This window comes from Oncorhynchus mykiss, chromosome 11, assembly GCF_057628025.1.
Source record: "Oncorhynchus mykiss isolate SJ-2025 chromosome 11, ASM5762802v1, whole genome shotgun sequence".
Lineage (NCBI taxonomy): Eukaryota > Metazoa > Chordata > Actinopteri > Salmoniformes > Salmonidae > Oncorhynchus > Oncorhynchus mykiss.
In genome coordinates this window covers 52018012-52162190 of record NC_143032.1, presented here as the reverse complement: position 1 = coordinate 52162190, position 144179 = coordinate 52018012, and the positions used below count along the sequence as shown (strand labels likewise).

Sequence of the window (144179 nt, the reverse complement as noted above, 5' to 3'; positions counted from 1 at the left end):
TATAGCAAGCCACGGCCATGTGACTCACTATATGTAGGAGTGAACCATTTTCGTGAACTTTAGTGGACTGAGTTCTTGAAAGGATCCCCCTCTTTAACCTCTACTGATTGGTTTTGGTTACTGGGCTGTATGTGTGTGCCCTACTTTATGTGACAGACTGGTCCGAGTCAGAATCAGTGAGAAGAATTAAAAGCTGTGGGAGCCCAGAGCAGACAGACAGACAGCTGATGAATGGGCTGCAGAGCAAAGCCCTCCTTTAACCCAACGTGAACCCAGATCCAGGTAGCCTTGGAGCCCTAAACCCATCACTGCATGGCCTGTTCAGGGCTCTGCTCAGGTCCTATTAGGGCAAAGCTCAGTGCTATCCTTCATTCATTCCCCATTTGTCACAGATTGGTTTTTATTGCATGCTACTGATGACTGATGTAGTCAGCTGCAAGTCTAGTGATTATGTGGATTTACTAACGGTTTAGTAATGGGTCAGTTCTGGGAAATGAACAGTTTCTTGTCATAATTACTTTTCTAAGAAACCAGGCGTGGTCATTTCTAAACACACAATGCCCAGAAGTGTTGGTTTACCTTCTGGGTACTTGGGTCACCCTTTCGTATTTCAATTTTTTCTTCAGGATAAGGTGAAATGGGAAACTATTGGAGGGGTCTACTTCATATAGGAAGAGAATGTTGTGAATCTGAAATAAGAATGGCCCTTTGTGCTGACAATGGGTGCAAAGTTTGGGTCAAATCAGAGTGACGAGAGTTCATACACCATTCGGGTAAATGGTGGGCAACAACATCTCCTCCCCGCTGATCCTCAACACTGGGGCCCCACAAGGGTGCGTTCTGAGCCCTCTCCTGTACTCCCTGTTCACCCACGACTGCGTGGCCAAGTAAGGAATGGATTCAGAATATACATATATGTCAGAGCGGCATTGGACTAAGATACAGTGGCATAGTATAGAGTACAGTATATACATATGAGGTGGGTGATGCAATATTTACAAACAATTAAAGTGACTAAGATACTGTAGAACAGTATAGAGTACAGTTTACACATATAATATGAGTAATGCAAGATACGGAACATTATTAAAGTGGCTAGTGATCCATTTCTAAAAGTGGCCAGTGATTCCTAATCTATGTCTATTGGCAGCCGCCTCTGATGTGCTAGTGATGGCTGTTTAGCAGTCTGATGACTTTGGGAGAGAAGCTGTTTTTCAGTCTCTCAGGCCCAGCTTTGATGCACCTGTACGGACCTCGCCTTCTGGATGGTAGCGGGGTGAACAGGCAGTGGCTCTGGTGGTTGTTGTCCTTGATTATCTGTTTGACCTTCTTGTGACATCGCACCCTTGTGGGGTCCCAGTGTTGAGGATCAGCAAAGAGGAGCTGTTGTTTCCTACCTTCACCACCTGGGGGAGACTCGTCAGGAAGTCCAGGAATCAGTTGCACGGGGCGGGGTTCAGACCCAGGGCCTCGAGCTTGATGATGAGCTTGGAGTGTACTATGGTGTTAAATGCTGAGCTATAGTCAATGAACAGCATTCTTACATAGGTATGCCTCTTGTCCAGATGGGACAGGGCAGTATGCAGTGTGGTGGCGATTGCATCGTCTGTGGATCTATTGGGGCGTTGAGCAAATTGAAGTGGGTTTAGGGTGGCAGATAAGGAGGAGGTGATATGATCCTTGACTACTCTCTCAAAGCACTTCATGATGGCAGAGGTGAGTGCTATGGGGCGATAGTCATTTAGTTCAATTGCCTTTGCTATCTTAGGTACAGGGACAATTGTGTCCTTCTTGAAGCATGTGGGGACAACAGACTGGGATAGGGAGCGATTGAAGATTGCAGCTGGTCTGCGCATGCTCTGAGGACGCGGCTAGGGATACCATCTGGGCCGGCAGCTTGCGAGGGTTAACTTCTTTGGGATAGGGGGCAGTATTTATCACGTCCGGATGAAAAGTGTGCTCAGAGTAAACTCCCTGTCACTCAGGCCCAGAAGGTAGGATATGCATAATATTGTTACTAATATATGCATAATATATGCATATTATTAGTATATTTGGATAGAAAACACTGAAGTTTCTAAAACGGTTTGAATGATGTCTGTGAGTATAACAGAACTCATATGGCAGGCAAAAACCTGAAAAAATCACACCAGGAAGTGGGAAATCTGAGGTTTGTAGTTTTTCAAGTGATTGCCTATCCAATCTACAGTGTAAATTGGGTCATATTGCACTTCCTACGGCTTCCACTAGATGTCAACAGTCTTTAGAGCGTTGTTTCAGGCCTCTACTGTGAAGGGGAGCGAATAAGAGCTGTTTGAACCAGGGGTCTGGCTGAAAGCCATGAGTTGTTGATCGCGCGCGGCCGTGAGCACGAGCTCCTGCTCACGAGCTCCGTGAGCATGAGCTTTCTGTCAGGATTTGGCCAGGGTTGTTCCGGTTTTGGTCACTAGATGCCCCCATTGTGTTTTTTGACCCTTTTGTTGTCCCTTGTTCCCAGTTATTATTTGCACCTGTGCCTCGTTTCCCTTGATTGTATTTAAACCCTTAGTTTTCCTCAGTTCTTTGCTCTGTGTTTGAATGTTAACACCCAGCCCCAGTGATGCTGTGAACATTGGTTGCTCCAGTTGGACTCTCTTGTGGTTTATTTTTGATGATCTTTTGAGGCTTTTTTCTGCTGTACCTACCACCTTGTGGATTTACCTTTTTGACTTGGAGGATTACCTTTGTTCTCTTGGAATTACTTTTGACGTTGTGGATTTATATTTTTGCCTGAAGTACTTTCCTTTTTACTTTATTAAAACACCGTCTCAAGTACTGCTGTGTCTGCCTCATCTTCTGGGTTCTGCCGACTGTTAGTGGCTCAGTTTTCTAAGTGACTGTTTCTCACACCGGAGACCCGGGTTCGTGCCCGGGTCCTGATACTTTCATTTCTAAAGACAAAGGAATTGTCCGGTTGGAATATTATTGAAGATTTATGATAAAAACATCCTAAAGATTGATTATATACATCGTTTGACATGTTTCTACGAACTGTAATGGAACTATTTTGACTTTTCGTCTGGACTAAGTGCCTGCACCTTGTGCATTTGGAATAGTGAACTAAACGCGCAAACAAAAAGGAGGTATTTGGACATGAATATGGACTTTATTGAACAAAACTAACATTTATTGTGGAACTGGGATTCCTGGAAGTGCATTCCGATGAAGATCATCAAAGGTAAGTGAATATTTATAATGCTACCTTTGACTCTTGTTGACTCCACAACATGGCGGGTATCTGTATGGCTTGTTTTGGTGGCTGAGCGCTGTACTCAGATAATCGCATGGTGTGCTTTTGCCGTAAAGTTTTTTGACATCTGACAGTGTTTGCATTAAGGAAAAGTTTATCTTTACTTCTATGATACGTCATTCTACGTATCTTTCATCAACGTTTATGATGAGTGTTTGTGTAAATTGATGTGGCTCTCTGCAAAATCACCGGATGTTTTGGAGGCAAAACATTACTGAACACAGCACGCCAATATAAACTGAGATTTTTGGATATAAATATGAACTTTATCAAACACAGCATACATGTATTGTGTAACATGAAGTCCTATGAGTGCCATCTGATGAAGATCATCAAAGGTTAGTGATTCATTTTATCTCTATTTCTGCTTTTTGTGACTCCTCTCTTTGGCTGTATGTTTTTTGTGACTTGGCGTTGTCCTCAGATAATCACAATGTATGCTTTCGCCGTAAAGCCTTTTTGGACTGTGTTTGAATTCACAAGAAGTTTATCTATAAAATGGTTTATGATACTTGTATGTTTGAGGAATTTTAATTATGAGATTTCTCTTGTTTTGAATTTGGCACCCCGCAATTTCACTGGCTCTTGTCGAGGTGTGACGCTAGCATCCCACATATCCTAGAGAAGTTAACACGCTTGAATGTCTTACTCACGTTGGCCACGGAGAAGGAGAGCCCACAGTCCTTGATAGCGGACCGCGTCAGTGGCACTGTGTTATCCTCAAAGCGAGCGAAGAAGCTGTTCAGCCTGTCTGGAAGAAAGACATCTGTGTCTGTGACGTGGCTGGTTTTCCTTTTATAATCCGTGAATGTCTGTCGACACTGCCACATATGTCTCCTGTCTGAGCCATTGACCTAGGACTTAACATTGTCCTTATACCAACGTTTAGCCTGCTTGATTGCTTTGCAGAGGGAATAACTACACTGTTTGTATTCTTACATATTCCCAGTCTTCTTGCCCTGGTTAAATGTGGTGGTTCAGGTTAGGGTAGGTTTTAATAGTCACAGTCGGTACAACATCTCCTATGCACTTCCTGATAAACTGATTGAACAAATCTGCATGATCAAAAAATCTTGAAGCATGGATTCTGATTGGTCAGACCAGCGTTGAATCGACCTCACCACGGGTGCTTCCTGTTTGAGTTTATGCCTATAAGAGGAGAGGAGCATTATGGAATCCTGGTCCGATTTGCCGAATGGAGGGCCTTATATGCATTCTGGAAGGTAGTATAGCACCTGGACGCAAGTCATTCAGTCTCTCATTAAAATTCCCTTCTCACTCTCCACAGGTCTGGCTGTGTTTCCTACTGTTTGCCTCTACATGTCATACTGAGCTGTGTAAAAAGAGATGCTGCCCTCTTTTCACCATTGTCTGGACCATTCATACTACCTGTTTTCTCTAGGCATTGGGTTCAACAGAGAATATGGACATCTAGATATTGTTACAAAAACCAACTAGCATGATCTACAGTTGAAGTCGGAAGTTTACATACACCTTAGCCAATTACATTTAAACTCCGTTTTTCACAATTCCTGACATTTAATCTGAGTAACAATTCCCTGTCTTAGGTCAATTAGGATCACCACTTTATTTTAAGAATGTGAAATGCCAGAATAATAGTAGAGTGATTTATTTCAGCTTTTATATCTTCCATCACATTCCCAGTGGGTCAGAAGTTTACATACACTCAATTAGTATTTGGTAGCATTGCCTTTAAATTGTTTAACTTGGGTCAAACGTTTTGGGTAGCCTTCCACAAGCTTCCCACAATAAGTTGGGTGAATTTTGTCCCATTCCTCCTGACTGAGCTGGTGTAACTGAGTCAGGTTTGTAGGCCTCCTTGCTCGCACATGCTTTCTCAGTTCTGCCCACAAATGTTCTATAGGATTGAAGTCAGGGCTTTGTGATGGCCACTCCAATACCTTGACTTTGTTGTCCTTAAAGTCATTTTGCCACAACTTTGGAAGTATGCTTGGGGTTATTGTCCATTTGGAAGACCCCTTTGTGACCAAGCTTTAACTTCCTGACTGATGTCTTGAGATGTTGCTTCAATATATCCACATAATTGTCATTCCTCATGAAGCCATCTATTTTGTGAAGTGCACCAGTCCCTCCTGCAGCAAAGCACCCCCACAACATGATGCTGCCACTCCCGTGCTTCACAGTTGGGATGGTGTTCTTCGACTTGCAAACCTCCCCCTTTATTCTCCAAACATTACGATGGTCATTATTGCCAAACAGTTCTATTTTTGTTTCATCAGACCAGAGGACATTTCTCCAAAAAGTACGATCTTTGTCCCCATGTGCAGTTGCAAACCGTAGTCTGGCTTTTTTATGGCAGTTGTGGAGCAGTGGCTTCTTCCTTGCTGAGCGGCTTTTCAGGTTATGTGGATATGGGACTGTGGATATAGATACTTCTCTAGGAGACAGGCCTCCCGGGTGGTGCAGTGGTCTAGGGCACTGCATCACAGCGCTAGCTGTACCACCGGAGACTCTGGGTTCGCATCCATGCTCTGTTGCAGCCTGTCGCGACCGGGAGGGACGTGGGGCAATGCACAATTGGCCTAGCGTCGTCCGGGTTAGGGAGGGTTTGGCCGGTAGGGATCTCCTTGTCTCATCGCGCACCAGCAACTCCTGTGGCGGGACGGGCACAGTGCACGCTAACCAAGGTAGCCAAGTGCACAGTGTTTCCTCTGACACATTGGTGCAGCTGGCTTCCTGTGTTAACAAGCAGTATGGCTTGGTTGGGTTGTGTTTTGGAGGACGCATGGCTTTCGACCTTCGTCTCTCCCGAGCCCGTACGGGAGTTGTAGTGATGAGACAAGATAGTAATTACTAACAATTGGATACCACGAAATTGTAGAGAAAAGGGGGTCAAAAAAAAAAATCTATTCACAAGGAGACAGAACGCGTCTCCTTCCTGAGAGGTATGATGGCTGCGTGGTCCCATGGTGTTTATACTTGCGTATTATTGTTGGTACACAATGAACGTGGTACCTTCAGGCATTTAGAAATTGCTCCCAAGGATCAACCGGAATTTTTGTTTCTGAGGTCTTGGCTGATTTCTTTTGATTTTCCCATGATGTCAAGCAAAGAGGCACTGAGTTTGACAGTAGGCCTTGAAATCCATCCACAGGTGCACCTCCAAGTGACTCAAATGATGTCAATTAGCCTATCAGAAGCTTCTAAAGCCATGACATAATTTTCTGGAATTTTCCAATGTTTAAAGGCACAGTCAACTTAGTATATGTAAACTTCTGAGCCACTGGAATTGTGATACAGTGAATTTTGAGTGAAATAATGTCTGTAAAAAATTGTTGGAAAAATTACTTGTGTCATGCACAAAGTAGATGTCCTAACCGACTTGCCAAAACTATAGTTTGATAACAAGAAATTTGTGGACCGTTTTAATGTTTTAGTTTTAATGACTCCAACCTAAGTGTTTGTAAACCTCTGACTTCAACTGTGTATCAAATAGCTTTCATTTGAACCTTCTAGTGGGAGGGACATGTTTTTAGGTATATTGCATTTTCTTTTAATCTCAGATTCAGGATTTACCTTCATACATTCATTAGATGATTTGTATAGTATAATACTTAGTAAAATACATAGGCCACATCAAATCAAATTTATTTATATAGCCCTTCGTACATCAGCTGATATCTCAAAGTGCTGTACAGAAACCCAGCCTAAAACCCCAAACAGCAAGCAATGCATGTGTAGAAGCACAGTGGCTAGGAAAAACTCCCTAGAAAGGCCAAAACCTAGGAAGAAACCTAGAGAGGAACCAGGCTATGTGGGGTGGCCAGCCCTCTTCTGGCTGTGCCGGGTGGAGATTATAACAGAACATGGCCAAGATGTTCAAATGTTCATAAATGACCTGCATGGTCGAATAATAATAAGGCAGAACAGTTGAAACTGGAGCAGCAGCACAGTTAGGTGGACTGGGGACAGCAAGGAGTCATCATGTCAGGTATTCCTGGGGCATGGTCCTAGGGCTCAGGTCCTCCGAGAGAGAGAAAGAAAGAGAGAATTAGAGAGAGCATATGTGGGATGGCCAGTCCTCTTCTGGCTGTGCCGGGTGGAGATTATAACAGAACATGGCCAAGATGTTCAAATGTTCATAAATGACCAGCATGGTCGAATAATAATAAGGCAGAACAGTTGAAACTGGAGCAGCAGCACGGCCAGGTGGACTGGGGACAGCAAGGAGTCATCATGTCAGGTAGTCCTGGGGCATGATCCTAGGGCTCAGGTCCTCCGAGAGAGAGAAAGAAAGAGAAGGAGAGAATTAGAGAACGCACACTTAGATTCACACAGGACACCAAATAGGACAGGAGAAGTACTCCAGATATAACAAACTGACCCTAGCCCCCCGACACATAAACTACTGCAGCATAAATACTGGAGGCTGAGACAGGATGGGTCAGGAGACACTGTGGCCCCATCCGAGAAAACCCCCGGACAGGGCCAAACAGGAAGGATATAACCCCACCCACTTTGCCAAAGCACAGCCCCCACACCACTAGAGGGATATCTTCAACCACCAATTTACCATCCTGAGACAAGGCTGAGTATAGCCCACAAAGACCTCCGCCACGGCACAACCCAAGGGGGGGGGGGGGGGCAACCCAGACAGGAAGATCACATCAGTCACATCAGAACAGTAATGGAACATAACAATATAGTAATCCGTGGATTAGGCTTAATACAGGCATGCAGGAATATAGTAATCCGTGGATTAGGCTTAATACAGGCATGCAGGAATATAGTAATCCGTGGATTAGGCTTAATACAGGCATGCAGGAATATAGTAATCCGTGGATTAGGCTTAATACAGGCATGCAGGAATGTTCAGTCATGAGCACCTTGTTTTCAGCACCTTGCTCTCTTCCATAGACTTTACGCACTGGTGAGTTATGGAATGCTGAATGTGGATCACAGCAGGCTTTTCATCACGTTATCAGATAGTAGTCATGTGTGACTGGAGTCCCCCAGGTCTGGAGGGAGATTGCTATGCTGCGGGCTGGCAGTGTGAGAGACATGGGACTGAAAGATGAATATGATCGGAAGATTTCATGGGATTGTTTTCACCACACATACACAGACACACACACAAACATGTGCGCACACACACACACACACACACTTGTTTGACTATCCTTGTGGGGACCAAACAATTGATTTTCATTCAAAATCCTGTTTTACCTAACCCCAACCCTTAAAACCCTAACCCCCTAACCCTAATTCAAACCCAAACCCTAACCCTAATTGTAACCCTAAACCTAAAATAGCCATTCACCTTGTGGGGACCAGTAAAATGTCCCCAGGACATTTATACATCACCAAGCCCCTGATTGGTGAACCACTGATCCAGTCACAGCACTTTATAATTTGGCAATGCTAGGGACACCCACACGCATTGCTTTTAACATAGATTTTTCAACATACATGCACTACATGACCAAAAGTATGTGGATACCAGCTCATCGAACATCTCATTTCAAAATCATGGCAATTAATATGGAGTTTTCCCCCCTTTGATGCTATAAGAGACTCCACTTTTCTGGGAAGGCTTTCCACTAGATGTTGGAATATTGCTTTAGGGACTTGCTTCAATTCAGCCACAAGACCCTTAGTGATGTCAAGGCACTGATGTTGGCAGATTAGACCTGGCTCTCAGTTGGCATTCCAATTGGCTCTGTGCAGGCCAGTCAAAATTTTCCACACCAATCTCGACAAACAATTTCTGTATGGACCTCGCTTTGTGCACGGGGGCATTGTCATGTTGAAACAGGAAAGGGCCTTTCCTAAACTGTTAACTAAAAAGTTGGAAGCACAGAATCGTCTAGAATGTCCTTGTATGCTGTAGCGTCAAGATTTCTCTTCACTGGAACTAAGAGGCCTAGCCAAACCATGACAAACAGCCCCAGACTATTATTCCTCCTCCACCAAAATGTACAGCTGACACTATGCATTGGGGCAGGGAGCGTTCTCCTGGCATCCGGTAAACACAGATTAGTCCGTCAAACTGCCAGATGGTGAAGCGTAATTCATCACTCCAAAGAATGCGTTTCCACTGCTCCAGAGTCCAATGGCGGCAAGCTTTACACTACTCCTGCCGACGCTTGGCATTGAGCATGGGGATCTTAGGCTTGTGTGCTGCTGCTTGGCCATGGAAACCCATTTCATGAAGCTCCCAATGAACAGCTATTGTGCTGACGTTGCTTCTAGAGTCAGTTTGGAACTCGGTAGTGAGATCTAGAACCAAGGACAGACGATTTTTACGCTCTACGTGCTTCAGCAGTCCCGTTCTGTGAGCTTGTGTGGCCTACCACTTCACGGCTGAGCCGTTGCTGTTCCTAGACGTTTCCACTTCACAATAACAGCACTTACCCTTGACAGAGGCAGCTCTAGCAGGGCAAACATTTTACAAATTGGCGTGTTGGAAAGGTGGCATCCTATGACAGTACCACGTCAAAAGTCACTGAGCAATTCAGTAAGGCCATTCTACTGCCAATGTTTGTCTATGGAGATTGCATGGCTGTTTTCTCTATTATATACACCTGTCAGCAACAGGTGTGGCTGAAATAGCCAAATCCAATCATTTTCAGGGGTGTCCACATACTTTTGTATATATAGTGTATTTGACACACTGAGTATGTTTATTTATACAGTGATTTTTATTTAACATGTCCTCCCCTGGGATTTGAACTCACAACTTCTTGCTTTATGGCATTCTGATCATCCTGCTACACCACTATGTCTGTATCAATGACGGATTTCACCTGTAGGCCTATTCCTACACTTTGCACTTCAAAGCAGTTTCACCTCTGTTAAAAATACACTGGAGAAAAACTAATATATTTATCTTAGTGATTCAGAAGTAACATTAAAACAGAATAATTCTGGTTCAGAGGGGTTGGATTAAATGCGGAAGACACATTTCAGTTGAATGCATTCAGTTGTGCAACTGACTAGGTATCCCTTTTCCTTTTATAGGTAATGAATGCGAATGGGACGTCAGAAATTCTACAGACTTCCTGGTGCAGCAGAAATATAAGCATACCCCAAATCCAGATTTTCTGAGGTCCACTCCCAGGTGGGATCATATTGAAAAGCTGGTACTAAGTGATCATGCCAAATGTATATTGTGATTAATTAAAGACTTTCACTCTATTTTAGCTGAACAGCATCTCACTTACCTTAAAACCCCCGCACAATTAAATTATTTTACTTATAATGGTTTGGAACACCTGGGACCATCAAGTGACACAAACCTCCAAGGGAACATGACACAACATCCTAATAACATGTCTTGTCTTGTCATGTCATGTCACGCCTACTCCTGCACCCTCCCTCTGGTGCTCAACACTGCTGGTCCACTAACCACCGGTCCACTAACCACCGGTCGTGGCAACCCACATTACGCACACCTGGCAACCATCATTGCACACACCTGCTCCCCATCGTTATGCACACCTGCACTTTATTACTCTCCCTTTATTTATCCTTCAGTAGTATCAGTCATTAAGTTATATTGTTTCTCTTATGTTCTGTATGCTGCTCATGTTTGTGCATCTGGATCAGTTCATTACTATACTCACCTTCTGCGCCTGCGTCCTGACTCCCGGCATATACGTTACAGAACATCCTCAGGGACGTCCTCGGGACAAACCGGGAACTAGACAAAACATCCCGGGAGCCATGAAACAACATCCTAAAAACGTCTACTGGACAAACCAGGAACTATAAAAAGGTCCCCCAGAGAACATTCCCTTGGGATCATCATGCGACGGCCAGAGGACTAGTAAAATTAGGGTCCTGAGAACTTCTTAAAAAGTTCCTGACATGGTCCTCAGTGAGGTCCTGGGAACTTACAGGGAACTATAAAAAGGTCCCCCAGAGAACATTCCCTTGGGACCATCACACAACATTCTTAGAACTATATCAGAACGTTAGTGGGATAACATTGTGCCGAATCCCTTAACTCAAGGGAACTAGTGAGAATATCGCTGAATGTCCTCAGAACATCCCCTATTTGATGGGTAGTGGTTAAGGATATTATCTGGGCGAAGAGACAGAATCCCTGAACAGTATATGCCACTTTCCAGCACCATTTTGTCTGTGATCCAGTACTAGTAACTTATTCACTGCCAGAGGTTCTCACTCCTCAGCGGTGATGAAGTGTCTATTTGGTCATCATAGTTCATTCAAGAATGTTGCTGTCCTGTGCTGCTGCCCCAATCCTCCCTGAGAAATGAATTGGCACTGTGTGCTCTGAGAGAAAATACTCCTCTCTGTGCCCCTTCTCTGCTAAATTATTACACTAGCTCTACTGTGGCTACATGTGCAGGCTTCAGGTGAGATGTCAATGGAGCAGAACTGAGAATGGGACCGGATGGAAACTCTGTTCAATCTGTCATATTAGCCAGGGGAGTGTAGAGAATGGCTACTGCCGTGTCCTTCCTACAGAGAAGGTGAACGTGTTACAGTACAGTACCTGTCCCAGCTGGCCGTCAACACCACTAATATATCCCTATCTGTGGGGACCCAGAGGTGTCCAACTCTTCACATTGGCCTGTACGCCACACTGACAATGCCCACACACCAGGCATTTGGACCAAGGTACTATTTTATATAACATACTATCATCTTATATTGACATAATTGATCATTTTGTTTGAGTTATTCATATTGTGTTACTTCACATACAGTCATGACCGAAATGATTGGCAGCCTTGATAAAGATGAGCAAAAAATATTGGATAAAATAATACAAATACGGAGCTACAGTGCCTTCGGAGAGTACTCAGACCCCTTGACTTTTTCCACATTTTGTTAGGTTATAGCCTTCCTCTAGAATTGAATACATCGTTTTTTTCCCTCACCAATCTACACACAATAACCCATCATTTTAAAAAATGTAGGCTAATTCATAAAAAATAAAAACTGATATCACATTTACATAAGTATTCAGACCCTTTACTCAGTACTTTGAAGCACCTTTGGCAGTGATTACAGCCTGGAGTCTTCTTGGGTATGACCCTATAAGCCTGGTACACCTGAATTTGGGGAGTTCCCCCAATCTTCTCTGCAGATGCTTTCAAACTCTGTCAGATTGGATGGGGAGCTTTGCTGAACAGCTATTTTCACCTCTCTCCAGAGATGTTCGATCGGGTTCAAGTCCGAGCTCTGGCTGGGCCACTCAAGGACATTCAGAGACTTGTCCTGACTCCACTCCTGCATTGTCTTAGCTGTGTGCTTAGAGTCATTGTCCTGTTGGAAGGTGAAACTTTGCCGTAGTCTGAGTTCCTGAGCACTGGAGCAGGTTTTTTATCAAGGATCTCTCTGTACTTTGCTCTGTTCATCTTTGCCTTGACCCTGACTAGTCTCCCAGTCCCTGCCACTGAAAAACGTCCCCACTACAACATGCTACCACCACCATGCTTCACCGTAGGGATGGTGCCAGGTTTCCTCCAGACATGATGCTTGGCATTCAGGCCAAAGAGTTCAAGCGTGCTGTCGTGTGCGTTTTACTGAGGAGTGGATTCCGCCTGACCACTCTACCATAATTGGTGGAGTGCTGCAGAGATGGTTGTCCTTCTGGAAGGTTCTCCCATCTCCACATAGGAACTCTAGAGCTCTGTCAGAGTGACCATCGGGTTCATGGTCACCTCCCTGAGCAAGGTCCTTCTCACCCGATTACACTAGGAAGAGTCTTGGTGGTTTCAAACTTCTTCCATTTAAGAGTGATGGGGGCCGCTGTGTTCTTGGGGACCTTCAGTGCTGCAGAAATGTTTGGGTACCCTTCCTCAGATCTGTGCCTCGACACAATCCTGTCTCAGAGTTCTACGGACAATTCCTTCAACCTCATGGCTTGGTTTTTGCTCTGACATGCACTGTCAACTGGGGGACCTTATATAGACAGGTGTGTGCCTTTCCAAATCATGCCAAATCAATTGAATTTACCAGAGGTGGACATCTCAAGGATCAATGGAAAAAGGATGCACCTGAGCTCAATTTTAAGTCACATAGCAAAGGGTCTGAATACTTATGTAAATAAGGTATTTCTGTTATTTATTTTTAAGAAATGTACAGCTTTTGCTTTGTCGTTGTGGTGGTATTGTGTGTAGATTGCTGAGGATTCTTTTAAAGGCTGTAACGTAACAAAATGGGGAAAAAGTGAAGGGGTCTGAATACTTTCTGAAGGTACTGTATATTGAATGCAAAAAATATATATACAGTGCCTTGCGAAAGTATTCGGCCCCCTTGAACTTTGCGACCTTTTGCCACATTTCAGGCTTCAAACATAAAGATATAAAACTGTATTTTTTTGTGAAGAATCAACAACAAGTGGGACACAATCATGAAGTGGAACGACATTTATTGGATATTTCAAACTTTTTTAACAAATCAAAAACTGAAAAATTGGGCGTGCAAAATTATTCAGCCCCTTTACTTTCAGTGCAGCAAACTCTCTCCAGAAGTTCAGTGAGGATCTCTGAATGATCCAATGTTGACCTAAATGACTAATGATGATAAATACAATCCACCTGTGTGTAATCAAGTCTCCGTATAAATGCACCTGCACTGTGATAGTCTCAGAGGTCCGTTAAAATCGCAGAGAGCATCATGAAGAACAAGGAACACACCAGGCAGGTCCGAGATACTGTTGTGAAGAAGTTTAAAGCCGGATTTGGATACAAAAAGATTTCCCAAGCTTTAAACATCTCAAGAAGCACTGTGCAAGCGATGCTATTGAAATGCTAGGAGTATCAGACCACTGCAAATCTACCAAGACCTGGCCGTCCCTCTAAACTTTCAGCTCATACAAGGAGAAGACTGATCAGAGATGCAGCCAAGAGGCCCATGATCACTCTGGATGAACTGCAGAGATCTACAGCTGAGGTGGGAGACTCTGTCCATAGGACAACAATCAGTCGTATATTGCACAAATCTGGCCTTTATGGAAGAGTGGCAAGAAGAAAGCCATTTCTTAAAGATATCCATAAAAAGTGTTGTTTAAAGTTTGCCACAAGCCACCTGGGAGACACACCAAACATGTGGAAGAAGGTGCTCTGGTCAGATGAAACCAAAATTGAACTTTTTGGCAACAATGCAAAACGTTATGTTTGGCATAAAAGCAACACAGCTCATCACCCTGAACATACCATCCCCACTGTCAAACATGGTGGTGGCAGCATCATGGTTTGGGCCTGCTTTTCTTCAGCAGGGACAGGGAAGATGGTTATTTTGATTTGTCTTCTTATTTTGATTTGTCTTCCAACAAGACAATGATCCAAAACATAAAGCAAAATCTACAATGGAATGGTTCAAAAATAAACATATCCAGGTGTTAGAATGGCCAAGTCAAAGTCCAGACTCGAATCCAATCGAGAATCTGTGGAAAGAACTGAAAACTGCTGTTCACAAATGCTCTCCATCCAACCTCACTGAGCTCGAGCTGTTTTGCAAGGAGGAATGGGAAAAAAATTCAGTCTCTCGATGTGCAAAACTGATAGAGACATACCCCAAGCGGCTTACAGCTGTAATCGCAGCAAAAGGTGGCGCTACAAAGTATTAACTTAAGGGGGCTGAATAATTTTGCACGCCCAATTTTTCAGTTTTTGATTTGTTAAAAAAGTTTGAAATATCCAATAAATGTCGTTCCACTCCATGATTGTGTCCCACTTGTTGTTGACTCTTCACAAAAAAATAAAGTTTTATATCTTCATGTTTGAAGCCTGAAATGTGGCAAAAGGTCGCAAAGTTCAAGGGGGCCGAATACTTTCGCAAGGCACTGTATAATGTCATTTTATACTAATCCAATTTCTCAGAGAAGATATTTTGTTGAACTTTTTTTCTCTCAAAAAGATAGAAGTCAAAATTATTGGCAACCCTGTTTTTAATACTCCGGTACCCTCCCCTTGCAAGGATAACGGCCCTGAGACTTTTTCTAAAATGTTTTATGAGATTGGACAACACATTGGGAGGGATCTTTGACCATATCTCCGTACAAAATCTTTCAAGATCCTTGATATCCTTTGTCTGCGCTTATGGACGGCCCTCTTCAATTCAAACCAAAAGTTTTCAAAGGGGTTCAAGTCCGGAGACTGAGATGGCCATTGCAAAATCTTTATTTTGTGCTCAATTAACCATTTCTTTGTGGAATTTAATGTGTGCTTGGGGTTATTGTCTTGCAGGAAGATCCACTTGCGGCCAAAGATTACTGGTTAAACAAGATGTATTTTTTGAGCAATTCTATTGGTGTAAAATAATATCATAAACATTCAATTAAATAGCATAAAATATATCTCAGTATTTGTATTATTTGTATTATTTTCCACAATCTTTATCAAGGGAGCCAATCATTTTGACCGTTACTTTCATATTGTGTTCCCTCCCAGGTTTGCCAATGAGTTCAGTGTGCTGATGGAGCTGCATAGTGTTCAGCAGGAGGAGAGTAGCTTGGTCACCGCGCTCAGTCCTTACAGTCACATCCAGCTCCATTCTGTCTCCATTCTGTCTCGGCCCACATGCTCTCCCCTTCGTCTCCACTCACCACAGACACTATGAGTATGTTGTTTGGTCCAGGTCCTAGCTCATTTTTTTTGGTAGAGTATATCTTGTAAATGAAGCTGAGATCCTTTGCTCGGAGAGCTAAAAAAATAGTAAGTCACGCAATATAAGTCAACTAATAGACGTTTGTGAGTCCAGTAACCACCCCTCCCCCTCGTGTCTCTCTAGGTTCCCCGTACTGTAGGTATGCTGCCTGATGGCCAGCGGCACCATGTCTCTGTAAGTGTGTCCTCCAGCTGGCTGGCTCTTTATGTGAACTATGAGCTGGTGGAGAGGGTGAACTGGACTTTCCCTGGACAGGACATTACCACTGATGGTCTGCTGATGCTGGGAGGCATCATTGAGGGCTTTGAGACACCATTCAAAGTGAGGGCTTATCGGATGCTCAAATGTTACTCTCACTTTTATCTACAGTGTTTCCTAGTACAGTCACAGTATATCAAATCATCTAAACGTTTCTCTGTTCCTCATTAGGATTTGAGAGAAGTTGTCTGCCACTCAATGGCAGTAGAGAGCAGTTAATATCCCATTTGACCAATTTCTAGGCTGTTGTGAGCTTGATTTACGTATTGAGAAGGATTTCACCTCATTTGTTTGATAATACAGTATATGTCTACATTCTGGATTTAGATTTAAAATTCAATCATGCAATTACATAATCTTGAGCGACGACACAAAATGAAACAGACTACATAGTTATGGGAATCTGGTCATTCTCTCTGCCTGCTCATTAATCCTCCCAGAGGGTTAACTGATTCTTCTAAAAACCAGCTCCTCTTCACTGTAATTCAATCCAGAGCTGTTGCTCTTGGTGCCAATTCATCACAGGACGGACACAGGCAGGGCCTGGTTGCCATATCATATTTGCTCTAGTCAGTAATATAGTAATATAGGCACTATCACTTTACTGCCCAAGTAAGTATCTGGATGATCTCAGCCTACTGTATTGCAAAGAAAGGTTAGGGTCAGAACAGCTGGGCTGGTTGGAAGGCATGGGAATGTCATGGTCAGAGTAGGAGTTTCCATGTGTATTTACTATTTATACCTGACTGCCTCTCCAAGGCCTCTGTCCTAAGGAAACCTCACATTGATCAGTGAGATAGTCCAGTATTTTAAACTCTGACTGTGGTAAGTAATGAGGCTGGGTGGAAGGTTCCTTGGTTGCCATGGCACGGTGAGGTAGCCTAGGCAGAGAACTCTGTAAATATTGTATACGTATTTATTGTTTCTAAGGGTGCGTTCGTAAATTTCCTCTGGCTGTCTACTCCGATTTCAGAGCACTCTCGTCTGAGTGTGCCAGAGCGCAGAATAACTGATGAATTTACGAACGGCCAGAGCGCACTCTGAGATCACTCTGGCACTCCTAGATTGAATTTACGAACACACCCTAAGTGTTTTTTTTTGTTGCATTTCTTAATTTATTATGGGGGGTTTTGACTGCTCTAGGGTTTTATTACTATATCCTGTGGTCTTGACTCTGAGTTGCAAGATCGTGATGAAAAGTCTGTCTTTTGACTTGATACGTAGCTAGGTGACTGGTGAAGCTTTTTGTTTATTCAGTTTGGAAGTATTCCACCAAGGACTGCACGCTGTGTCCAGAGGTAGCAGAGGAAGTTCAGGGACTGTTCAGGGAATGCTCTTAACCACTGCCAAGACGTGGTGGCTTAGGTAGTCGTGGCATAACCCAGGTGGGTGCTACATTCCTGGCAATGGAGGACCAGTAGCAGAGGAGCGGCTCCAATGGAGTGAGTGACCATTCAGAGAAGTGTGGTGTGCTGTTGAAGATCTCTGGGCCTGTTTTTTTCTGGACTGTTTTTGTTTCTCCTTGGCTGTCCAATCGATGCCCCCTCGCTGAACCTACATTAAACCTCCACTGCCTTTCCCGCCCAAACTGCCTCAGCTTCATCCCAAACCCACTGACTTTCAATCTCCATCAATTCAACGTTTTATTTGTCGTTTTACTTTCGTTGAGACTCTTTGTAAAAGTTCTAAAACGTATGAATTATTATTATTATTATTATTATTATTATTAGCTCTGTAACCCATGTATGTCTAGTAGGCTAAGTCTACTATGTTATGTTTTAAAAAAATAAAATAAAACACCATTTATTTAAGAGGACCACAAAACTTTTTGTGTCATCCTCAATGATTATAAATGCGTTATCCACGTGCGGTTGTGTTGTGTTTTAAATGATCAAATAAATCTATCTCTCTATAAGGTGGAATGTGAAGGTTTCCTTCCTGTGTGTCTGAGGGATCTCCTCATCTTTCAGCAGCAGAGTGTTTCAGGTTTTTGCCTGCCTGCCTGCCTGCCTGCCTGCCTGCCTGCCTGCCTGCCTGCCTGCCTGCCTGCCTGCCTGCCTGCCTGCCTGCCTGCCTGCCTGCCTGCCTGCCTGCCTGCCTGTCTGCCTGCCTCCCTCCCTCCCTCCCTCCCTCCTCAGGTTGCTCTGAGACAGATGACATTTGTGATGGGTGACCCCGACGCAGCCAGAGACTACTGTAACCTCCACCTCCTTGTGTGTCACCAACCGGCCCCCAAACCTCCATGCTCCCCCAGGACACCCCACACACACCAGGTACTAACTAACTACAGCACGTTGCAGTCCTCTCTGGGATATTTTATTTTCTAATAATATTTAACAAAAAATGAAGAAAATATGTATTCATTTTATACTGGATTAAAAACTGTTTTACATCTACTGCCTTTTTATTTTCCTCTCAAGATATTTTAGGATGTCGAGATGATCTCTGGTGACCTGCTAGATGACTTGAAAAACAGTACAGGGAGTTTCAGAGAGAGTTCAACAGATAAAGCTGATCCTGTCATGGTGAGTATCTATGACAAGGAGACTTTACTGTAAGTTCTGTCATGTGGTTGATGTAAAACCATGGGAGTCAGCTCAATTTAGACAAAACCACTGATTTGTCTGGGTTTGAATTCTTTCATCTCTTTTGAATGCATTACAGGATAATGGTTCCCTCACATGTGCTTCGTACAGAATTCCAGTGAACCAGTGGTAACAGTTATAGTAATCTACGCTTTTATGGAACACAATGAAAGGCAAATAAGTGACAGATGGAATGAGTGTTTAGATGTATTGCCTAAACAATCTGGAAAGTGTATCATTGATGGAAGTGAGGTTAGGGAATTCCACAGATTTCTCATTTGTCCCCATAAAGCCCTAGTTTTATTTTCCTAATGGGGAAGGCTGTGATTCATTAGAGTCCTGGGAACAGGCCGGGTTCAGAGCCGGCCACTTCAGAGCAGTGTGTGTGCTGAAAATAGCACAGGGTTTGACAAACGCCCCATTAGGGAGGGATATGGGGCTGCCCTTGCCCTGGGTCTCACACACTGCCCAGCAGCTTCCAGATACATCATCAGTACTGTTACCAGCTGGCCTGAAAACTCATTACCCACCTCGCAGGATCTACTATAGGCTTAAAAATACCAAGTGCATACTTCAGTATTAGCTGTGTATACTTGTTATTTTGAACAATTGAGTAGGAGTGTTGAAGTTGCCATTTTGTGGCTTTATTACAGGGTTCCCCAAGTTTTCTGAGCAAAAATAAATAAATCATTAAATAAAAGAACATTTCATTGTTGGACATAAAAGACCGTAAAATCACCAGGAAATCAGGTCAAAGTGATTTTAATTTAGGAAATATGTTCCGGCCACCCGACCAGCCGCTGAAGGAAAAATCGTCCCACTGCTGAATGTAATTGGGGATCCCTGCCTAATTGCAATATGGTTGTCCATGGCTGTAATAGACGTGGTGAAATTCTGTTGAAACAGTCTGTGGCTGTACTATACATTAAAAAGATGTACTGCCTTCGTTGATCTGTGTTACGTACATAGAATGTCTGAGAATCGCGTTAAGGGTGTTCTTGAACTGGCCTTGCTTGCTGAGAGTCCTCGAATGACCCAGAACATCAGACCTTTAGTACAACAATGATTGTTCCACCAGTCCATACCTGTCTAGCCTGTCTTGCTGTATAGATCATCAGTCGACCACTAAATGAGGGTAAGTCCTGATTTGTATCTTGAACTCAAGGTGTTGAGACTTGCAGATGGCTTTATGGGCTCCACTTCACTTGTTGAAAGGTCAAACTGTGACATAACATTAATCTTGTCTGACCGTCCAGATACACTCACTCTCTCCTGTTTAGATGAGAGATATGGGCCTTTGGATTGTTATACAGAAGAACTTCAACTCAGGATCAGATAAGGACTACATCTCTAATCCATTTACCCAGAACTGCTGAGTCTTGCAGTGAAAGAGAAAGTGAGGCGACTGCTCATCTGACACATACTGGGTTAATCTACTAATGAACCACAATTGGGTTCTCAAATGTCATTTTTCATTAAATGTCCTGTTGGATCACTGATATTAGGATCTGTACTGTTTTTTGATCAGATATTATGCATTTTACCACAATTTCCACAAAATTCTCATTACCTCAACAGTCAAAATACTCAAAGTTACAAACAAGAAATGCCTGAGTTAAACATAACACTGGAAATAAAAATATAAAAAGTTAATTATTATAGAATAAAATCAGACTTTTTCCCAATTAAAGCTTTTTTGCCATTTTGGTAATGAGAATGCGAAGTAAAGGGGGTGTTTGAGAATAAGAACCTCATTCTGAAGGCTTATAAGCAAATAAATTAACGTAACTTCTATTATTTCTCGAGATGCATCATGGGTGAATAAAACTTTTCTAAAAAATCGATTGGAGTTTTTGCAGCAACTTGAAAAAGTGTTAGGGTAATGACACATGTCCACAGACACTGTGTTGGTTCGTAATAAATATTATGGTTTAATGTTAACTTCAGCTAGTATACCATTGTTATGATTTATGGACAAGCTACAGCAAAATTATGTGTTTTATTAGAATATGTAAAATTGTCAAAAATTACCGGAGATTATTTTTGGGGGGTTAAATTTTACGCATTTGTTTTTCACGACCGAACCCATACTATTTCAATAATAAACCATTCGATTTTTCCTTTGGGTTAATGATGATGGTGGATTGATTGATTTCGTTTTTAGTATACGTTTTTTCAAGATGAGTGATGAGAAGAGAATCGTCCAGCCCATTGGGTATCTCACTGCACCCCCATATGCCACGTCTTGAAATGTCCAGACAGACTGATTAAAAGTAAGTTTACATTGTAATGCTTCTGACAGCTTTCTAGCTCCACCCACGACTTCATTCGTTGTACTCTTAGGACTCGGCCGTTGTGCTATAGAATTTTAGAATGTTGTCTCTTGTATAATACATTCTATACATTAGTTATTTACTGGATTAAGTGTACATTTTTGTTGACTGTAATTTTATTAGTTATGCTCCAACTTTCCCTCCATGTTGTGCCACCATCAATTCTTTTTAAGTTTTGGTTCCAACAGTTTATCTTTTTTCTAAGAGATGGGCAGTTGTATATGCTCTTTGCAAGGTTTTGTGTGTCTTCCCTATTGTATGAACATCCTTTTCTGACTCAAATAAGATTCCCTCAAGATTGCCCTGATCTGATGCCCAAACGATTTCAAATCGAAAAGTCTTGTTGTGTAACTTTTAAGTTGCATGCATTTGAAACTATCTACATTGGTCAGTCCAAAATTACCTAGTTTAATTCATTTGATTAATTACTTTAATCCGGGCACATTTCGGTAATGAGAATTTCGGGTGAAAGAATTCTGGTGAAAATGTTGCATGTATTTAAAGTAAGTCACTGCCAAACCCTAGACATCTTAATCCTCAGAATGATAGTTGATTTTTACAGATGCATCATGGTTTTGTAACTCAATTTGCTACAGATATGTTTAAAACTGGGTTCATGAGAATCACCCAGAAACAGCAGAGGGAGCACCCCCCTTCCACATCGAAGGGACAGTAGTGGAGAAGGTGGAACGTTTTAAGTTCCTCTGTGTACACTTCACAGACAAACTGAAATGGTTCACCCACACAGACAGCGTGGTGATGAAGGCGCAACAGCACCTCTTCAACATCAGGAGGCTGAAGAAATTTGGTTTGTCACCTAAAACCCTGACACACTTTTACAGATGCACAATTGAGAGCATCCTGTCGGGCTGTATCAACGCCTGATACAGCAACTGCACCGCCCTCAACCACAAGGCTCTCCAGAGGGTGGTGCAGTCTGCACAACGCATCACCGGCAAACTACCTCACCTCCAGGACACCTACAGCACCCGATGTCCAAGGAAGGCCAAAAAGATCATTGAGAACAACAACCACCCAAGCCACTGCCTGTTCACCCCGCTACCACCCAGAAGGCGAGGTCAGTACAGGTGCATCAATGCTGGGACTGAGAGACTGAAAAACAGCTTCTATCTCAAGGCCATCAGACTGCTAAACAGCAATCACTAACTCAGAGAGGCTGCTGCCTACATAGAGACTCACTAGTCACTTTAAACAATGCTACTTTAATAATGTTTGCATATCTTGCATTACTCATCTCATATGTATATACTGTATCTTATACCATCTATTGCATCTTGCATATGACGCTCGGCCATCGCTCATTCATTGCACCTGTACATAGCCCATCTGTAAATAGCCCATCCAACTACCTCATCCCCATACTGGGGATGGCAGCAGGGGTGGCAGGGTAGCCTAGTGGTTAGAGCGTTGGACTAGTAAACAAAAGGTTGCAAGTTCAAATCCCGAGCTGACAAGGTACAAATCTGTCGTTCTACCCCTGAACAGACAGTTAACCCACTGTTCCTAGGCTGTCATTGAAAATAAGAATTTGTTCTTAACTGACTTGCCTAGTTAAATGAAGGTTTAAAAAATACTGTATTTATATATTTTGCTCCTTTGCACCCTAGTGTCTCTACCTGCACATTCATCTTCTGCACATCTATCACTCCAGTGTTTAATTGCTATATCGTAATTACCTCACCACTATGGCCTATTTTATTGCCTTACCTCCCTTATCTTACGTCATTTGCACACACTGTATAAATAAATACACTTCTCAAAAAAATAAAGGGAACACTAAAATAACACATCCTAGATCTGAATGAATGAAATATTCTTATTAAATACTTTTTTCTTTACATGGTTGAATGTGCTGACAACAAAATCACACAAATTATCATTGGAAATCAAATGTATCAACCCATGGAGGTCTGGATTTGCAGTCACACTCAAAATTAAAGTGGAAAACCACACTACAGGCTTATCCAACTTTGATGTAATGTCCTTAAAACAAGTCAAAATGAGGCTCAGTAGTGTGTGTGGCCTCCACGTGCCTGTATGACCTCCCTTGGTGTTCTCTGCCAAATGCCAAACGTCCTGCACGGTGTTGGGCTGTAAGCACAACCCCCACCTGTGGACGTCGGGCCCTCATACCACCCTCATGGAGTCTGTTTCTGACCGTTTGAGCAGACACATGCACATTTGTGGCCTGCTGGAGGTCATTTTGCAGGGCTCTGGCAGTGCTCCTCCTGCTCCTCCTTGCACAAAGGCGGAGGTAGCGCTCCTGCTGCTGGGTTGTTGCCCTCCTACGGCCTCCTCCATGTCTTCTGATGTACTGGCCTGTCTCCTGGTAGCGCCTCTATGCTCTGGACACTACGCTGACAGACACAGCAAACCTTGCATTGATGTGCCATCCTGGATGAGCTGCACTACCTGAGCCACTTGTGTGGGTTGTAGACTCCATCTCATGCTACCACTAGAGTGAAAGCACCGGCAGCATTCAAAAGTGACCAAAACATCAGCCAGGAAGCATAGGAACTGAGACGTGGTCTGTGGTTACCATCTGCAGAACCACTCCTTTATTGGGGGTGTCTTGCTAATTGCCTATAATTTCCACCGGTTGTCTGTTCCATTTGCACAACAGCATGTGAAATTGATTGTCAATCAGTGTTGCTTCCTAAGTGGACAGTTTGATTTCACAGAAGTGTGATTGACTTGGAGTTACATTGTGTTGTTTAAGTGTTCCCTTTATTTTTTTGAGCAGTGTATTTTTTCTGCTTTATTACTGATTGTATGTTTGTTTATTCCAAGTGTAACTCTGTTGTTGTGTGTGTCGAAATGCTTAGCTTTAACTTGTCCAGGTCGCAGTTGGTCAAATAAAGTTGAATTAAAAATAAATAAAAATGTATATGTATGTTTAACAGTTTAGCTTCTGTCCCTCTCCTCGCCCCTACCTGGGCTGGAACCAGGGACCCTCTGCACACATCGACGACAGCCACCCTCGAAGCAGAGCAAGGGGAACAACTACTTCAAGGTCTCGGAGCGAGTGACGTCACCAATTGAAACGCTTTTAATGCGCACCCCGCTAACTAGCTAGCCATTTCACATCGGTTACATGTACATATTCTTATTCCATGCCTTTAGATGTGTGTGTATTAGGTAGTTGTTGGGGAATTGTTACTTGTTAGATATTACTGCACTATCGGAACTAGAAGCACAAGCATTTTGCAACACTCGCATTAACATCTGCTAACCATTTGTATGTGACCAATACAATTTGTTTTGATTTGATTTTTAGGGGATTACTTTACAAAGGGCAATAGCATAAAAAGTGAGCTTGCAGGTCAGGGGTCATTTCCTGCAAGTCAATGCAAATCTAGATCAGCCTTAGAACTGTTTGACACTTGCCACCTACTTCACTCAAACCACAACCTCGTGACTCACAACCTTATGTGGTGTTTTATTATATTCTATCCCAAGCAGCAGGCTCAAAATGACACGTATTAACTGTTCTGCCACTTATTGGCTGCAACCTAGATTTCAATTGGAGCAGGGCAAATTATTATACAGTATCCCTCGTGTGCATCCTCCTTTGGTAGCTTATAAGTGACATCATTGAAATGGCAAAGGGAAGGAACAAGAAATAAACAGTCATGGCTCATGGTTGCCAAGCTTCTGTACCTCACTAGAAAGCAGAGTAAATATGGCCCTTGCTTGTGGTAGTTCTGCTCTGCGCTTCTGTACCACACAGCTCTCTTTGTTCTCGTACATAATGGCAGTCCTTGTCTATCATCTGCGACTTTCACCTCAGACCATATTCACTGGGCTATAATTAAGCAATAAGGTCTGAGGGGGTGTGGTATATGGCCACAACCAAAAACCCTGCAGTGCCTTAATGCTATTATAAATTGGTTACCAATGTAAGTAGAGCAGTAAAAAATACATGTTTTGTCATACCTGTGGTATACGGTCTGATATACCACAGCTGTCAGCCAATCAGCATTCAGGACTTGAACCACTCAGTTTATAACTCAGTTCAACCCACTACAGCCAAATACAAAACAGTATATGAGAAGGTGCTGAAAAAAGTGTTGCTTTTTTACTAGCCCATTGTTTCCCATCACTATTCACAGCCTTGCTAAAGTCTCCATAATGGAAACCACATTTCTAATACAGTACTGTGGCCTGGCCTCAATGTTGTAAGTGTAGAGAGCAACTTATTCCACGGACAGAGGTTCTGGAAGCAGTTATCTGGCCTCTGTGGATTATGTGATGGGACTGATGGAAGTTTATTTGGTTCTGGAAGCAGTTATCTGGCCTCTGTAGATTATGTGATGGGACTGATGGAAGTTTATTTGGTTCTGGAAGCAGTTATCTGGCCTCTGTGGATTATGTGATGGGACTGATGGAAGTTTATTTGGTTCTGGAAGCAGTTATCTGGCCTCTGTAGATTATGTGATGGGACTGATGGAAGTTTATTTGGTTCTGGAAGCAGTTATCTGGCCTCTGTGGATTATGTGATGGGACTGATGGAAGTTTATTTGGTTCTGGAAGCAGTTATCTGGCCTCTGTAGATTATGTGATGGGACTGATGGAAGTTTATTTGGTTCTGGAAGCAGTTATCTGGCCTCTGTAGATTATGTGATGGGACTGATGGAAGTTTATTTGGTTCTGGAAGCAGTTATCTGGCCTCTGTAGATTATGTGATGGGACTGATGGAAGTTTATTTGGTTCTGGAAGCAGTTATCTGGCCTCTGTGGATTATGTGATGGGACTGATGGAAGTTTATTTGGTTCTGGAAGCAGTTATCTGGCCTCTGTAGATTATGTGATGGGACTGATGGAGGTTTATTTGGTTCTGGAAGCAGTTATCTGGCCTCTGTGGATTATGTAATGGGACTGATGGAGGTTTATTTGGTTCTGGAAGCAGTTATCTGGCCTCTGTAGATTATGTGATGGGACTGATGGAGGTTTATTTGGTTCTGGAAGCAGTTATCTGGCCTCTGTAGATTATGTGATGGGACTGATGGAAGTTTATTTGGTTCTGGAAGCAGTTATCTGGCCTCTGTAGATTATGTGATGGGACTGATGGAAGTTTATTTGGTTCTGGAAGCAGTTATCTGGCCTCTGTAGATTATGTGATGGGACTGATGGAAGTTTATTTGGTTTTGGAAGCAGTTATCTGGCCTCTGTAGATTATGTGATGGGACTGATGGAAGTTTATTTGGTTCTGGAAGCAGTTATCTGGCCTCTGTGGATTATGTGATGGGACTGATGGAAGTTTATTTGGTTCTGGAAGCAGTTATCTGGCCTCTGTAGATTATGTGATGGGACTGATGGAAGTTTATTTGGTTCTGGAAGCAGTTATCTGGCCTCTGTAGATTATGTGATGGGACTGATGGAAGTTTATTTGCCAAGGGCTTTTCCTCTTAAGTTTCCAGTCTAGTGAAAATGGGGAAAACCTCAAGGGATTTTTCCCACTCGCAAGTAAAGCATATTCTGCAGTGGCTTCCCCTCGGTTGATGCTGTTTCCATGGTTTCTCATTAATCCCCATAATCCCTCCTGTTTTAATGACCTTGTGGTCACTGCTGATTTGATTCTGAATGCTTTAGGTCTCCAGCGTAATCCTTTTATTTAAATCAAATTAGCCTCTGTCATATCGTTAGCCGATCACAGCTACGGTTTTCTACCAAGTTTCATATGACATCTCTGTCTCTGTGGCCTCACTGTGCCATTTCAACGGCTCTGAAGTCCCTTTGCGATTAGTAATTGGACTCCAGTTACAGTATGTGTGTGATCCTTTCTATTTTCCCACAAAGTTCTCTCATTCACCCCTTGGTATGTTAAATCATACAAAGGGTTTCATTACAAACATTAGCACATTCATATCACGTAGTACTTGGATGTCCTAAGATCCACCTGCGCCCTGGGCAGCTGTGATAGAGTGATAAAGTGAGGGGGACCTCAGCCCAGCATGTGTCTGTGTGTTCCTGCTCACAAGGAAAGCACTGGGAGAGAGCACAGCATACTCTGCCTGGGAGGACTCCTGTGGTCGAGGAGTGGTGTAGAAGGAGTGGTTGCTCTCCTCTTGTACTGTAGCCATGCAGTTTTTTATCTGGATACTGGGCTGCTTAATGCTGGATTCTTTCCAGCTTGGACCATGCGTGGAGGGTCGATGGAGAGCATCTCACATGGTAGGGAACCCAAAGAAAATTGTCTGTGGATACTTTAGGGAGAATTCACTCACTATAGTTCATAGTGGTGATGATCAGGTTGTAGATGTGAATGTCAAATACATTTGCTGCTGTGCTGACTACAGTGACACCATTGTACTTACAAATCCTAGATGTGACACCCACGGTTGTGATTCTGTTGATGTAGTGCAGTGCATTTTCATCATGGTTATTAGGATTACTATTGTGCTTCATCTCTGTATGACATCATGATTCATCACCTTTGAACTCTTCTACAAATATCAATACACTTCCTCATAACATCTCTGATTATTATACACTGCTCAAACAAATAAAGGGAACACTTATTAAACAACACAATGTAACTCCAAGTCAATCCCACTTCTGTGAAATCAAACCACTTAGGAAGCAACACTGATTGACAATAAATTTCACATGCTGTTGTGCAAATGGAATAGACAACAGGTGGAAATTATAGGCAATTAGCAAGACACCCCCAATAAAGGAGTGTTTCTGCAGGTGGTGACCACAGACCACTTCTCAGTTCCGATGCTTCCTGGCTGATGTTTTGGTCACTTTTGAATGCTGGCGGTGTTTTCACTCTAATGGTAGCATGAGACGGAGTCTACAACCCACACAAGTGGCTCAGGTAGTGCAGCTCATCCAGGATGGCACATCAATGCGAGCTGTGGCAAGAAGGTTTGCTGTGTCTGTCAGCGTAGTGTCCAGAGCATGGAGGCGCTACCAGGAGACAAGCCATTACATCAGGAGACGTGGAGGCGGCCGTAGGAGGGCAACAACCCAGCAGCAGGACCGCTACCTCCACCTTTGTGCAAGGAGGAGCAGGAGGAGCACTGCAATAGCCCTGCAAAATAACCTCCAGCAGGCCACAAATGTGCATGTGTCTGCTCAAAAGGTCAGAAACAGACTTCATGAGGGTGGTATGAGGTCCCAACGTCCACAGGTGGGGGTTGTGCTTACAGCCCAACACCGTGCAGGACGTTTGGCATTTGGCAGAGAACACCAAGATTGGCAAATTCGCCACTGGCGCCCTGTGCTCTTCACAGATGAAAGCAGGTTCACACTGAGCACATGTGACAGACGTGACAGAGTCTGGAGACGCCGTGGAGAATGTTCTGCTGCCTGCAACATCCTCCAGCATGACCGGTTTGGCGGTGGGTCAGTCATGGTGTGGGGTGGCATTTCTTTAGGGGGCCGCACAGCCCTCCATGTGCTCGCCAGAGGTAGCCTGACTGCCATTAGGTACCGAGATGAGATCCTCAGACCCCTTGTGAGACCATATGCTGGTGTGGTTGGCCCTGGGTTCCTCCTAATGCAAGACAATGCTAGATCTCATGTGGCTGGAGTGTGTCAGCAGTTCCTGCAAGAGGAAGGCATTGATACTATGGACTGGCCCGCCCGTTCCCCAGACCTGAATCCAATTGAGCACATCTGGGACATCATGTCTCGCTCCATCCACCACAGACTGTCCAGGAGTTGGCGGATGCTTTAGTCCAGGTCCAGGAGGAGATCCCTCAGGAGACTATCCGCCACCTCATCAGGAGCATGACCAGGCGTTGTAGGGAGGTCATACAGGCACGTGGAGGCCACACACACTACTGAGCCTCATTTTGACATGTTTTAAGGACATTACATCAAAGTTGGATCAGCCTGTAGTGTGGTTTTCCACTTTCATTTTGAGTGTGACTCCAAATCCAGACCTCCATGGGTTGATAAATTTGATTTCCATTGATAGTTTTTATGTGATTTTGTTGTCAGCACATTCAACTATGTAAAGAAAAAAGTATTTAATAAGAATATTTCATTCATTCAGATCTAGGATGTGTTATTTTAGTGTTCCCTTTATTTTTATGAGCAGTGTATTTAGCTCGTGATGATGGAGTGAATTTGCCCAGCTGCATTTTCAGACACATGGCCGGTGAAGAGCATCCTCATACCTGTGTCTAAGCCTTTGATAAATGGTCCTCCTAATCATTTATTGTTAGGTCAGCCCATGCAGATTTATCCCCTGCCTTTTCTTCAGGAATCTCTCAAATGGTGCGCCACCACACCAGAGTCTCTGGGTGAAATGGTCTTTGTTGACATATATCTTCTAGTCTGACCAGCGGAGATAACCTTGTTAGCTAAATGTCTTCCCTCTAATGAAATGATTTCCTGGCTGCAGAATGCACCGGTCCCCATTCAAACCTCACTGCTACATGATACAGGCACAATGCACTCGTCTCATCAGTCAAGCACTGTTCCGAATGGGTGAAAATATTAGAGCTCGTTTATCCCCCTAAAGTCGATGTCCGTGCCCCCGCAGAAATCTAGTTAGCGTAATAAACAAAATCCCAACATAAATACCTGTCAGTTTAAGCTAGAGATATATTTTTGTTGTTTCATTGAATGCATCTCCATCCACCACATCCCCCGATGTCGCACTGCTTTATCTGCGGTGAAAGGTGACAGAGCTAGAGCACTGTTTGACAGACCATGAGACATCCTGAAAAGCGGTCTTCTCACAAAATTGTCTGTAGCGTCCGAACGGTTTGGCCTAAAAACTATTATGACCCCTCTATGAAAAGATTCAGGAACATGGACATGTCGTTTTGCTCCAGGACATCCACAGGCCTCACAAGACTCGTCTGAATGTCCCTTAGTACCAGTTGAAAAAATGAATTAAGTATACTATCCAGGCTGTATCACAACCGGACGTGATTGGGAGTCCCACAGGGCGATGCTCAATTGGCCCAGCGTCCTCCAGGTTTGGCCAGTGTAAGCCGTCATTGTAAATAAGAATTTGTTCATAACTGACTTGCCTGGTTAAATACAGGTTAAATGTGAAACTTTTTACAAAATACTGTATATGGAGACTGTTCAATGCCCCCCCCCAAACACTTATTATATATCTCAGATATCTCTCAGATACTTCAGAACAAACTTCCCTTTGATTTGTTTTTGGGGACAATTTGTTGTTCCATCTAGTGAATCTGTTATTCAATGCACTTGTATGGGCTAATAGCAATAAAGCGAAATATAATTTTTCATTAAATATGTTTTTTATATTTTTAGTGGATACTTCAATGGGTTTTACATTTCAAAATCAAATAGAAAAATGATCCTTGGGAAAAGATTTTCATATAGCTTAATAGAACACCCTCCCTCTACAGGCTTAGACAGGCCTTAGACTGTAACAGGTTATACACATACAGTTGAAGTCAGAAGTTTACATACACTTAGGTTGGAGTCATTAAAACTCGTTTTTCAACCACTCCACAAATGTCTTGTTAACAAACTGTAGTTTTGGCAAGTCGGTTAGGACATCTACTTTGTGTAATTTTTCCAACAATTGTTTACAGACAGATTATTTCACTTATAATTCACTGTATCACAATTCCAGTGGGTCAGAAGTTTACATACACTAAGTTGACTGTGCCTTAAACATCTTGGAAAATTTCAGAAAATTATGTCATGGCTTTAGAAGCTTCTAATAGGCTAATTGACATCATTTGAGTCAATTGTAGGTGTACCTGTGGATGTATTTCAAGGCCTACCTTCAAACTCAGTGCCTCTTCGCTTGACAGAAAAACAATTGTAGACCTCCACAAGTCTGGTTCATCCTTGGGAGCAATTTCCAAGCGCCTGAAGGTACCACGTTCATCTGCACAAACAATAGTACGCAAGTATAAACACCATGGGACCACGCAGCCATCATGCCACTCAGGAAGGAGACATGTTCTGTCTCCTAGACATAATTGTACCTTGGTGCAAAAAGTGCAAATCAATCCCAGAACAACAGAAAATGACATTGTGATGATACTGGAGGAAACAGGTACACAAGTATCTATATCCACAGAAAAACGAGTAACGAGTAACATAACCTGAAAGGCATCATGTTGTGGGAGTGCTTTCCTGCAGGAGGGACTGGTGTACTTCACAAAATAGATGGCATCATGAGGAATGACAATTAGGTGGATATTTTGAAGCAACATCTCAAGACATCAGTCAGGAAGGATCTCTCACCAGGGTTTTGTGTTTGTTTGCACTAAAAGCAAATTATCCTTTATATTTTTCTAATGCTTTGTGTGTCTATCTGGCAAGGCATGGTTAGAAATAGATGCATGATTTATTACTTCATAATCAATTTGAGTTTGTACTGTATGTCCTGTACTATGCTGAGATGAACACGACAGAGTCATTATTGATCCACTGCAGAGATCAAAGAGTCTGGAGTACTGTATTCCTTGGCCACATGCTCATCTCCAGTACACACTGTTGAGCAGAGTTCCAGCTCAAACCCCCAGACCCGGATCCCCGGATCAATTGTTCCCACAAACCACTCACTCACTCCCTCACTGCACTAGTTTGTTCTGTTCTGCTGCAGCCACTAGCAGTTGGCCGAGTATGGAGCCTCTCTGTTACAGATGCTAACAGTGTAATTTCCCTTAGTGTTTCCATACGACATCAAACCTCCTATAGTAGGTTTGTGCATAACATGTATAGCACAATGCTCTCTCCCTTGCGCTATCATTCTGTTACTGCTCTCCCTTTTCCTCTAATCCAGTGCTTCCACTCCGGGGCTCAGCCTGGGGATGAGAGGCAGAGCTATAGGGAGGTTAAGGAGCTTAGTTGGACAAATAGTTTCAGGCCCAGGGAGATCAAGTATCCGCTCATCTGAGAGAGGTCGCTGAGATAGAGAGAGCACATTTAATACTATCTTATCACAGATAAAGGCCCATTGTCTGCTCTAGAAGAGGCCAGTTTGAGGTGGACTGAAGCTCTGCCACTCACCTTTACACAGCTATCTCTCTAATGTAATCCCAGCTTCTCTTTGAAGTTGGTCATCAGGCCCAGACTTGTTAACCCATTTTTAAACTCATGTAAGTGATGCTGAGCATTGTCTATAGTCAAAAACGTCTAGTTGCGTTTCTATGTTATGCACCTACACTGAGTATACAAACATTAAGAACACCTGCTCTTTCCATGACATAGACTGACCAGGTCAATCCAGGTGAAAGCTATGATCCCTTATTGATGTCACTTCAATCAGTGTAGATGAAGGGGAGGAGAAAGGTTAAGGAAGGATTTTTAAGCCCTAAGGCAGTTGAGACATGGATTTGTGTACAGTTGAAGTTGGAAGCTTACGTACACCTTAGCCAAATACATTTAAACTCACCTTTTCACAATTCCTGACATTTAATCCTAGTAAAAATCCCCTGTCTGAGGTCAGTTAGGATCACCACTTTATTTTAAGAATGTGAAATGCCAGAATAATAGCAGAGAGTGATTTATTTCAGCTTTTATTTCTTTCATCACATTCCCAGTGGGTCGGAAGTTTACATACACTCAATTAGTATTTGGTGGCATTGCCTTTAAATTGTTTAACTTGGGTCAAACGTTTCGGGTAGCCTTCTACAAGCTTCCCATAATAAGTTGGGTGAATTTTCTCCCATTCCTCCTGACAGAGCTGGTGTAACTGAGTAAGGTTTGTAGGCCTCCTTGCTCGCACACACTTTTTCAGTTCTGCCCACAAATTTTCTACAGTATTGAGGTCAGGGCTTTGTGATGGTCACTCCAATACCTTGACTTTATTGTCTTTAAGCCATTTTGGAAGTATGCTTGAGGTCATTGTCCATTTGGAAGACCCATTTGTGACCAAGCTATAACTTCCTGACTGATGTCTTGAGATGTTGCTTCAATATATCCACATTATTTTCCCGCCTCATGATGCCATCTATTTTGTGAAGTGCACCAGTCCCTCATGCAGCAAAGCACCCCCACAACATGATGCTGCCACCCCCGTGCTTCACGGTTGGGATGTTGTTCTTCGGCTTGCAAGCGGCCCCCTTTTTCCTCCAAACATAACCATGGTCATTACGGCCAAACAGTTCTATTGTTGTTTCATCAGACCAGAGGACCAAAAAGTACAATCGTTGTCCCCATGTGCAGTTGCAAACCGTAGTCTGGCTTTTTAATGGCAGTTTTGGAGCAGTGGTTTCTTCCTTGCTGAGCGGCCTTTCAGGTTATGTCGATATAATACTCATTTTACTGTGGATATAGAATCTTTTTCTACCTGTTTCCTTCAGCATCATGACAAGTTCCTTTGCTGTTGTTCTGGGATTGATTTGCACTTTTCGCACCAAGGTACAATCATCTCTAGGAGTCAGAATGTGTCTCCTTCCTGAGCGGTATGAGGGCTGCATGGTCCCATGGTGTTCATACTTGCGTGCTATTGTTTGTACAGATGAACGTGGTACCTTCAGGCATTTTGAAATTTCCCCCAAGGATGAACCAGACTTGTGGAGGTCTACAATTTTTTTCTGAGGTATTGGATGATTTCTTTTGATTTTCCTATGATGTCAAGCAAAGAGACACTGTTTGAAGGTAGGCCTTGAAATACATCCATAGGTACACATCCAATTGACTCAAATGATGTCAATTAGCCTATCAGAAGCTTCTAAAGCCATGGCATAATTTTCTGGAATTTTCCAAGCTGTTTAAAGGCACAGTCAACCTAGTGTCTGTAAACTTCTGACCCACTGGAATTGTGATACAGTGAATTATAAGTGAAATAATCTGTCTGTAAACAATTGTTGGAAAAATGACTTGTGTCATGCACAAAGTAGATGTCCTAACCGACTTGCCAAAACTATAGTTTGTTAACAAGACATTTGTGGAGTGGTTGAAAAATGAGTTTTAATGACTCCAACCTAAGTGTATTTAAACTTCTGACTTCAACTATATGTGTCCTATTCAGACAGTAAATGGGCAAGACAAAAACTGTAAGTGCTTTTGAGCTGGGTATGGTAGTGCCAGATGCACCAGTTTGTGTCAAGAATGTCAACTCTGCTGGTTTTTTCAACGCTCAACAGCTTCCTGTTTGTATCAAGAATGGTCCACCACCCAAAAGACATCCAGCCAACTTGACACAAATGTGGGAAGTGTTGTCGTCAACATGGGCCAGTATCCCTGTCGAATGCTTTCGACACCTTGTGGAGTCCATGCCCCGACAAATTGAGGCTGTTCTGAGGGAAAAAGGTGGGGGTGCAACTTAATATTGAAAAGGTGTTCCTAATGTTTTGGGGAATTTTTTTAGCTATTTAATGCTGTCTCAGTTATTTGTTGTTTTTCATTTGATGGAACTGTTTGATAGAGATCTGTTGTGGGTGAGGGACCATTCTAGATACTGTGTATCAGTGGGATCGGGTTATGTGGCTGCAACCATTAAGCATAGTTATCTCTCTCTCTTCGTAGGATTCCTCCCTCCCAGAAGGCAACTCTCCTATCTCCCAGAACTCAGCCACTCGACAACAAGGGAAAGTGCTTGTGGTAGTTGATGATGCAAATCTCTCTATCCTTACCTTACACCCCACTGGTATAGGTGGCAATGACAGCAAGTACTGGTTTACAGTCACAGCCTTGGATGAGAACATCACCGCAGACACAGATGACTGGCCACAACATGGAATCATCAACCTGGACTCCCTCGACCCCTTTGCCCAGTCTCCAGAGGAAACGCCCTGATCGGAAGAGCCCATCCCAGTCTGGCCACCCTGACCCCAGTGTTTTCATGGAGGAGAAAATGTTGCCTCCTGCAGGGTCAGCAGTGGAGCAGGGAAGGACTAACAGTGGTTCTCTCACACAGAGGGCCCAGGGGAAGAGACAGACTGGCTTTGACCATACAGGCCTGCTGACAGTGGCACCCAGTGAGGGTGATGCCATAATTGGATCTGACAACAAGATTTACAGGCTCCTGAGTGGCCCTCCAGGAAAAAGAGTAAGAATCTCTCAGTGAAACGCACAGTTTTAAGAGTCAGAAATGCTCATATAGATATCTGTTTTCAAAACTCAGATCCTTTAAATATGATCAGGACTTACACTCCACATAGAATCAAAGTGAATGATTTCACACAAGCAAAGTTATGTTACCAGAACACATGATTTTATGGAGACAAGAAGCAGAAGAAACTGACATTTGAGTGGGGATCTTAGAATATGGAACAGTCATCCATTTCTTCCTCATGAGAAGAACTGTATGTCTTCAGGGGTTTTATTCAGCTATGGTTTTCTTGTAAGACACTGATATCTTTGTCTCTATTGGAAAATGAACACATCAGTGGTTTATAACGGCCTCTAATAATTTTAATAAAAAAATGTCCCACTGCAGCTCATGTAATGCTAAAAAAAAAAATAAGTAAGGTCATGGAAATACAGTACAAATGCTGTGGTTGTATCTACCCATAGGACATGGACATAGACTGATTCATGCACTCTACAAAATGACAGGAGAGGGAATAAGCATTTCAAAAGATGTGGCATTAATATGGTACTGCAGACCAAAATGTACACTTTGCCACTCTGTTGCATCATCTTCTAGTTTTACTGTCAAACCGTGATCTTTTCAAGTTGTTCCAGTATTATTATAACTTCCTGTAAATATCTGTCCCTGTGTTCACCACATTGTCGTTCCTGCAGGGATGTGCAGGCAGAAAAGGTAATCTTGGGTTTAAAGGAAACATGGTAAGTGAATAGATCTCTGGTGAAATAATTGTTTGGAACATTTTTGAGTAATGATGAATAAGGATGATGAATGATGAGTAAAACCCAAATGACTTATGGATTTTCAGGTATGTATGTGAACGTGTTTTTAATCTGCGTTGTGACTCGCAGTTGGTTGAGCATCGTCACTCATTGTCATAGACTGCTCTGTTATCTGTGATTCTCTGGGGATCTCAGGGTGTCAGAGGGCAGGAGGGCAGGAGGGCAGGAGAGATGATACAGGCCTCCCAGGTCCTCCAGGACTCCCCAACCCTCTACCTGTGGAGGAACTCCCAGGAGGACAGGACTTTCTTCAGGGTAAGATTCTTTCTGTCTTTCCAGTGTCCACTGTCCACCCATCTCACAGCATCCTGCCTGTGAGTGTTATGAAACGTAATGTAACCATGCAGTTTTGGCGCATGTGCTGTCAAAGAATAGCTTGATCTCCCAGTTCACCAGGACATGGTGATGGATGTGCTGTCACAGCAGAGCAGCAGCCCTGGCCCTGACACTGACCCAGCCATGGCAGTGTTCTCACTAGACTCCCCAGTCAGGCTATTTTGGACTGGAAATGTCAGCCTGCCTTAATACCACAGTCCTCAACTCCACCCAGGTTGCTGTAATTGAAGGCAGTTGTATATATTATCTTATGTTGATTAAAGTTGATTGCTGAAATTTTGTAAGTCCGTCGACGTGGCAGATAAGTTACTGAAAGTATATTTCAGTGATCAACGGGAAAATACATTTGTGACACACACAAAAAAAGTATCTTATAGTCATACACAAGACTGATATGGATTTCATGCACAGGAGCCGCCTGTATCTAATTTTGAAATGCATACGTTGCATTCACACGGTACTTTCTCGAGTCGTGTTTATTTCCCACATCTTAATAATGCTGGAATGTTTCCCCGACCTCATCGCGATAGAAATACATTGCAATGTGATTAGATAGGCAAATGTGAATGAGACTAAAGCATGTCCCAGCTCCGTCAGCAACACTGATGTAGCTAGCTACAGCGATGAGACTTGATGTGTCAGTGGATAGTGCATTGTAACCGCCAGTATGACGCCACAGTTTATCCCCTGTGCTTTGGTTTCCCCCTCTACAGGCCCAGAGCTGTGTGAATGTTCCACAGTGTTGCTGGCAGCTGGGAGCACACTGGGGCCTGTGAAAGATTTAGATTTTAATTTTAGCAAACAGTTTATTTGTTCATTTGGATACCCATTAGCTTTTGCAGAAGCAGCAGCTACTCTTCCTGGGGTCCAGTACAATATACAAACAATAAAAAATAAATACAAATTGTGTATCAGTGTGTCTGTCTGTGTGTGTGTGTCCCCTCACAGTCCCCTCTGTTCCATGAGATGTTGTTTGTTCTTTTTTTTAAAGGTCATTTTACTGTTTGAGTTATTGGAGATGGAAGGGAGTTCCATGCAAGCATGCCTCTATATCAGTGGAGGCTGCTGAGGGGAGGATGGCTCATAATAATGGCTGGAACGAAGCCAATGGAATGGCATGTACTTGACACCACTCCGCTTATTCTGCTCCGGCCATTACCACAAGCCTGCCCACCCCAATTAAGGTGCCACCAAACTCCTGTGCTCTGTAAAATACTGTGTGTTGCTGTGAATTTGTTTTGGACTTGGGTCTGTGAAGAGACCCCTGGTGGCATGTCTTGTGGGGGACGCATGGGTGTCTGAGCTGAATGTTATTTAATTATGCAGATAATCCAGAATTGTTATCACAGTAATAGAGCTCATAAAAACTAGGAGAGAAGCAACTGGTCTCTTGTCAACTGTCAACCAGAAAAGACTTGCATATATGTTGTTGATGTTAGTTCTGAATGTGCAGTGAGGGCAAGACGTGCTGCTCTGTTTTGAGCCAGCTCCCTGAACAACTAGTTGATTTTTGTGTGCATTTTTATAGCAGACATACAGAGGTGGCGCTCCTAGTGGCCACGGACTTTAATGCAGGGAAACTTAAATCCGTTTTACCTTATTTCTAGCAGAATGTTACATGTGCAACCAGATGGAAAAAAAACTCTGGAACAACTTTACTCCACACACAGAGATGCGTACAAAGCTCTCCCTCGCCCTCCATTTGGCAAATCTGACCATAGCTCTATCCTCCTGATTCCTGCTTACAAGCTAAAACCCAAGCAGGAAGTACCAGTGACTCGCTCAATACAAAGTGTTCAGACGACACAGATGCTACGCTACATGACTGTTTTGCTAGCACAGACTAGAATATGTTCCGAGATTCTTCCGATGCCATTGAGAAGTACACCACATCAGTCACTGGCTTCATCAGTACGTACATCGATGACGTCGTCCCCACAGTGACCGTGCGTACATACCCCAACCAGAAGCCATGGATTACAGGCAAAGTATATTGCTGTAATGGTTGTGGTTTTTATTTCAGGGTCCTAGAGGCTTTACGGGAGAGAATGTCCTCCAGCGGGGATAGGAGATGAGGTGAGATCACGAGTTCAATGTACACTACATGTCTGGAAGTTCTACTCAGTAGCAAAAGGTCAAATGAGCACAGGGAAGTGGCTGTCAAACAAGCACACAAAATGTGCCTACTGTCAGATTTCATATGTCGTGGAGTATACTCAGTCAGTGGAAACAACCAGTCTGACTTTAGTGTCAGGAGTTTTTCCTGACCAGATGACCTGGAGAACCATCAGGCCCTAGTAATAAGCCGTCATCATCTGGAGTCTATAACATTTTGTTTGCTACTGTATTCTATTCCCCTATGATGATAATGATCAATTCCACGCAAATGCTGCCTGCTTTTCAAACAGCAGGTTAGGGTTTATCGTCATGAATCTTGTTCTGTAATTGTTCATCTCCCCCTACCTCTCCGTTCCTCCCCTGCCGACCCCTCGCCCCACAGTTTGGGAACCACTAGTTTATAGTAACATCACTGGCATCTCCTGTGTCTCTCCTCACTGAACTACAGGGTTTCACTGGTGAGACAGGTCCATGGGGAGACAGAGGAAAGACTGGAGAGAAGGTAACATTTAAAATATCCAGTATCCAAGTTTGTTATACTCAAAGTGGAAGCATGCTTATGTTGTGCTGCACATGTACATACAAATGTTATTGCACTGTCCTCTAGTGGATGGATGCTTTGCTCGCCATCAGAGTGTATAGCCTGTTAGGAGCATGCTTATATGTTATGTGCTTTAACTTTCAAAGACATACTTAGAATAATTGTCTAAATCATATTGATTATATTGATTCACTTTTCATGATCATCTGTAGCCTATGTGTAGTACTGTAGTTTTCCCTAAATGTAGACATACAGTCGTGGCCAAAAGTTTTGAGAATTACACAAATATCAATTTTCACAACGTTTGCTGCTTCAGTGTCTTTAGATATACATCTTTAGATACAAAAATGTGTAAAATAACAGGAAATGTGCTTTAAAACAGCAACAATTTCTCTCAGCCTCTTGGCAAATTGTCTAGAATAGCGTGAAGTCAGCTATGAAACTGGACTATGAAACATTATATATTTTGGGGGGGCCTTGCACAGACCCTGTGAGGGGTCCTCACAAAACTGCCCCACGCCACTGGTTGATACTTGACTAGGGGAGGGCTGAGTGTAGAGGAGGAGAGGTGAGGCTAGTGCAGGGTTGAGACTTTACTAGGTGAGGGTGAGGTCTGAGGAGGAGAAATTCCGAAGTTCCAAAGATGTCTTCCGTAAAGTGACTGACGGTGTCTTGAGGACGGTGCGCTGTGTTTTGTGTGCAGACAGGTTTGGCTGCCACAGTGGCACAAAGAGCTACATTACCTTTAGAATGGTGTTGTGCCTGGACAGATTATCGATTTACCAAGGAAAAGTGAATGCACATAACAAACTTTATTGAAAGCGGATTCTAAGAGTTGTTTTTAAACTGGGTCATCAGAATAAAAAGTTTTTTTCGCCAGCTTTGTTGTTTGACTTATGGCCACACGGCAGCAATAAAGAGTTCTTGACGGAGTTCTTGAAAATCACAAATCTCCATGTTGCTTGCATCTGAAGGCCCACTCTGGATTTTATAAAGAAACATGAGTTGACTTCTCACCCATTTTACAACTCTGCCAGCTGGTGTTTCACTCACTCATTTCCACAGAAATGGAAAACCTCTTTTGGAAATGCCAATCTATTCTACAGGGGTTTCCCTATTGGAATGAGGTCATGCCTATATTTACTCTAAACAAAATATATAGTAAAAGGGTCATCATTTTATCTCAGTAAAAATGATGGGCCTGCCATCAGATGTAGCTAGATACACCGGGATACATTGTTATGAATCTAAAGCACCTGTGTGACCTTATGAGGGAAACAAATCCACATTTCACTCTCTCGCTCTACGACCTCTCCTTTCTCTGTCTATGTCTGTCTGTCTGTCTGTCTTTTAGGGGACTGCTGCAATTCCAGGTCTGAAGGGGGCTCCAGGTGGCAGAGTAAGATGTATAGATTTATTATCTTGTTTATTAAACAGAAGTGGCATCATTAGAGAGGAGTGATGTTCTATTTTATGATTCCTATCTGATCAGATCTGACTTTTCCTGTAGGGCTTCAGAGGACTAGATGAAGACAAAGGAGATGCTGGAACCAAAGGAGACAGGGTAAGGACTTGATTATGGGTTTGGAAAGCCTTCGCTTGGAAGCAGTAGTAAATGAATCAGGACTGTCACAAGGTCATGTTCATGAAGCCCTTGTAACGTGTTTTTCTGAAAACATGAATTTGCATATCATATGGTGTTTTGATACCATTAGTGTTTCTTTCCTCAGAGTTCTGTTGGTGTGTCAGGGATCCAAGGCCATCAGGGTGAGAGGGTTCAGATTGGCCTCTCAGGGCTTCCTGGTCTCAGAGGTCAAGCTGGTCCCCAAGGCATCCAGGTAAACATCAGGATCACACCTGCAATTCACAGCCTTTATTAACATAATAACACTCTGCCTATCCTCCTACTGTACCTCATTTGCTGTTATATACTGATGCAGGGTGAAGACGGAGAGGTCGGCCTCCGGGGAGTGGTTGGAAAGGAAGGGTCAAAGGTCAGGAGAGTTTATTGCAGTCTAGTGGAGTGATTAGACTTAGAATGGCTTTTCCTCAGGGAACTTCCTTTCCCGAGGGGGCCACTAGAGCTGTTGTTCTAGTGCTGTTAGAGCTCTCCTCTGTCCAATATTGTATGATCAGCTTCCCAAAGATTGTATTTAGTCTCATAGAGTTTGAATACAGTACAATACTGACTGAGATTTTGATGCATAACCAAGCTATGTCATGCCATGTTCATATACATTGGCATCACGTCATATCTTACAGACTGAAAGTCTTGATTTTGAATGTCTCTCTTTGTTTGCCCCTAAGGGCCACAGGGGAGCTCCAGGCCGCAATGGGAAGTCGGGGCCTAAAGGAATGATATCTTGGTGGTGAGAGAAGGTTTTGCCGTTTTGAAGCTAATTTCCAGCAATTCTACACAGTTTGGTATGGAGCTGAGAAACCAATGGCCATGTGCCTTGAATGCCTGGTTTTAGGAATAAAAACGAAACTAATAAAATATGTAGCTCACTATCTTTTCTGCATGCTTTCTAGCCCTTTACACTCCTGCCCATATGGGTTGAAAATGGTGGATTTGTGCCCTGAGAAGCACCTAAATTAGAACGCAGTAGCTGTACAGAAGTATGCTATAAATGATGTCAGACGTCACTCTCTATGCATCACATTGCTGTATGGGTTTTGACTGACAGCTGTTCTGAACTTGAGCACCGCACGCAACAAGTAGTTGCCTCCATCCCTCCATTCTAACGGGGCAACCTTTGCCCGTGTTTTGTTGTCTGAGTGAGGAAAATGCTGTAAATTAAAAGGACTAGATATATTTTGAAAGACGTTGAGAATTATAATAAATATCACTTTGATGTTAGACAAGCAAGCCAAACCCCTGTGAGTCCAAATGTGCATTTCACATTTCCACATCATAAAGCTCACGTCATATACAGTGTCGTTTATGATCACTATTTTTGATCTACAAGTTACAAGATGACATGGGGTCATACCCTGAGTTGTTCAGAACAGAATGTGTTTCTGTGTTTCTCTATTGTGTAGAAAATGAGCTGTGGACCACTCATCTGAATGCACTCATGACTCCATTCTATGATCACTAAAATTACTATCCGTTTCTCTGAACTGCCCCGTGAAAGTCTAACACTGTAAGATCGTACTTGATAATTTAGCTAGTGATGTTGGCCATAGAACGACCTTTCAAATGACGCCCACCTGACAAAGAATATGATTTATAATGAAAGGTTTTTGGATTGCGTAAACAACAACAGTAATTGTGTGATGGCAGGGCTGTGTTCCAAACAAAACAACTTTGTAGATAAAGGACTATACCCTCTTCTGAAGGAGGTTGTTGGGGGGGGGATTCATCACATTTTCCCTCTGATGTCTTTTCTTTCCAGGGCCGTGGTGGACAGCCTGGTCTTTTTGGTATACCTGGAATCCCGGTAAGAGAAGAGTACTCATTCTCATGTGAATATTACCTGACAGACAATAGCTGTACTGTAGCTATAGTAACAATCATCTCTCCTCGCTGTGTGTTGTACGGTATGTATGCCAGATGTGTTTGTGTCTATGTCTGTGTGTTATGTTGCAGGGTTTTAGAGGCCACGTTGGGACTGAGAGAGCAGAAGGAAAGCCTGGTACACAGGTTCCCATTTTATAACTTTGAATATTTTAATGTCACTTACTTTGATTTTCAACTGACTCCTTAATTGTCTAGTGGACATTTCCAATATAGTTCATTGAATAGGTACTAGCTGAGCTAGTTCAACCAACCAGTATTAATAAATAGCCTAAAAACTCAAATAAATGTGTGTAAAAGTTTCTGTATTTTTTATACGTTCTGTGTATACAAATGAATGTATGACATGATAAAAGAGAATATGTGTAATGTGTTGGTTAGAAAAAGTTGGTTAGAAAAGGTATCAGATGATCCTAGACACAGATGTAATCGCCCGCCTGTGGGCTTGTGGTGGCTGGTGCTGTTACAGCTCTCTTCTTTATAGGAGCACGTAAATGTCAGACGAGGGGGATCGTAGGCGGAGCCAGTCAGTGTCCTTGCAAGACACATTCAGCATTGCACAACCAAGGATGCGCTGGGGGTCATCAACACTGCTTTGTAAAGTATTCATATGTGATGCTGCTAGGGCACGTTGTATTAGGGTGTTGATATGTTGCTACAGGGATGTATATTCATTCAACAGTCAATGTGTCTTTAACCTCCCTTGTCTCTGTCATAAATCCAGGGATTCTCAGGCCTGGGGGGAGAGCCAGGACAAGCAGGTCCCCCAGGCACTCGTGTATGTCCAACAAAAAATATCAACCACCTACAGGATCATTGTTGAATCTGCAGATTCTGTCACCACCCTCAACTCTTACTCATTCTTACCTTCTGTTTGTATCTATTTCGTGATTTTAACAGGGTCCTGCAGGAAAGTCCGGACAAGACGGCAGTCCTGGGACACCTAGTGGTAAACTGAGTACTGTAGGCCAAAAGCCTCTGCCTCAGAAATAAATATGACCTACATTTCTCAACGTAAATGAGTCTCTCTCTGTTCTCTAGGGCTTCACAGGGAAAGTTGGCATGCAGGGTCCCCAAGGGCCAGTGGGCATGTATGTAAGTGTGACTTGTCCACTCCCAAAAGGTGTTCTAGTGGGATTAACAACCTATGTTTCATTTATCTTAAAGTCTTTAGAAATGTCTTTTTATAATACCGCTGTGAGAGTTCATGCTCTGAACGTGTTACTGTCACCTTTTATTTTTCAAAACAACGTGTAAAAGAGATGTTCAAATCAATTATTATAATCTTAGTGTAGGGGTACCTACTGCTGCCAAAAACCAACTTTGGGTGGACCGATTGTAACTGTGGAAACCCATTCCGTGTACAGGGCTACTCTGGAGCCGTGGGTTTAACTGGGAGACCTGGTCATTTTGGAGAGAGGGTATGAACGCCGACAGTTCTACAGAATGCTTGCACTGGTATGTTAGTAATAATGGCTGTTCGTTTGCATGAATGCCACCTGTCTGTCTGTCTACCCCAAGGGAGAACCTGGTGTGAGAGGCACCGCCGGTATCCCTGGGAAGAGTGGACCACCGGAAAGTACACTATACTGACATTCACATTGTGGAGAAAATAGTCTAAACTGATACTGGTGTAAATTGATACATAGGCATGATTTTGAGCTGTCTTACAGGGATTGAAGGCACCTCATGGCGAGAGAGGTCCAAATGGACCTCAGGTGAGGAAACGTTAGTCCTTCAAAGCTCTTCACTCATTTGATGTTTCAGACATACTGGCTGATCTGTTCTTCTGTGTACACTACCTGCCTTAATTGTGAGTCAATTGTGATTGCTCTAGTTTTGTCTTCCTTAGGGCCGTCAAGGAGAGACTGGACCCAATGGCATACAGGGATCATCCGTGAGTAGCACTTTTAGATAATGTCATTGTCCTCGGCAGGTAGCCTGGCGGTTAGAGTGTTGGGCCAGTAACTGAAAATTCACTGGTTCGAATACCTGAGCTGATAAGGTGAAAAATCTTTCAATTTGCCCTTGAGCAAGGCACTTAACCCTAATTTGCTCCAGGGGTGCCATACTACTATGGCTGACCCTGTAAAACAACACATCTCACTGCACAGATACGGTGTAGGTGCTCTTGGATGGCACCTTGAGAACTGACGATTTGGCCATTTTAAGTGTTTACTACAGACGTTGATTGCGTGTAACTGGTTTTAGGGTCGTCCAGGCCTCCCAGGGCTGGAGGGCAGGACAGGGAAGCCAGGCCCTTCAGGAAACCAGGGGCTTGTGGGGGCACAGGGGTCAGCTGGGGCCATCGGGTTTCCAGTGAGTGGGTACTTTTCAACATTCTCCTTGTTTCATCCCAATGAAAAATGTATAATTGACAGACCTTTCTGTATACTATTCTTGCACCAAAGTTTAATTTTTTTGTAACATTTATTATTCAATGTTGATTATATATATTTTTTTAATGAAAGTCACAGAGATGAAACTGTATTATCAATGTACAGTCACTTTTGAGTTGGGTAATGTATTTTATTTACTGTATCCAGGGCACTCCTGGGATGGATGGTGTGATGGGGCAGGTTGGAGAAAAAGGAGAACAGGTGAGTGCAATGCCAGCCCTAGCTCGTGTCTTTTTTTTGTTTTTCAATGATAGATTGGAAGGAATAGAGCATGAATCATGACAGTCACTACTGCATTGAGTGATACACTGTTGTCTGTTTAGGGAGCAGCAGGGCCTGTTGGGGACAGTGGGCCATCTGGACTAGACGGACAGCAGGTGGGCAGCAGTGGATCTGGGTGTCTGTTCTTAGATGTACCCATCCACCTTCAATATGACTGGTGTTGTATGATATGCCACACTTTCCATGGTGGTAAGTGTGGCATATCTTGCAATAGCAATTGTACTATTATGGCTAACATTGATGACCATGTTTAATATTCACACCAGGGACAGTTGGTGAGGAGGGGCTGTCTGGGGAAAAGGGGGAAAGGGGGAACAAGTCAATAACTGGGTTTCATCCCTTTTTCATCCCTTTTACGGGTGGAGATTATAAGAGAACATGGCCAACATGTTCAAATGTTCATAAATGACCAGCATGGTCAAGTAATAATAATCACAGTGGTTGTCGAGGGTGCAGCAAGTCAGCACCTCAGGAGTAAATGTCAGTTGGCTTTTCATAGCCGATCATTAAGAGTATCTCTACCACACCTGCTGTCTCTAGAGAGTTGAAAACAGCAGGTCTGGGACAGGTAGCACATCCGGTGAACAGGTCAGGGTTCCATAGCCGCAGGCAGAACAGTTGAAACTGGAGCAGCAGCACGGCCAGGTGGACTGAGGATAGCAAGGAGTCATCATGCCAGGTAGTCCTGAGGCATGGTCCTAGGGCTCAGGTCCTCTGAGAGAGAGAAAGAGAGAATTAGAGAGAGCATACTTAAATTCACACAGGACACCGGATAAGACAGGAGAAATACTCCAGATATAACAGACTGACCCTAGCCCCCCGACACATAAACTACTGCAGCATAAATACTGGTGGCTGAGACAGGAGGGGTCAGGAGACACTATGCCCCCATCCGATGACACTCCCAGACAGGGCCAAACAGGCAGGATATAACCCCACCCACTTTTCCAAAGCACAGCCCCCACACCACTAGATGTATATCTTCAACCACCAACTTACCATCCGGAGACAAGGCCGAGTATAGCCCACAAAGATCTCCGCCACAGCACAACCCAAGGGGAGGCGCCAGGTGGGGTTGATGGGGGAAGCTGGACCGTCAGGCTTGTCTGGATTGGAAGTAGGTTTGAAGTAGACTGGGAGGCATTAAAGACAAAACCCACATTGGTTTGAAAAACTGTTATTGCTCAGTACTCACAATGTCTATAATGGCTTTGTAGAATACTCTGTCAACCCGTTATTGTTACAGGGTGTTCCAGGTCCTTTTGGATTGGCTGGGGCTGATGGACCACAAGGGCAGAAGGTATGATGTAACCAGATATAGGAATGATGTAACCACGTTGTTATCATGGTGATGATATCATGCTGGCGCTGGACAGTAACATGAAGTTTCCAATTTGTCTAGGGGGACAAAGGCCCTTATGGTGTGGTTGGGGATTCTGGAAACGCAGGCCTTAAGGTACGTATTGCCAGTACAGGTTTAAAATTGTAAAATGATGCTGTATTCATGTATGAATTACAGAAAGCTATTTAACACACATACTGTAGATTTGATTGAGTTATTGTTTTCTAATGACAGGGCGTGTCAGGAAGAAGAGGATTGAAGGGTGACATGGGAAAATCTGGACCAAAGGTAGTATATCCAAAATCCTATTGCAATTCATCTTGATAACATTACAAATCTAAACCTCATGCACAGTATCCTTAATTGCACATATACATGTATGTACATTTTCTGTGATAATGAGTTAGACATTACAATGTATTTGTCTCTTCAGGAGAACAGCTGTTACATGATGCTCAGTAGTAAGTCTGTCAGTAAGACTTTCTGAATGGCTATGTTGTGTCCAGGGGCCAGAGGGTCTGCTGGGCAACAGAGGGCCCAAAGCGTCCCCTGGATTGGAGGTAAGAACACAGAGACAAGAGTACTGTATCTGAAATAAACAATACTTCTTTAGCTGTTGGTAGATGTTGGTTGATGTCTTTTGTACTCATCTCTACTTTCAGGGTGTGTCTGGTGAGGCTGGGCCTCAAGGAGCAGTTGGCCTACCAGGACCTCTGGTTAGTGCTACAATAAACTCACGTCAGATACAAAATACACACATGCATTTTCAGATATGGTCACCAGAAATAAATGTCTACCGCGTTTTTAGACATGTCAGCATGACCTTTTTTTTCTCTTCAGGGACCAAAAGGTCGACCAGGCCCTGAGGGGAGACAAGGCCAGAAAGGTCAAAAGGTCAGGTCAAGCTTCACCATTCACCTGTCTTTACATCTACTTCTGTAACACTATTTATCCTACTCTGACATCCTACCTGTATCAAATCCACCTCATCTACATTTACTGTAGCTATGTGATTGTGGATTGCTTGCTCGCTTTTTTTTTCAGGGCAATGATGGTCGAAGTGGGAATCCAGGAAAGACGGGACACATCGGGAGGAGGGTCAAAATGAAGCCATCCCTTTTTCACATATTACAATTTCTCATTTCAATGTATATGGATCTTGATTCTTCATTCTAAAAGCTGTTTTTGTTACCATGTAAGGGGAAAATAGTGAAATCTGGAAGCAGAGGCTGAAGAGGAGGGAGAGGAGAAAAGGTAATCACTACTGACTGTGAGAAATTCGGGCCTGATTATGCACTAGCCATACCATTCAGTATAATGTTTATTTAACCTTTAAAACACTGCTAATGTTTTGCAGCGGTGAGATTTTGTGTAAGGTCAACAGGGTATAACATTTTTATATAGATTTAACCGTATCTGTTTTGTAAATGCTGTGCTCTCTTTTCAATGCCAGGTGGTTAGCTGTACAACTCAATCACTGTGTCCCCGAAACTCAGGACATAACTACCCTTGTTTCTATATATATGTCTTTCTATGTTTCTCTAAGGGGACACTTGGCATACAAGGAGAGAAGGGTGAAATGGGTGAACCAGGAGTCGAGGTAAATATGAAGCATCAACAGGGTGACCATATGATTCAAGAAGTACAGCACTTTGAACCATACGTTCCTAGAAGCTCATTCTATGTCAGACTGATGTCTTTCCCCTGAACTTGCAGGGAGAGATGGGACGGACAGGCCCTCCTGCAGTTCAGGGGCTGAAGGTACTCTTTTTATCCCAAGAAGCATATTACACATGAGTCCGATGTACTGTGCATGAATTGATCTATTTAGAGTCACTACAGATACATTTTGCCTCCATCATTCCCATGTTCATATCCCTATACATTTCCTGTATTCAATGATGGACACAGCTCCATGGTGTGTCTGTGTGTCTGTTTCAGGGGACACAAGGCCCTTTGGGAGAGCCAGGGAGAGATGGCATTAACTTCTTCGATATAGGGGGCGAGGAGAACAGGTGAGATGTACTATCTAATATCTGTCTGTCTATTTGGTCTTACTCTGAAAGCTTGACTCAGTGTTTTTCTGTTAAGTACGCAACATTATTCGTGGCATTGCTATTGAGCTGTACTGACTGTGATTTGTCTTCTGTCTTTGTAGGGAGACATTGGTCCTCATGGGGGGTGGAGGACCCCAGGTCTAACTGGACTTCCTGTGACTTTCAGTGATATGCTATTGCTATTTCCTTTACTTTTCTAAAAATAAAGTAGGATTTTTATACAGAGAATAATTCAATTCTAACATGATTCCTTTTCTCTGTCTATAGGGTTTGTTTGGACAAATGGTATATTACTCTAAATAAAAATACCCGCATGTGTTTTTTTTTTTTAATGCTTACCTTGATGTGTTCTGTACATTTATTATGTGGAGATTGGTGGATTGACTGAGGGCACTGACTAAATGGACTATTCACCTGAATATCAGGGTCTAAAAGGATTTGCCCGAAAATCAGGTCCTGTTGGAGTGTGAGGCCTGCCTGTGAGTATGACCTTCCTCACGTCACCCCACATTACCAGCTGCGTTACCTCTATTTAATGAAATAAAAAGGATTCCTGACCCAATCTACATTTTAGTAATTTAGTAAACATGCATATCCAGAGCGACTTACAATTAGTGCATTCATCTTGAGATAGCTACATGTAGGTGGGACAAACACATATCTCAGTCACAGTAAGGTTCAGAGAGGGGCAGGGACTCTGCAGGGACTCTGCTGTCCTAGGCATCAGGGTAAGCTGGCTCCACCATTGGGGTGCCAGGACAGAGAAGAACACTGACTGGGCTGACCGGGAGCTGACCTCTTGTGGCAGAACGAAGTGCTCGGATGTGTTGGGATGTAGGGTTTGAGCATAGGCTGAAGGTAGGAAGCATCCCGGGGCAGTGAGTTTAACTTTTATATTGTGCTTGTTTTTCCTTTTTTATATCAGGGTCTCCCTGGACCTTCTGGCCCCCCTGGAACCTCTCTGAACCTTACTCTGGCACAGATCAAGGCAAGTTGTTGGTAATCTGTCAAAGCAAATCCAAATAGTTTGCAACTCAAATGCATTTTTGGCCAATTCAGCCAAATCAAATCAAATCAAATCTTATTTGTCACATACACATGGTTAGCAGATGTTAGTGCGAGTGTAGCGAAATGCTTGTGCTTCTAGTTCCGACAATGCAGTAATAACCAACAAGTAATCTAGCTAACAATTCCAAAACTACTACCTTATAGACACAAGTGTAAGGGGATAAAGAATATGTACATAAAGATATATGAATGAGTGATGGTACAGAGCGGCATAGGCATGATACAGTAGATGGTATTGAGTGCAGTATATACATATGAGATGAGTATGTAAACAAAGTGGCATGGTTAAAGTGGCTAGTGATACATGTATTACATAAGGATGCAGTAGATGATATAGAGTACAGTATATACATATACATATGAGATGAATAATGTAGGGAACATTATATTAGGTAGCATTGTTTAAAGTGGCTAGTGATATATTTTACATCATTTCCCATCAATTCCCATTATTAAAGTGGCTGGAGTTGAGTCAGTGTGTTGGCAGCAGCCACTCAATGTTAGTGGTGGCTGTTTAACAGTCTGATGGCCTTGAGATAGAAGCTGTTTTTCAGTCTCTCGGTCCCAGCTTTGATGCACCTGTGCTGACCTCGCCTTCTGGATGATAGCGGGGTGAACAGGCAGTGGCTCGGGTGGTTGCTGTCCTTGATGATCTTTATGGCCTTCATCAAGGAAAGCAACCACCCGAGCCACTGCCTGTTCACCCCGCTATCATCCAGAAGGCGAGGTCAGTACAGGTGCATCAAAGCTGGGACCGAGAGACTGAAAAACAGCTTCTATCTCAAGGCCATCAGACTGTTAAACAGCCACCACTAACATTGAGTGGCTGCTGCCAACACACTGACTCAACTCCATGACTATATCTTACAATCTTACAACACCCCCCCCCCCCCACCCCCCGACCAGGACCTCATGTACTTGTAAGACAAGCCCAACCACCTCCTGATCCAGACTCTGCTGGACCCATTGCACCAGAACCTGTGATTGTTCACAGATCCACCAGATGGCACCAAAGAACACCCGGCTACCACCTGCTTGGCGAACTTCACTAACGGTATGGGCTTCTTCCACAGGAAGCAATGTTCCCTCTCAGCTGCATGCGTGCTGGGGCTCGCAGTAGCCCGAGACTGCCACGCAGCTCCCCCAGGACTGCTGCAAGAAGAAATGTCAGCCCACAGAATAAATATCAGCCCACAGAAGAAATATCAGCCCACGGAGAGGGGCAGGAGATTGAACTTCAGAGTTTAGAGTTTTACCCCTTACCCCGTAAAACTAGAGTTTTACCCCTTAACACTATCAACGTTTCTCTTTACTGTGGGAATTGTGATCAAATCAATGCAATAGTAGCCACTTTCAATGTAACATACCGAGAAAAAAAACTAACCATACAATAGATTTTGTTGTAGGCACAACACATTGGAGTAGAATTCTATTGCGCAGGAATCAGTTCGTACTCTACACAGACTCTTGCTGCATTAACAGTCACAGCTGCAGTAGGCCTATAGCAAATTGACCATTGCCATATATGGATATGTGACATTTACTTTGAACTGGACTGTGTTTACAGCTGTGGTCGTGAGTAGATGAGCTTGTTTTGACATGTAGCCACATGTCCACATTTTGTTCATATCCTTTGCTAGTTAGTAAATTATTAGTCCCAGTTATAGATCATTTGTAGTCAGTAATAGGGGAGTGATTGTGTGTACATTTAAAAGCAAGTCAGGTAAAGATATTTTATTTTGTCTTAAAGGGGCAGTGTTGTATTTTGAGACAGGCTGAATAAGCAAAAGTAGCCAATAGGCATAATTTGTCTGATTCTCTGTAATAATGGTATGGTATGAATAATAATGTATTTTATTTTGTAAAGTGGTTTCTTGCATCAAACAACACAACAACAAGTTCAGTCACTTCCGTGTCTGAAGGATAAGTGGATAAACAGGTTAATGTCAGGCCCTGCATGTTTTTTCAAAAGGCTCATGGAATATAGGCCTACTGTACATTGAACACCACACATTGGTTGCTACTGTAGCCTGAATGATAGAACAGCTACAGTTGAAGTCGGAAGTTTATATACACCTTAGACAAATACATTTAAACTCTGTTTTTCACAATTCCTGACATTTAATCCTAGACATTTAATCCTTTCCTGTCTTAGGTCAGTTAGGATCACCACTTTATTTTAAGAAGGGGAAATGTCAGAATAATATTAGAGAATTATTTATTTCAGCTTTTATTTAGTTTACATACACTCAATTAGTATTTGGTAGCATTGCCTTTAAATTGTTTAACTTGGGTCAAACGTTTCGGGTAGCCTTCCACAAGCTTCCCACAATAGGTTGGGTGAATTTTGTCCTGTTCCTCCTGACAGAGCTGGTGTAACTGAGTCAGGTTTGTAGACCTCCTTGCTCACACACACTTTTTCAGTTCTGCCCACAAATGTTCTATAGGATTGAGGTCAGGGCTTTGTGATGGCCACTCCAATACCTTGACTTTGTTGTCCTTAAAACTTCTTGGTGCACCCATCCCGTTAGCGGGATCATTTTCATCAACATCCGCTGAATTGCAGAGCGCCAAATTCAAATTAAATTACTAAAAGTATTTAATTTTCATGAAATCACAAGTGCAATTTAGCAAAACACAGCGTAGCTGGTTGTTAATCCTCCTGGTGTGTCAGCTTTCAAAAAAGTTTACAGCTAAAGCAAACCAAGCGTTTATGTAAGGACCAGGACTCTCAGCAGACAAAACATTACAAACAGCTAGCAGCAAAGTAGATTGGTCACGAAAGTCATAAAATGAATCGCTTACCTTTGATGATCTTCGGATGTTTGCAATCACGAGACTCCCAGTTACACAATAAATGTTCCTTTTGTTCCAGAAAGATTATTTTTATATCCAAAATACCTCCATTTGGTTGGCGCGTTTTGTTCAGAAATCCACAGGCTCGAGCGGTCACGACGGGGCAGACAAAAATTATTTTTTTCAATAGAAGAGAAAGAGAGAAAATGTCTGCTCCAAGCTGTTGCGCATGCAAAACTCTGCTGGCACCCAGCCATCCACTGACGAGATGTGATCGTTCTTGCTCATTTTTCAGAATAAAAGGCTGAAACTATGTCTAAAGACTGTTCACACCATGTGGAAGCCATAGGGAAAGGAATCTGGTTGATCTCCCTTTAAATGGAGGGAAGGCATGCAATGGAACAGGGAGCTTTCCAAATAAGAGGCACTTCGGAGTTGGATTTTCCTCAGGTTTTCACCTGTAATATCAGTTCTGTTATACTCACAGACAATATTTTGACAGTTTTGGAAACTTTAGAGTGTTTTCTATCCTAATCTGACAATTATATGCATATTCTAGCTTCTGGGCCTGAGAAATAGGCCGTTTAATTTGGGTACGTTTTTCATCCAAACATCAAAATACTGCCCCCTACACTCAACAGGTTAAACCATTTTGCCACAAATTTGGAAGTGGCGGTTTTGGAGCAGTGGCTTCTTCCTTGCTGAGCGGCCTTTCAGGTTATGTCGATATAGGACTCGTTTTTCTGTGGATATCGATACTTTTGTACCTGTTTCCTCCAGCATCTTCACAAGGCCCTTTGCTGTTGTTCTGGGATTGATTTGCAATTTTCTCACCAAAGTACGTTCATCTCTAGGAGACAGAACACGTCTCCTTCCTGACCGGTATGATGGCTGCGTGGTCCCATGGTGTTTATACTTGCGTACTATTGTTTGTACAGATGAACGTGGTACCTTCAGGCATTTGGAAATTGCTCCCAAGGATGAACCAGACTTGTGGAGGTCTATAATTTCTTTGAGCTGATTTCTTTAGATTTTCCCATGATGTCAAGCAAAGAGGCACTGTGTTTCAAAGGTAGGCCTTGAAATACATCCACAGGTACACCTCCAATTGACTCAAATGATGTCAATTAGCCGATCAGAAGCTTCTAAAGCCATGATATCATTTTCTGGAATTTTCCAAGCTGTTTAAAGGCATAGTCAACTTAGTGTATGTATACTTCTGACCCACTGGAATTGTGATACAGTGAATTATAAGTGAAGTAATCTGTCTGTAAACAATTGTTGGAAAAATTTATTGTGTCATGCACAAAGTAGATGTCCTAACTGACTTGCTAAAACTATAGTTTGTTAATAAGACATTTGTGGAGTGGTTTAAAAACAAGTTTTAATTACTCCAACATAAGTGTATGTACACTTCCAACTTCAGCTGTATGTCCATATTCAAATGTTATGGAATGCATTTTATCCATTGTTTTTAATGGTAGGCCTACATTATGATCAAATAGCCACATTAGCCTACTTGGCCACTGTTCAAACTGTAACATAAAGCAGCTACAGCCTCAGTGTTCACAGTAAATGCGCCCTGAAAGTTGAACAACATTTTCACAACGTTCAAGTTTGCGTGCTCAGCAGACCTGAAATGTGCTTGGTGTCAAAAAAAAACGAGAGGTAACATTGACAGGAACTACATTGATTTAATTATTTTCATCACAATGTGACACCTTCTCCATTATATTCTAACAGCATTTTAAATGTACAATATGTGGGGGACAAAATGGCGCCGTAGAGAGAACACGGTGTTTCAGCGAGCTCTCGTGGCATTCGTAAATTTATATTTTTACATGAATCTCATAGCTTGAAAAAAGTGGTAGAATTGGCTAAATAAGTTACCATATAATGAGTCTTGACGGCTATTTTGCAAAAATATCCGACAACATGCCCAACAGAACTACTAAGAAGTCGACCAAAACCACCACCCCTGTCGATGTGCATGAGGAGCTAGCTAACGTTAGCGAGGCTAACACCATTGCGGATCCAGGCACAATGGACCTGGTGATTCAAAATATGACTGATAACATTACTAAAGTGATCGATGCTAAGATAAGAACGGTCTTGGAAGCAATAGCAGGCCATTCAGCTGAACTACAGAGGGTTGTGAAACGTGTTGTTGAGGCGGAAGGAAGAATTGATGCAGTGGAAACTACATCTATGGACGCTAAGATAAAAGCACTTGAGAAACAGGTGCGCGAAATGGCGGAGCACATTGATGACTTGGATAATCGAGGACGCAGATGCAATATTCGTGTTGTGGGACTCCCGGAAAATTCTGAAGGGACACGTTCAGTAAAATTATTTGAGGAATGGATCCCTGGCTACCTACAAATGGACACTAATGCTGGTCGTGTGAAGCTGGACAGAGCCCATCGCTCTCAAGCACCGATACCCATCGCTCTCAAGCACCGATACCCGGTCCCAATCAGCGCCCACGGCCGGTGGTTATAAAGTTCCACAACTTCACCGACAAGCAGCGCGTCCATGGCTAGAAACATCGGCTCTGATGGTAGTCAACGTAAAAGTCCTAGGCCTCATTCTTCAATGATTATTCCACTGCGGTTGTACGAAGACGCAAAGCGTTTGATGAGGCGAAGGCTCGACTCAGGAGAATGAAGATGGACTACGCACTGTTGTACCCGGCCACATTGAAGGTTATGGTCAACGGATCTCCTAAAAAGCTCTACACACCTGAAGAGGCTGCTGCGTTTATTGACTATGTCTGGTAAATAACTTTTAAGCTGCACCTCAGCAGCATTGGATAACTTTGTTTATTTTTGGTTGAATCTGATCATGAAACAGTGATGTGAGTTCTCACGTACTCCGGCTCAGTGATATTCGTATCTTTATTATTTTTCTTGCTAAAGTAATAGCCGCTATAGCTCAGGCTGAGATATGTGTGAATCCATATTGGTGCCCAGGCTTGGTTTTAGGTGGAAGAGCCTCAATCTTCTTCTATTGATTTTCTTTTCCATACATATAAAGGATGAGGCAATTGAGCGTCAATGCGGACTTAAGTCTACATTGGAGAGTTGAAATCCCCTGCATGTTAGCTAGTGGGAAAACCCCCTTTTGGATCTTTACATGTTTAATTTTTGGGTTTACTATAGTTCGAGTTCAGGGTTCATATCGTTTGTTTATGCTCGGGGAGATAGAGGAGAGTTCAACACATGGAAAAAGGTACCACCCCACTTTTACAGTGGGATCCAGCCTGGATATTGAATGGTCAAGATACAATGACAGGTAACGGACTGCGTGTATGTACATGGAACATTAGAGGGAGCCATAACCCCATTAAGAGGAAGAAGGTACTGACTTTTTTGAAAAAATAAAATATTGATATTGCCCTGTTGCAAGAAACTCATTTGGATGATAAGGAGCACCTGAAATTACATCAAGGGGGGTTTGGTCAGGTGTTTTTCTCATCATTTACATCCAGAAGTAGAGGGGTAGCAATTCTGGTGAAGAAGAACTTACCACTTAAGGTCTTGAATTGTGTGAAAGGTAAATTTGGTCGCTTTGTTATAATTAATGGTACTTTACAAGGGCAGAACATTTCTATAATGAATATTTACTTCCCCCCTGCTCACCCCCCTGATTTCCTCACTAAGGTATTTCTAGACTTTTCAGAATTAAACTCGGACACTGCAGTGGTTGGAGGAGATTTTAACTGCTTGTTGAACCCCCTTATTGATAGGTTTCCCAGGGGTATAGCTTCACTCTCTCCTCAAGCTAAGTCACTTAAAGCTATTTGTGATGATCTGGGGTATGCGGATGTCTGGAGAGCTTTTCATCCCTCCAACAGAGAGTTCACTTTTTTCTCTGCACCTCATGGATGTCAGACTAGAATAGATTATTTTTTTATGCCCAGGACGTCTCTGCAGTCTGTTTTATCCGCTAGGATAGGAAGCATAGTCATATCTGATCATGCTGAGGTGATCCTGGACATAAAACTCAACGGGGCATTCAATCGGTCAAGACATTGGAGGTTGAACACAACCATTCTTAAAGACCATACATTCACATCATATTTTATTACAGAGTTTAAAGCATTTTTCTCTATTAACTCTCAATCAACAGATAACCCCTCGCTCCTTTGGGAGACCTGTAAAGCGTATGCCAGGGGTCTGATTATGTCATACACAGCTACTAAGAGATGGAAAAAGCGTGAAAAGCAAAAAATGTTAGAGGGTGAATTAGGAACTAAAGAGAAGGACTACATTAAAACGCCCACTCCTGCCCTATTAAAGGAAATATCAGTCATTAGATCAACGTTAGACTCTCTCCTAACACAGAACGCTGAAAAGAAAATGAGATTTGTCAGGCAAAAGCTATATGAACATGGCGATAAGCCAGGAAAGTACTTGGCATACTTAGCTGAAAAGAGAGCTGACTCTCAGTCAATTGCTACTATTACTGATTCTGATGGTAATCATTTATATGAAAATAAATTGATAAGTGACTCATTTAAGAAATTTTATGTAAACCTTTATGCCTAAGAACTGCCAAATGATGCACCCAAATTAATGGAGAACTTCTTTTGTAAGATTGAGCTCCCTACTATCTCCGAAGAGCAGAGGTCCCTCCTTAATGCCCCTATTACCAAGGAAGAGATAATGTTCGCAATTAAGAATCTGCAAAATGGTAAGGCCCCAGGACCAGACGGGTTTTGTAGTGAGTTCTATAAAGAGTTCCATGGCCTGATCCTTGAGCCACTGCGTGATATGTTTAATCACTCATTTTCAAATGACCAACTCCCTCAAACGCTGAGAGAAGCCAACATTTCACTTATTCTCAAAAAGGGAAAATGTCCAGAGTCTTGTTCTTCGTACAGACCAATTTCCCTTCTCAATGTGGATAGAAAATTGCTTTCTAAAATTCTAGCCACAAGATTAGGGGACTCACTGCCACTAATTGTGAAAGGAGACCAAACTGGCTTCATTAAGGGCCGTAAGTCATGCAACAATGTCAGGCGGCTTCTTAATGTAATTCAAGCCTACCAACAAAGTGCTGTGGATGGTCTTGTGCTCTCCCTAGATGCTGAGAAAGCATTTGATCGTGTGGAGTGGTCTTACCTATTATTTGCTCTAAATAAATTTGGTCTGGGTGACAACTTTATAAAATGGGTGAAAGTTGTATATGATGATCCTCAGGCTGCTGTCCTTACTAATGGGCTACGGTCAAATAGCTTCTCTATACATAGAGGTACCAGACAGGGCTGTCCGTTATCCCCCCTCCTCTTTGCACTCGTTATGGAACCACTGGCCGAGGCCATCAGGGCAACGCTTGCTATACAGGGGCTGCTCATTGGTGATGTTCAAGTTCTATGGGCGGCTTGGACCTGCCCAATATCAGGTTCTATCAATGGTGTGCCCACCTTTGTTATATTTCTGACTGGATCACAAATGATGACTCCTCTATTTGGTTAGACATTGAGACTTCTCTTTCAAAATATTCCTTACAGGATCTTTTATTTTTCAGAAGTTTCAAGTCTGTAGAAGATCACTGCAATAATCCCGTTACACTTAACACACTCAAAGTATGGAGGTCAGTTCAACGCTTCCTGGGAAGGTCCAAACTAACCTCTGCTCTTACCCCAATTCTTAACAACCCAAATTTCAGTCCAGGATTGCTGGATGCTGGCTTTAACTTTTGGCTTAATAAGGGCATACGCAGGCTAAATGACTTATTTGCTGATCAAATTTTGTTGTCATTTGAGCAGATGGTCGAGAAATATCGACTCCCAAAACAGGACTTTTTCCGCTTCCTACAAGTAAGACATTATATTCTGAAGAGCACCACCTTAATTGGTAACCCTGATGTATCTGTCATTGAAAGAATGCTTTTTTTCCCCACAAAGGAAAATGTCTATAAGTCTGTTTTATGATACTTTAAGGTCCTTTTCTGCTGTCAACACACAGAGGGTGAAACAAGTGTGGGAGAAAAAATTGTCTGTTACTATTGACGAAGAGATGTGGGAGGACATTTGGAGATATGCAAAAACAATATCTATATGTAATCGTACTAGAGCAATCCAATTAAGAATAATACACAGATTGCATATATCCCCAAATCGCAGACATGCTTTTAGCCCCACTTCCTCTTCCCCTCAGTGTCTTAAATGCAAAACTGATACAGGCACCCTGACACATTGTTTATGGTCATGTACCAAAATACAAAGATACTGGTCTGGTGTTCTGCAAGAAATTGAAAAGATCCTAGGGGTTGATCTAGAATTGGACCCAGTTTCTTTACTGTTAGGTCTCCCTAGTAGGCATGTTACTTCTGTGGGTAAAAGGAGGCTTTACAACATCCTTACCTTCGCAGCGAGGAAAAACATCCTTTTACAGTGGATTAGTGATAAGGCTCCTTCTATTAAAGATTGGCATAAGTTACTATTTGAATGGCTGCCTCTGGAATATCTGACACGTACATTGCATTCTAAAACAGACCAGTTCTACAAAGTATGGGAACCTTATCTAAATTACCTAGAACCTGAGGTATCAGCTATTATGCTGCAAGGATTCTCGTAGAATGGCGGGGATCTATGTATTTCAGAACTACACTGTACGTTCCATGTGTGGAACCTAACCTCTTGGTTTAAACGGAGCTTTTTTTGTTTAATTTCTGTTTGTAAGTTTGTTTAAAATGTATGTATTGAGAGACGCAATGATGGTGATGGGGTGAGAGAAGCACCGAGCGGGAAGAGGAAAATGGTGTACGTATGTATGGGTGTGTGTGTGCGTACGCGTATATGTGTGTATATGCATGAGTGTATGTATATGTATGTGTGTGTGTGTGTGTGTGTATGTATATATATATATACGCGTAGATATGTGTAAGTGGGTGCTGTTTTTCTTGCTTTTTTTCTGTGTGCTTTGTCTCTGTTGTATCTCTTAATATGGGTGAAAATTGTGAAATTCCAATAAAAATACTGTTACAAAAAAAATGTACAATGTGTTTATTAGATTTGTGTGGGAGCAGTTGTACTCTACAGCAGCAGAGAGATTAAACTCTAATCATTTTTTGACGTGAAGGATGTTCCAGGGATGTGTTACATTGATCCTAACCAGGGCAGCCCAGCTGATGCCATTCTGGTCTACTGTGACTTCACTGCAGCACCAAAGAGCTGTCTTTCTCCGCTCCAGCCTCAGGTACTTCCACACACACCTCTGGCTCTGGGACCCTCTGAACTATAGATATTTTTTCATGTGGTAATAACATATGCTATGTGTGTTTTGAAATTCGTTCAAACCACAGGTGCCAATGAAGGCATGGCTGAAGGATTCTAGGACAAATATCTAATTTCATTGGTTGAGTTCAATGGAAAGAGGCTTTCAAGTGAGGCTCAAATCCAACCTTGATTCTGTCTTGCTCTCGTGTCCTTAGTTTGATTTGATGCTTTGAAACCACACCTTCCATTCCCTCTCCCAGTTTGAGTATCCAGGACCGGATGTAGTGCAGATGAGGTTCCTTAGGTTAAACAGCAGGCTCACCAGTCAGAACATGACCTACTCCTGCCAGCCTGGGACAGACAGGGACCAGGGGAAAGAGAGGTGAAGTTCCTGGCAAACACACAAAGACAAAGTTACCTGGGGACATTACGAGAGTGTGTGGTATGTTTTCAGACTATAATGATTACCATGTACTGTATTAGATGATGATGATGATGATGATGATGGTGATCAATCAATCAAATTGTATTGGTCACATACACAATTGGCAGATGTTATTGCGGGTGTAGCAAAATTATGATGTAGAGGAGAGGGCTGTTGAGGGATGGTGAAGAGTGTCACTTCAGTGCTTGTAATTTACTTTGTGTTTCCTTCGCAGTCCTCTGAGGAGCTGGATTCCGGAGACCGTCGTGAGTCAGGGTTCCAGTTTGAGAGCGAGGACCTCGATCTGCTTCCACTGAGAGATCTGGCAGTGTTCGGAAGCAGTGACCTCACACAGGAGTTTGGATTCACTGTCGGGTCTGTGTGCTTCAGCTAAAGGAAAAAGAGACACTCTCTCTAAGGACTGATAAGAGCAGAGACAACAATGAGACAATCACCAGACAACCTCCAGCTAGTGGGGAAATGACTCAGAGATACTGGAAAGAGACAGAGAAAGGCATCAGCATTTCTCCACTTCTCATGACAGAATTGTTTATTGACAAAGTAGAAGTACCAACCAACAGGACAAAGTGTCTGTTTTCTCTCTCCAAAGGTTAACCAGATAACAAACATGAACTGGTTGGTCTGTTGCCAGGGATATTCCTGAATGAAAGTATCTTTGTATTTTCTGTACACTGATTTCATTTGTGATATTGAAACATGCTTATTCATGTAATTGGTTTAAATGATGGTGGTTTCCTTAAATGTTTATGGTGCTATAATTTTGTTTTTTACAAACATTCCCATACTTAATTCAGGTATGTTCTTGACCAAGAGCACTGTGGTTTACACAACCTTCACTGCCGCAACTTAACAATGTTTCCCAAATCTGTGCTCACTCTACCCTTACATCCCAAGTTAGAAACTAAGGAACATATCAATATTGATCCCTTGGTCAAAAAGTAGGAAGACTAATAGAATTAGGACTATTAGGAGCTATGGCAATTAATTGTATTTGGTGATAACATTTTATGCATATTATTGCAGCACCTGATAGATGCAGTAGCCTAAGTACCATTTGTGAAATTGTAATGTTCTGATGTCTGTTGATACAGAGGAACATTGCGGTACTATAAAACAAAGTTGATGTATATAGGTCATTCAATAAGACCAACGTTGACGTTTTCTGTAGATCCTTTGTGTCTCCTGTGTTTTTACCTCACTGCACCTTATTATGATGTCCCTGCTAGAGGTTTATCTTTGTCCCTCTTCAATTTACCACATGATTTTACACCCTTACTTGGCTTTATTCTACCATGAACCCCAACCTGAGAAGCTTTGACAAGGGAAAAATGATTCCCCAGTTCTGTGAAAAACAGTTCTGATTCGAATGGAAAAACTCCAGGAGGGACTTTATGTGGTGGCTGCTCTTGATAATGTGCTTACAATTGATACTGGATTGCATGCAGCAGGCTTTGAACATGGTATGGAACTTCAATGACAGAGACAAAGGTATCTTTAAAGTGTTGCTCAGTTTCATCTTTGCTGAAAGGTGTGTGTTTGTAAATTGTGTGATTTACTTGATTTATTTGCTGGCCAGTTTTCTTCAAGTGTTTTAAGTATCCAGTCAATCATCGATCTCTCTCTCTCGCTCTCTCTCTCTCTCTCTATATATATATATACATATATATATATATAATCCATATGCTCTCATGTTTTGTAATATGCACACGAGATACCAGTAATTGTTTGGGGTTCAACTGAAATATATGAATAAATTAAAGTATTGTACTAATTTATTCATAATTCATTGGTATTGCCACTCCACAAAAAGCACCCAAACAAGTGGAAAATATAAGCCATTTTAATTAAAACTTAAAGCACTTAAAAAGCGATGTGATTTGACTACATTAGATTAATGAACATTGACTACGGATGAAGAAGCTATGATGTTTCATGAAAATAATCGGGCGAAGTGTTGACATGAGAGAAAGGCGATAACTACAGTGTATCGTCCTCGGACATTGTTGCCATTGCTCTGATCGCTCAGATGACTTTTTCCTGACACTGAGCATAGACATTTCTGCTGCTGTTGAGTAGAGGACCATTCTCTTCAAGGTAGGCAATCATTTTAAACAAACACTTGCGTTTATCCTGTAAGACATGCTCCTCGTTTATAGCGAATTGACTGTACTCGTGTAACGGCTTGTTTTTAGGCTGTAGGCCTCGTAATGCCTCGGTCTCTAGTCGCTCTGTGAATCGGTCAAGCCTCGCTCAAGACCCAGGACATTGGAATTGGGAGCTCCGAAGAGCACAAGAGACGATACGTTGTAGTTTAAAATGTAAAGGTATTTCTAAATTCAACATCTGTAGTTTTAGCCTGGGTTTTATTGGCAGACAGTAAATGATTATGTAGGTTTGGCGCTGATGTTTCACATCGTAATTAACAGCTGTTGCGCCAGGACTCCTGAGGTGAATAGCCTCCAGGCTTCCTCGTCAGATGGCATACAGTATTACACAACTAAAGGCATGCATTTCCTTTCTAAACTCAATTTACTTGTTTAGGAAAAAATGTAAGAAATATTTTCAATAGTGAGGACAAGTGGCTGACAGACTGCAATAAGTGACAGCAGCAAAATGTAAACGAAACTGCATTGCTTTGTTTTCAGATTAGTTTTATTTCTCTATTAAAACAAAGTGATCATATATATATATATATGTATGCATGTGTCCTCAATATTAAAAGTAGCTCAATCTGTTTTGATCTAATAAACCACATCTCTACAGTTGAGTTTGTATCAGAGAAGATAATGTGTTGCCTATATATTGCATCTGCTGTCATTTCTAATTGGCAGCCCACTTTCTCCCTCTAGCACTGTGCCTATGACTTCACCGTGGGGTGGGCTGGAGACATGAACCCACCATCAAGGACGGACTTTGTGTCTTTAACCCTCACTGGACAAGGAAGTGGCATCTATAATAACAATAAACAGTGGAGAAGACAGTCCTGCTGGAGGGTGAGTGATGGCTGAAGGAAGTCAACCAACTTACTTATCTCACACACTGATCCGATGACTCATTATGTGCTATTTACAGTTTATTTATATGCTGTAAGGCATATCGCACTGAATGTTTGGTACATCAAATGTAGCATGACATTTTAATGGTTTACTAACTTGAATAAAAAAAATGTCTCAAAGACATAATTGTGATCATAACCATAATATCATGTGATAGCCACTCAGAAAGGACATGACTGGGGCTCAGACCTGTCACTGTTAGTCAGTAGAGGTATGACCGTTGTTTATCAGAAGAATACGACGCTGCAGTGCTTCTGTATAGTAGCAGCATGTTACTATAGTGACGCAGTTGATCAGACATGTAGCACTGTGTGTGACATTCAGTGATTCTTCTGTATTTCTAGTTGACCGTGTGTTTGTCTCTCCTGACGGACAAGCCAGCGCAGTCAATTTACAAATGAGTTTTTAATCTAATTCACCCTGTGCTTATGGCTTTGTCATTTTCTCTCTCACCCAAATTGCACCCATATATCCACAGAAATGGAAACTGTTATCCAGATTGCAGCGCAACCTAATCCTCTTCACCGTGGCTCTCATGTTAGTTTGTGGGATTGCTACTAACCCCAGTGTCACAGAACATTTCCGAGGTAAGTCCAGCAAAACAATGGAATTGTTATAATGTATGGTGGTGACTGTTCCCGAGGCACCAGAGACTGAGCATTCTCCCCTCTGCTTCCTCCCCAGGCTTGGCTGTTGTTGCGAAGGAGGAAGGGGACCATGCTCTGAAACCTGCCATCCATGAGGTCCAACCTGAGTTGGACAAACTGAACCGACCGTTAGTACCAGAGTCACCTTCAGAGGTTGGTACATTCCACTCCTCTGCTTTACTACTAAAGCCAACCTTTGACTATGAGAAAATATGTGGATTGACACATCCAGTAAGCTGGGTTTCTGAAGTAAAGCTTTTCCCTCCCTTTACCATGTCTCTTCCTTCAGAAGCAGAAGAGGGCAGCCCACAAGCGGGGGCCACCCGGCCTGCAGAACCGACTGCAAAAGAAAGGGAATGTGTCAGATACCCAGGTGGAGAAAGAGGAGGGAGAGAAGTAAGACTAGCCTCTAATCAGTGGAGAGAACTGATGGACTGATTGATAACAACATACTGATACACCTTTATTGCATGGGTTAGAGAAGTGGATTGTGATGCGTAATCTGAATAAAATATACAACTCGATTCCAAGCAAATATATACATGTTTTCTTGTCTTCTCATCTCATTGACTGGCCCCTATGTGTGTTTAGCTGGCGTGTGGCCATGATTGACCAAGCCACTGAAAGAAGAACTGCCAAGGAAGCAGCGAACAAGGTGGATGTCCCAGAGGTTGAGCAAGAGGGCCATTCACACAAGGAGCCAGGTCTTTGCCATGTTTATGCCCCTACTGTCTCTCTCTGTCTCTGCTCAAACCCTCCATAGCACCCCTTCATGACCATGAACAACAGCTGAGTTTATTAACCACACTTTGAGTTTGATGTGTGCATGGCCTGAAAGAGACTTAAATAGAAGTAGTGAATTCATAATTCTGGAACGGACTTGGATGGTGGCCTATTATCTTGGCACGTGTGTGTTTCAGAAGTCGATAGGCTTGAGGCAGTACGTGATGCTTTCAGACATGCATGGAAGGGCTACAAAGAGTTTGCCTGGGGGAAAGATGAGCTGAGGCCCATGTCTAAGTCCTATGGAGAGTGGTTTGGCCTAGGCTTGACCCTAATTGATGCACTGGATACAATGTGGATCCTCAACCTCAAAAAAGGTACCTACAGTACATTCATGATCCAGCTTTTCTATATACCTTCTGTATCAGAGTTTTCATGGAGTTAGACCACTAAAGTTTCTTGCCCTCTTTTGGACAGAGTTTGAGGAGGCTAAGACCTGGGTGTCCACAGAGCTGTCCTTTGATAAAGACGTGGACGTGAACCTGTTTGAGAGCACCATCCGTATCCTGGGCGGCTTGCTAAGCACTTACCATCTGACTGGAGACACTCTGTTCCTGGACAAGGCTGTGAGTCACGTACAGGGAGACCTATAGAGAGCTGGCACTTACTGTTTCTGCTGCTGGGCCTCTGGCACTTCCTCCTCCAGTCCCTCTGTCTCTCAAAGACCCTTTCATGGGCTGCTGCTAATGCTGCTGGTCATATGAATTAAGTCCTGAAATTAAGAAAAACATATTTGGGAGATGGGGGTCTGGTTAAGGAAACCAAATTGATGGGCATTTGTGTTTTTTTATTTTATTTTTATGACTTTGCAGAAAGATATAGGAACGAGGTTAATGCCTGCCTTCAACACCCCATCCAAGATCCCCTACTCAGATGTGAACATTGGGAAGGGTACGGCCCACCCCCCTCGATGGACGTCGGACAGCACTGTTGCGGAGGTCACAAGCATCCAGCTGGAATTTAGGGAGCTGAGTCGCCTCACTCAGGACACACGCTACCAGGTAAACCAAGCCACAACAGAGTATCAGGATCTGTTGGTAATGTTCATACCAACACTCAAAAGCAATGTTCCAATGGCAGGACTCGATTTGACGTCAGGTTTGATTTATACAGCACTCTATCAATCATCTCTGATGACATTTAACTGACTTTCTCCATCCCTTCTTCTACAGGCTGCAGTGGATGAGGTCATGCAGAAAGTCCACAAGCTGGAGGGGAAGCAGGATGGCCTCGTCCCCATGTTCATCAATACCAACAGCGGCCAGTTCACCCATTTGGGGATGTTCACGCTGGGTGCACGGGCAGACAGCTACTACGAATACCTCCTCAAACAGTGGATCCAGGGAGGCAAGAAGGAGACGGCGTGAGTCAAACTCTTTTCTAAACACTTTCCGGTCTACTTTTCTCAAGGCTGTATATGAAGTTTAGGCTGACGCTAATTCTCTGAGTCAGGTCTAGCCACTCAGGTCCTACTGATCTTGTCTAGGCTCCCTGCTAAGTACTGGGGGCAGGCAGCGGAGTTGTCCCTGCTCTAGCTTGCTGTCATGTTTGACAGTCTCATAGCTTGATCTCCTCAGAGCTGTCCCTCCCCTGATGTAACTGAGATGACTTAAACAGCCCAAGTCTCTCTGTTACCTGTAGTGCTGGACAAGCTGTGTGGATGTGAAGGAACAGCTAGCTGTATGTCGTATCAGGCTGTGCATAAGACTGAAAATTTCATGACTCTGTCTGGTGATATTTGCTCAACTTCATGCACAACTAGGTCTTCAGAGCTGCCTGGAACAGCTCTCTCAGACCCAGCACAGCTTGAGGACAGATTTGAGTTATTGTACTATGTTTTTAAAGTAGATCCTTGTATTTTTTTTTTTTCTTGGCTCAGTGCTGTATCAGTTGGTGTTGTGGATTCTATGGGACACGTATAAAATAACAGAAAACTACGCAAGTACCATTAAGCTGACTGCTTCTCAGTATTTGTGAAGTTATAGGCTATATTCATTTAAGTCAAAGCAGTGTTGTGCTTATACAGAGCAGTACACATAAACAGATGTGCTTGGCTGTAAAGCTGTGGCTGTTTTGGGTGTTCCTCGGGTTGTGCTCCAGAGTGCTTGGCTATAAAGCTGTGACTGTGTGTTCCTCAGGTTGCTGGAGGATTACCTGCAGGCCCTGGAGGGAGTGAAGAAGAACCTGCTGAAGAAGTCCTCTCCGAACAGGCTGACCTTCGTAGGGGAGCTTTCCCATGGCAGGTTCAGCCCCAAAATGGTTAGGATACTGACTATGCACACTAGATGAGTGTGTGTTGAAAAAGCTGCTGTTTTCTCTAGATTGTGTAACATGGACATGGTCATTCTCCACTGAACCCCCCCCCCCCCCCCCCCCATGTCAGGACCACCTGGTGTGTTTCCTCCCTGGGACCCTGGCTCTAGGGGCCCACCACGGCCTGCCAGCAGAACACATGGAGCTGGCCAAGCAGCTGATGGAGACCTGCTACCAGATGTATGCCCAGATGGAGACTGGCCTGAGCCCTGAGATTGTCCACTTTAACATGCACGAGGGCAGCATCGGAGATGTTGACGTGAAGGTAGGGGTGTGCTCTGAACAACACTCACAGCAGAGATATGGTTATGATCAACACCCAACTGAAGTGCTATTTGGTTCCTGACAATTTATTTCACTGTTGTGAAGTGTGTTTTTCTGTTGATGCAATTGATATGATTGTTTCTCGTGTGTGTGTCATTACTTCAGCTTGCAGACAGACACAACCTCCTGCGCCCTGAGACGGTGGAGAGCTTGTTCTATCTGTACAGGTTCACTAAAGACAGGAAGTACAGGGACTGGGGCTGGGAGATCCTCCAGAACTTCAACAAGTACACCAAGGTGAGCGAGCACAGTCACTAACCAGCCTAGACTACTGTAAATACTGTAAGTAAATGAACCTGCCTGGTCCCAGATCTGTTTGGCATGACAATAGGAGTCATCTGGAACCAGGCTACTGAGAAATGCATTGTTAAAGTGAGTGATGAATCCTTATGTGTTAATTGAGTTAGTATTCCACAGACGTTACGCATCCTTCTTATAATAACGTGTGATAACAACATGTGATAACGTAATAACATGTGTGTCTCACCAGGTTTCTACTGGCGGCTACACGTCCATCAACAACGTCCGGGACCCAGAGTACCCCAGCCCCCGGGACAAGATGGAGAGTTTCTTCCTGGGGGAGACTCTCAAATACTTCTACCTGCTGTTCTCCGATGACCCGGAGCTGCTCAGTCTGGACAAGTATGTGTTCAACACAGAGGCTCACCCCCTGCCCATCTGGCCCACTGCACAGTGAGAGATACACAGGGCAAGTCAACATGAAGCACATATACAGTAATACATCACAGCTCAGGGCTTGGCTACCACCAATATATCTTGTTATTCCTTATTGCATATCTCAGTGACTCAAATTTGGGTTGGTTTACCCTCTCCTTAATCGAAAACTCTGGAAAAATGCCTATTTTTAAAAGCCGGAATTCATTGTTTGTTTAAAAAGTGATTGTTATAGCCATGATGGGGAGGGGTTGCAGCAGTGCTGGGGTGAGATTGAAGCGTAGTAGCTTTAATATACAGTGGGGCAAAAAAGTATTTAGTCAGCCACCAATTGTGCAAGTTCTCCCACTTAAAAAGATGAGAGAGGCCTGTAATTTTCATCATAGGTACACTTCAACTATGATAGACAAAATGAGAAAAAGAAATCCAGAAAATCACATTGTAGCATTTTTAATGAATTTATCTGCAAATTATGGTGGAAAATAAGTATTTGGTCACCTACAAACAAACAAGATTTCTGGCTCTCACAGACCTGTAACTTCTTCTTTAAGAGGCTCCTCTGTCCTCCACTCGTTACCTGTATTAATGGCACCTGTTTGAACTTGTTATCAGTATAAAAGACACCTGTCCACAACCTCAAACAGTCACACTCCAAACTCCACTATGGCCAAGACCAAAGGACACCAGAAACAAAATTGTAGACCTGCACCAGGCTGGGAAGACTGAATCTGCAATAGATAAGCAGCTTGGTTTGAAGAAATCAACTGTGGGAGCAATTATTAGTAAATGGACGACATACAAGACCACTGATAATCTCCCTCGATCTGGGGCTCCACGCAAGATCTCACCCCGTGGGGTCAAAAATGATCACAAGAACGGTGAGCAAAAATCCCAGAACCACACGGGGGGACCTAGTGAATGACCTGCAGAGAGCTGGGACCAAAGTAACAAAGCCTACCATCAGTAACACAATACGCAGCCAGGGACTCAAATCCTGCAGTGCCAGACGTGTCCCCCTGCTTAAGCCAGTACATGTCCAGGTCCGTCTGAAGTTTGCTAGAGAGCATTTGGATGATCCAGAAGAAGATTGGGAGAATGTCATATGGTCAGATGAAACCAAAATATAACTTTTTGGTAAAAACTCAACTCGTCGTGTTTGGAGGACAAAGAATGCTGAGTTGCATCCAAAGAACACCATACCTACTGTGAAGCATGGGGGTGGAAACATCATGCTTTGGGGCTGTTTTTCTGCAAAGGGACCAGGACGACTGATCCGTGTGAAGGAAAGAATGAATGGGGCCATGTATTGTGAGATTTTGAGTGAAAACCTCCTTCCATCAGCAAGGTCATTGAAGATGAAACGTGGCTGGGTCTTTCAGCATGACAATGAACCCAAACACCGCCCGGGCAACGAAGGAGTGGCTTCGTAAGAAGCATTTCAAGGTCCTGGAGTGGCCTAGCCAGTCTCCAGATCTCAACCCCATAGAAAATCTTTGGATGGAGTTGAAAGTCCGTGTTGCCCAGCAACAGCCCCAAAACATCACTGCTCTAGAGGAGATCTGCATGGAGGAATGGGCCAAAATACCAGCAACAGTGTGTGAAAACCTTGTGAAGACTTACAGAAAACGTTTGACCTCTGTCATTGCCAACAAAGGGTATATAACAAACTTTTGTTATTGACCAAATACTTATTTTCCAACATAATTTGCAAATAAAATCATTAAAAATCCTACAATGTGATTTTCTGGATTTTTTTTCTCATTTTGTCTGTCATAGTTGAAGTCTACCTATAATGAAAATTACAGGCCTCTCATCTTTTTAAGTGTGAGAACTTGCACAATTGGTGGCTGACTAAATACTTTTTTGCCCCACTGTATATTTGGTTATCTTTGTCTGTTCTCGCCACATTGCTGCTGAGGGGGCCTGTCTATCCTCTGATGACTGTTGTTTACTCTGAAGGAAGAGTGGAAAACATGACAGGCAGCCAAGCTATGTCCTTGGATCATCATGGTTATTTTGTACACCAACACTAGAGAAAGATATGAGCGTGACTGGACTCCAAGCTGTGCCTAGATTGGAGGCAGCAGCAGCCTGAGAGGAAGTGCTAGTTTGACAGAATACAGCACTGAGTGACCAGTGACACTCCCTATCATGGACTTCCCACATGAATAAATTCTATAGTATACTATGGTATAAATCACTGTAGTGTATACGGTAGTATTTACAGTTAACTATATTATAAATACTGCAGTAAAGGAAAACAGTAGTATACTGTAGTATTTATTATAGTGTTTTTGTTTTATTATCTTTGACACAGAAGGGGAGGCTTTCTCCTTCCAAAAACCTACTGGAGAATCACTAATGAAGCACATTTTCCATAACCTGTAGGTAGGTAGGACTGGGGTCTGAATGGAGAGTTCAGAGCTTCTGTTCTTTTCTATAACCTGTAGGGAACACAATATATAGTCTATACTTGGCATATAGGTTTCTCACTTATGGGTGGTGCAAATTGGGATATTGTGGAGGGGAACGGGCAGGGTATATGCTAATTAAATACTGTAGTATTTACTATAGTTATAAAAGTGTAGTGTTTTTGTGGACATTACTGTAGTATTTACTACAACATTCTATAGTAAGTTCTACACATAATTGAGGGATACTACAGTGTGTAGTATAACATACTACAGCTTACTATGGAATTCTATAGTATGTACTGTAGTATTCATTTTTTTTAATGTATGTGGGTTTACAGTAAATGACCAAGTATTGTGATAAAACATTCTGTGTCCCTGGATCCTCTCACTCTCCGGTCTCTTGATCGCATTCTTAAGAAATGGTTTATACAGATTTTGAAAAGAGAATCAGTCTGATTTTTAATTGCATACTGTGAACCTTTTTGTGTATGGGGACTGCAAGCACGTATTGTTTAATTTCCTTGTGTTTTGAATTTGACTGACTCAGCTGCTATTCTATTTAATGAATGTTACGTTTTCCTTATTTGTCATGCTTTCCTTTGTTGTGGGGTCAAACTAGTGGAATTTGGAGTGGACATTTGGGTCATTTTAGTTATACAAATGTTTGAGATGTAAGCTGAATTTAGTTAGTATCATTTGAATTAATTTAGTGTATTGTGGTATACTACAGTACCTTCAGAAAGTATTCATACCACTTGACTTATCACACAATTTGTTGTTGTAGTCTGAATTCATAATTGATTAAATAAATGTATTCTCTCACACATCTACACACAATACCTCATAATGACAAAGTGAAAACCATGTTTTTAGCAAATTTATAAAGAAATGTAATGCGTAAGTATTCACACCCCTGAGTCAATACAATTACCTTTGGCAGCGATTACAGCTGTGAGTCCCTAAGGGCTTTGCACACCTGGGTTGTACAATATTTGCACATTATTATTTTCAAAATTCTTCAAGCTCTGTCAAGTTGGTTGTTGAACATTGCTAGACATCCATTTTCAAGTCTTGCCATAGACTTTCAAGCTGATTTTAAGTCAAAACTATGACTTGGCCACTCAGGAACATTCAATGTAATCTTGCTAGGCAACTCCAGTGTATATTTAGCTACACTCGCAATAACATCTGCTAAACACATGTATGTGTGACCAATAACATTTAATTTGATTTATTTGGCCTTGTTTTAGGTTATTGTCCTGCTTAAAAGGGAATTTGTCTCCCAGTGTCTGTTGGAAAGCAGACTGAACCAGATTTTCCACTAGGATTTTGCCTGTGTTAGCTCTATTCTGTTTTTTTTTTTTATCATTAACTCCCTAGTTCTTGCCAATGACAAGCATACCCATAACATGATGCAACCACCACCATGCTTGAAAATATGAAGTGTATCTTTGTATTGACTGGGTGTTTTGGTACACCATTTATAGTGTAATCACTTCACCATGCTCAAAGAGATATTCAATGTCTGCTTTTTCAATTTTTTACCCATCTATCAATAGGTGCCCTTCTTTGCGCAGCATTAGAAAACCTCCCTGATCTTTGTGGTTGAATCTGTTTGAAATTCACTGCTCAATTTAGGGACCTTACAGATTATTGTATATGTGGGGTACAGAGATGAGGTAATCATGTTAAACAATTATTGCACACAAAGTGAGTCCATGCAACTTATGTGACTTGTTAAGCAAATATTTACTACCAAAGTTATTCAGGCTTGCCATAACAAAGGGGTTGAATACTTTACTCGAAATTTTAAACTGCAACACAACAAAATGTGGGAAAAGTCAGTGTGTGACTACTTTCTGAAGGCAATGTATATCTGGATAGGCTGTATCATTCCTGTAAATATCTATGAGGAATTTAATATGTACATTTTTCACTCTCATGATTCTATTTGTAGTAGTATTTTATTTAAACCTTTTTGAGACGCAATTCAAAATCCTAGGTGTATAGTGTGAGATTTTAGTTTTCTTCCCAATTGGAATGTTCAGCGCTCTCCTCCTTCAGTGTTGCTTCACTTGTGCCTTCAACGTTGCGCTGGATAACCTTATGAAACTATTTTGACATCATTCATAAATTGCTGTTTTGTTATGGAAATGTGGATAGTTGTGCACAGATTTTTGTTTTACATATTCATGGTGTGGAATAAGGAATGTCATTTTCCAGCAGTCTTTCAACCATTTGCTGGATGTACTTCCGTAACTTTCAAACTGTGCATGCACTTATAGCACATATCACAAATAAGGGCTCTCTACTTGCTATCCCTCTTTCACATTTCTGATCAGTTATTATACTGCTGGTTGGATTTCAGATTCCTTTTTTTAGAACTCTGATGTTTCTCCAATGGATTCTAAACGTTTATAAACCAAAGATATCCTGGTTATTACAATATCTGGAATGAATCTACACTTCATTCTGTGAGGAATGACACAATAAGCCATTTCCCTAAGCCATGTTTTATAACAATGTAGCTAACGACTTTTGGAGTTTTTGATACAGCATCTGAAGTCAGCTGCAGCCTGCTGACAGCTGTTGGCTAACCAAGGTCAACAGCGTGTTAATACTGTCTTGGTTAATCACGTCTGCTGTTGTTCTGATTCCCTCAAGCTGTGGAGGACCTTTTTTATTTCAAACTGCTAATGCCATATACCCTGGGACCTCAAGGCAAAATAAGAAATATAAGTTCTTGTATTTTTCTTGCATATTGTAAACATTTGCAGTCAATGTTACACATTGGTCAGAATCTCTCCATTTCAATTCAACTATGCGCCTATGACATTTGCAACACTGTATTTTGGAACAGCCCGTGTGATGAGACTGCAACACCACTGACTCAGATGGAAAGTAGTACACCCATGTCTTGATTTAAATCTCTTTCAACTTGGGCATGAACATGCTAAACCAAGGGCCGGGAGCTAATGAGACCAGTGTTTCTGGGTCTGTGAACTGTTTTTAAGTCATGGCCTTTCAAAATGTGTTATGAATCATGTCACTTAGTTTTATTATACCATGGACCTGCTTTAATTTTGTATAAATGTCAACATTAAAATACTTTTATTGAACATTTTACAACTCTGTCACTCGATCATTACAATCCATGTCGAAGGCATTTCATCAGTATCTCTCCATTTTCACCCACTGGGTGATGGAATCTGACTCCATCTTACAGGCCTTTATAACAGATGTCGGATCAGCGTCATTGGCCTCTCTGGGAAGTAAGATCGCATGGTATAATATTAGCATTGAATTGAAACCATGCCTGTGGTGGTACAGTAAAAGAGACTAAATAATATTCTAGAGTAAATAATTGTATACTGTTTGAATTTTCAGTAGTTGATTGTGGAGTGGAAGAAAGTCAAGTGCGATTTTTGAATGACATAAGTCCTCTCACCTCAAATCCAAATGGTGTGGATGCAATCAGTGATGAGCTTAAGGACTTTCTCACCTACAGAACAAAAGTCATACACATTTTATTCATATCTTACTCTTCCATTTGCCCATGGGTCCAGGCCTCCATTGGAGAAAATGTTTGCTGGCTGTGGAGAGGGCTGATAAGGCAACAAAGAACCGAAACATAAACAACAAAACAGCGCTGAGGAAACCATACTATGGAAAAATCAAGCGGACTAGGGTGACATTACAGCCAAGTGTTCTAGAAGCAAGCCATGTGTACTGCATGGGAATTTCAAACGATGTTGAAATGAGCAAGGCAGCAGGGTCATTCCGCCAAACAGTTGCCATCTCAAGAATTTAAAAAATACTATAGTAAGTGCCTATTAAGTGCCAAATAAAGCAACAGGGTTGATGACTTAAATTAGGGTACTTTTGCCATTAAAATGCTCAGTCTGATCGTGTGGGGGTGCTGATAAAAATGTAAATAGATTTACATACACATCCCTGGTTAACGGATAGGATCGTCTAAACTCTATAGCTTACCCAACTTACCCATTTAAAGTAGGAGGTTACATATGCAAATAAAAGATAAGTGGTCATTGGTCAGAATAATCCGATTGTGATGTCATGCTGTGGGCCAAAAACTCCATCCCACCTGAACAGGCTGAAATTCCATCCCACCTGAACAGGCTGAAATTCCAGGTGGGTTTTTTTTCTTCAAAAAGGGTGTTAATCATTTTCACAATTTCAGAGTGTTAATTCAACCTCATAGTGTGGAAATACATCTTTTTTTAAGAACTAGCATCCCATTTTTGACTGCACTGCCCCTTTAAAACGAGGGACAGGGGTTTTTGGACCTTAAATTGATTACTAATCTCATCAAATAAATAATGATCTTCAGAAATTACCTTGTCAAAGCAACTAAATAATACAGTACCAATCAAAAGTTTGGACACACCTACTCATTCCTGGATTTTTCTTTATTTTTACTATTGTCTACAATGTAGAATAATAGTGAACACATCACAACTATGAAATAACACATTGAATCTAAAAAAGTGTTAAACAAATTAAAATATATCTAATATTTGAGATTCTTCAAAGTAGCCACCCGTTGCCTTGATAACAGCTTTGCACACTCTTGGCATTCTCTCAACCAGCTTCACCTGGAATGCTTTTCCAACAGTCTTGAAGGAGTTCCCACATATGCTTGAATGCTTGTTGGTGGCTCCTTTTCCTTCACTCTGCGGTTGAACTCATCCCAAACCATCTCAATTGGGCTGAGACTGGGTGATTGTCGAGGCCAGGGTTCTCATTTATAAAAATGTTCTTAGATTTATACTTGAACTTAGTTGTGAGATAATTTCCGACGGTGTGCTTACGTTCGATTTATAAATGATACTGAGCATAAAAAACCTTGCTTGCGCAGGTTCTAAGAAGCCCATTTGTAGCTTACGCACCTGCACCTATGATCTATACATCTGAAATTAACTTAAAAGTGACGGCACCTGAATGTGCCTTACAGTCAGTGATTTCCCCTTACAGAATGCTAGCACAAATGAGGATTTAGTCAGGAATAGCCATGGACCAAAAGAGAACAGCAAACGTTTTGGAAGACGAGACCACGGCGATGGTAGAGGAGATTGAAGACAGGCAACATGTATTATTCAGTGAACTAAATAGTGGGTTGACAAAGAAAGCCAAAACAGGTAGCTTGGGAGTGTGTCGCCGCTGCAGTGAACCAGGTGGGGCAGCAAGACAGAACTGTAGCTGATGTGAAAAAGAAATGGTCTGACCTTAAACTGCAAGGGAAAAAAAGAATAGCCATACATAACCAGCAGGAAAATCACTCACGTCAGGTCGAGACTTGGCATAGAGATAAGATCATTTCCACGTATTTGGGCTGCAATCTGAGGTGCAGTTAACTCTAATGAACTTATCCTCTGCAGCAGAGGTAACTCTGGGTCTTCCTTTCCTGTGGCGGTCCTCATGAGAGCCAGTTTCCTCATAGCGCTTGATGGTTTTTGCGACTGCGCTTTCAAAGTTCTTGAAATGTTCCAGATTGACTGACCTTCATACTCTAATGATGGACTGTCATTTCTCTTTGCTTATTTGAGCTGTTCTCGCCATAATATGGACTTGGTCTATGGACCATAATATGGTACGAGATGGGGAGGGGGGCTGGGGTAGGTGGACCTCAGGTCTCCCTACTGGAAGCCCGAGGTAGGGCGAGCGGGGGAATCTATCAAATAGCACACCTCTAAATTTGTACAATACTAATGCAATTAGTAAAATCAGTCACACTACAAAATACTACCAAATAAACCACAATTCATTCATAATACTGTGAATACAGTTGAAATCGGAAGTTTACATACACCTTAGCCAAATACATTTAAACTCAGTTTTGACACTTAATGCTAGTAAAAAATCCCCTGTCTTAGGTCAGTTAGGATCACCATGTTATTTTAAGAAGGGTGAAATGTCAGAATAATAGTAGAGAGAATGATTTATTTCAGCTTTTATTTCTTTCATCACATTCCCAGTGGGTCAGAAGTTTACATACACTCAATTAGTATTTGGTAGTATTGCCTTTAAATTGTTTAACTTGGGTCAAACGTTTCGGGTAGCGTTCCACAAGCTACCCACAATAAGTTGGGTGAATTTTGGCACATTCCTCCTGACAGAGCTGCTGTAACTGAGTCAGGTTTGTAGGCCTCCTTGCTCGCACACGCTTTTTCAGTTCTGTCCACAACTTTTCTATAGGATTGAGGTCAGGGCTTTGTGATGGCCACTCCAATACCTTGACTTTGTTGTCCTTAAGCCATTTTGCCACAACTTTGGAAGTATGCTTGGGGTCATTGTCCATTTGGAAGACCCATTTGCGACCAAGCTATAACTTCCTGACTGATGTCTTGAGATGTTGCTTCAGTATATCCACATAATTTTCCTCCTCATGATGCCATCTATTTTGTGAAGTGCACCAGTCCCTCCTGCAGCAAAGGACCCCCACAACATGATGCTGCCACCCCCATGCTTCACAGTTGGGATGGTGTTCTTCGGCTTGCAAACCTCCCCCTTTTTCCTCCAAACATAACGATGGTCATTATGGCCAAACAGTTCTATTGTTGTTTCATCAGACCAGAGGACATTTCTCCAAAAAGTACAATCTTTGTCCCCATATGCAGTTGCAAACCGTAGTCTGCCTTTTTATGGCGGTTTTGAAGCAGTGGCTTCTTCCTTGCTGAGCGGCCTTTCAGGTTATGTCGATATAGGACTCGTTTTATTGTAGATACTTTTGTACCTGTTTCCTCCAGCATCTTCACAAGGTCCATTGCTGTTGTTCTGGGATTGATTTGCACTTTTCGCACCCAAGTACGTTCATCTCTAGGAGTCAGAACGTGTCCCCTTCCTGAGCGGTATGACGGCTGCATGGTCCCATGGTGTTTATACTTGCGTACTATTGTTTGTACAGATGAATGTGGTACCGTCAGGCATTTGGAAATTGCTCCCAAGGATGAACCAGACTTGTGGAGGTCTACAATTGTTTTTCTGAGCTCTTGGCTGATTTCTTTTGATTTTCCCATGATGTCAAGCAAAGAGGCACTGAGTTTGAAGGTAGGCCTTGAAATACATCCACAGGTACACCTCCAATTGGCTTAAATGATGTCAATTAGCCCATCAGAAGGTTCTAAAGCCATGACATCATTTTTTGGAATTTTTCAAGCTGTTTAAAGGCACAGTCAACTTAGTGTATGTAAACTTCTGACCCACTGGAATTGTGATATAGTGAATTTTAAGTGAAATAATCTGTCAATAAACAATTGTTGGAAAAATGACTTGTGTCATGCACAAAGTAGATGTCCTAACCGACTTGCCAAAACTATAATTTGTTAACAAGAAATGTATGGAGTGGTTGAAAAACGAGTTTTAATGACTCCAACGTAAGTGTCACAGACATATAGTTGCATTTTATTCTGGTTTGTGCAAAATTGTTATGAATAATATAAAACCAGGCTGCACACCACCAAGTTGAATTGGTTTAGTCTTGACTCTTGGTTGACAGTGTTGGGGATGGGTAATGTAGTCTTGACTCTTGGTTGACAGTGTTAGGGGATGGGTAATGTAGTCTTGACTCTTGGTTGACAGTGTTGGGGGATGGGTAATGTAGTCTTGACTCTTGGTTGACAGTGTTGGGGGATGGGTAATGTAGTCTTGACTCTTGGTTGACAGTGTTGGGGGATGGGTAATGTAGTCTTGACTCTTGGTTGACAGTGTTGGGGATGGGTAATGTAGTCTTGACTCTTGGTTGACAGTGTTAGGGGATGGGTAATGTAGTCTTGATTCTTGGTTGACAGTGTTGGGGGATGGGTAATGTAGTCTTGACTCTTGGTTGACAGTGTTGGGGATGGGTAATGTAGTCTTGATTCTTGGTTGACAGTGTTGGGGGATGGGTAATGTAGTCTTGATTCTTGGTTGACAGTGTTGGGGGATGAGTAATGTAGTCTTGACTCTTGGTTGACAGTGTTGGGGGATGGGTAATGTAGTCTTGACTCTTGGTTGACAGTGTTCGGGGATGGGTAATGTAGTCTTGACTCTTGGTTGACAGTGTTCGGGGATGGGTAATGTAGTCTTGACTCTTGGTTGACAGTGTTCGGGGATGGGTAATGTAGTCTTGACTCTTGGTTGACAGTGTTGGGGATGGGTAATGTAGTCTTGATTCTTGGTTGACAGTGTTGGGGGATGGGTAATGTAGTCTTGACTCTTGGTTGACAGTGTTCGGGGATGGGTAATGTAGTCTTGACTCTTGGTTGACAGTGTTCGGGGATGGGTAATGTAGTCTTGATTCTTGGTTGACAGTGTTGGGGGACGGGTAATGTAGTCTTGACTCTTGGTTGACAGTGTTGGGGGATGGGTAATGTAGTCTTGATTCTTGGTTGACAGTGTTCGGGGATGGGTAATGTAGTCTTGATTCTTGGTTGACAGTGTTCGGGGATGGGTAATGTAGTCTTGACTCTTGGTTGACAGTGTTCGGGGATGGGTAATGTAGTCTTGATTCTTGGTTGACAGTGTTGGGGGATGGGTAATGTAGTCTTGACTCTTGGTTGACAGTGTTCGGGGATGGGTAATGTAGTCTTGACTCTTGGTTGACAGTGTTCGGGGATGGGTAATGTATTGATGCTCGAGTGACAAATCAACATTAATTTGTTTCTATTTGTTTTTTATTTTTTATTTTTTATATTGAGTCTTATTTTTGTATATATTTTTTATATTTATATAGTTTTAAATGTTGTGATTATTTATTTTTGATGTTCCAAATGTCTGAATAAAAATTATAGTTAGTGCAGAATGGTCCCAAATGTCTCCCTCGTTGCCAGTGTAGAGGAAGATGTGTCCAAAGCTTCTGTTCCGGTACTCATCTAGAAGGACATAGAGCATGACAATAGTCAAAAGTGGGCATGTAGGTTGGACAGAATAAGATAGGCCAGTACAAAGTGTGCGAATTGTCAATTGATGGATGCTGATTGCTCACCTGTGAGTAGGTACCGCTGCTCATAGGTGCTCATTAAGTATCAATTTGGAGAGGCACACGCACTCTCGCTCACCGTCACTGTCACTTTCTCTGTATGAGTATTATCAATCGAGTTTGATTGTGCTTGCATGGTTGCCGAGTCCATATCGGTAAACTACAGCAGGCTGGGTTTAGTAGACCAACGTTTCTATTATATTGAGATGAACTGAAAGACTTGGTATCCTTTACAAGGAGGATTTATTACCTCCAGTCAATTGATTTTCCGAAAGCAAAGATCAAAGACGCAATGATGTCTTTTATCATACGATTTTTTTGTATTTATTTTATTTTATTTTTTAAAGTCAGTCAGAGGAAGAAAAATACTTTTTATGCAAATTACAACTTTGCAGGAAGGTAACATTTTATTGCAGATACTACAGCCTAGGATTTGAATGAATAAAATTGGGAACGTATACCATTCAGAGTGTCTCACAAATTATCAGGGAAGGACACACAATAGAAACAGGACACTTCAGTCTTCCTTTTTACACAGAGTAAAAATTCATCCAACATTCGTCCAAATAGTCATCTGTGAATTATTTTGTATCACAGAAACAGTCAATAAATAATCATTTCATAAGTCCTCAATATTTCTGTTATTCTTTATCTGTAAGGGCTTAGAATATCTATATTTATGTTTGTTTGCATACATCTTTTAGACCTCTTTTCCTCAGTGATACTGAGTAAAATATATGCTCTGTATGTATATATATTTTTTAATTACTGTGGATCATTGTGAAACCTCTTATCCGAATGGCATGCTTAAGATTTTTGAAACAAAATCCTGCTTATAAGGGAAATGCATATTCATATTTACATTGAAACACGCGGCCACAGGCTCAAACAGTTGGAAGGCGATAGGTAAGTTAATTTGCAAATGTTCCCTCAGAATAACATCTGAAACATTTGGACAACCCGGCCATTTCTTGAACAACTAAAAGTAACAAGGGACACAGACTTACAGAGACTCGAGCTCAGTCTATTAACTGCCCATCTCAAAGCTTGGGTTGTGCTGTACATTACCCCACCCTACTCCCTAACCCCAACACATACACGCTCCACACACATACAAACAATCAAATCAAGAGGCTTAGCACCTAATTTAGCTGATTCTTGGTTTCGGTCAGATGACCTGTTTGAAATGTTAACATGGAAACCAGCTAATGTAGTATATATAATATTCATACATACAGCATCCCTGACCACAGATGGGAAAAATAAGCCTGACTTTTATGAACGTCGACAAATAAATGCAGTTCTTGAATTCGCTAGAGTATTTAACAAAACTCAAACACATTGAAATAACACTGGATTTAAGAATGTGCTCTATAGAATGACTTAAATCACGGTTTGTTTTTACAAGATTATACGATCTTTTTTTTAAAAATTCAACTATAAACAACATTTTGATGAAAGATAATATGAAAATTAAAAAGGCAAAATTTCTACAAAAATAAATACCCAGTGTACGTCGGAATAACTTGGTATACTGCAGACATAAGCACTACATAAAGAAAATAAACAAAGCTACAGTATGCCTATAAGTTTCACTTTCCCCTGACTATGGCCTGACACCTTGGATCCAACATTTCTGTAAGCACATGAAAACAAACGTATAAATAAGACATTAATAAATAAAAACAGAATGAATAAAACACAGGCAATTCTTACTGTTAGTATAAAAGCATTTAAAAAGATCCTTTCGGTCAAATCAGTTCGTAGCTCTGTCTTTTTGTTCTGTTTTCTCAAGAGTGCCTTTTCATACAAAAATATCAAAATCAGTCCATCTTGTCATAACTCTCTACTTGAACTGGTCAGGGATATGTCCAATCTGAGACTGCATGCTGCTGGTTGGTGGACTCGAGATGCCCTCTGACCAGTCGGACATGTTAGAATGCGGGGAGGAGCTAGACCATTGGTCGGGAGACCCGGGGGAGGGGGTTAGAAAGGGGTGGTCCGGGACCTGTAGCTGGTGGTTCGGGGTGTTGTCCATGGGGCCGGAGTAGCTGTGCTGGGAGGGAGGGGTGAGGTACTGGGTGCTGGGCAGGTTCTGGCTCATGATCTGGGTCTCCTGGGGTAGGATGGTGTGGATAGGCATGGAGCCCTGGTTCCCTGTGCCCTGCTGGAGCTCTGAGCCACTCAGCTCGCTGCTGATGAAGTTCTGGCTGATGGAATGGCCACTAGTGCCAGTGTTAGAGTTCTGGTGCTGCAGCTGGATGCTCTGTTGCTGCTGCTGGAGCTGCTGCTGCAGGTTCTGTTGGTGCTGCATCTGCTGCTGCATCTGCTGCTGGGCCTGCTGCAGAAGGTGGGGCTGTGAGGCCAGCCGGGTGTTCTGCAGGCCCTGGTAGCTCATCATCTGGGACAGGCTGGTGGTGGGGAGCCCGTTGTGGAGAGAGGTCATCATGCCTTGCTGCCCGCCCCCCTGGTGCAGACCGCCCTGCCCACCGACAGGACCAACCCTCATGGGATTGAACTGGCTGGGCTGGCCCATGCTGGCGTGCATCCTGGAGAGCCAATCACACTGGCCATTCATGCCCCCCGAGCCGTTGGAGCCTGACACAGGAAGGTGGGTGAGACGGGGCGGGAGTGGGTCGAACTGCATGTGTGCCAGCTCCTGCTTGTTGGGCATGCCCATGTGGTTGACCCCCATGTGGGGGTCGGACATCCCCTGGAGGTGGTTGAGCGACATGGACGGGGACTGCTGGAAGGGGGACGTCATCATGGGAGGAGACGCCACGTCAGAGATATAACCGTGTGGAGACTCCAGGGAGTCCACCGGGGACAGAACAGCTGAGCTATCCAGCACACTCCCTCCCTTCCCATCCTGGGAGGCTTTCTTCTTGTTCTTCATGTCCTTGCCGTCCTTGCAGCCGATGCCCTTGGCGCTGGGCTTGCGGGCCTTCTTGCCCTGGACCTTCATGCTGCCCAGGTAGCCATTGGGGGAGCAGAGGGGGGGGGACAAGGTCGTGCCCATGGAGCCTCCATGGCCATGGCTATGCACGGGTGCACTGCGGACCAGGTTGTACTCATCCATGAGACGGACAATGTCGTGGTGCATCCTCTCTTGCGCAATGTCTCGGGGCAGCCGGTCCATGTGATCAGTTATCTCGCGGTTAGCAAAGTGCTCCAGCAGAACCTTGGCCGTCTCGTAGCTTCCTTCCCGGGCAGCAAGGAACAGCGGGGTCTCCTCCTGAGGAAGACACACAGGGAGAAACATGTTTACAGTGGGCCACAGACAGACAGCTCTCTCTTGCAAAATTTCTCAGTAACCATGTTTATTTCCTTAGTTTTTATGCGAGTAAAGTCACCATATTTTTAAGAAATCACGACAGCTGTGATGGAAGTTTCGGTACAATTTGATAAACGCTGACAGATAATTTATTCGTTCGACATGGTTTTTTGTCGTTAAAAGTAATTATGCGAGAAATGGCGGTGGAAACGCCATAATAACCATCATATGGTAAACTCGGAGTCACGGGATGATATGGTTTATGGTCCTCCCACTATGACCCGGGAAAGCCTGCAGTTTATTCGGCTACAGATGAAATAAGTTCTGATGAACTTCACAGGGTGGTGAACGTGCACGGTGATGAACTTGATGCTCCTTTCCAATAAATATCGAGGATCTTATTTTAGTGACATGATTATTGATGCTTGACTGCCGTTTGACAAATACAAATATTCTCGCTCTAATCCATAATAATGTCATCATGTAGACTGGCCTACCCACACTGTATCTGGGAGCTGTTGACTAAGAGCGCATGTGTCAAAACCAGATGAGGCACACTTGCTATTTAACGCAACAGTTTTTGTGACAGAACTATCGGTAGAGTTGAAAATGCGATGGAAACACACTGAACTTCCGATTTTTATTCGGTCGATGAAAAAGTAGTGTACATTTGTGTGCACTACGTCATCACGCAATTGGATGGGAACCTAGCTACTGAGAATAACCTGCATGAATAAAGGTTCAATAAAAAGGTATGTAGCTTATGGAGGCAGCTTCTTCTATGGTGTCTTATCAGGCGGAAGAGATGCCTTACCTTGTTGTTCTGCATGTCCTTGTTGGCGCCGTTCTTCAGTAGTACGATAGCTGCTTCCACGTTGTTCACCGCTGCTGCCCAGTGCAGAGCAGATTTGCCTTTGTGAAAGAAAGCGGGAGAGACAAACGTTCAGTTCACATCAAGCCATGCCTGTCTACACTGACCTAAAGAAACCGGACTATCATTTCTTTCCAAACCCCACATTATTTCAACATTTTGTAAAATATTTTTTATTTTATTTGATTCTGCCCATTTCTAATGACAAATGTAATGTTTGATGGATCGAAAGTGCTCCACTATAGCTCTGGTTGAAAAAGTACGATGAGGCCAAGGAGCCGATAGAGACACAACAGTGACATAAGAGCCCTACCGAAGTCATCGATAGCGTTGACGTCAGCGTGGCAGTTGATGAGCTCCTCCACCATGCCCTCCACTGCCAGGCGGGCTGCCAGGATCAGAGGGGTGGTGCCATCGTGCATGCGGGCATCCAGGTCTGTGGCACGATTCCTGATCAAAATCTACAGGAAGACACGAGCTGGTTAACCTTGTATGAGATTATCTGTAGAGATGCTAAGGAAGAAAGGTCACATTGCCAATCCAATACAGTAGATCTCTTTGCTACTCAAAACCACAAATGAGTCTGCATTTGACCCTAACCTGGAAGACGCCCTGAGCGTCGGCAGCCACGGCAGCATGTAGCGGGGTCTTGCCCATGTTGTCCTGGATGTTGGCATCTGCACTGGCCTCCAGCAGACGCTTGGCAGCGTCGGAGCGGGCGTAGCGGGCAGCGAGATGGAGGGCGGTCTCCCCCGTGCGGTCCGTCTGACTGTGGAGTTTGGCACCCTGGTAGATGAAATCATTGATCACGTTGGCAGAGGCGTCTTCCTCCTCCTCGCTGTTGCCGGTTTCCAGACCTCCACCACTGCAGGAGGCGATCATCAGGGGGGTGAAGCCATCTGGGCAGAGGGAGGGAGAGACCATACTTTAGGACCAGGGGAGTTGACTATACCTCAGCATTGGCAGTCAGTGCACTAGTGCAGGGTCAGCATGAGACGGAGCCCAGTTCCTGGTACAAACGGTAAGAGTCAGTACTTCAAAGCACAAGGAAGATCAAAACAAAGCAACAAACAAATCGAATGTGGATTTGATGCGTTTGCCTGTGTGTATCATCACCACTCTTTTCGATAACGGATTCTGATCAAGCCCGACGTTGGGGAGCTTGGGGAAACGGGCCAGGCTATGTGAAACCTAGACAGCTGGAAAACTGAGCATTATCATCTCTGAGGGGAGGCTCAGCCAGTCGACCTGGATGGTTTTCTCCTCTTCAAAAGAATAGCGAGCCCCAGATCTCACAGATTCAATTCGGGCTCATTGATCGGTTAGGGAGAGAAAACGTGTGTGTGCTGTGCTTTAGTTCGAGGAGCATGTTACTGCTGATTTTCTTAAAATACTCTTCAGGGGGCTTGACACTTAATAAAAGGGTGTTCTTGTATTTTGGCCCGTTATTGGTTTTATTAATAAAGCATATGAAGAGATAGGCCTATTAGTGGTCCGATGATGAATGTAAGCAGGAAGGGAGTTTTCCCCTGGGCTCAGGGCTTCTAGCCGCATGCTTTGATCTGGATCCCCTTACCCCTGAGGACACAGGGCTTTAGCTACTCCTACACACACACACACAGAATCTTGCCATTGCTCACTCAGTCAGAGGTGTAAATCAATCAACTAATAACTGAGGCAGAAAAATACCTTAAAATATGACCATAAGTTTAGTTTGACGTCTATACAAAGCAAGATGTTAAGGTAATATAATTCAATTGAATAGGAATACATATTTTGGGAGTAATACAAATGATTAGAATGATCATATTTAAATACTTTTTTTTCCTTCAATATTTGTATCCACATTTTTCCTGACACTTCTGATGACATAATTACGAAGACCTCTCATCTCTCCTTTTCTAACTCTACACCAGTACTGACAACTGAAATGTGACCCCCAAAAAATACTTTGTACATGACCTCTGCACCGTAAATATAAAAGTAGCTGGGGCAAAATACAACAAGTCCTACACACCTGATACACACCGAATTAAATACATACATTCTATATTCACCAAAAATAATACAATTTCATGAAATGTAATAATCAACTCAATCCTTGTCAGTAGACATTGAGGTATAAAAAAAAAAAATTCTCCCCAAAATCAGTCAAATTCACAGCTAAAATCTGTCTTAATTTCCCTAACGATGAAACGAGTGGCTGTAAACACACCTGGTCCCCGTACGTTGACGTCCATGCAGTCGTTCTCAATCTCCCCCTGAGGAGGTGTGGGGGCGATGGAGGGGATACGGAGATCAGCCGCGTCCAGGTGCTGCTGGGTCCACTGGCGGTGGTCCGTCTGGTCGTCCAGGTCCAGCATCGCCTGCTCCTCAAACTGCTGGAACCAGACCCAGGGGTGGACGGACAATCAGTTAGCTCACACCGCATCCAAAGCCTTTCATCTCAAACCTAGTTGAAAACTAAGGTTTAATTAACCGACTTTTATATATTCAAATGCTGACATTCTGGACAATAAAACCAAAAACCAACACAAAGGAGACTCTACATTTTCAATATCTTAATATTAAATTAAAGCAAATTCAATTCAATAGCCTATGTAAATGTATACATCTTGAAACTAAACTGGAATCAAGTGATATTTGAAGGCTATTATCAGTGATGAAGAAGAGAAAATCCTGAAGATATACTCTTCATATATTTCTTTAGGTATTTCTTATGAAGTCCATGTTCTACTCTTATTCCTGTCTTTCCCTCCAACAGTAGGTCCCAATGCCAGTATGTGGTGTCCTTAGACTCCTTACCCTAAAGCGCTTGGCGTCTGAAGGCTCCTCTTCTCCCCATTCATTCTGGTTGTTGTCCATCAGTGATATGTCCAAGGAATTTTTCAGTGGCCTGTGGTCAGACAGAAATCCCATTGAAAATCCGGATGCAGCACGTGAGCTAGCCAACTATCCCAGCTGAGCCCTCTTCCTCAGTGGCAGCGCACCAACACCGAAACAAAAGCATTGATTGAGCCCCTCCATCCTGTCTCGTCCCACCACTATCGCCCAGACAAGTCAATTAATGCGCCCGTTACCTAAACCTGCTGCAACATTATCATTAATGATCCGAACCGTTCCCCCCTCTTTCTAATCGCCAACTACACCCCTCAGCCCCAAAAACTCTCGTTACCGCTCCACACCCTGCTACGACCAAATCCACGAAAAAACAAACTGTGACCCATGGTGGGAAAACAATGTGGTGCCGCATGGAAACCCGGGAAACTTACTTCAATCCCACCGAATCCTCCCCGACGGGCTCCCTCCTCTTCTTCTTGTTGGGCTCACTGGTCTTGAAGCCCTCCGGCAACCACAATTGGCCGTGCTCGCGACGACGCTTCCGTGAGGCGACCATCCCCACGCCTGCGAAGGCCAGGAGAGCCAGTCCGGCTAGGACCACGTAGATGGGATAGAGCTCCGACGGAAGCTGGGGGTCAACCTCACCTGGAGGGGAAAGGGACAACATGGTAAGGCGGACAGCAGCGGAGCCTGAGAACCCAGATAGGCAGGCAGGCAGGCGTTGGGTTGGTCGCAGGACTGCTAGTCCAGCTCCTCTAGTCTAGTGAAACGCCCTCCTGGAGCCTGGTCCTAGTTGTCCATGGCCAGAGCTATAACGGGAAGGAGGAGCGCCGTTTGTAAAACAAGGTTGGTCCTATTCTGTAATCATCAGAATTGCTAACCACTTCTCATCAAATAGAGCTAGAGATAAAATAAAATATACAAAAAAAACCACCTCCTCTCCCCTCTCAGCCCAGGGTGCCAGGAGACAACTCTACCATTTCTTCTTTAAGGGGAAAAAAAGGGAGGGATTAATGAACTTCAAATTACTGCACGCGCTTTAAGCTGTAAAGACGAAGGATTTATTAGGATTTTCAAGATAACAAAGACTCCCAACTTCTAGCACACTCCCGATCAATTTTTCCCCTTCGCTTTTTTCCACTAACGATTTTGAAATGATAAACTCTCCCAACCCAAACCCTTAGAGATGCATTAAGTCCTGGTATTACATTCAGCGAGGTGAAGGTTGCAGCAGCCTCACACTGTGGGATGAAAAGTGTGTGTGTGTGTGTGTGTGTGTGTGTGTGTGTGTGTGTGTGTGTGTGTGTGTGTGTGTGTGTGTGTGTGTGTGTGTGTGTGTGTGTGTGTGTGTGTGTGTGTGTGTGTGTGTGTGTGTGTGTGTGTGTGTGTGTGTGTGTGTGTGTGTGCTAGAATGGTATGTGGATGGGGTAGGGGGGTGGATGAGTTGATTTACGGCAATTAACCATTTTGGAGCCTGAAGCCATTGGATTTAAACACAGACTGCTGCATTGATTGTTTAGTACATGTGATTCAAAAGTACATTTGTTTCATTGTTGAATATCAAATACACAATCAAAGAACACCCCATCATCACAGTGTGGTGTTGTAGGGTTAAGACCTAGGGGAGAAAACCTTCACCGTGTGTGTGCGGTGTCTGTCTGTCTGTCTGTGTGTGTGTGTGTGGGGGGGGGTACAGTCCCCGGCTGTTTCAGCAGTACTCTTGGCCTGGTGACTGTTAGAATGGAAGGAGATAGAAACTCACTGTGAACCGCCTCTATGATGTAGGGAACGTTGAGGTTCCCACTGGAGGCCAGGGCCCCTAGGAAGGCTGCTACGTCAGTGGCACTCTGGAAGCACTCCGTGGACTGCTGGACGCACTGGCGGTTGTCAATCTCCAGGTACACTATGGAGCTGTGGAGGACAGTCATGTGACACACGTTAGACCTGATCTAAAAACCTCAGAGAGACAAAAGGACAGCTCAGTGGTTCCTGTTCAGGGAACTAGCAGCAGTTCTTCAAACGACAGACACCAGTTTTCCAATGGAGGATTATACAACACATCGCTACCAAATAAGTGGAAGGGCAGTTCACACAGAAACTAGCTCGACTTCCACGTAAATGGGAGGTTCGCATGCAAAATTCCATTGAAATCCAGATTCCAAATGACGATTGTTCCCGAACATTTGTCTCACCCTTTGATCTGCATGGGGTCCAGCTCCCTGCGTCTGCGGCTGCTTCCATTGGCTATAGTATACATGCTGTTCTTCATGGAGCTGAGAACGGTGTCAGGGATCTCTGTCCAGCCCACCGAGCGCTTCGTGTTGTGTTTCTTCAGCTCCTGCTCACTGCCGTAGTACGGGTAGATCATGGTCTGTCCCTTAGCGTCCTGCTGGAACACCACATTGGTGTGGATCACGCGGCTCAGCTCGCGCAGGAAGCCAAGCGAGTTGTTCCGGAGCTGGTCGGGCATGATGTGGACCACGATGACCAGGCGGCCCACCGCCAGCTTCTCTGGCATGTTGTTGGCACAGTCCAGACCGTCCCACTCACACTCTGCATTGTTGCAGCCCTGGTCACAGTGGCCGTCCGCATAGTGGTCTTTACAGTACTGGTCGTACAGAGGACTGGAGGGACAAGAGGAAATAGTATTATTCAGTATGGCTTTTAATGGGATCGTATTATTTCAAAAGAAAGCTCAGACTGTTATTCAGGCCTTGAACTGCTACTCAGACTTGATGCATTATCTACAGCATTAGCTGAATCGGGTGAGTTATAGTAGGTCTGGAGCAGAACCCTGCATAGCCAGTAGGTCTCAAGGTGGATTGGCCTCCCCTTATTGAGTATTGTATTCAGCCCCTGATGGCAAGCGTCTCACTCACTTGCACTGGCCCTCCAGGTTCTGACAGTCAAAGCCGTCGTAGAGACAGCCGGCGTTGTTGCACTGCTCGTCACACTTCCCGTCGTTGAAGTAGCGCCAGCACTGCAGGGACGACGTGCAGTTCTTCCACGGGTCGTTGAAGTTGAGCGAGCAGTCGCCCCCGTCCCAGCCACACGCGTGGTTGTTACACAACATATCACAGAACTTGTTCCCCTTCGTTTCCTCACACTGGGGGATCTCACAGCTCACCTCCACCTCCGGCGGGGGGGTGATGTCACGGCCGAACCCGCCCAGGAAGCTGTAGTCCAGGATGTGACATAGCAGGCCGTTGAAGTTGGTGGGGCAGACGCAGTGGTAGTACGGAGCCTCTGAGCTGTACTCACAGGTTCCCCCGTTGTAGCAAAGGTTGGTGTTACAAGGGTTGTCTGTGGGGTATTCACACTCTGGCCCCGTGAACGAGGAGGTACAGAGACACTTTGGGTTCTTGTGCCCGGAGACGCAGGTGCCACCGTTACGACAGTGAAGATTGCCACAGGAGTGGGCATCGTACTCACAGGTGGAGCCAGTGTAGCCCTGTAGAGGGGAAGGAGAGGAAACGTGTCAATGTAGTAATACTATTTATTAAACACATTACAGCATGTTGAATGAATGAAAACGGTGCAACACATCTGCTGGATGTCTCTTATCCGGTGTCTTTGGCAGAACTATGGCCGCAGCCGTGGTTGTGCGGGAACTTACAGGTGGACACTTGCAGATGAAGCCGTGAGGAGTGTTGCTGGCTACGGCACATGTCCCTCCGTTACGACAGGGTTTGCCCTTACAGCCGTCAAACACCGTGTCACAATGCTCTCCTGTAGGGTCACAGAGAGAGATGGTCACATCAAGGACATGAAACGTTCCTTTATCAATAAGCCAATCACAGGTTAACGTTTGATGCCATGGAGCAGGAGTCTCCGACCCTGTTCCTGGAGAGTTACCCTCCTGTAGGTTTTCACTCCAACCCTGTTCCTGGAGAGTTACCCTCCTGTAGGTTTTCACTCCAACCCTGTTCCTGGAGAGTTACCCTCCTGTAGGTTTTCACTCCAACCCTGTTCCTGGAGAGTTACCCTCCTGTAGGTTTTCACTCCAACCCTGTTCCTGGAGAGTTACCCTCCTGTAGGTTTTCACTCCAACCCCAGGTGTAACTAAGGCAGTTCAGCTTATCAACCAGTTAATTATTGGAATCAGGTCTGCTAGAGTAGGGTTGGAGCGAAAACCAACAGGAAGGTAGCTCTCCATGAACAGCGTTAGAGAGTCCTGCCATATGGGGTAAACACTTATCATTTGGGACTATATACTACAGAACAAATGATAAGGTCATTTTTTTGTTGTTGACATTTCTCATGCAAGTCCAAGGTGATTCGTCTCGAAAAAAGACTAGTCTTTGCTTTCCCATACTCAACCCCATGAAATAACTGTAATTAACATGAAACTAAACCCAACCCTGCGCTGCAGTCACTCTCCAGCCTGGTCCATCACATCACCCTCCTGCACGTTAAATGTTACCTGTGTATCCAGTACGGCAATCGCAGCGGTAGTTGTTGGTGAGCTGGACGCAGTTGTGTGTCCCGCGGGGGTCACATGGGTTGGACAGGCACTCGTTGACGTCCCCCTCACAGCGCTCCCCTACGTAACCGGCGGGACAGATACAGTGGTAACCTCCCACCCTGTCAACACACTTCCCCTTGTTGAAGCACTTGGGCTCGTTGGTGACTTGGTCTGTGAAGGGGTTGCAGTCGTCTATGTTGATCTCACAGTGAACGCCTGAGAGGTGGAGGTCAGGAGGAAGAGGGGAGGAACAGTCAGCCTAAACACAACCTAAATCCTACGACCTGCAATGGGGCAATACACATTTGAATGTACAGTTTTGTGGTGTTTTCTCTTGTTTGCTCCCTATGTAACCACACTTTTTGGGGGGCAACATTCATTTCAACAGTACTTCAGCTGACCAACAAGAAACACACCCTTTATGTCCAGGAGATAAATCAATCCTGCATTTGACGGGGAGGAGAGTTTCAGACATGTGCTGGACACTGTTAAGCCCTAATTAATGAAGTGTGGTGGATTTGAGAGAGGTAGGTAGAGAGAGAGAGAGACAAAGAGTGGGAGTACAGAGAGGAACAGAGGAGACCAGAGGAGTGAGGGATAGAGAGTAAGAGAGAGTGGGAGGGTGGAGAGGAACAGAGGAGACCAGAGGAGTGAGGGATAGAGAGTAAGAGAGAGTGGGAGTACAGAGAAAAGCAGAGGAGAGGAGAGAGGGATAGAGAAAGAGGGAGAAGAGACCAGAGGAGAGGATGTAGGGAAGAAGGAGGGAGATGGTGTGTGTGGAGGTGGGTGGCGGGGCTCTGACCTTGGGTTCCCCTGGGACAGGAGCATTTGTAGGTATTGATCAGGTCAATGCAGGTGCCCCCGTTCTGGCACGGCTGGGAGAAACACTCATTGATCTCGTTGGAGCAATTCGTCCCGACGTATCCTGCCACGCACTGAGAGAGGAGAGAAAAAGCCAAACCAAACGACTGACATGAAACAAGGCCGTTTCTGTTTACCTGGCTGTTTTTTGCCAGTTTTCCACACAGGTCAGCAAATTCTCCTTCCTCAGAGATCTCCACAAATGAGCAGTGTGTTGGTCTGTTAATAAACAGCCTTCACCAGTCTAGGTTTAATAGGGAGAATCACTTAGAAAGGACACCAACACACTTATTTACACGACCCAAAAACGTGACGATCATTTCAAAAAGTGAGAATATCTGACAATGTTTCAGACCAGGAAACACTTTAAAATAAACATTTCTGGAGGCGTAGAATCCCTGTTCAGGTAGGTATCGGTTCACCATTAGGTCACATTTGTTATGCGTTTCACCCAGGGCCGGAGAAATAAGTGGAGAGTGCTGTGTTCCTAGTGAGCAGCCTACCTTGCAGGAGTACCCTCCTAGGAAGTCAGTGCAGGTGGCTCCGTTCTGACAGGGGTTGGGGGTGCACTCATCCACCTGCTCCTCACAGTAGCTGCCTGTGTAACCCGCCTGGCAGTGGCAGTAGTGGGTGTTCCCCGCGTCCAGACACTGGCCTGAGTTACGACACAGAGCAACTACCTCCACACCTGGAGGCGGGAGGGCAGAGAGAGGGAGAATAGCCAAGTGTTTATGTTACAGGTGTGAGATTGATACTAACACAACAACAACAACAACAACAACACATCCAACCTCATACATGCAGGCGTTCACGCACACGCACACACAACACACACCCTCCTTCACACTCCCAGTGTTACCTCTTTGTTTGGCAGCCACCTCGCAGGAGACGCTTGGCACATCGCAGTAGAGCCCTGTCCAGCCGGTCTGGCACTCACAGCTGTAAGTGGTGCCAGTCTGCCAACAGGTGCCCCCGTTCTTACAGGGAGACGAGTCACACCAGCGTACCAGATTCTGCGGAGAAACAGACACACCATAGACACAGTTAGTCACTAGGTGAGTAGACAGGTGGAAGTGACTGGAAATGTGCACGGTTGTTTCACAGCTACAGACATCATTATAGCTGACGTTTGTAGTGCGCGTTAACTTAAACGTATTCATACCACCTCTGTTCAGCCAAGTATTTGATTCCTAAAAGCAAATTTTATTTGACAATAGCAACATGGTATATTGCCTACAGCCAGTATGAAGTCAAATTTTTACTGGGCCTACACTGTACCTGGCAGTTGAGTCCAATGTAGCCCTGGGGACAAGTACACTTGTAGGTGCCATAGCTGTCCTGGCAGGTGCCTCCGTTCAGGCAGGGCCTGGAGTCACACTCGTTGATGTCGTGTTGGCAGTAGCTGCCAGTGAAGCCAGGTGGGCACAGGCAGGTGTAAGTGTTGATGCCGTCCAGACACGTGCCACCGTTGAAACAAGAGCTGGGGATAAAAGACCGTCAAAACATCAATCAAGCAATACCAGGCGTATCACGTGAAAGCCGGGTTGAATGTTTTTATTCGGCCAAATTAGTAAAGTGACTTAGTAAGTGTGAACTTCTTGGGTTATAACAGGAGAGTCATTTAGTGTTATTAAACTTTCCGCCACAGGGGGCAGAAGTGGACAGGAGAAAAAAAAGAGGTAGGTCAAAGTGATATTCATCGTTTGTGACAGAGACGCAACAGGCCATGTGACGAAGATAAGACAGAAAGAAATAGGAGTCCGAGCTCTCTTCACCTCTCAGTGCAGTCAGGTGTGTTGTTCTCACAGTGTATCCCACTGAAGCCAGAGGGACAGGTGCAGGTGTAGCTGTTGACACAGTCTGTACAGTTGGCTCCATTCTTACATGGGTTACTGTCGCACTCATTGATGTCCTCCTCACACTTAGTGCCACGGAAACCAGGCAGGCAGGTGCACACAAAGTTGTCCACTTCGTCCCGGCAGAAACCTCCATTGCTGCAGGGGTCTAAGGACGAGAGCAAGGAGGGAGAAAAGTTAGCTGATAGCTTAGCACACTGGCTGCGGCTCAATAGTCTCGATTAGCTTCCTTTCTTGTATTTTTTTTTCTCCCCCCACTGATCACAAGGCAGATGTTATAGAGATATGTAGTTTTTAACTTATCAGTCATAAATAAAAGAGCCAAGGAGAGGGAACAACTTTAGAGTATTGAGACATGGCCACTGTCTCATATCCACCTGTTTTCATGAGGAAGTCATGAAGATGAGAGGAAAGGAGACTTACTGGGCTTGCAGTCGTCAATGTTGGTCTCGCAGTTGCGGCCAGCGTAGCCGGCCTTGCAGCCACAGCGGTAGTTGCCTTTGGTGTTCTCGCAGGTGGCCCCATTGAGACAGGGGTTCTTCACACACTCGTTAATGTCCACCTCACAGGTCTGGCCTATAGAGGGTAGGGAAGAGGAGGGAGGGGCGAGGCTTACTACACATACATCACTGAGATCGTTTGCCCATTTTTTTTAAAGATATTTTGTCTATTTTCATATATGTATATAAATGCATAAGAATGACACAATCTACTTTTAAGATATTGCTCCCACACCTTGCCAGCCCTCTGGACACACACAGGAGAAGTTCTCGTAGTCCTCAGACTCCTGACACACACCTGCGTTCTTGCAGGGTTTGGTGCTGCAGGGTGCCAGCAGGGTCTCACAGTTCTCACCTATTACACACACACACACACACACACACACACACACACACACACACACACACACACACACACACACACACACACACACACACACACACACACACACACACACACACACACACACACACACACACACACACACACACACACACACACACACACACACACACACACACACACACACACACAAACTTTTAGATAATGGACATTAACTATGCTCAATATTAAAATTCTCATATTATTATCATGTCTAATACTACTGTTTGTCGGAACCAGAGTATCATGACAAGAAGTAGTGGGTGTCTGGATAGACCGCCCTACGTAGATAATGCTTTCATTGGACATTTAAACACTTCATTCAGGAGGACATCAGGAGGCTTCTTGCCCACAGTGTAAAGCTCTGTGAGTGTTCGAGAGCAGAGCTGTTTGGGCCTGCGGAGACAATTCCCTTTCTGTTTTCACGGTACCCGGCGCGGACAGGAAGCAGGCTGACGTTTCCTGCTATTGTCAAGGCATTTGCTGTTCTGTGAGACAGGAAGTCTGCAAACAGGAAATGTGTCAAGCAGCCGGGTCGTTCGTTCCCAACCCCTATTATTTCAGGTCCCAACGCTGTGTGAATTTTTCCAAAAAGACGGAGAATAAATAACAAATGTGCCCAAAGGCAGTCCATCATTATCTGTTTTTTCAAATAATACAAGAAGGGAGGAAAGGAAAGGACGTGAGGACTGCTGAAAAATATTGTGCTGTTATCAGGGACACTTGCGAAGTTGTCATGGCGGGCCAACGTCAACACACCAGACGCTGGAGTCTTTTAGCCAAGAGGAAGGATTGCTGCTGAACTTTCATCGACAGCTTGGTCTTTCCAGAGCATGTTTTTCCTGTATGTCCAATGCCCCACAGCAAGGGAATAGAAAACAGCACACTTAGACAGACAGACACTCAGACAAATATTTCACAATAGACAAATATGTTCATACCGGTGTATGGGAGTAGACAGTTGCACTTGTAGCCAGCGACATCATCGATGCAGGTCCCTTGGTTCAGACAGGGATTGGAGGCACATTCGTTGATGTTCGTCTGACAACTTGGACCTGGAATCGAAAGGTCAAGAAGATATGTAGCACATGAGTTGGAGTTTGAGTCAGGGTCAAATAGATAAAAACAGTACAATGTATTGATGGTGGGAGTGCGATCTAGACGACCACACACACAAAGACACACACACGCTAACTCACCAGTGAAGCCCACTCTACATGAGCAGACGTATCCGCTGGTCATATCCTTGCAGGTGCCTCCGTTCATGCAGGGGTTGGACTCACACTCGTTGTTGTTGATGTCACAGTTCTTGCCACTCCAGCCATTGTCACACAGACAGTTGTAACTAAGGATAAGATGGAAAAGCTCAGTATTAGAGAAACATACATTATCTTTCACTTTGATACTGTATATTCATAGTTCCATACCATACATGTAGGGAAGATTTCTAGATGTAAATTAAACACAACTATGTCATTTCCTTCAGAGGAGGAGCCATGGAGACAGATGAAAGAGGCAGACTCACCCGTTGACCTTGTCTTGACAGTGGCCATGGATACAGGGGTTGCTAAGGCACTCGTTGACCTGGAAGAAGCAGGTGGTGTCATGGTAACCCTCCGGGCACAAACAGGTGAAGCTGTTGATGCCATCGATGCAGGTGCCACCATTGTGACACGGGTTGAGGTCACACTCATCAATGTTGATGTTGCACATGGTCCCTGTGAAGTAGAACCCATGAACATGTTTACTTCTCCGACCCCTCGTATGGTAGCATCTCAACTTTATACCACTAGGAACGTTTATGGTTTACAAGCGCATGAAATTGGTTTAACAAAAATGATACAAATGAATAATGCTTTATGGTTAGACCTAACATAATATTATTTTGTAGTCTTTGGAGTTTGGACTTTGGTTAGATTTTTATGAAGATATCATTTTGAAGTAAAACACAAGGCACAACCCATACTACACCAGACAATGGACCACACAATGGGCTCTATGTCCCCAAAGTAAATGCATCCATCTCGAGAAACATGGGGTTTTTAAGTCTGCTTTTGTCGGCCAATTGAAGCTCTGCAGCCATTCAGCATAGACCAACTTCTGCCCCTTTTAAAAGATCAACTTTCAGGAATCTTTCAGGGGATCTTTTCTCCTGTGAAATCCCCCGGTGGGTGTTGGTCCTTTCGGGGCCTGGCGAGAGAGGCCAGCTTGTGTGTCTAGGCAGCAGGTTGGGGACAGGGAGGGGCTGGAAAGTGACACCGCCACGGAAGGCCTCAAAAGGAGTGCGTTCGCTCACCATCTGTTACCCCTCCCTCTCTTCCATCCCTTCATGCTGCCCCCTACGCCCTTGTTGTCCTCCCCTCGCCTGAGGTCTGAATAGGAAAACACGAAAACACGCACGGCAGTAGGAGTACCCCCTTCAAGTCTCCACCTGGGTTGCCACAGTCTACTTACCGCTGTAGCCGGGCTCGCAGGCACACTCGTAGCCGTTGATCTTGTCGAGGCATGTCCCGTAGTCACATGGCTTGCTCTTGCAGTCGTCCAGGTTGACTTCACAGTTTATACCTAAGGGGCAAAGAAATTAGCATCAAAGTTTCTATAATTACATTTTCACAGATGAAAGTACATCTGGATGATTTTATTGTGAAGGCCAATTTTGAGTTAAGAGGATAAGTATTTTAGTGTGTGTGTGTGTGTGTGTGTGTGTCTGACCTGTGGTGCCCTTGGGGCAGGTGCAGATATAGGAGTTCTCGCGGTCCTGGCAGATGCCTCCGTTCCGACAGGGCTGACTCAGACACTCATTAATGTTGGTCTCGCACAACCGGCCCATGTAACCAGGGCGACAGTAACAGGTGAAGGAGGCCAGGCCGTCTTTACAGGTACCATAGTGACAGGGGGCTGAGAAACACTCATTGATGTCAGTCTCACAGTGTTGCCCCGTGTAACCTGGTGGAAAGAGAAGAAATTGGTCACTGTCTCATTTCTCCCCATTTGATTCAGGATGCATAAAATATTCAATCAGTGTTGGTAGATTTTTTCAAATCTTTATTGTTGCTTTGTTGCTGCTTTGTATACCTTCAGTGCAATCACAGGTGTACTTGTTGGGGCCGTCCGTGCACTTGGCGCCATTCTTGCAAGGCGTGCTGGCGCACTCGTCAATGTCTATCTGGCAGAGATTCCCAGCAAAGCCTAGAAAAACAAGATGGGGTGGGGGTGAGTTTGTGTGCACGTACGTGTGTGTGTGTGTGGGGGGGGGTCCAAACTCTTCCCACTCTTGCCCTGGAACATACATTATGAGAGCCCGCAACGACAGAGGTGGCTGCAGATTAATCAACATCTCCGCCGTACTACAAGCTTTCTGTTTTCTTTTATTTCTACTCCTTTTCACCACTTCTCCCCCAAAAAAACTGCATCTGGGAAAAGGGGGTATAAAAAGAAGGGGCGAAAAACTTCCAAGGCCTCATGACCAGGGGTGAGAGACAAAGGGGGGACTGTCTGCTCAATGCAACGCGAAGCCGAGCCGGTTGCCTCTTTTGTCCCCCAAAACTTTTCCATCACAATGTGCATTCTCCCGTCTTGCCCCTCTCCCCGCCCGCCGCGCCCAAAAGGGCCAGCTTGACCTCTGAACTCAGCTATTCAAATCCATCGTCATTCAAAAAAATCAACCAGCAGGCTCCCATTTTTCTCTAGTTATTCTAATCTGTTTTAGTTTGTTTCCTCTTCCAACTTCTGTTGCTGGAGCACATTTACATTCTAAGCGGAAAGAAGATGGATTCTGTTTGATAAAGAGATTAAGAGACCCCCCCCCCCCCTCTATTGGAACACAGGGGGGGTCTAAGCCAAGCAGCCAGCCAGACATCCCAGTGGTCACTAACCCAGATAGGAAGTGGCTACATGTCTAGCTGTTTGCTCTGCTCCCAGTGGATTTTCCCATTCACAACACAGAGTCCCTTTCGCTTTAGACTGCCCATGCTAACGTTACCTCACACACATCCCAGAGAGGAGATTTATCCCAGGCTCCTGGAATCAGACATTTCAAACCGCCCCAGTGGGGTTTCCATGGAGATGGTGTGTACAGAAATGAAAGGAGAGGACCCTACCCTACCCCAGCCTGGGCTTACACAGGAACAAATTTACATCTCAAGAAGGCAATTCCCCTCTCTCCCCCCCTTAGAGCATAACCGTCTATGTGTCTCAGTCCCCTCCAGTACCCCAACACCGCCTCCTACCCCTTCCACTTTCACCACAGTCTCATTCAGGCCTCTCTCCTGCCCTGTCCCATATACATGGGGGGGCTTTTCAGAAGCTAAGCTCTTGTGTTCTCTGCTGTACCTCCCTACAATTAATTCCTCAGCTTCCTAACTGCACTTTCTCAACACAAGGAGCCTCCTGCCTTTCTCTCTGAACGGTCTTTGATCCGAACCGACTGAGAACTGCACTATTTTGTTCCAGAAATACTTCCAGCCCAGTAGCTCTGGTGAAAGAATGAAAACAAAAACGCATTTTAGAGGGTGAGAAACTTTCCTCTGTGTCGGTTGACCTCACGTTTATCCACCAGAGCATTCCTCTGCTCACAAAACCCTCAATGTCTCTTGTCACATAGTCTAACCCCACTGGAACCTCTGGAGAAATACCTCATAAAATTATCTAAATTCAAAACTTTACTACACACAAAACTGAAAGCTCACAACAGCTTCTCCAACTATACAGAAATTCAATACGCGGAAACACAACACTATTTCAGCTGCTATTCTTATTCCTTCTTTCCTTAGTTCTCAATTAACGTTCTTGTAGCTAGCTACATCCAAACCAAGTTGAACTGCACACTCATCAGAGTTGAGAGTAAAAACTTGTTCAAAGTGTCAACTTCCTCATGGATTTTCCTCCTCGTCGGGAGCAGGCCTGGTAAAGCCTGCCTGAGGCAAGGATTAGAGTCTGCCTCCCGCGCCCGTCCTGTCCGGGGGAGGGGGGGTGATCGACCCCCCTCCTCCCGCTACGACGCACCGGGGCTCACCTGTGGGGCACTGGCAGTGGAAGGTGTTGATCTTGTCGATACACTTCCCATTGTTTAGGCAGGGGTTGTTGGCGCACTCGTCCGTATTGATCTGGCAGAACAGTCCCTCATAGCCTTTAACCAATTAGCAAGGGAAACAAGGCCTGGTTAGTTAGTCAGTGTACAGTAACATTGCCAAATTTCCTGACTTTACAGCTATTATGTTTAGAGTGTGGTCACCCTTTTGATTAAAAAGGTGTCTTTAAACTTGCTAGCAAGAAGAACTTATACTGATGTTGGTAATTAACTGTGTGTGTGTGTGTGTGTGTGTGTGTGTGTGTGTTACCTGGCATACAGATGCAGTGGAAGCCTCCTATCTGGTCGAGGCAGGTGGCTTCGTTCTGGCAGGGGTTGGAGAGGCACTCGTTGATGTCGTGTTCACAGCGAGCCCCAGAGAAACCGGGCTGACACTTACACTGGAACGATCCCTTGGTGTTCAGGCACTTCCCTCCGTGCTCACAGGGGTTACCACCTAGACACAGAGCGAGAGAGAGAGAGACATGGAGTGTACCTTAACAAACACATTGTAGGGCGTGCTCCTTCGTGCTGCATTGTCGGAACTAGAAGCACAAGCATTTCGCTACACTCGCATTAACATCTGCTAACCATGTGTATGTGACAAATAAAATTTGATTTGATTTGATTTTGCTCTGTGGTGGTTGCTACCTGTCTGTGTCTCTGCCCTCTCTGGTGTTGAGTGATTCACATTTCCAGTTCAAACTAACCAAACCTATTCCTGTAGTGATCTAATGTGTGTTCAGATCAAATCACATTTTATTGGTCACATACACACGGTTAGCAGATGTTAATGCGAGTGTAGCGAAATGCTTGTGCTTCTAGTTCCGACCGTTCATCAATATCTAACAAGTAATCTAACAGTTTCACAACAACTACCTAATACACACAAATGTAAATAGATGGTATAAGATACAGTATATACATATGAGATGAGTGATGTAAGATATACGTAAACATTATTAAAGTAGCATTTTTTTTTAAGTGACTACAGATCCATGTATTAACATGGCCAGTGATTTGAGTCAGTGTGTAGGCAGCAGCCTCTCTGCGTTAGTGATGGCTGTTTAACAGTCTGATGGCCTTGAGATGGAAGCTGTTTAGGAAAAGCATCCGTCACTGGCCTGAGTCTACTTACCCAGCGAGCACTCGTCAACATCCTGGTCACAGGCGGCGCCAAAGTAGCCCAGGGGACAGGTGCAGATGGCCTTGCCGTTGACGGGGTTGGTGTCACAGTTGGAGCCTTTCTGACAGGGGTTACTGATACAGGCGTCATCCAGGTGACACAGCAGACCTGGCACGGCACAAGAACAACGGGAGACGCTGATTGGTTTAGTCGTTGCAGTTATTTACTTCGTTAAAAGTTATTTATGTAGCTGTTGCTTTTCAACCATGTAGTGACTATCTGTGCTGTCGGCACTGGACGAGGAAACGCTACCTATTCAGTATCACTAGTGACCACAAGAGATTTTGCATTAAGTTGTAGATATACAAGTGTGCAAAGCTCAGGGTCAGATAAATGGAAAATATATGAGAAATGAAGAAGACCAAAGTCCATCGGCTCACCTGTGCGACCATGGGGACACTCGCAGAAGAAGGACGCCACACGGTCGTGGCAGACGGCCCCCTGATAGCAGGCGGCATTGGCGCAGTCGTCAATATTCTCCCCACAGTCATCGCCCGTCCACCCGTTGACACACACACACTGGTAGGCACCGTAGATGTTGTGGCACGTTCCACCGTTCTGGCACGCGTTGGGCATCAGTTGGCACTCGTCAACGTCCTCTGTACAGAACTGGCCTACAGGGGAGAACATGGGGTAAATGCACTTATCAACAAGCCACAGTGCACACACACAAGTCAAAAGAGTCAAAGAGAGACAAAGATGAGTACTAGTCATAAGAGTCAAAAGAAAGGAGGCTTCCATTATAGAGATTGGAGTAGGGTAAAAGTTACACCATAATCACTGATGCAAGGTCAGATATGTTTTTATTAGCCCAATGGTCTTGGTTAGGATTGAGGGTTAGTAATCTGATCCTAGATCAGGGGGGGGGGTCTGTATAGTTACCTGTGAATTCAGGTTTGCATTGGCAGTTATAGGTGTTAACTCCGTCCACACAGGTTCCTCCATTCTGACACTCGTGTCTTGGACAGTCATCAATGTTGGTGTCACAGTTCTGACCTGAGAAGCCTAGAGAGCACAGGACATTATGTTAAGTACACACATATTACACACTGTAGTTTTTAAATAAGTCCCATCTCAACAGGAGGGGTCATGTTACATTTCCTTGGCTTCAAGTTCCTTGGTGTCCTCATCACTAAGAACCTATCATGGTCCAAACATACCAACACAGTCACGAAGAGGACCCAACAACTCCTCTCATGAGGGTGAAAAGATTTGGCATGGGCCCTCAGATCCTCAAAACGTTCTATAGGTGCACCATTGAGAGCATCTTGACTGGTTGCATCACCGCTCGGTACGGAAACTGCTCGGCCTAGCAAGGCACTACAGAGGGTAGTATGTACAGCCCAGAACATCACTGGGGCCAGGAAAGCCCTAAAAATTGTCAAAGACTCCAGCTACCCAAGTCATAGACCGTTCTCTCTGCTACCGCACGTCAAGCAGTACCCGGAGCACCAAGTCTGGGACCAAAGGGTTCTTTAACAGCTTCTACCCCCAAGCCATAAGACTGCTGAACAGTTAATCAAATGGCTACCCGGACTATTTAAATTGACCCCCTTATTTTATTCTTATTTTTTGCTCGATGTACACTCACTGGACTCTTACCACACACACACACAAAGACACACACACACGGACACACGCATATTGACGCCACACACACACACATTCCTTTGGAATTGCCTGGATTTCCGCATAAATTGGTCATCAAATTTGATGTGATCTTCATCTAAGTCACAACAATAGACAAACACAGTGTGCTTAAACTAATGACACACAAATTATTGTATTTTTCTTGTGTATATTGAATACATCATTTAAACATTCACAGTGTAGGTTGGAAAAAGTATGTGAACCCCTAGGCTAATGACTTCTCCAAAACCTAATTGGAGTCAGGAGTCAGCTAACCTGGTGTTCAATCAATGAGACGAGATTGGAGATGTTGGTTAGAGCTGCCCTGCCCCATAAAAAACACTCACAAAATTTGAGTTTGCTCTTCACAAGAAGCATTGCCTGATGTGAACCATGCCTCGACCAAAAGAGATCTCAGAAGACTTAAGATTAAGAATTGTTGACTTGCATGCTGGAAAGGGTTACAAAAGTATCTCTAAAAGGTTTGATGTTCATCAGTCCACGGTAAGACAAACTGTCTATAAATGGAGAAAGTTCAGCGCTGTTGCTACTCTCCCTAGGAGTGGCCGTCCTGCAAAGATGACTGCAAGAGCACAGAGCAGAATGCTCAATGAGGTTAAGAAGAATCTTAAAGTGTCAGCTGAAGACTTACAGAAATCTCTGGAACATGCTAACATGTCTGTTGATGAGTCTACAATACATAAAACACTAAACCAGAATGGTGTTCATGGGAGGACACCATGGAAGAAGCCACTGTTGTCCAAAAAAAACATTGCTGCACATCTGAAGTTTGCAAAAGTGCACCTGGATGTTACACAGCACTACTGTCAAAATATTATGTAGACAGATGAAACTAAAGTTGAGTTGTTTGGAAGGAACTCACAATACTATGTGTGGAGATAAAAAGGCACAGCACACCAACATCAAAACCTCATCCCAACTGTAAACTATGGTGGAGGGAGGGAGCATCATGGTTTGGGGCTGCTTTGCTGCCTCAGGGTCTGGACAGCTTGCTATCATCAACGGAAATTCCCAAGTTTATCAAGACATTTTGCAAGAGAATGTAAGGCTATCTGTCCGCCAACTGAAGCTCAACAGAAATTGGGTGATGCAACAGGACAACGACCCAAAACACAGAAGTAAATCAACAACAGAATGGCTCCAACAGAAAAAAAATACGCCTTCTGGAGTGGCCTGACCTCAACCCGAATGAGATGCTGTGGCCTGACCTCAACCCGAATGAGATGCTGTGGCATGACCTCAATCCGAATGAGATGCTGTGGCATGACCTCAATCCGAATGAGATGCTGTGGCATGACCTCAATCCGAATGAGATGCTGTGGCATGACCTCAATCCGATTGGGATGCTGTGGCATGACCTCAATCCGATTGGGATGCTGTGGCATGACCTCAAGAGCGCAGTTCACACCAGACACCCCAAGAATATTACTGAACTGAAACAGTTTTGTAAAGAGGAGTAGTCCAAAATTGTGCAGGTCTGATCCGCAACTACAGAAAACATTTGGTTGATGTTACTGCTGCCAAAGGAGGGTCAACTAGTTATTAAATCCAAGGGTTCACATACTTTTTCCACTCTGCACTGTGAATGTTTACACATTGTGTCAATAAAGACATGAAAATGTAGAATTGTCCGTGTGATATTAGTTTAAGCAGACCGTGTTTGTCTATTGTTGTGACCTAGATGAAGATCAGATCAAATGCTATGACCAATTTATGCAGAAATCCAGGTCATTCCAAAGGGTTCACCTACTTTTTCTTGCCACTGTATCTAAATTACCTCGACTAACCCATACCCCTGCACATTGACTCGGTGCTATTATATTGTATTATTATTTTTCCTTTAGTTCATTTAGCAAATTTTTCGTACTTAAAAAAAAAACACTGTTAGTACACTCGTTAATAAGTATTTCATGGTAAGGTGTTGTATGGTAATACCTGTTGTATTCGGCGCATGTGACAAATACAATTTGATTTGATATCAAGGAAGCGTATTGTATATCTGAATATATTTGTCCCTTTGCATCCCTCTCTCACACAGCCCTGTCAAAATTGCTTCGTTTCAAAATTGCCTGGTTGGTTCCTTTCAAAACAAGGGGAAACTCCTTTACAGTTGCAGCAGTCAACGGCCTCCTTTTTCAGAGGGGAATGAATGGCAGCGGTGGCAACCCTCCTTTGGTCTGTGTCAGTCAGAACAAACAGCCAGCCAGACCACAGCTTCCCTTCATATAACAGAAACCATCGTGCTCTGGCATTACACAACACACCACCACAGTATTGTCTGGCACCCTGGCTGCATAAGAAAAGAAGAGGGACATTTAGGAGGTTATGCTGCCAATTCCACGTAGGTAGAATCTGAGCACCATTGGATTGTTGACAATTCTAGTACTTCTCTTGATTCACAATTATTTCTCTTTGGCAGTGGCGTTTCGGTGAGAGCCATGTTTCACGGCCAAAACAGTGTTAGAGGCACAAAGAAAGTGACGTGGTGCTTACTGGGAGCTCAGTGGAAGTCTAGCTCAGCCTGGCTTAGGAGCAGGGCAGGGTGGAAGTGGTGACCTGTGGGGAGTAGGGAGAGGATGCCCAGTCGCGGTAAACCTGTCTACAGGACTAGCAGGCTCTGTTCCGAGGGTGTTATCATTCAGCCATTTCCTCACGATAAGGCTCAATGCTATCCTGCTCCCCTCTGTTCACACAACACACACATAATGCACTGTGGAGCCACTACACACAGCTCACTAGGGCTGGGCGATTTAACAAATCAATTAGATTATTTTTTTTTGCGCGATATTCCCGAATGCCTGTATCGCAAAAGAAATATGTTTTATGGGCGTTTATGTCCACTTGCTCTCCTGTTGTCTTTTTGGTCTTGTCTCCTTCGCTCCTTCTGTACCCTGTGCAATGACTGTAGGCTGTGTGCACCTTCCTATTTACACACGCACACCAAGCCCCTACGCCTGCCACTCAACACAACAAAGGTGACAACTTCTTCCTCTCTGGCAAGCAGATTCAACTCGCTATTTGCATTTGAGGTTTGGTTCAACAGAATGGGACATTTGGACACTGAAACACATTGAGACATTATTTTACTGTAATAGAGGAGACGTTAACCCTTCTGGCGACACCTTTTTGTGTTTCAACTCTTCAAACTGCGCGCAGAGCAGACACTACTAAAACAGGATAATCAATGAACGTGGATTCTGGAAAATGGATCCTCAGTTTGTTGCGTGCGGCATTGCGGTACCACGTATCGCTAGCAGTATTTTAGCCAAGGACTGTTACACTAGCTGTCTAGTCTGTGTTTTATAAATGTGCAATAAGCCTAAAACACAATTACATAAGGAATTTGCAACCCATTCCTATTCTGAGAAATAAGATAGGCCACTTGATTTCAACATCATAACAAAGTGGACAGGCTAGCATGCTGTTCAAACAGCTGGAGATGGACAGAAGGGTGTGTTCCTAACAATTTAACTGTTCTACCTTTGCCAATAGATCCAAGTTGGCTAAACTTGAAATATAAAGATTAGCTGGCTAGTCACTAGCATGTGGGCTTGTACTTGAGAGAGAGTTTATGAGACCTGTGTTCATCTTCTATAATATCCATTATAAGAAGTTGGTCCTTATTAGTGAATGTGCATTAAGCTTCTGGTTCTGGTTCTGGTTAAATTGGTAACAAAAAGGGCATTTTCATAGACAGACTTGAAAGCCAGATCGGTGATTATAGCAAAAAAGACTGTTAAACTATTTTGATAAAATAACACTTGACAAAGCTTATTTAGAGAAAACATTTATCGTGAATCTATGGTAAGTTTAAAAATAAAATAAAGATATGATTTTTAGGCCATATCGCCCTACAGCGCTCTCTCTCTCACTCTCACACACACACACACACACACACACACACACACACACACACACACACACACACACACACACACACACACACACACACACACACACACACACACACACACACACACACACACACACACACACACACACACACACACACACACACACACACACACACACACACACACACACACACACACACACGGAGAGCACTGTGGAGCCACTACACACAGCTTCCTCCACAAGTCATCCTGACCAGCCACTAGACAACAGTACCGCTAGTTCATTTCACAGCTGTTTTAGATGTTTGACTTAAGAGGATAGACTGGTGGACAAAACACTTAAGCAGCCCCTAAGTGGAAATGGATTCTACAACTTGAAAGTTCATACTGGGTCAAATCCTAACTTAAAATATAAAATATCACACATGGCCTGATTGTTAATGGCCGAATTGTTAATAATTCTGGACAAAATCTTCAGCTTAACGACTAAAACTTAATGTACAGTGCCTTCAGAAAGTATCCTGGACTTATTCCAAATTGTGTTGTGTTACAACCTGAATTCAAAATGTATTAAATATATCTGTTTTCTCACCCATCTACACACAATACATGACTATGTGAAAACATGTTGAAAATTAAATACAGAAATATCTCATTTGCACAAGTATTCACACCCCTGAGTCAATACTTTGTAGAAGCACCTTAGGCAGCGATTACAGCTGTGAGTCTTTCTGGGTAAGTCTTTCCACATCTGGATTGTGCAACATCTGCCCATTATTCTTTTCAACATCCTCAAGCTCTGTCAAATTGGTTGTTGATCATCGCTAGACAACTAGTTTCAGGTCTTGCCATAGATTTTCAAGTAGATATAAGTCAAGAGAAAAGAAGAAACCCACACACTGCTCTTGCTAGTATCACTGTTCTTTAATTATCTTTACGTATCGGCCTCAAGGCCTTCCTCAAGCTCTGACGAAGGCCTTGAGGTCGATACGTAAAGCTAATTAAAGAACAGTGATACAAGCAAGAGCAGCGTGTGGTATCTTCTTTTTTCTCATCTTATTTAACTGTTACCATGCACCTGCAACAAAGATAGCTCAGATGTGCGAGTGCCTTTTGAATTTTGTCAAAACTATAACTCGGCCACTCAGGAACATTCACTGTCTTCTTGGTAAGCAACTCCAGTGTAGATTTGGTCTGTGTTTTAGGTTATTGTCCTGCTGAAAGGTGAATTCATCTCCCAGGATCTGGTGGAAAGCAGACTGAACCAGGTTTTCCTCTAGGATTTTTCCTGTGCTCCATTCAGTTTCTTTTTTATTCTGAAAAACTCCCCAGTCCTTAACGATTACAAGCAAACACATAACATGATGCAGCCACCACTATGCTTGAAAATATGGAGAGTGCTACTCAGTAATGTGTTGTATTGTATTTGCCCCAAACATAACACTGTATTCAGGACAAAAAGTAAATTGTTTTGCCACATGTTTTGCAGCATTACTTTAGTGCTTTATTGAAAACAGGATGCTTGTTTTGGTATATTTTTGATTCTGTACAGGCTTCCTTCTTTTAACTCTGTCGTTTAGGTTAGTACTGTGGAGTAACTACAATGTTGTCAATCCATCCTTAGTTTTCTCCAATCAGAGCCATTCAACTCTGTAACTGTTTTAAAGTCACCATTGGTGAAATCCCTAGGCGGTTTCCTTCCTCTCCGGCAACTGTGTTAGGAGGGACAACTGCATCTTTGTAGTGACTGGGTATATTTATACACCATCCAAAATGTAATTAATAACTTCACCATGCTCAAAGTGGTATTCAATGTCTGTTTTTTTATTTGTACCCATCTACCAATAGGTGCCCTTCTTTGTGAGGCATTGGAAAACCTCCCTGGTCTTTGTGGTTCAATGTGTGGGGTAGCCATTCAAAAATCATGTTAAATACTATTATTGCACACAGAGTGAGTCCATGCAACTTATTATGTGACTTGAACGTATTTAGGCTTGCCATAACAAAGGGATTGAATACTTATTGACTAAAAAAAACGTCAGCTTTTCATTTTTAATTCAACGTAAATCCACTTTGACAGTGACCAAAAATCGCAATTTAATCCATTTTAAATTCAGGCTGTAAAATAATATTTTGAAAAGGGGTATAAATACTTTCTGAAGTAAATGTAGGCTTGGGCCCATAGGGGATCAGATGGGACAACATTAACAGAGCAGTACCTGGTACACAGGAGCATTCGTAGGTGGTGTCTCCCTTCTGGACGCAGGTGGCCCCGTTGTGGCAGGGGGAGGGGTTGCACGGTAGGTAGCGGGTATCGCAGTGCTTGCCCGTATACTCCTGGGGACACTGGCAGCGGTAGGTGCCCACCTCGTTCACACACACGCCTCCATTCTTGCAGGGTGAGGGGTTTTGGGCACACTCATTGACGTCCTGCTTGCAGGTCTGGCCATAGAAGAAGGGGGTGCAGGAGCAGATGTAGTGGGACTCGAAGGGGGTGCACTGCCCGCCGTTGGCACAGGGGTTAGAGGCACAGGGGTCTGCCTGCTGGCACTGCTTACCTGAAAGAGACAGACACACATCTTGTAAATGAAATCAGGATTTTGATCTTTATTTACATACGTAGCAGCACCTTGTTTCTTTTCATGTGCTACAATTAGTTGTAACCATGGTCAGTTTGAATATTTGAAAGAACATAAGACCGGTTAGTAATGTTATTTATTACTACTAGACTGTGCAGCTTTTCCCTCCAGTATTCCGACTATAGTGTGAGTAGTAAATATGACCGTGTTTACCAGACCAGCCAGGAGGACATCTACACTTGTACTCTTTGAGGTTGACCAGGTCGCAAGTGCCACCGTTCCGGCAGGGTAAACTGAGACAGGCGTTGTCGATGGGCGTCAGACATAGGCGGTCCGTGAAGCCTGGCCGGCAGAAACACGTGAATTCCACTGAATTCCCACGGGGCACCATGCGACACGAGCCGCCATTTTTACATGAAGAGTAGGTGCAGGGGTCCTGATGCTGACACCTGTTCCCCACGTATCCATCCCGACATCTGGAAAGAGAGAGAGAGAGAGAGAGAGAGAGAGAGAGGCGGGTTGAGTCAGAAAGATAATAATAAGCACTAAGGGTTGAGGAAAAGTTGTATTCAACAGGTGTGGACTGGCGACAAAAGCCACTGCACTAAATGTGTTTGTTTTTTAAGTTAACGAGTCAAGCATGTGTGTGGCCAGTACAATGCAACCTGTCCTTGTCTTGTTTTAATAGACGGACGATATGGGAACACAGCAAGAGTGAAAGCAAACACCTACTAGTTGTCATCCACTTTCTTACTTCCACCTCTGATGTTTTCAGAGGTCAGTGCAAACAAGGAGAGGAAGCCACCGAGATGTTCCCATTGTGTGCTCATCAATATAGACCTTCAGCAGCCTGGGAAACAGGCTCAGCCTGACACTAACTAAGTAACTAACTAGCCCCTGCTCTCAGTGAAAGACGCTCTGAGGGTTCAGTTCTCTCTGTCCTGCCCACTGTTTTAACTACACGGCAACGCAGCCATGAGAAACTATGCAGCTAAACACCACATTTTCCTTGTCACTGTTGTCCTTTCAGACAACGTGTTTAAGGCCATAAAACCCTGACTGCAGGATATGGGGGGCAAGGGGGTGGGACAGGGGGCATCATCCACCCCTGTGATGTTTCTCACAGGTCCTCTTAGAGTCATAAAGTGGCCCCCAGCAAACGGTTCCCAGAGATAATGAGAGAAGTGAAATTCCACAGTGTGCCATCACAGCAGCAAGATTTGTGACCTGTTGCCACAAGAAAACGGGCAACCAGGGAAGAACAAACACCATTGTAAACACAACCAATATTTATGTTTATTTATTTCCCCTTTTGTACTATTTGCACACTGGTTACAACACTGTACATAACCATAATATACAATTTGAAATGTCTATTCTTTTCAAACTTTTGTGAGTGTAATGTTTACTGTTCCTTTCTGATTGTTTATTTGACTTTTGTTTCTTATCTATTTAACTTGCTTTGGGAATGTAAACATAGGTTTCCTACGCCAATCGAGCCCTTCGAATCGAAATTGAATTGAATTGAGAGGGAACGAGAGAAGGAGAGAGGAAGAGAGCGGGGGTCGGCAGGAATGGATTTGCACATTTACTATTACAATGACAGGGCTTGGAGAGTCCCCCGAGGCAACACAAGGTCAACTCCCAACAAAGAGCCACATACACACACACACACACACACACACACACACACACACACACACACACACACACACACACACACACACACACACACACACACACACACACACACACACACACACACACACACACACACAGAGAGAGGTGGTCAGGGTCCGTGGAAAGAGATAACCCACCACTCTGTCTAGGACCTCACTGCTACCAAATGCTCCCATTTGTCATCCAAGGGGTTTCTGTACTGTTTTCCACATGTTTGGATGGTGAGGGTTGTTGGTCATTGTGGATAGACTGACTCCATTCATCAACACTACACAACAACATTGAGCTGAACTCTGATGAGCTGACTGAATTCTTGTACATAATCCAGTCTCATTTTTGACAAAGGTAGCCCCATGGCCCACATCAACAGCTCTTAGCAAGAAATATGCTCCACTCCACTCCTTTTTTTTCCAGCGCTCATTCATTCAAAGGACAAGGCCGTGTCTATGCCCGTCTTTGAACTCAGAGCTAACATTATGGAGAGTTCAAAGCAGTGTTCCTCCACCTCAATGCCCTGTATTCTTCTACTGTATAGAGTCTTTCTCTCTCTCGCTCTCTGACAGCCAGAGACAAGGGATATAGAGAGATAGCAAACTCTAGAGCCACACAGACACTTTTGGTATCAGTTATCCTCCTAGTGAAACGTTCGCTAATTCATTGTCAATTCCCCCAAGGCAAAACATAAAGAAACATTTAACACAAAAAACATCGGGATTGGTCTGAAGCCGAAAGGAAATTCACATGAAAGACAATACAGAGCCCCCAAAAAGCTGATTCCTTTCCATTGGAGGCTGATGTTGTTTTCGTTCTCCAGTTGCCACTAGTATTGTATTCATTTACATCGTTAATAGTTGTTGATTATAGCTACTGTGTCTCATTCTGGGGGATTCCATAATGTAACAATGTCTCAGCAACCTTTAAATACTGTTAAAAGTTCTGTCACTCCAAAATACTATCACATAGTTGTCTATAAGTCTATTACTATTGGCCCTAAGGGGGCTAACTAAATCACCTCCCCAAACATTCCCAGGGGGCCGTTGGTTGTGTGAGCAGGGCTGGGGGCCCGGGGCCAAGCAGAGGCCCCCTGTGGGGACAGACGTGTGTTTAGACAGGGTCTCTCTCTCACGGGATTAGGGTGGCCAGGGAAAGAAAACATCACATGCTAGGCTGGGCACTAGCTACACAAACATGAAGGGCCTGATGGCATGTCATGCTGCTTTAATGCTAGGCTAGGCTACCTCTGGTTTCCAATCACTGGGAAATACTAGAGAATCATCCATCTTGGGTTACAGGGAGCATGCTTGTCAGGATGTTTTTTTCTAGAGAGATATAGAGTAAGAAGGAGGAGAAAAGGCCATTTACCAAAATCCCAACATTGCCATATGCTATTTGAGGACTATTCTAAATCTAAACATGATCAAATGTATTTTCCTGTGGTGAGAAGAACACATGTTCAGTTCATCCTTGTTCTCCAGAGTTTCACTACAAGCCCTTCAATTGTTCAGATCATTCGCTATCTTTTTTAATTATGACAGAGATGTAGAAGCATTCTGCCAGCTAGCATTCATAGCAATGCAGTTCTGAAATAGTGGGGGTCTATAAGCCAACCCAGGTCTCCCAGAGAGGGACACAGAGCAGACATAGCGGGAGCCTGGTGCTGGGGTCGTGAGGCGGGGCATGCGTCACACTCTGAGCCATCGTTCCCAAAAGGCTGCAGCGACGGAGCAGGTGCGCATGTAAATGAGGGGACGGCAGCTGCTGCCTGGCCAGCGCCCCCCCCCCCCCCCCCCCCCCCCTTCAGCAGTGGAGGGGGTTGGATGAGTGGCTCCATTGTTTCTCCTACCCATTCAGATCTAACCACAGGCAGGCCAGGCCGGGAGCCTCCAAGCTGAGAGTGTTCATTCAGCTGGTAAACCTTCTCCTCTCTGTTCCTTCTCTGTCCACAAACAAGTTTTTCCTCTTTCTCCATCGGGCTCATCCCTGGCCTCTCTCTCTCTCTCTCTCTCTCTCCATCGGGCTCATCCCTGGCCTCTCTCTCTCTCTCTCTCCTTAAGGCTCATCCCTGGCCTCTCTCTCTCTCCATCGGGCTCATCCCTGGCCTCTCTCTCTCTCCATCGGGCTCATCCCTGGCCTCTCTCTCTCTCTCTCCATCAGGCTCATCCCTGGCCTCTCTCTCTCTCCATCAGGCTCATCCCTGGCCTCTCTCTCTCTCTCTCTCTCCATCAGGCTCATCCCTGGCCTCTCTCTCTCTCTCTCCATCAGGCTCATCCCTGGCCTCTCTCTCTCTCTCTCTCTCCATCGGGCTCATCCCTGGCCTCTCTCTCTCTCTCTCCATCGGGCTCATCCCTGGCCTCTCTCTCTCTCCATCGGGCTCATCCCTGGCCTCTCTATCTCTCTCCATCAGGCTCATCCCTGGCCTCTCGCTCGCTCTCTCTCTCCATCAGGCTCATCCCTGGCCTCTCTCTCTCTCCATCGGGCTCATCCCTGGCCTCTCTCTCTCTCCATCGGGCTCATCTCTGGCCGCTCTCTCTCTCTCCATCGGGCTCCTCCCTGCCCTCTCTCTCTATCGGGCTCATCCCTGGCCTCTCTCTCTCTCTCCATCGGGCTCATCCCTGGCCTCTCTCTCTCTCTCTCTCTCCATCAGGCTCATCCCTGGCCTCTCTCTCTCTCCATCGGGCTCATCCCTGGCCTCTCTCTCTCTCTCTCCATCGGGCTCATCCCTGGCCTCTCTCTCTCTCCATCGGGCTCATCCCTGGCCTCTCTATCTCTCTCCATCAGGCTCATCCCTGGCCTCTCGCTCGCTCTCTCTCTCCATCAGGCTCATCCCTGGCCTCTCTCTCTCTCCATCGGGCTCATCCCTGGCCTCTCTCTCTCTCCATCAGGCTCATCCCTGGCCTCTCTCTCTCTCCATCGGGCTCATCCCTGGCCTCTCTCTCTCTCCATCGGGCTCATCTCTGGCCGCTCTCTCTCTCTCCATCGGGCTCCTCCCTGCCCTCTCTCTCTATCGGGCTCATCCCTGGCCTCTCTCTCTCTCTCCATCGGGCTCATCCCTGGCCTCTCTCTCTCTCTCTCTCTCCATCAGGCTCATCCCTGGCCTCTCTCTCTCTCTATCGGGCTCATCCCTGGCCTCTCTCTCTCTCTCTCTATCGGGCTCATCCCTGGCCTCTCTCTCTCTCTCTCCATCGGGCTCATCCCTGGCCTCTCTCTCTCTCCATCGGGCTCATCCCTGGCCCCTCTCTCTCTCTCCATCGGGCTCATCCCTGGCATCTCTCTCTCTCCATCGGGCTCATCCCTGGTCTCTCTCTCTCTCCATCGGGCTCATCCCTGGCCTCTCTCTCTCTCTCTCTCCATCCATCGGGGTCATCCCTGGCCTCTCTCTCTCTCTCTCTCTCCATCCAGCTCATCCCTGGCCTCTCTCTCTCTCCATCGGGCTCATCCCTGGCCTCTCTCTCTCTCCATCGGGCTCATCCCTGGCCTCTCTCTCTCTCCATCGGGGTCATCCCTGGCCTCTCTCTCTCTCCATCGGGCTCATCCCTGGCCTCTCTCTCTCTCCTTTTGGTCCTTCATTCGGTCTTCTTTTCACTTCCTCCTTATGGAGCCTTCATACGGCTGACCGTCCTTTTACTCCCCCCTCCTCAATATACCTTCTTTCGCTCTAGTTCCCGCTAATTGTTTTCCCCCACTCTCTCTTTTCATGGCGTCCATAGGGTTGTCTGCTTTTGTAAGCTACCATATTAGGATTTATGACTCTCTCTCGACTGGGCCTTGGCTCCAAAAACCTCAAAGTCTGGGCCTGGGTGTTACTTTTCCCTGGTCAACCCAAGCATACTTAAACGATGCAGAGAGAGACAAACAAAAGCTGTCTGAAAGCAAGGAAATTGAACTGGTTTTGGAGGAGGGGGTGGGATGGAGAGTTAGTGGTAAGCCAGTGAACAGAGGAGGTTGCTGGTTTGGAAGGAATGTTGGTGTTTACTCTTAACCACCCCCCCCCCCCTCCCCCTCCCTTCCCCCCCAGTCTCCTGTCCCTATCCCTGAACCACAGTCCTCAATGGAGGCTCTTGGCAGCCTCACTTTACAGGGCTATGCAAAAACTCACACCAGCTTTTTAAACCAGGCCCAGACCTGCCTGTTCATCACAAACAGCCCAATGTCTCACACTGGGGCCTCAAAGACAAATACATAAAGCACCCACTCCTCTGCCTCGGTCCACGTGGCCCCGCTGCTCAAACACACTCTGGCCCTGGCGTTTGAACAGAGTCAACCTCAGCACGCGCTAGCCAAGAATGCTAACCGTTTGCTCTTTAACTTGGTGAGAGGTCGACGAATAGGCCGTCAGCACAAAATCAGTTTTACAGGACACACACGGCTAACCGTCTTAAATGGCTCACACAGACTATAAAAGGGAAAAACCAAAAAGACACACAACTACTCTTGTAATTTGAACCGTTCAAAACAAACAGTGAAAGGCAGCTGCTACAACAGACTCCTGGCCACGTCATCCAGAGTACGCCAATCTTGGCAGCAGGTAAACTATCTGCTAGAAAGGTTAAATAAAGAACAGCTGAAAAGAGGAGAAGAATCAGAAGCTGTTCAAATATCAGGTGTGCAGCAGGCCCGGAGTGATGTTGTATAACAGGGGAACCTCTGTAATCAGGCTGATACTGTTGTTGTTATCCTGTGACTGTCGTCCCTCCCTGCCTGCCCCAGTAGCCTCCACTGTCCTGCTGAGATTGCTTTTCTTCCTGGCCACCAGTAGCCCGTGGCAAAGGGTCTGTGTGTGTGCTCATGTGTGTGTTTGTGTGCGTCTGTGCTGCAGTGTGCAGCGGGCGGCTGAGGATCAGCCCAGGCAGAGAGCAGATGTTGTCATGACACCTGACCTCGGGAGCAGACACCACTCTGGGGGGTTTCTCCACTGTTGGGCCAATCTGCCATCTGTCACTCTCGGAGGTCACCATGCACAGAAAGGCACTGTGCTTTGAAGACACACCGGCACGCAGGCGTACACATGAACACACACACGCATATATAGACACACACACACACACACGCACAGAGACGTACAGGCTCCACTCTTCAATACCAGCCTACGACAGCCATGCAGCCTACCTATGTTCACCATTTACCTACAGTATTGTAGTGTAGTTTCTCTAAAAGGGTCAAACACACAGTGCTGACTAACTGCAATTAGCACAGTGGCCGTCCTAACGCATCTGACCACTGAACATCAGCCGTCATTTTCTGTTCATTTCCTGACGATTCGGGGAATGTTGAATCGCAAAACTCAGCAGATGATTAACTGCAGACGGGGGATGTTTAGGTTGGTCTGTCTGCGCTATAAGACAAAAAGAACACTTGACTGTTCCAAGTAAATGTTCACCACGACACCATGAACATTTTGAGAATTGAACCTCAACACCGAATCGAGAAAGTGACAAACTTGACCATTTTGGGCCTGGAGCTAATTCAGTTTTTGTTTTTTCACAGTCCATCTCTCTTTTTTCATGCCTCCGACCACCTCTCTCTAAACTGCCTCCAGCCTGGAGTCAAACTCTTATAGGAACACTTTTTTCCCCTGCCTTGTGTTTCTCCTCTCTCATTTCCTGGCTGTTTGGTGTCTGTGTCTCTGCTAAGTATCCTTTAGTCTGATCTGTCTGAAAGCACTCCCCCAGGGCTTGCTGTGGTCCTGTGCCTCAGCCCCCCTCTCTCTCTCTAATCGTAGCTTCCCAGCCAACATCTGGTAGTGTTCATTAGAGGCCTGTTTATTTGGCCCTATTACTGACAGAGCCCATGGGAAAGGAACCGATCCCCCAGGGACACAACACAGAACAAGGGGCAGGAGGAGAGGCAGGGGATGCAGGCAGAGGCAGAAAGGAGATAGGAGGTGCAGGGGAGATATGGCGAGACAGGAACAGGGACAGGGAAGGAGGCTGCCTGGGGGATTTCTGACTCATGCTGCCTTCTCCTAATGACTGGTGGTGGTGTTGCTACTGCCTAGCCTGCTGCTTTACGAGACTGGGAACCTCTTAAGTGATTAAATGTGGCTGAAGGTGTGTGACACGGAAGCAGACCCTGACGGAGTAGTTACTGTACAGAGCTCAGTGTTGTGTTTGGTTGAGGTCTACCTATGAGAACATTTTATGAAGTTGAGGTGATTCAAACAGATGATATTGGCTTTAGTTTAGACCTAATTTCAGACCAATTTAAAAATGTTTTTTAAAGGACCTCCTTATCACTCCATTCAGAAGAAAGCCATTAACTTGTGTTTTGTGTTGTCTTTGTGAGGAGTATCCTGTGTGAATTTGTGTGTGTGAAAGTTCATAGAACACCTGCCGCTGTGAGGCAGTCTTCTGTTTGGAGTTGAATGCGAAAACCACAAGTAATCATGGGTATTATGGAGTGTGCTGCCTTGTGGGTGATGCAAGTCCCTTTTAGCTGTTCAGTTATGATCCACAGACAGACAGGTGGTCGGGCACAAATTCATCAAATGAGGAAATGCTTCTCTATTGTTGTTTTCTCTCCTGCCTCGCTGCACACGCGCACACACACAGATGGCCTCGCTGTCAGTCATATTAGCCGGTGATCAAAATGTATGTGATTTTTCTTTGTTACGTGTCACCCCTCAGACTCAAATATCTCTAATCCACAGCGTTGAAGTTCCCCAACGTCAAGTCGCTTCAATCAGTCAGAACAGAACAGTCAGCGGCTCAGTTCAGCCCCTCCTTTGCTCCACTGAGGTTTTTGCCAAAGGGAAGCCGACCCGGGCCCGGCGGCCCATGAAAGCCCAGGGCCCTGTGTGATGATATGATCACATACAATACAGCACCTTTTCTTCCCCCAGTCCTTCGAGGCTGTTTCCTGCGTCTGAATGAAAGGATGGGAGTGGGGGGGTGGAGTGGTGGAGTGGTGGACTAAAATGCAGGGATTCATCTGCCTCGTAGCAAACAGAGGTTGCATTGAAGCATCACTGGCCAGGACAAGGGCTGGCTTTCATTCATGAGTTTCAAGTTCTTTTGGTGTCCACATCACCAACGAACTATCATGGTCCAAACACACCAAGACAGTTGTGAAGAGGGCACGACAACACCTTTTCCCCCTCAGGAGACTGAAAAGATTTTGCATGGATCCCCTGATCCCCAAAAAGTTCTACAGCTGTCCCCATTGAGAGCATTCTGACCGGTTGCATCACCGCCTGGTATGGCAACTGCTCGGCATCTGACCGTAAGGCGCTACAGAGGGTAGTGTGTGCGGCCCAGTACATCACTGGGGCCAAGCTTCCTGCCATCCAGGACCTCTATAATAAGCGGTGTCGAAGGAAGGCCCAAAAAACTGTCAAAGACTCCAGACTGTTCTCTCTGTTACTGCACGGCAAGCGGTATCGTAGCGCCAAGTCTAGGACCAAAAGGCTCCTTAACAGCTTCTACCCCCAAGCCATAAGACTGCTGAACAATTAATCAAATGGCCAGCCGGACTACCGACTACCGGTCACTACCACACCACACATGCCAGGGAATGAATGGGCCTGCTTCTTATTTCACTTCAGTCAGAGAGTTTTAACACACACGTAGCTAGGCCATCTAACTATCTATCCAAAGGGGAATTCGTTAAAGCTTGGACAAACACTTGAGAGAATGATTATCCGAGGTTATATCAGTTCCAGCTCTTTGAATACAGTGCCTGCAGATTAGAACCTGTCATGGAAACCTTCGTCTCAGGTGCTAACTGGGCTATTTATGTCTTTCTGAAGGAGGGGAGACTGGCTGTTACTGCAGAAGACTTATTTCTCAAGGCAAGCAGGCTCGCAGACAGGCAGCACAGGGGCCATCTATGCTAAGGTGTGACTCCCCAAATACTGAGGCCTCAACTCAGCATGCATCATCACATCAAAGACTTCTCATCAGGCAAAATGTATGCACTGCATAGGGAATAGGGCCCCATTTTGGACACAACCTGAGTACAGGACAGGTTGATGAGTGACAGACATACAGCAATATTGCTCAAAATACCCTGGCTCAGTCTCATCCATACCACATCACTTCCAAATCTCCCTTCTCCAGTGGGGGACTAAGCCCTCCTCTGAAGCACAAGAGGTCACGTGACTCACTGTATCAATTGCCGGTCCAAAAAAAGACAGATATTTTGAGGAGTCTCTTCTGTTTTCCTGCCGACTGAGGCACAGTATGTGAAGCCCTCTCCAGACAGTGCATCTCTCATCTCCCTGGCTGAGGATCTGAAGCTAAGCCCCTTGATTCTAGCCATCCTAGAGTGTGGATCATATCTCTCTCTCTTGGGTTCTTATTGGCCCTACACTGCACTGCTTTCTGTTACTGTCATGTCAGCTTACTAGATGAGAGGCCTCCTTCAGATAAACTACCCTGGCCTGCCCTGATCCCAGTAGCTCTCATTCACCAGTCCAGATATGAGGGAGGAGCTCAGTATTCATGGCTTGGAATGTAAAGTAGGCAACCTACAGTACTACACTGAACAAAAATATAACCACTACATGCAACCATGCATCTGTTGGTCACAGATACCTTTAAAAAAAGGTAGGTGCGTGGATCAGAAAACCAGTCAGTATCTGGTGTGACGACCATTTGCCTCATGCAGCACGACACATGTCCTTCACATAGAGTTGATCAGGCTGTTGATTGTGCCCATGTGGAATGTTGTCCCACACCTGTGTAATGATCATGTTGGTCAATCAGCTTCTTGATATGCCACAACTGTCAGGTAGATGGATGATCTTGGCAAATGAGAAATGCTCACTAACAGAGTTGTATATGTGCACAAAAGTTCCAGAGAAATGTTAAGCTTGTTTTTATTTCAGCTCATGAAACATGGGACCAACACTTCACATGTTGTGTTTATAGTTTTGTTCAGTGGAAATAAAACTGAAGCATTGGATGGCACTTTACCTGGGAATACCACTTGTCTTGACTTCAGAGCGGCATTGTTTTAATTGAGGTGAAGGAAGGCCGTGATCCTGTCAGGAATGGGAACATGGCCGTGGAAATACACTTCCTGTATGCTCAGGGAAGGAATTTCATGGAGACCATCAAAACATATAACGTAGCCTATATTATTCAGACAGGCTGCCGCACAGACCGACGCCACCAGACCTCACCAACCTGCTCTTTTCCTCTGTCTCTCTGTCTCTCTGTCTCTCTGTCTCTCTGTCTCTCTGTCTCTCTGTCTCTCTGTCTCTCTGTCTCTCTGTCTCTCTCTCTCTCTCTCTCTCTCTCTCTCTCTCTCTCTCTCTCTCTCTCTCTCTCTCTCTCTCTCTCTCTCTCTCTCTCTCTCTCTCTCTCTCTCTCTCTCTCTCTCTCTCTCTCTCTCTCTCTCTCTCTCTCTCTCTCTCTCTCTCTCTCTCTCTCTCTCTCTCTCTCTCTCTCTCTCTCTCTCTCTCTCAATCTAAAGGGATTTATTGGCTATTGGCAAGGGAAACATATTTTTCTATGCCAAAGCAAGTTAAATAGATATTAAACAAAAGTGAAATAAACAATCCAAAACTAAACTGTAAACATTACACTCACAAAAGTTCCAGGGGAATAGAGACATTTCAAATGTCTTAATATGGCTATATACAGTGCTGTAACAATGTGCAAATAGTTCAAGTACAAAAGGGAAAATAAACATAAATATGGGCTGTAATTACAGTGTTGTTTGTTCTTCACTCGTTGCCCTTTTCTTGTTGCAACAGGTCACAAATCTTGCTGCTGTGATGGCACACTGTGTTATTTCACCCAATAGATATGGGAGTTTATCAAAATTGGATGTGTTCTAGAATATTTTGTGGGTCTGTGTAATCTAAAGGAAATGCGTGTCTCTAATATGGTCATACACTTGGTTTTCATAACAATCGGAAATCTGTATTTTTGGACACCGATTTGGCCCCCCCAAAAAATATTTTTTACACCTTTATTTAACTAGGCAAGCCAGTTAAGAACACATTCTTATTTTCAATGGCGGCCTAGGAACAGTAACTTAACTGCCTTGTTCAGGGGCAGAACGACAGATTTTTATCTTGTCAGCTTGGGGAGTCAATCTTGCAAACTTACGGTTAACTAGTCCAACTCTCTAACCACCTGCCTTACATGTGCACTCCACGAGGAGCCTGCCTATTACGCGAATGCAGTAAGAAGCCAAGGAAAGTTGCTAGCTAGCATTCAACTTATCTTATAAAAAACAAAATCAATCAATCAATCATAATCACTAGTTAACTACACATGGTTGCATATAATCGATGTGGTGCGCATTCGCGAAAAAGGACTGTCGTTACTCCAACATGTACCTAACCATAAACATCAATGCCTTTCTTAAAATCAATACACAAGTATATATTTTTAAACCTGCATACTTAGCTAAAATAAATCCAGGTTAGCAGGCAATATTAACCAGGTGAAATTGTGTCACTTCTCTTGCGTTCATTGTACGCAGAGTCAGGGTATATGCAACAGTTTGGGCCGCCTGGCTCGTTGCGAACTAATTTGCCAGAGTTTTACGTAATTATGACATAACATTGAAGGTTGTGCAATGTAACAGGAATATCTAGACTTATGGATGCCACCCGTTTGATAAAATACAGAACGGTTCCTTATTTTACTGAAATAATACATGTTTTGTTTTCCGTATTCGACCATATCAATGACCAAAGGCTCGTATTTCTGTGTGTTGTTATGTTCTAATTAAGTCTATGATTTGATAGAGCAGTCTGACTGAGCGATGGTAGGCACCAGCAGGCTTATAAGCATTCATTCAAACAGCACTTTCGTGCGTTTTGCCAGCAGCTCTTCGCAATGCTTCAAGCATTGTGCTGTTTATGACTTCAAGCCTATCAACTCCCGAGATTAGGCTGGTGTAACCGATGTGAAATGGCTAGCTAGTTAGCAGGGTGCGCGCTAATAGCGTTTCAAAGGTCACTCGCTCTGAGACTTGGAGTAGTTGTTCCCCTTGCTCTGCATGGGTAACGCTGCTTCGAGGGTGGCTATTGTTGATGTGTTCCTGGTTCGAGCCCAGGTAGGAGCGAGGAGAGGGACGGAAGCTATACTGTTACACTGGCAATACTAAAGTGCCTATAAGAACATCCAATAGTCAAAGGTATATGAAATCCAAATCGTATACAGAGAAATAGTCCTATAATTCCTATAATAACTACAACCTAAAACTTCTTACCTGGGAATATTGAAGACTCATGTTAAAAGGAACCACCAGCTTTCATATGTTCTCATGTTCTGAGCAAGGAACTTAAACGTTAGCTTTCTTACATGGCACATATTGCACTTCTCCGACACTTTGTTTTTGCATTATTTAAACCAAATTGAACATGTTTCATTATTTATTTGAGGCTAAATTGATTTTATTGATGTATTATATTAAGTTAAAATAAGTGTTCATTCAGTATTGTTGTAATTGTCATTATTACAAATAAATAAATAAAAATCAGTCGATTAATCGGTATCGGCGTTGAAAAATCATAATCGGTCGACCTCTAGTTTCCACCGCATTTTGTGGCGGTGTGCACATAGCCTGTCTTCTCTTGAGAGTTAGGTCTGCCTACGGCGGCCTCTCTCAGTAGCAATGCTCACTGAGTCTGTATTTCTCTCATCAAACCTCCAATATGAGGCCTTGGGTCTACTGTATCTTATGGGTTCATGGGTCTTCATTAGGCCTAACTTATAACCTGAAAAGACTGAAGGGATCATGCCAATTAACCCACCTGGATGTGGTTAGTCCTCCAGGCATTAACTTATGTTGTCAACAATTCAGTAGGACCTGCCACACAATTCTTTGATTTTGAAAAGACAAAGCAAGCCAGTTTAGCCTACCTGGTGAGAAACGCTTGAACATTCAGTGGAAGATTGTGGAAAGAAACTAGCAGCGTTGTTGACATTAAGCCACGGTATTAGAATTGGATTAATCTGATAGGGTGCACTTAGCTTGCTCTGCTGAATGTTCCCATTTTAGTCATCATTTTTCACATCACAAGCACTGTTTAAAGTTTGTCCAAACATACTGTATACCCATAAACAAACATTTCCAGCATTGAACACTAGAGAAGACACAACACAACCTCTGACCTCTGTCTGTACATTCCAGACACATTGTGGGATTGTTAACTCTCGTTACCGTGGGATAATACAAAAAATGAAGGCATAGTAAAAGACACACAAAAGGAAGGCGTAGTAGAAAAAAAAAAATATCAGCTCTCTCCAAAAAATGTGGTGCTCCAGTCTAGCAGGCCACTAATCACAATCTCCATGTTTAATTAGGAGAGTCTGAGGACAGTGGCAGGCACAATGATGGCTTTGTGGCCCAACAAGGGGGGCGAAACACTGCCAGACACAATTAAGATGTGGCCCAGAGCCAAAATGGCTGCCTGGGCCTGCAGGAGCCAAGAGCCGACCTGCCCTGATTGAACCTCTGCGCTAGTCCAGTTTCATCCCACTCCACTACAGCTCAGTAAGGCAACACTGGCACTCAAATAACAGGCTGGAAGCAGAGCCAATGTTCAGGTAGCCTTTGTGCAACAGGGGTAAGAGGGGTCAGGGGACAATAGAAGTTCTACATGTCGTTGATGTAGAAGAGCTACTGAACGCTTTGTATTGACCTGCTCATTTCACTTTAAAAATGGAGAACAACAACAACCTCAGATATGCATTACAACTTGTTTACTAATTTACAGTCTCTTTATGTATCTGTTCACAATTATGAAACCATCCAGTCTAATTACCCTCTACTTCCATCTGTCCTTCAGATGAAAATCTCTCAAGAGAGAGAAAGCCCATTCAACAATCAACAGGGGGACAAAACCCTTGAGCAGGGGGAGCGGGGGGAAGGACAGGGGCTGCAGCCAGAACTCACTGGGAAGCATCACCCAGATTAGTCACACAGAATTCATCTGACTGGAGAACAATGGCCGCCGAGCTTCTGGCAAAGCCCAGCTGTCGCTCCGTGAAAGAAAAGAGAAACAAGATTTAGGACTAAGAGTGAGTGTCTCCAACAGAGACTTCTGCTGGAGAGAGGGGAGAGGGAGCCTGCATTCAGTAGCAGTGGGCTGGGCTGAGCAGGCTGCGAGACACACAAACACAGCGACCCCCCCGGTGCAGTCCTCTTCAAAACCCACACATCTCATTCATTCGCTGGCCCAGGCCTAGGTTGTAATTGTCTTCCAAGGATAGGCATGTGCTACTCTCTTAGGCAACTGAAAATGCCTTCAGAGGCCCAAGCTAGGCCTCAACTCAACATGATCAAATTAAACAACTTCATGTTCTTGGATATGTCATTTACTAAATGCTCTCTGGAATGTATAATATGTATTTTATGCAGGAGTTTGCTGTGCATATTTACCTCGTGTAAAGGGATTTGAAACTTACTTGCACTCTCCATTTCCGTCAGCCGTGGCCTCACACCTCCCCAGGTTCAAACACGACTCGGTGGACATAGAGCATCTTAGGCCTGCAAACAGAACGAGTCAATACAACACACACACAACCTCTTAATTCTTTTCACAATTGAAGAGAAGATTTTGATATACAGTCATCAATGGATGGTTTTGGAAAAGCAACAAGACGTGAACAAAATAACATCCAAATGCTTGAGTATTAAACAACAGAAATATCCTTCATGATGACGATTGTAAGGACTAGGTGTGACTACTGCCACCTTGAAGTGCAGTTTGTGGTGAATGGGACTTGACACACTGGTAGGCACATTCTTCCTTTGCAGCTGTCCCAAAGAATGTACAATATTTGGGGAGTAACATAGCGCTGCAAAATGATTCTGTGTAACTCGACTCAAACCTGCCTCAATGGTTAAGGCTTGAATATTCATATTCCTAGGCTGAACAGTGAACTTTCTTGCAAACGCAGAGCGAATGGCGCAAGCCGCATCTGTCAGCCGAGAGCACAACAGTTAGTGTTATCCAGGATCCTATGATGACAATACAATGTCCTGCCTGGCTATCTGTAAATACAAAATAAATGTGAAGGTGCAATATGCAGAAATCGCTCCACCATTTCCTGGTAGCAAAAATTCTAATTGTTTGCCTAATTTCAGTTTATGTGACAAGACAAGAATGTATAGTGTAGAAAATCATTGTACCATCTAAAGCGCTGTGAAATATATTTTCAATACCATTTTTTTTTTTTCAGCTGTTTGAAGCTGGTGTACAAAACCGAAAGTAAAACGCAAAAACGGAACTTAAGAACTGTAAGCATAGATCTACTGCTTCTTAGACTTGATTTCAATGAGAATGACAGATCTATAACTCACATTTCTATGTCAATTTGGTGGGGTCACCCACAAAGTCACATATCGTCCTGAGATCCATAATTTTTGTCCTCCAGTGGATATCAGATCTTGGTCCGTACCTGAGGCCATACAAGCCACTTTATTGAGTCCTGTTGTCCCCTTGAGAGGACATCCTTGCCAACTTTATCTTCCTGGTTCTAAAAATAATGTCTGCTTCACATTTTATGGAAATGTAAAAAGTGTGTGTAATTATAAATTATAATTTTTGTGAGTTTGATATTTAAATTGTTTCTAGTAAGTGAACATCTCAGGAATAATTCAGTGAGCAGTCAGGACTGTGTCATGTTAAATAATAGTCAAATAAGAGCAGGACATGTCCTCTGCAACTATGTTTTTCACCTACTGTACCCATTGACTGTAATGTAAATGTTATCACATTTACGTCCTAATGACCACTAAAGAGGACAATTTTGCACTTCAAATAACTGATAAACAACATTTTAAAAATAATAATAACCTTGGTAACATGTTTTCGTTCTTCACCCCAAACACTTATTTTATGTAAAAAATATTTACATGTATATACAGTACCAGTCAAAAGTTTGGACACACCTACTTATTCATGGGTTTTTCTTTATTAAGACATCAACACCATGAAATAACACATAGGGAATCATGTTGTCTCCAAAGAAAAGTGTTAAACAAATCAAAATATATTTTAGATTCTTCAAAGTTGCTGCCCATTGCCTTGATGGCACCTTTGCACGCTCTTGGTATTCTCTCAACCAGCTTCATGAGGAATGCTTTTCCAACTGTCTTGAATGAGTTCCCACATATGCTGAGCACTTCTTGGCTGCTTTTCCTTCACTCCGCGGTCAAACTCATCCCTAATCATCACAATTGGGTTGAAGTCGGGTGATTGTGGAGGCCAGGTCATCTGATGCAGCACTCCATCACTCTCCTTCTTGGTCAAATAGCTCTTACACAACCTGGAGGTGTGTTGGGTCATTGTCCTGTTGAAAAACAAATTATAGTCCCACTAAGCACAAACCAGATGGGTTGGCGAATCAATGCAAAATGCTGTGGTAGCCATGCTGGTTAAGTGTGCCTTGAATTATAAATAAATCACTGACAGTGGCACCAGCAAAAGCACCCTCACACCTCCTCCTCCATGCTTCACGGTGGGAACCACACATGCGGAGATCATCCGTTCACCTACTCTGCGTTCACAAAGACACGGCGGTTGGAACCAAAAATCTTACATTTGGACTCATCAGACCAAAGGACAGATTTCCACCGGTCTAATGTCCATTGCTCATGTTTCTTAGCCCAAGCAAGTCTCTTCTTATTATTGGTGTCCTTTAGTAGTGTTTTTTTTTAAACCAATTAAACCATGAAGGTCTGATTCATGCAGTCCCTGAACAGCTGATGTTGAGATGTGTCTGTTATTTATTTGGGCTGCAATCTGAGGTGCAGTTAACTCTAATGAACGTATTCCCTGCAGCAGAGGTAACTCTGGGTCTTCCTTTCCTGTGGCGGTCCTCATGAGAGCCAGTTTCATCATAGCACTTGATGGTTTTTGCGAATACATTTGAAGAAACTTCAAAGTTCTCGAAATGTTCAGGATTGACTGACCTTCATGTCTTAAAGTAATGACGGACTGTCATTTCTCTTTGCTTATTTAAGCTGTTCTTGCCATAATATGACCACCCCTACCTTGTCACAACACAACTGATTGGGTCAAACGCATTACGAAGGAAAGAAATTCCACAAATGAACTTATAACAAGGCACAATTGTCAATTGAAACGCATTCCAGGTGACTACCTCATGAAGCTGGTTGAGAGAAGGCCAAGAGTGTGCAAAGCTGTCATCAAGGCAAAGGGTGGCTACTTTGAAGAATCTCAAATATAAAATATATTTTGATTTGTTTAACACTTTTTTGGTTACTACTTGATTCCATATGTATTTTTTTCATAGTTTAGTGTTGATGTCTTCACTATTATTCTACAATGTAGAAAATAATAAATATGAAGAAAAAACCTTGACAAACTATAGATTTTGCAAGTCCGTTGGGACATCTACTTTGTGCATGACACAAGTCATTTTTCCAACAATTGTTTACAGACAGATTATTTCACTTATAATTCACTGTATCACAATTCCAGTTGGTCAGAAGTTTACATACACTAAGTTGACTGTGCTTTTAAACAGAGATTATGTATTTGGTGCAGAGATTAATTAATTTGGTGCGAAATGTGCAGATCAATCTCAGAACAACAGCAAAGGACCTTGTGAAGATGCTGGAGGAAACAGGTAGAAAAGTATCTATATCCACAGTAAAACAAGTTCTATATCAACATAACCTGAAAGGCTGCTCAGCAAGGAAGAAGCCACTGCTCCAAAACCGCCATAAAAAAGCCAGACTACGGTTTGCAACTGCACATGGGGACAAATATTGTACTTTTTGGAGAAATGTCCTCTGGTCTGATGAAACAAAAATAGAACTGTTTGGCCATAATGATCATCGTTATGTTTGGAGGAAAAAGGGGGAAGTTTGCAAGTCAAAGAACACCATCCCAACTGTGAAGCACGGGAGTGGGAGCATCATGTTGTGGGGGTGCTTTGCTGCAGGAGGGACTGGTGCACTTCACAAAATAGATGGCTTCATGAGGCAGGAAAATTGTGTGGATATATTGAAGCAACATCTCAAGATGTTAAAGCTTGGTCACAAAGGGGTCTTCCAAATGGACAATGACCCCAAGCATACTTCCAAAGTTGTGGCAAAATGGCTTAAGGACAACAAAGTCAAGGTATTGGAGTGGCCGTCACAAAGCCCTGATCTCAATCCTATAGAAAATGTGTGGGCAGAAGGCTACCCAAAACGTTTGACCCAAGTTAAACAATTTAAAGTCAATGCTACCAAATCCAAATTGAGTGTATGTAATCATTTTCTCTACTATTATTCTAACATTTCACATTCTTAAAATGAAGTGGTGATCCTAACTGACCTAAAACAGGGAATTTTTACTAGGATTAAATGTCAGGAATTGTGAAAAACTGAGTTTAAATGTTTTTGGCTAAGGTGTATGTAAACTTCCGACTTCAGCTGTGATATATATATATATATATATATATATATGTGTATGTATATATATATATATATATATATATATGTGTATGTATATATATATATATAAATTAGTGCACAGTAAATGCTGATATATATATAAATAATCGGGTCTCATGAGCATATTGCAAAGAAAGAAAACTGATGCTGGAATATATTCTTAACTGTCACATTTTAAAACGCAATTTTAAGTAATGCCCTCAAAAATAAGATGCCTTTGAAGTTCGAATGCAACAAGTGCAACATTCTGACATCGTTCTACAATCAATGTCACTTCTTCCCATTTGTTCTTCCCTGCACATCAGTATTTACTGTGCACTAATACGATTTTATGAGTGAACTCATGGAAAACATCTACGTAATAAATGTACAATTTCACTATCGAACAAAACACGGTTGACTATTGTTATTGCACTTACCTCGTGTTAGAGCAATAAGCGACAACAGGAAAGTTAGTTTCACAAAGAAATGATGCATTCCTTCTTTTCTGATTTAAAATTGATGTATAATTCCAATTGGAGTTATCATAGATCCTGTTAATTTTCCTCTTCGACAGTTTAAAAAAACGTCCAATTCATCATTTCATAGATCCAAAAAAAGTAAACGTTTGCGGCGTGTCTCTAAACTTCGTACATGCGATGTTTTCACTCCAGCTTCGGAGTTGTAAATGACTCAATTCCCGTAACCACATATAGGGGCGTTATGGTTCCGCGCCACTAGGTCTACTTCGCCCACGACAGCTATTCATTATTTTATTTAATCTATAAATGTTCTGAGGAGCAGTGGGAAAATACGCACACCCTGTAAAGCTATAAAAGTAGCACCTTTTAAAAAAAAAAAAAAAATTTAAAAAATTATATATATATATATATATATATATATATATATATATATATATATCCCAGGCGTTTCCTGTTGGTAGATTTAGCAATCACTGACAAAACAGATACTTTAAAGCGACAGTATGTAGAATTTCCAGTAAATCTATGAATTGAATCCTCAATTAAACCAGGTTAAACAGTTAACCCTTAGTTTGGAAGAATATGTAGTTTGTGTTATGTATGTCTTATGTCATAACCAATTTATAACCAAATTAAGGACATATTCCTACATTGTTTATATTTTTGTTGGTGGCCCACACTTTGATTGATTGCTCATTTTACAGTGTGACTTTCACATCACTAAAACACAAATGTAGAAGCGATCTTATCTTTCAGCAGCCCAAGTGAAGGTGTTCTCTGGTTACTATCATTTTCACACACTCAACATACAGACAAAATCATTCTGTTTTGCTCTCAAAGTTGTGGGAAATGTGTTTGTTTTTCACAGAGGTATGCATGATTAAAATATGTGAGCCATGATAACAGATCTAATCCTCCATATCTGGTAAGTAAACGCTGACAGTAGGCCTGAAACAGATAAATACATTTTGGTTGTGCTTAATCAGCAAACACAGAGCAGGTCAGATTTCAAATGTATTCCATCCAATGGCACGTTGACGCAAAATATTATATATATATATATATATATTTTTTAAATCCTTTGTTACGGATATGGGCTTTGCAATGCCTAAAAATCATGGGTAAAAATCAAGAAGGCCCTTAATGAGAATGTTTTAGTCTTTTTCTGGTGACTTTGGTTTCATAGGCTTGTATGTGTATCCTAAATGGGTCAGATCACAATCAGATCGTCAGTACAAAAAACTTCCATTCCCAAACAACATTCATTCATTTCAAAATGTTGCAATAATTCATTTGGAACTAATCATAACCAAAAAGAAGGGGAAATATTTGCAACTGGTGTTTTTTTATGCCTGCAGGGCTTAATTTGTTCAGTGGGGAATCCATATTTCTGTATGACGTTTAAAGGAGCTGCATTCGCAACAGGACCTCCAGGTAGAACATCAACCTGGAGTGTGGCATGAGGAAGACTGAAGCCAACTTTGCGGCCCTGGGGCCTGAGAATGGAGAGAAGGGTTGGAAGAGGAGAGAATGGTAAAGGAGTGAAGGGTTGTGGGAGAATATGATGGAGAGAAGGTAAAGTGGTTGAGGAGGTGGCGATGGTGACAAAAAAACAGCAATAACAACCTGTTTTTCTAACTTTTACAGGAAAACGTAGATAAAGGCAATGGAAATGATATAATCGGTCATGGCTTTATCTCCAATCTGTCACATTCCACGGCTGAGTTTTAACAGAATTTGTGTTGCCTTCCTTCTCATTGTGTTGACCTGGGCCATTTCAATGGCCTCCAGTCCAGTGGCTATTACAGATGCAGGACCATAATATTCCACTTAGAAAATGGTTTTATCCAAAGCAATTTACAGTTCAGCGAGTACACATATTTTTTTATTTAAAGTTGAAATACGTAAATGGGGAAACAGTGCCACGGTTTGTTTTGTTGATGAAACCGAGGAGAGGAGTGACCGGCAGCATAAAAAACCAAACAAATCGCAGTCCATATTCTGCTTTTCTATCGCATGTGTAATGATGTCCGAGGGGGGAACGAAACACTGTTTGTTGTTTGAAGTAGCTTCTTTGTTGTTATAATATCTCAAACAGACGTGGCATTTACACCAAGTATGGATTCCATCTTGAAGTATATGTGATCCCTACGGGGATTGAAACCACTACCTTGAGCTTTCTAGAGCCACTCTCTTGCCAACTATCAACTCAAGCCACTGAAAACAGGCTACTGTACAGTACAGTGTAGAATCTCACTATTATGATCACTCCCTGTAAATGAATTGTGTTTTTCTACCTGTTTGTGCCTGTCCTGTCTTGACTTGCCTCGTTAAATAAAGGTTCAATTAAAAATATATATAAAAGTTGGCTATGTTAGCACTCCAAGTTGAGTTTATCACTGTTTGGAGAGGCACTAGTTTCAGTTTGTTTTAGGTTGAGATTGACTATTTCTGAGTTAATCTCAGAGCAATCACTGCTTGACTAAACATTGACATGGTTTATCTAAACATATCTAAACAACGTGGTCTCAGGGCAAATAGTTTATTCTGTAATTAAATCTGTGGCACTAGGTTACATTATGAATGGAAGCGGTCATACATAGAATATTATCCAAACTATAGAATGTATAGTATCATATGTTTTACCCGGTCGTACAATAGCATATGAATTGGAGGATGAAATGTATCATACGTCTTGGTAGCCAGCAGAAACAACACTTTAGGCTTAGTGTCTTGCTTCGCAGTCATTCAATCTTCTCAGTGTAACAGTTGGGATAAGGGGACAATTCGGAGTACAAAGCACTTCTCATCCCTGGATTGAGGTATGTTTTCAGAGCCTTATCTCGCGGCGGCTCTGTGGTGTCTTACTTTAAGCAAACATCCTCTCCGACCCAGTAGTACAGCTTTAAGCAAGCCTAAGGTGTCGGATCTGCTGGGTAACATCTTGGAGGACGTATATTATTCTACAAATTTCTCTGAGACCAGATTGCTTGTTGCACCATAATAACAAAGGAGAATTATGGGGAGAATTTACGTTGGCGGAGAATTTACATAGAAAGTTAGAAGAAGTAAAACGACAAAGGGCAGGTGAATTCACGTAGCAGGTTAGGTGAATTGGGTTATGTTTAGAATAAGGGGAAGGGTTAGCTAAAATGTTACAGTTGTCACCCGACCTGACTCGAACATGCAAACTTTGGATTGCCAGACAATCATGGATTACACCACCCATCTGTATTACACCCACCCATCCTCACCGACCAATCTCCTTACTCTTGTTTCTGTCAAAAGTAACTAAATCATTAGTAGGTATCATACATCCTGGAGGTGCTGAGAAATACACTACATGACCAAAGGTGGACACCAACTTGTCGAACATCATTAATTTGGGGTTTATTCCCCCTTTGCTGCTATAACAGCCTCCGATCTCAACAAACCATTTCTGTATGGACCTCGCTTTGTGCTTTGGGATCATGAGTGGTGCAGCGGTCTAAAGCACTGCATCGCAGTGCTAGAGGCATCACTAAAGACTCAGATTCAATCCTGGGCTGTATCACAACCAACAGGGTTGGTAGTCCCATAGGGCAATGCACAATTGACCTAGCGTCGTTAGGGGAGGGTTTGGCCGGGGTAGGCCGACAATACTGACTTACCTGGTTAAATAAAAAATACATGTGCACAGGGGCATTGTCATTCCCCAAACTGTTGCCACAAAGCACAGAATTGTTTAGAATGTCATTGTAAGCTGTAGCGTTAAGATTTCCCTTCAATGGAATTAAGGAATGGTACCACCGAGTGCTGAAGCACCTCTGTCTGAGGTTGCAACACTCACTATCGAGTTCCAAACTGCAACTTGAAGCAACATCAGCACAAGAACTCTTCGTCGGGAGCTTCATGGAATGGGTTTCCATGGCCGAGCAGCCGCACACAAGCCTAATATCACCATACACAGTGCCAAGTGACGGCTGGTGTGGTGTAAAGCTCACTGCCATTGGAATGAGATGTTCGACGAGCAGGTGTCCACATACTTTTAGACATGTAGTGTATGTCCGATGTACAATACCAGTCAAAAGTTTGGACACATCTACTCCTTCAAGGGTTTTTCTACATTTTTACTATATTCTACATTGTAGAATAATAGTGAAGACATCAAAACTATGAAATAACACATTAATTCATTTGTTTTTTAAATTGAACGTTTAAAGAGGAGCTGGTTTGGAGAGACCTATGTTGCCATCTACTGTAGTAACAACAGATCAATAAGAATACACCATTTTCCCATTTATCTCAGCACATGGACCAAGAAGGCCATTTTTAAATGTTGAATAGTACTGTAACTTACATGGTAAAAAATACACATTGATTCCATTGTATATCCCACCAGGGTTGTTTTTAGATTGACTTCAAGCTTTATGAGCTCAAATCCAGACAGGAGCCATTATTTTTACAAAAAGATGTTCGTATGATAGCGAAGATATTCAAAACCGTGCAGAGTGCCTATCCAACTGACAATCTCTTCGAAAAAAGAAACTGTTGGAACCGAGACTTAAAATAACTCAAATGTACGCTTACTCCAGTATACTGTAAACTAATGTTTAGAATTTATTATACAAGAGACGAAGTTCACAAAGTCTACAGCACAATTGCAGTCTTGTCTTAAGTGTAAAACTAATAATGACTCAATAATCCATGCTTTCTTTTCTTATAAAAGATCAAATAAATGTTTGTATTTTTTTATTATTTGAATTCCTCCATTATAAAAGCTTCAAGTCTTTCTCCCTCTCTCTCATTACGTGTTACTTAGATGAATGTGTCTTTTCCTAAAACCAGAGTGCCATCCATCCCAATTCAACAATCCTAGACTGGTCCAATATGATCCATGTCTCTAGATCTACTGTTGTTGAGATGAAGTGTGCAGTACGTCCAACCCACCCAGACCATACGGCACTTTGAGCTGCAGAGAAACATACAGTGATTGTTTCTGCCTATTGAAAACCAAAACCATCTCTCCTCACCCCTCCACATGCCCATGGAAGAAGTGGTCAGAAGTGAGTTTTGGGGCCTGAATGCCAAAACATTCAGGAGATAAAGGTGCTTAAAGTTGACCCCTTTTTGCATAACCCACCATACCATGAGACACCCATGTCTTCATCACTGGAAAATATAAACGGTTGAGTTTGATATCATCTAAAAGCTTACAAAGTGTATTCAAACTATTTGATTATTTATTGAAAAAAAAATGAAAAAAAATCTAAAAAGAACCTTTAACGTCGATGATCGAAAAACTCATATTCACATATGTTGTGTCAATTTCACACGTCATTTTGTATTGTGCCCACAATCTGTTGAGACACAACATGCTCTGGAATTTCAATCATAAAAATAGAATTCATAGAATGGACCTACCCCAGCTGGCACATTTGGTTCCTTGGAAGTACAGTACCTGTATTTGGTTCTGTGAATGAAGCCATTTTCCTGACTTTAAACATTCTGAGATTTGAAGTGAAAATTTTGCCTGTTTAAGGAACGTACCATTTTTGTTTGCAGTGAGGTTCTGAGAACGTTTTAATATGGTTCCCTGAATGCTCTCCTGGGAGGTTATATTGACGTTCTGAGAACGGAAAATGTAGGTTATTTGAAGGTTTTTTAATGACTCCCCTAAAACTTTCACTGAACGCTTCAATAAGATTTTTCATAACACTTCTAGCTTATTTAAATGTAATTCCCATTTTAGAACATTTATCAGCCAGAACATGACACCCACCCTGAATTCAAGAACATGCTGTGTCTTATCCAATACTAAAACCTTAGAGGACGTAAAATAGAATCTATGCTATAGCATATACGAATATGAAACAAATTGGAGTTTTAAGATAATTGACGACAAAAAGGTTTAAAAAAAAACTTTATCCCCATGAATGATCAAATAGTTTGACAACCCTGTTTGTAAGCTTTTAAATGATACATCTCAACCCATTATATTTTCCAGTGATGAAGACATGGACGTCTCATGTCTTAATTTCTTGTTATTTTTTAAAATGTCGGTTAATGTGTATATTGTTGTTGTATTGCGAGATATTGCCGCACCGTTGGAGCTAGAAACATAAGCATTTCGCTTCACCTGTGATAACATCTATATAACTGTGTACATGACCAATAAACAAAACAAAAAAATATATTGTTGTATAGTGGGGTATGCAATATGGGTCAACTTTGAGAACCTGTATCTCTTGAATGTTTTGGCATGCAGGTCCAAAAAGTAATTTTCGGAGAATTTCTACAATTAACAAAGGTTTTGTTCAAATCATTAGGGTTGCTGTCAAAACGTGACTGAAATCAAATGCATTTACCCGTGTGATTTACTGAACATGTCATTGGTTCCAGTGTGGACTCATGGCCCTCCACTGGATTATATAGCAATGTGGTGAAGTGTGAACAACAGAGCAACTAGCAAAGTTTGCCGAAGTGTGAAAAACAAACAACTTTCTCTCCTGCTACTCTCCTCTCCTCATCTTCGTCCATCACACACACACACACACACGCACGCACACACACACACACACACACACACACACACACACACACACACACACACACACACACACACACACACACACACACACACACACACACACACACACACACACACACACAGGTGTGAGTATTAATTTTACACTATTTGTTGAAACACCTTCTGTGTAGCAATGCTTGTGCATGGAACACAAGCATTTCGCTACACCCGCAGTAACATCTTCTAAATATGTTCATACAACCAATACAGTTTGATTTGATGTGATGTGTCACATTTCCCATTGACAGTAAAATGACTCTAAAAGGAAACTGATCTATCGAATCCTTTGAACGATCAACTGATCAGTTTCCTCTTGGGACCATGGGCGCTGATATCCACACCAGTCATGTTGTGTCAACTTCTCTCACCTGTTTGTCACTGAGCTGCCCTATCACACCAAGAGGAAACATTTAGGCTGTGGGGGCAGGGAGGGCCAGGAGACTCTGTCACCTCGGTTACACCACACAAAGTGCAAAACCTTCCAACCCAAACACCCAACTCCCCACAGAACACCTCAAAGGGCTCCAAGGGATCCAATGAGGCTGTTTCAGGAGTTGTTTGGTTTGGCGGTTCCCACCTAATGACAGCCCTACCAACTTTTTGTCCTGCTTTTGTCTTGGGGACAAGCCTGGCAATTACCATGTTGAGTGCACACCAACCTCCTGTAAAAGGCTATAGGATCTAATCAAATCAAATCAAACTTTTTTATCACATGCTCCGAATACATCAAGTGTAGACTTTACCTGTGAAATGCTTACTTACAAGCCCTTAACCAACAGCACAGTTCAAGAAGAAGAAAATATTTACCAAGTAGGCTAAAATAAAAAGTAGTAATAAGAAGTAACACAACAAGAATAACAATAACGAGGCTATATACAGGAGGCACTGGTGCCGAGTCAGTGTGCAGGGGTACAGGTTAGTTCAGGTAATTTGTGTATGTGGGTGGGGGTGAAATGACTATGCATAGATAATAACGGTGAATGTAAATTGTCCGGTGGCGATTTTATTAATTGTTCAGCTGTATTAAGGCTTGGGGGTAAGAAGCTGTTGAGGAGCCTTTTAATCCTAGACTTGGCGCTCCGGCACCGCTTGCTGTGCGGTAGCAGAGAAAACAGTCCATAACTTGGTGACTGCAGTCTTTGACAATTTTATGGGCTTTGCTCTGACACCGCCTATTGTATAGGTCCTGGATGGCAGGAAGCTTGACCCCAGTGATGTACTGGGCCGTTCGCACTACCCTCTGTAGCGCCTTATGGTCAGATGCCGAGTAGTTGCCATACCATGCTCTCGATGGTGCAGCTGTAGAACCTTTTGAGAATCTGGGGACCCATGCCAAATCTTTTCAGTCTCCTGAGGGGGAAAAGGTTTTGTCGTGCATCTTCATGACTGTCTTGATATGTTTGGAACATGATAGTTTGTTGGTGATGTGGACACCAAGAAACTTGAAACTCTCAACCCGCTTCTCTACAGCCCGATGTTAATGGGGGCCGGTTCGGACCGCTTTTTCCTGTAGTCCACGATCAGCTCCTTTGTCTCACATTGAGGGAGAGGTTGTTGTCCTGGCACCATACTGCCAGTTCTCTGACCTCCTCCCTATAGGCCGCCTCATCTTTGTCAGTGATCAGGCCTACCACTGTCATGTCATCAGCAAACTTAATGATGGTTTTGGAGTTGTGTTTGACCACGCAGTCGTGGGTGAACAGGGAATACAGGAGGGGAGTAAGTTCACACCCCTGAGGGGCCCCAGTGTTAAGGAGCAGCGTGGCAGATGTGTTGTTGCCTAGGGCAGTGTGGATTGCGATTGAGATTGCGTCATCTGTGGATTCTAATCAATGTAACATATGACATGACTTTTATACCACCTCCAGGGACCTGAGCTTCTAAATCATCCAACCTGAGAAAATCTGATCATCTTGCTTATAATAAAACAGGGAGTTACAGGCTATGGACAGTGAAATCAGAATAAAACAGGGAGTTACAGGCCATGGACAGTGAAATGAGAATAAGGGAGATAATCAACATGATTACTATCACATTGATTTATTTGGGAGTTATATCAGCACATATAGGATAGTGGACCCTACGTGGTCTTGTCAAGGGGTGTGAAGCATCAAAAGTCACATGGAATCAGGTGATAAATTGTGGTATTTACAGGTGCAGAAGGTAAGCTGAAACTTTGGAATATGGAACTATCGAATATAAGAAGTGGACGAACACGAACATGAACATTCAAAATAATAAACAATAATCTAAGTGGCCAATTCACTGAACCTAGCTGCTTCTAAGGCAGATTGCCTTCAAACTAAGCAGAGCGCCAATAACTTTGACAGTGTCAATAATTCATCACACAGCTGAGGTTAAGAGAGCCCTGGGACAATATGTCACTCCTGCCTAAGCTCTCCTGGAATGAACAACCTGAACAGGTTAAATGCCCAACCCCTAACACTGGGATAATCCAAAATGCACCTTCCCAGTAAACAATTCTTGGGAGAGAAAACGTTTTTGTGATTTTACCCGTAATGTTCCCCTGATGTTTGAGTGTCCAGTTTTCCTTTAGTTATAGGAACATGTATGTCAGCAAAAACCTCCTGAGAACCTAGTTAGCATGTTTTGGCGTTCGAGTCAGGAGAACATTCCTTCAATGTCAAACAGAACGAACCCAGAACGTGGTTACCATGTTCTCAGAATAGCCCATATTAGTGTTCTAGACACGTTTCATGTGGCATTGCAAGAACATGAATGTGTCGAATGACGTTTAAAACACAGGAAGATGTGTCATGGTCCCCTGGAGGTTTTTTATATTAGCGAAGGTACATAAAAAGGGCGTCCTCCATGTGCATAAAACAAATGCCTTGTTTGCTAAGTTATATAACTGTATTGTACATTGCTCTTTGAAACCTGTTTTAGCACAGTATACATTATCCCAACTGTGTACAACAAATCCCGTTGTTAGGGCAGAGACATTCTTTTTAGAATTTTTTTATAATTCTATATTTCTTCTATTGTGTTATTGGCTGTTATTGACTGATTGTTTATTCCATGTGTAACTCTGTGTTGTTGTTTGTCTCGCACTGCTTTGCTTTATCTTGGCCAGGTCGCAGTTGTAAATGAGAACTTGCTCTCAACTAGCTTACCTGGTTAAATAAAGGTTAAATGAAATATATAGATATTTTTTAAAGTGTCCATCCCATCTAATACCTCCCACACCGAGACAATACTACAAGCAGTCTTCAACTGGGGATATTTAACCTACCTGAAAACAGGAAAAAATACACCATTGTATTGCAGTCTCATTATTTGTGTATCAACCATAGATTAATGTATCCTACCCCTCTAGTATTGTTCTTATGAATGGCTGCAGGATATGGTTTACAAACAGTATTGTTGGATTACAGGTTATACTGTCAAATGGGAGGAAATGCTGGCCTGGGCTGCTGCTCTCCTGAGGAGATTGCATTGGGAGGGGGTGACAATAAGAAGTGTGATTTTGGGTTGAATATACCAACTGATTGAGTATACCAACTGCTGATATTAGGCAATGGTTCACAAACGTGTTTGGCACCATGATCCATCTAAAGCCTTTTGAGCTGTCTGGTGACTAGCCAGTATTTCTAAACAATTTATATTTAGCCAACCCAGTCCGGATCGACTGCCAGACACTGAACAAGACACTTAAAGTGGTTAAAGTGGTGGCTAAAATCTCCAACACCTAATCACAACTAATTAGGTTAATATCGGGTCATGAGATGCGTAAACACACATTTATCACTTTTATGTTGGCCACTGCAGCCACTTCCCAGTATTGTATGAACAGGCTCACCAAGGGTTAATAGTAGTACCTACCTCAGTGCTGTGGCACCGTGGGAGTTCAGACTCCTATAGCTGCTCTGGTTCTGTTTTGGGCTGCGCAATCACATAAAGGAAGTTAGTGGGAGCCAGTCACATGGGACAGCTTCCTTCTTTTGTTTACTGGAAGATTGTATCAACCTTTGTGGCTCCTGGATGCTGTCCTGTCACACCATGCCTGCTGCCCCATATTATGCCCCTGCATTTTTCTATCCATCGTCACCCTCTGTCCCTCTCCCCAAGCTCTCATAAGACTCCTCTCCCTTCACACTGCATTCTTGGTCCCAGCACTTCTCCATGTCAACGCTAATGAATTTATATATTCAGTTGCTCATGTCTGAAATACAAGCTTGGTTGAGGTTGAGGTTAATGTTGCTATATGGTTGTTTCATCATGAACAATATGAACATGTAGAGTGTGGTATCAAAGGGAGTCACTGCTAAGTGAGAAAGCTGATTTCTCTTTCATCCGAGAAATGTGTCAGAGTAAGGACACTAATAAGCAGAAGAGTGCCTCTCCCACTGACCATGGTTCCCAGGAAGTGAGAGCACCATTCCCTTTGTTACCTCAATTAAGTGATAATGCTCGAGAAGCCAGTGTTTGGAGGATATATTGGCACGGGTGTTGTTAGGTCCGAGACGAAGTCGAAGGCCAGCAAACTGTGCCAATATATCATCCAAACACCGGCTTCGAGGATATTATCACTTTTATACAATGGGTTACCAATAAAATAGAATGGGTTACCAACATATTCAAATAATTGTCATTAAAAAGTTATTTTGATTAATTTATTCACACTATTTCATCCTTCCACAAGATATAGTCCCGGCACAAGTCTAGGGTTGCTTCCCCAAGCCGGCTGGTCATTCTATCCGTTCGGTTGCCAGAGACGCGACCCAGACGTTCAGTCTTTTTGTGCTGAATCTGTGGACACAACTCAGTTGTTCATTCTAAATGTTCCATTTCCGTATTGGCTGGCAATGTTTTTATCCCTTGGTTGCTAGTTAGCCAACTACAGCTAATTTACAGTCACATCAAACAGTGCAGCCAGAATAACAACAGTAGTGGCATTTGCATTTGTTTAAGCTGTTTTCTAGTGACATAAATCTGGTTACATCCGTAACAATGAACTAATGAGGCGCGATTTCGCCTTGCATAGAAAATGTGCTCTCTCATTAGGACACTGTTGTTCAAAGGAGCTAGCCAACAACACAGCTAACACAATCACTTCAAACTGAAGCAGGAAAGACTGCATTCAAGCTGCACTTCGTTTAGTTTTACCTTTTTTCAATTGACATTTCTTTGTACATATCCATAAAAATGATGCCAGTTGATAAACACTACCTGCCTGTCTGTTTCATCCCGACTCCCGACATGTTCATTACTATGGGACAGCTGGAGATCGAATTTGAATATTGAAACAATGTTGCAAATGTCGGAGAGACAGACAGCAGGGTTTATAAAAATCTCTGCTGTTGAAAACTAAATGTTAGTCGAAAAGAAATCTGAGATAATGTCCAGATACTTTTCATTGTGGAGATCAACTTCATAAATTGCCTGGCTGGGCTGATGAGACTGTGGATTGTACAGTCAGATGGAACAGAGTAAAAAGGCATTTTAAAGTCATATATTTAGCCGGTGGTAACTTGTGGTATAGTCACGGGTTGGAAAGCAGATTTAACCAATCAGCTTTCAGGATTAGAACCATCCGTTGTATAACAGTCAATAATTACTGGGTTTTTATTCTCACAGTTTTCACCTCACAATACCAGCGTTTTACCTGTGTGTTCTTTCAACTGCCAGGGTGGCAGGGTAGCCTAGTGGTTAGCATCACTAACTAGTGGTTAGAGCGTAGGACTAGTAACCAAAAGGTTGCAAGTTCAAATCCCCGAGCTGACAAAGTACAAATCTGTCATTCTGCCCCTGAACAGGCAGTTAACCCACTGCTCCTAGGCCATCATTGAAAATAAGAATTTGTTCTTGCCTAGATAAATAAAGGTAAAAAAAAAAAAATTACAGCATCAAAATATGACAAGTTAAAACAACAAAAGTGTGTTCAAGACTGTCTCTATGAAATCAGATTATATAAAATGCTTTTCAGGTTTATTTCATTTTCATTGCACATACTGTATAAAATAAATCTGCTGAGGAAGGATTCTGTATTTGCTGAAGAAGTGTTCTCAAGGTTTTGACTTTCCCTGGTCGGATGCGCTCTGTCCGAGACTCTAAATCCCCTCCCTTGAGCCCTAGATAACAGATATATTTCATAGGGTAAATGTTGGCTTCCCAACATCCCATTAAAGCCACTGTGTGAGGTGCAGCCAGGAAAAATTGGCGAATTTATTGAGTTTGGGAAATATGTGGCCTTTTCTTCACAAGGATATCCCCTAGGACACTGTTTCTCCCCAGTACTTTATCCATCTTTCCTTTTCTATCTAGTTCTCTCTTTCACTCCCTCTCTCACATCTCTCTTTCTCTCACATATCCTTTACTTCCCTGCTTGCTGAGCCTTGCTCCCCAGTCTCTATCAAGCATATATATATATATATATATATATATATATATATATATATATATATATATATATATATATATGCTAGATAGAGACTTTTTAGAGACAGAGACATAGAGACAGTTGAAATCGGAAGTTTACATACACCTTGGCCAATTTCTGACATTGAATCCTAGAAAAAAGTCCCTGTCTTAGGTCAGTTAGGATCACCACTTTATTTTAAAAATGTGAAATGCCAGAGTAATAGTAAAGAGAATGATTTATTTCAGCTTTTATTTCTTTCATCACATTCCCAGTGGGTCAGAAGGTTTCATACACTCAATTAGTACTTGCTAGCATTGCATTTAAATAGTCTAACTTGGGTCAAACGTTTTGGGAATCCTTCCACAAGCTTCCCACAATAAGTTGGGTGAATTTTGGCCCATTCCTCCTGACAGAGCTGATGTAACTGAGTCAGGTTTGTAGACCTCCTTGCTTGCACACGCTTTTCCAGTTCTGCCCACACATTTTATATAGGATTGAGGTCAGGGCTTTGTGATGGCCACTCCAATACCTTGACTTTGTTATCCTTTAAGCCATTTTGCCACAACTTTGGAAGTATGCTTGGGGTCATTGTCCATTTAGAAGACCCATTTGCAACCAAGCTTTAACTTTCTGACTGATGTCTTGAGATGTTGCTTCAATATATCCACGTCATTTTCCTTCCTCATTGTGCCATCTATTTTGTGAATTGCACCAGTATCTCCTGCAGCAAAGCACCCCCACAACAGGATGCTGCCACCACCGTGCTTCATGGTTGGGATGATGTTCTTCGGCTTGCAAGCGTCCCCCTTTTTCCTCCAAAAACATAACGATGGTCATTATGGCCGAACCGTTCTATTTTTGTTTCATCAGACCAGAGGACATTTCTCCAAAAAGTATGATGTTTGTCCCCATGTGCAGTTGCAAACCGTAGTTTGGCTTTTTTTATGGCGGTTTTGGAGCAGTGGCTTCTTCCTTGCTGAGCTGCTTTTCAGGTTATGTCGATATAGGACTAATTTTACTGTGGATATAAATACTTTTGTACCTGTTTCCTCCAGCATCTTCACAAGGTCCTTTGCAGTTGTTCTGGGAATGATTTGCAATTTTCTCACCAAAGTATGTTCATCTCTAGGAGACCGCGTCTCCTTCCTGAGTGGTATGACGGCGGCGTGGTCCCATGGTGTTTATAGTTGCGTACTATTGTTTGTACAAACAAACGTGGTACCTTCAGGTGTTTGAAAATTGCTCCCAAGGATAAACCAGACTTGTGTAGGTCTATATTTGTTTTCTGAGGTCTTCACTGATTTCCCCATGATGTCAAGCAAAGAGGCACTGCACTTGAAGGTAGGCCTTGAAATACATCCACTGGTACACCTCCAATTGACTCAAATTATGTCAGTTAGCCTATCAGAAGCTTTTAAAGCCATGACATCATTTTCTGGAATTTTCAAGCTGTTTAAAGGCACAGTCAACTTAGTGTATGTAAACTTCTGACCCACTGAAACTGTGATACAGTGAATTTTAAGTGAAATAATGTGTCTGTAAACAACACTACACACACTAAGTTGACTGTGCCTTTAAAAAGCTTGGAAAAATCCAGAACATGATGTCATGTTTGGCCAAATGCACCAAAAGCGTTGTCTTGGCTGTTTGCTGAGGGCCGTTTTACTGTTGGAAGGGGAACCTCCGCCCCAGTCTGAGGTCCTGAGTGCTCTGAAACAGGTGTTAATCAAGGATCTCGCTGTACTTGGCTTCATTCATCTTTCCCTCGATCCTTACTAGTCTCCCAGTCCCTGCCGCTGAAAAACATCCCCACAGCATGATGCTGCCACCACCATGCCTCACCGTAGGGATGCTGCCGGGTTTCCTCCAGACGCGACCCTTGGCATTCAGGCCAAAGAGTTCAATATTGGTTTCATCAGACGAGAGAATATTGTTTTTTCATGGTCTGAGAGTCCTTTAGGTGCCTTTTGGCAAACTCCAAGTGCTGTCCTCCCTTTTACTGAGGAGTGGCTTCCGTCTGTCCACTCTACCATAAAGGCCTGATTGGTTGAGTGCTGCAGAGATGGTTGTCCTTCTGAAAGGTTCTCCCATCTCCACAGAGGAACTCTGGAGCTCTGTCAGAGTGACCATTGGGTTCTTGGTCACTTCCCTGACCAATATCCTTCTCCCCCGATTGCTCAGTTTGGCCGGGCGGCCAGCTATAGGAAGAGTCTTGGTGGTTCCAAACTTCTTCCATTTTAGAAGGATGGAGGCCACTGTGTTCTTGGGGACCTTCAACGCTGCAGAAGTGCTTTGGTACCCTTCCCCGATCTGTGACTCGACACGATCTTCTCTCGGAGCTCTACGGATTATTCCTTCGACCTCATGGCTTGGTTTTTGCTCTGACATGCACTGTCAACTGTGGGACCTTATATAGACAAGTGTGTGCCTTTCCAAATCATGTCCAATCATTTGAATTTACCACAGGTGGACTCCAATCCAGTTGTAGAAACATCTCAAGGATGATAAATGGAAACAGAATGCACCTGAGTCTCAGAGAAAAGGGTCTGAATACTTATGTAAATAAGGTATTTCTAAAAACCTGTTTTCGCCTTGTCATTATGGGGTATTGTGTGTAAATAACCGAGGACATTTTTGTATTTAATTCATTTTAGAATAAGGCTGTAACGTAACAGAATGTGGAAAAGGTTGAGGGGTCTGAATACTTTCAAAAGGCACTGTATATTATCGCCTGTCCTCCTCTGCTGTAGGTCTACAGTATCAGGCAGAAATGTTATGTTCCACACCCATTTCTTGGGCCATGAGTCAAGAGGTCCTCCCAGATTTTTTCTTTACTTCCCATAAAATGTAAAAATAGATTGAGCTCACATCCATCTCAAAATATGTACTTTCTCAACACTAAATGATACTTTGCACTGGTGACACTAGAGGAACTTTCTCTCAAACATAACTCATCTCCCTGAAGATTATCCAAAGATCTCCCATAAGGCTACCCAAATTGGAAAACGAGTGCACCATTTTCACATTATGGTCCCTGAGGTGTTGTTTACCAGCCAATGAGCCAAGAGAACTGGTGGTCCAGGAAATGGCTCAACAAAAGGCTTCCAGTGGTATGGG

At 43.4% G+C, this 144179-nt stretch overlaps 4 protein-coding genes and 1 long non-coding RNA gene across 17 annotated transcripts; 4 read left to right on the top strand and 1 right to left on the bottom strand.

Moving 5' to 3' along the window:
• The first annotated feature begins 27089 nt into the window (after window positions 1-27089).
• Window positions 27090-35066, top strand: LOC110535863 (uncharacterized). Its single transcript, XR_016484546.1, has 3 exons — window positions 27090-27286; window positions 34162-34327; window positions 34544-35066. It is a non-coding gene; the product is annotated as an uncharacterized LOC110535863 (long non-coding RNA).
• A 2256-nt stretch (window positions 35067-37322) lies between these two features.
• Window positions 37323-44023, top strand: LOC110535868 (uncharacterized). The gene is made up of 15 exons (XM_090189059.1): window positions 37323-37410; window positions 38250-38302; window positions 38793-38846; window positions 40240-40284; window positions 40396-40449; window positions 40616-40723; window positions 40826-40879; window positions 41193-41240; window positions 42278-42328; window positions 42478-42523; window positions 42835-43002; window positions 43130-43183; window positions 43306-43354; window positions 43447-43500; window positions 43773-44023. The coding sequence occupies exons 5-15, from the start codon at window positions 40412-40414 to the stop codon at window positions 43895-43897; spliced, it is 795 nt and encodes a 264-aa protein (XP_090045185.1). The 5' UTR covers window positions 37323-37410; window positions 38250-38302; window positions 38793-38846; window positions 40240-40284; window positions 40396-40411; the 3' UTR covers window positions 43898-44023.
• On the top strand, window positions 43935-49476 carry LOC110535869 (uncharacterized). 5 transcript variants are annotated; one of them, XM_090190407.1, is made up of 18 exons: window positions 43935-44123; window positions 44258-44302; window positions 44617-44724; window positions 44952-45005; window positions 45128-45181; window positions 46045-46203; window positions 46333-46386; window positions 46489-46542; window positions 46663-46716; window positions 46935-46988; window positions 47091-47144; window positions 47269-47322; window positions 47473-48028; window positions 48145-48189; window positions 48370-48443; window positions 48587-48650; window positions 48857-48964; window positions 49411-49476. In XM_090190407.1, the coding sequence occupies exons 1-7, from the start codon at window positions 44057-44059 to the stop codon at window positions 46365-46367; spliced, it is 522 nt and encodes a 173-aa protein (XP_090046533.1). In that variant the 5' UTR covers window positions 43935-44056; the 3' UTR covers window positions 46368-46386; window positions 46489-46542; window positions 46663-46716; window positions 46935-46988; window positions 47091-47144; window positions 47269-47322; window positions 47473-48028; window positions 48145-48189; window positions 48370-48443; window positions 48587-48650; window positions 48857-48964; window positions 49411-49476. The 5 variants fall into 5 exon arrangements, with proteins under 5 accessions (XP_090046533.1, XP_090046534.1, XP_090046536.1 ...); XM_090190410.1 differs by lacking the exons at window positions 43935-44123; window positions 44258-44302; window positions 44617-44724; window positions 44952-45005; window positions 45128-45181 and having other exon boundaries at window positions 46035-46203; window positions 47473-47682; window positions 47975-48028; XM_090190409.1 differs by lacking the exons at window positions 43935-44123; window positions 44258-44302; window positions 44617-44724; window positions 44952-45005; window positions 45128-45181 and having other exon boundaries at window positions 46035-46203.
• A 9961-nt stretch (window positions 49477-59437) lies between these two features.
• LOC110535854 (endoplasmic reticulum mannosyl-oligosaccharide 1,2-alpha-mannosidase) lies at window positions 59438-73357 on the top strand. Of its 8 annotated transcripts, none has more exons than XM_021621189.3 (15): window positions 59438-60016; window positions 60234-61507; window positions 62869-63012; window positions 63554-63662; window positions 63760-63875; window positions 64012-64118; window positions 64314-64426; window positions 64646-64822; window positions 64923-65071; window positions 65318-65506; window positions 65678-65868; window positions 66644-66764; window positions 66889-67083; window positions 67248-67379; window positions 67633-73357. In XM_021621189.3, exons 2-15 carry the CDS (start codon window positions 61493-61495, stop codon window positions 67837-67839), a joined length of 1965 nt encoding a protein of 654 aa, XP_021476864.1. In that variant the 5' UTR covers window positions 59438-60016; window positions 60234-61492; the 3' UTR covers window positions 67840-73357. The 8 variants fall into 8 exon arrangements, with proteins under 8 accessions (XP_021476864.1, XP_021476863.1, XP_021476865.1 ...); XM_021621188.3 differs by having other exon boundaries at window positions 64643-64822; XM_021621191.3 differs by lacking the exons at window positions 59438-60016; window positions 60234-61507 and adding exons at window positions 61960-62113; window positions 62212-62337 and having other exon boundaries at window positions 64643-64822.
• Window positions 73358-79521: 6164 nt separating this feature from the next.
• On the bottom strand, window positions 79522-128485 carry LOC110535851 (neurogenic locus notch homolog protein 1). 2 transcript variants are annotated; one of them, XM_021621178.3, is made up of 34 exons: window positions 128071-128485; window positions 123646-123727; window positions 108809-109071; window positions 108236-108574; window positions 101395-101517; window positions 100893-101126; window positions 100465-100620; window positions 99598-99783; window positions 99273-99386; window positions 97334-97447; window positions 96971-97204; window positions 96713-96823; window positions 95784-95976; window positions 95458-95603; window positions 95200-95313; window positions 94112-94231; window positions 93800-93952; window positions 93296-93524; window positions 92799-93000; window positions 92380-92533; window positions 92024-92208; window positions 91462-91594; window positions 90618-90875; window positions 89811-89923; window positions 89074-89645; window positions 88387-88818; window positions 87957-88105; window positions 86626-86839; window positions 86159-86249; window positions 85569-85734; window positions 83954-84252; window positions 83667-83814; window positions 83297-83394; window positions 79522-82443 (listed from the first exon to the last, which is right to left on the bottom strand). In XM_021621178.3, exons 1-34 carry the CDS (start codon window positions 128126-128128, stop codon window positions 81055-81057), a joined length of 7572 nt encoding a protein of 2523 aa, XP_021476853.3. In that variant the 5' UTR covers window positions 128129-128485; the 3' UTR covers window positions 79522-81054. The 2 variants fall into 2 exon arrangements, with proteins under 2 accessions (XP_021476853.3, XP_021476854.3); XM_021621179.3 differs by having other exon boundaries at window positions 85569-85731.
• Between the last annotated feature and the right edge of the window lie 15694 nt (window positions 128486-144179).

What these genes read in the sequence shown, in the direction of transcription:
- LOC110535851 (XM_021621178.3), bottom strand. Translation starts at nt 128,128, where the DNA reads ATGCATCATTTCTTTGTGAAACTAACTTTCCTGTTGTCGCTTATTGCT. An exon ending in ATGTCCTCCTGGCTGGTCTG is followed by an intron (nt 108,575 to 108,808) that starts GTAAACACGGTC and finishes TGTCTCTTTCAG; the next exon opens with GTAAGCAGTGCCAGCAGGCA. An exon ending in CTGTCCCAGGGGAACCCAAG is followed by an intron (nt 90,876 to 91,461) that starts GTCAGAGCCCCG and finishes TCCACCTCTCAG; the next exon opens with GCGTTCACTGTGAGATCAAC.
- LOC110535868 (XM_090189059.1), top strand. Translation starts at nt 40,412, where the DNA reads ATGAAGACAAAGGAGATGCTGGAACCAAAGGAGACAGG. An exon ending in CAGTCCTGGGACACCTAGTG is followed by an intron (nt 43,355 to 43,446) that starts GTAAACTGAGTA and finishes TCTGTTCTCTAG; the next exon opens with GGCTTCACAGGGAAAGTTGG. An exon ending in AAGGGCCAGTGGGCATGTAT is followed by an intron (nt 43,501 to 43,772) that starts GTAAGTGTGACT and finishes TTCCGTGTACAG; the next exon opens with GGCTACTCTGGAGCCGTGGG.
- LOC110535854 (XM_021621188.3), top strand. An exon ending in TACCAGAGTCACCTTCAGAG is followed by an intron (nt 63,876 to 64,011) that starts GTTGGTACATTC and finishes CTCTTCCTTCAG; the next exon opens with AAGCAGAAGAGGGCAGCCCA. An exon ending in ACTTCAACAAGTACACCAAG is followed by an intron (nt 67,380 to 67,632) that starts GTGAGCGAGCAC and finishes GTGTCTCACCAG; the next exon opens with GTTTCTACTGGCGGCTACAC.
- LOC110535869 (XM_090190407.1), top strand. Translation starts at nt 44,057, where the DNA reads ATGATTTTGAGCTGTCTTACAGGGATTGAAGGCACCTCATGGCGAGAG. An exon ending in ATGGCATACAGGGATCATCC is followed by an intron (nt 44,303 to 44,616) that starts GTGAGTAGCACT and finishes AACTGGTTTTAG; the next exon opens with GGTCGTCCAGGCCTCCCAGG. An exon ending in CAGGCTTGTCTGGATTGGAA is followed by an intron (nt 46,204 to 46,332) that starts GTAGGTTTGAAG and finishes TTATTGTTACAG; the next exon opens with GGTGTTCCAGGTCCTTTTGG.